General features: G+C 49.5%; 1 protein-coding gene and 1 non-coding gene across 2 annotated transcripts; both read right to left on the bottom strand.

Annotated features, from left to right (window-relative positions):
• Window positions 1-23,879: 23,879 nt before the first annotated feature.
• LOC123351476 (IgGFc-binding protein-like) lies at window positions 23,880-132,237 on the bottom strand. Its single transcript, XM_044990862.1, has 41 exons — window positions 132,162-132,237; window positions 130,870-130,923; window positions 112,653-113,876; window positions 112,056-112,396; window positions 110,544-111,117; window positions 108,245-108,843; window positions 105,642-106,209; window positions 104,316-104,905; window positions 103,236-103,809; window positions 102,767-102,966; window positions 102,229-102,370; window positions 101,249-101,580; window positions 98,869-99,442; window positions 97,179-97,777; window positions 95,444-96,008; window positions 93,958-94,553; window positions 92,878-93,451; window positions 92,409-92,608; window positions 91,871-92,012; window positions 90,892-91,223; window positions 88,948-89,521; window positions 87,258-87,856; window positions 85,281-85,845; window positions 83,952-84,547; window positions 83,215-83,785; window positions 81,710-81,909; window positions 80,517-80,897; window positions 78,956-79,238; window positions 58,733-59,663; window positions 51,888-53,134; window positions 50,641-50,969; window positions 48,151-48,724; window positions 45,346-46,614; window positions 43,221-43,819; window positions 40,161-40,725; window positions 38,312-38,907; window positions 37,589-38,159; window positions 36,882-37,081; window positions 32,977-33,357; window positions 30,318-30,604; window positions 23,880-24,872 (listed from the first exon to the last, which is right to left on the bottom strand). Exons 1-41 carry the CDS (start codon window positions 132,235-132,237, stop codon window positions 24,851-24,853), a joined length of 20,196 nt encoding a protein of 6,731 aa, XP_044846797.1. The 3' UTR covers window positions 23,880-24,850.
• Window positions 58,187-58,372, bottom strand: LOC123352264. Its single transcript, XR_006574129.1, has one exon. It is a non-coding gene; the product is annotated as a U2 spliceosomal RNA (small nuclear RNA).
• Window positions 132,238-143,734: the final 11,497 nt, after the last annotated feature.

Raw genomic sequence — 143,734 nt, 5'->3', positions numbered from 1 at the left:
ATGCCACTTGAGGCCTTATCAGCATGGAATAGAGCGTAAGAATGACACCTATACCCCGATATAACGCTACCCAATATAACACAAATTCGGATATAACACGGTAAAGCAGCGCTCCGGGGGGGCAGGGCTGTGTGCTCCGGCGGATCAAAGCAAGTTTGATATAATGCGGTTTCACATATAACGCGGTAAGATTTTTTGGCTCTCGAGGACAGCGTTATATCGGGGTAGAAGTGTACTTCTCATGTCTTGCTACAACACTCCTGCTAACACACCCCAGAATGATGTTCACTTTTTTTGCAACAGAGTTACACTGTTGACTCATATTTAGCTTGTGATCCACCATAGCCCCCTGTCATGAACATACAGCTAAGGATAGCATAAAATCTCTCCTTTACCTGTAAAGGGTTAAGAAGCTCAAATAACCTGGTTGGCACCTGACCAAAAGGACCAATAAGGGGAGAAGATACTTTCAAATCTGTCAGGGAAGGTTTTTGTTGTGTGCTTTTTTGGTGTTCTCTCCGGGACAGAGAGGGACCAGGGCAGGAAAAATACAGCTCCTAAAGCCATATCTGAAATAAGCATCTAAGCTTACAAATTGTAAGTAATAGCAAGGCAATGCATTAGGTTATCTTTTGTTTTAGCTTGTGAATTGTCCCTATGCTAAGAGGGAGGTTTATTTCTGTTTTTTGTAACTTTAAGGTTTTGCCTAGAGAGGAATCCTCTGTGTTTTAAATCTTATCACCCTGTAAAATTACCTTCCATCCTGATTTTACAGAGGTGCTTTTTTTTCTTTATAATAAAGTTCTGCTTTTAAGAACCTGATTGGTTTTTAGTGTCCTAAAAACCCAAGGGTCTGGTCTGTGCTCACCTTGTTTACCTATTTGGTTGGTATATTATTCTCCAGCCTCCCTGGGAAAGGGGGTGAAGGGGCTTCGGGGGATATTTTGGGGAAACAGAAACTCCAAGTGGTCCTTTTCCTGAAACTTTGTCTAACTCACTTGGTGGTGGCAGCGATACCGTCCAAGGATAAGGAAGAATTTGTCCCTTGGGGAAGTTTTTAACCTAAACTGGTAGAAATAAGCTTAGGGGGTCTTTCATGCGAGTCCCCACATCTGTACCCTAGAGTTCAGAGTGGGGAGGGAACTCTGACACCCCCAGATCCCTTCCCACAGTACTCCTTCCTAGGCAGTCATTTCCCATTTGTAGAAAGTGAAAGTCCAGTTGTGCCAGAGGAGCAAAGCTGTTGATCACAGATTTCATCCTGAAGCTTTTATCAATCATTAACATACCCTCTACTTCAAAGATCAGCAACACTTGAGTATGATTTTAGATGATGGTAGGGACTTGACCATCCTGGCTTGTACCAAATACCCACATCTCCTTGAATTAAAGGCATCTCAGAGGAAATGACTATCTGTATAAGAAAAAGGCCAACTGGACCCTGAAAGTGCTAACCGTCAACATAAATGACTCTGTCACCAAGAATAAATTTGATAACCTTTATGGCCGCTGAGAGTTTCTCTTGATGGCATTAACCTTGTCATGGATGTCATGATCACTGGGGAAGTGGCCCTTGTGGCAGTGTCGCGATGCTCTACTCACTGCAGGTGGCACCTCCTTCTGACTGTTCTGGGGATTAGCTCTCTTCCAGGTCTAATGCCTCTCCTTGCAGTCTCTCCCTCCATTGTCCTCTCTCTCTCACTCTGGGCCCCTCTCTGGCTTCAGGAGCTGTAGCTTCCTCTTTGTGACTCATCCTTTGGCCAGTTCACTATGTCGTTTCCCCTTCTGGGGTACAGGGTCTCCCTGAACCCCCTGTCCAGGCAATGCCACTCTGTCAGTGGCTGGTAGGAGAACCTGGGCCTGCCCACTACTCTGGGTTCTGGCTCAGGGACTCTACAACATGCAGCCATAGTCTAATTAGTCCCCAGCCTTGCTGCTGTCTCCCTGGGCTGCTTCCTCCTCTGCCTCCCACAAGCTTTCTTCTCCATCCTTCTCTCTTCTGGGTATGCTCTTCCCTCAGGGCCAGGCTTCTGGGGTCCAACTCCTTCCCTGCGTTCCCTCCTTCCCTCTCTAATACACAGACAGTGGCTGCAGACTTTCTCGCTACCACCCTTTCTGTTGCCAGCTTCCTGGCTTTATACTAGCCCAGGTCATACCCATTCAGCAGAAATTCATCCTCCAATCAGAGGTTGCTCCTCCAGCCTAATCCCCTCAAGTGTGGCCTATCACACTGATTGGTTCCTTACTCGGCTTCCTTCGCCCTTTTGGGGCTGGTGTGGTGAGAGCACCCGATCACAGGCAGGCTATGGTGATGTTGGCAAAGGTTATGCTCAACTCTTGAGGAGCTTTGGAACAAGGGTCTTCATCATGGAAATTGATCCAATTAATTACATAGTATCTCCCTTTGTTGGAAGGCAGTTGAGTATATTGAAGATAAGAACCGAGACCTTGAATGGGATTTGATGTTCTGTGGGAGGCCAATGTAGGGAGCGGAGGAGAGGTGTGATGTGTTCACAGTGGACAGTGCTTCCAAGGAGATAAACTCCAGCATTCTGCACCAGCTGGCGTAAGAGCTGAAGGCTCTTTCCACAGGTATATTACTTGTTCCAGTCCAGCCAAGAGGCGACAAAGGCATAAATAAATGAAGCCTGGTCATCCTCTGCCAGGATGGGATGGAATCTCACAGTCAACTGGTACTGCAGGCAAATTCTGTGCCAAAAAAAATAAAAATTCTGAACACAATTTTTTATAATCCTGCAAAATTCTACATATTTATTTGTCAAAATAACACTATATAATCATGCCAGTTTCAATTATTTTGGTAATTTATTTCAAAGTACCTGTCAGCAAGTATGTCTGTAACAATACAGACACACACAAAAATTCCACCGGGAATACATAGTTAAAAAAAACCCTACGACAATCCAGTATCCTGTTTCTCTGCCACCTCCCCTCCCCCAGAGCCCAGCCACAGCCCCCCCCACCCAGACACCCACACTCCTCCCCCAGAGCCCCACTCTGGGGCTCCCCCAAGCCAGACACCCACACCTCCTACCCCTCAGAGCCCAGGGATCCAGAGGGAGAAACAGCCTGATGCTGGGTTCTGGACTTGTATGGAGTTTCCTGCACACCTCCCTCCTTAAGGCCATGCTGAGAACTGGGAAGCCTCCAGCTCCCTCCCCATCCTCCTGGTCCTCTATTTGAGAGCTGGGCTGTGCTGGGTACAGTGGCCCCTAGTGGTGGCCAGCAGCTCTGCAGCCCATTTCGGGGGAAGGACGGAAATTCTGTGCACATTAATTTCTGCACAAATTCTACATTGCGCGTGGCACAGAATTTCCCCAGCAATAAACTGGAGATGGTAGAAAGCATTACTCATGGGTGTTGTTATGTGAGAGCTTCTGTTAGGCAAGCTGAGCATCCTGCAGCTCAGATGCATCTTCTCTGCCTCTCTTCTTGATTCAGACCCATCTTTATTAATATTAATTATTTGGGAAACCCCTCTATATACCTTATATTTTGCAAACATGGGATGAAATTCCTTTCTATGGGAACTCAATTGACCTCTCTGTTGAAGAATCTGTCCCATGATCAATTCCCCTGAGAAGCCTGTAGTTTACCTTGGAACAAATAGAACTTGACACATAGGGATTTGGTCAGACAGCAGAGGGAGGGAACTGGTCAATGGAGAAGGATTCATGAGAAAAGTGGGGTTTAGGAGAGAGGGGGAGATGGAAAAGAAGTGGGGAATTATTCTGAGTGTCCCCACCCCTGTCCAGTGTCCACTCCCCCTTCTCACAGGGGAATGCTCTGTCTCGGACAGGTGGATGGGGTGTTCCACAACCTCCCGGTGATCACAGCCAACAGGCGGCTCCAAGCATATCAGCATGGTACTAACATCCTGGTGCAAACTGACTGTTCCACAGCGATACCAGGCCCACACATGTGGCCTGTGTGGGAACTACAGTGGATGGCAGCAAATTCCCGCTCCGCAATGGCAGGACAGCCTCTGATGTGGCAGCATTTGGCTCTGCTTGGGAAGTCCAGGTCCCAGGAGCATCATGTGTAGACAGATGTGCTGGGAACAGCTGTCCAGTTTGTGAGGAGAGGAAGAAGGACGTCTTCAAACAGCACCACTACTGTGGGTTGCTCACAGCCCCTGACAGCCCCTTCACTGCCTGCCATGGCACAGTCAGCTCCAGCGTGTATTTCAACAACTGCCTGTATGATCTTTGCCTGGGAAAGGGGGACGCCCAGGTCCTGTGCCAGAGCATCCACAGCTACGTGACGGCCTGCCAAGAGGCCAAGGTCACCGTTCTGCCCTGGAGGAGTGCCTCCTTCTGCCGTAAGTCTGTGATACTGATGGAGCTCAGGTAGCCAAGGTGCGCTGGGTGCGGGACAAAAGGGGAGAGGGAGACAGCATTTATGGGAACAAAATTCCAGAATTCTGGGATTCTTCATAGACTCTTTCAGTGTGAACCAGCAACCTCAGGTGTCCTTTTCCCCTCATTCCTGTGCTGTTCTCCTCTCCTTTATGTCTCTCTCCCTCTAGCCTGTGGTATGAGATCTGTCCAGACAATAATTATTCCTCTCTCCATTTAAGCTGTAGTCTGCCCTGCCAACAGCCACTATGAGATCTGTGCTGACCTCTGCACTGTCGCCTGTGCTGGAAACATCATGGATTTCCCGGAGACCTGTGCCAAAGGCTGCCCATGTCACAATGGCTTCTTCTTCGATGGCCAGGGCTGTGTGACTCAGGAAAGCTGTGGATGCTTCGAAAAGGGGAGATACTACAAGGTACAGCCTCAAGTGGTCTGGGTCTAATGTAAATTTGCTTTATACACATCTTAAATCCTACACTAGTCAGGGAAAGGGTTTGCTATAATGGATCAGAGCACTGGCCCATCCAACCTGGCATCCCAGCTCTGCTAGTACTCAGTGCCCAAAGTTCCAAAAAAGGCAAGAAGATTAAACACACTTTGCTTGTTATGGAGAAACTGAAGCACAGAATGGGGCAGTGACTTGCTCATGGCCACATAGTGAGCTAGGAGCGGATGGCAGGATAGAACCTAGGCGTTGTTCCTGGCCCTCAGACCAGCACTTAACCCATTAGAATAATAGGGCTGGAAGGGACCATGAGAGGTCATCTAGTCCAGTCCCTTGCACTCATGGCAGGACTAAGTATTATCTAGACCATCCCTGACAGGTGTTTGTCCAACCTGCTCTTAAAAATCTCCAATGATGGAGATTCCAGAACCTCCCTAGGCAATTTATTCCAGTACTTAACCACCCTGACAGTTAGGAAGTTTTTCTTAATATCCCTTGCTGCAATTTTAGCCAATTGCTTCTTGTCCTATCCTCAGAGGTTAAGAAGAACAATTTTCTCCCTCCTCCTTGTAACAACCTTTTATGTACTTGAAAACTGTTATTATGTCCCCTCTCAGTCTTCTCTTTTCCGGACTAAACAAACCCAGTTTTTCAATCTTCCCTCATAGGTCATGTTTTCTAGATCTTTAATCATTTTTGTTTCTCTTATCTAGACTGTTTCCAGTTTGTCCACATCTTTCCTGAAATGTGGTATCCAGAACTGGACTCAATACTCCAGTTGTGGCCTAATCAGTGTGGAGTAGAGCGGAAGAATTACTTCACGTGTCTTACTTACAACACTGCTAATGCATTCCAGAATGGTGTTAGCTTATTTTGCAACAGGGTTACACTGTTGACTCATATTTAGCTTGTGGTCCACTATGGCCCCCAGATCCCTTTCGCAGTACTCCTTTGGAGGCAGTCATTTCCCATTTTCTATGTGTGCAACTGATTGTTCCTTCCTAAGTGAAGTACTTTGTATTTGTCCTTACTGAATTCCATCCTGTTTACCTCAGAGCATTTCTCCAGATTGTCCAGATCATTTTGAATTATAATCCTGTCCTTTGAAGCACTTCCAATCCCTCCTAGCTTGGTATAATCTGCAAACTTTATAAGTGTACTCTCTATGCCATTATCTAAATCATTGATGAAGATATTGAACAGAACTGGACCCAGAACTGATCCCTGCGGGACCCCACTCATTATCGCTTCCAACAAGACTGTGAACCATGGGTAACTACACTCTGGGAACAGTTTTCCAACGAGCTATGCACTCACCTTATCCAGCTAGGTTGTATTTCCCTAGTTTGTCTATGAGAAGGTCATGCGAAACAGTATCAAAAGCCTTACTAAAGTCAAGATATACCACATCTACCACTTTCCCGATATCCACAAGGCTTGTTATCCCATCAAAGAAAGCTATCAGACAGCCTTTAGACAGAGAATTAATGTTATGACACAATACGCACATTCACACACCTCACCACACAGCTCTGTGTTTAGCACTGCCAGAAATATTATAAAGAATTGTTTCCAGTTCCATTGCATTATTTCCCTTTTCCAGACATCCCCTTAGCCCAGTCAGACTGTCCTGATAAACGAGTGCCAGCAAAGCTGCACCTATGTTCCCACCTGAGGGGTGACCTGCGAAGCCCACAGCTGCTCCAGAGGAGAAACCTGAATCAGCCAAGGTAAAGGACAGTCACTGATTGCAACATGCCTGAGGGGTTATTGCACAAACAGTGAGTAAAGTAGTTGTGATTATGTCTCCTCACCCTTTTCACTTTCTCTTCCCCTTTATTTAGCCATGAACCCTGAGCCATAATATTACAGAATTTTAACTTGGAAGATGAAAAGCCTTGTTGGGTCAGACTGTCTGCTGAGTCCTGCTTCTGGCGTGTGCAGCGGAGTAGGGTGGGCAGCTGTCAGGGAGCTTATTAAAACCTCGGAGCTGCTCAAAATGGAGCCTATTGGCTGTAACCTCATAGGGGCCATCAGTCAGCTGGGCACTGTCAGAGCCCATCGCATCCCAGCCATTCTCCTTTGCCTACTCAATGCTGCCCACAACATGCTCCTCTGGGCTGCACCACCTCTGCTGGGCATTGCGGGGAAGAAGACACAGGAGACCACTTTGCTGGCTCTACGCCAGGAAAGGTCTCACCCAGGCAGGGGACTTGTGAGAGATTTGTGAAGGGTGCATGGGAGTAGATAGATAGATAAGTAGAGTGAATGGAGAGAGAGAAAAAGAGAGAGAGGATGTATGGGGATAGATAGATCATTCGGTCCATTTCACAAACATTTCACATCCTATTAAGAAGTAGGATTCCAAGGACACTAAATTTCATCCTGGTTTTCGCACCACTCTCAGCCCCCTTTCTGCTCTAATATATAACTGGTTAGTCTGGTGTTTCTTGTCTTTCTATTGTCTTCCCCCACTAGATATTCCAAAGCCATCCTGCAGTGTGGTTCGCTGCAGGGAAGGAACTATTTGCAAGATGATAAATGGGCAGCCAGAGTGTGTGCCAGTCTCTTGGGGCACATACTGGACCAGGGGATACTTGCATTACCACACCTTCGATGGACAGGCGTATGATTTCCACGGCACCTGCAACTACACGGTGGCCAAGACCTGCAGAGATGACTCCGTCCTGCCCTCCTTCCATGTCACAGCCAAGATCGAGAACAGGGGGAACACACAGGTCTTCTACATTGGGTCGGTGACTGTCCAGGTGGATGGAGTCACCATCATAGCAGCCAGGGCTGAGATCGGCTTTGTGTGGGTGAGTGCTTGGCGCGCACATCCACCCTGCTCCTATGCCCACCCTGTAGGCTTTCCTAAATAGAGGGCAGGAAACTGCGCCCCCGACCTCCACGTAGAATTGCAAGCTAGACAACGTCTGGCATAGTCAGTACCTTGAAAAAAATACCCCAAGGTGTTGCAGTGGGTATTATCATTGATTTAGTAGGGTGCTCTGCCACTGTATCTGTGCTGTCACCCCTGTACCAGCACTTTGATAGGGGGCGCTGTGCTATTTAGATATGTAGGTGTCTCAGTAGCAAGACTGTCCCGTCAGAGTCACTGATCCTAATCTGGTGCTAGAGGGTGCTCTGCTGAGGAGAGCAGGTTGGGTGGCTCAGTGTGGGGAGCTGTCAGCTCTGTCACAAGCACACAGGATCTACACACCAGATAAAGTGTAGATCTGAGCATTTAGTCATTACATATCCCACATCATCTCTTGCAGGAGCAGGGCAAATCCCAGCTCCACTGAGTCCATCCTTCTGCAAATTCCCCGGCAGTTTCTAATGTAACAGGTGAGATCCCCCCTGAGGAGAATTCCCACTCTTGGATCCAGGAGGACACTGCCTGAGCTCTAAGATATGGGGAAACTCTGAGGCACATCTCGGCAGCTCAGGGCCTTTGTACTTACAGAGCCATCTCCAACCTGAGGTACCTCAGGAGCCCCAGAACATTGTAGTCAGCTCCTTGAGACCTCTCGCCCCTCAAGTGATGCTGCTAACAGCTCTCACCAACACAACCTCCTCTCCCAGTGGAGCCGCTCCCTAACAGCTCTAACCAATGCAGTCCCTGTCATTTACAGCAGCTCCCAGCAATTCTGATCGCCAGCCCTTTCATCTACAATGGGCAATACGGAAATCACGGGTCCACTATTGGAATTGTTTGGAAAAAATCCAGTAAATAGCAATGGAACCAGCTCATAATTTTCAATGAATCTGGACCCAAATCAGAACCAATATTAAATTATAGCTTCATACTAGATAGAGCTGACTGGAGAAAGTTAATTTGGGAGATGATTTCAGTTATTTGACAATAAGCTTCATTCCAATATGGAATGAAAACCAAAAATTACTAATTTTTTGGGGAAGGGAAATGGAGTTGTGGCTCCAGGTCAGTCTTTGAAATCTGCTTGGATTCCATCAAAACGTCATTGAAAAGGAACCATCTCCTGAAAACTTTTGGATTTTGAAGAATAGGCAAATACTAGTGAAAAATTGTATCTGAGAAGATTTCTGAGTGGTAGCTGTGTTAGTCTGTATCAACAAAAACAACAAGGACTCCTTGTGGCTTCTTAGAGACTAACACATTTATTTGGGCATAAGCTTTCATGGGCTAGAGCCCACTTCATCGGATGCATGAAATGAAAAATACAGGAGCAGGTATAAATACTTGAAAGGATGGCGGTTGCTTTACCAAGTGTGAGGTCAGGCTAACGAGATAAATCAATTAACAGCAGGATACCAAGGGAGGAAAAATAACTTTTGAAGAGGTGAGAGAGTGGCCCATTGCAGACAGTTGACAAGAAGGTGTGAGTAACAGCAGGGAGAAATTATTAATTGGGAAAATAAGTTTAGGTTTTGTAATGACCCATCCACTCCCAGTCTTTATTCAAGCCTAATATGATGGTATCCAGTTTGCAAATTAATTCCAGTTCTGCAGCTTCACGTTGGAGTCTGTTTTTGAAGTTTTTTTGTTGAAGAATTGCCACTTTTAGGTCTGTTACTGAGTGACCAGAGAGGTTGAAGTGTTCTCCTACTGGTTTTTGAATGTTATGATTCCTGATGTCAGATTTGTGTCCATTTATTCTTTTTGCATAGAGACTGTCTGGTTTGGCCAATGTACATGTCAGAGGGGCATTGCTGGCACATGATGGCATATATCACATTGGTAGATGTGCAGGTGAATGAGCCCCAGATGGTGCGGCTGATGTGCTTAGGTCCTATGATGGTGTCCCTTGAATAGATATGTTGACAGAGTTGGCACTGGGGTTTGTAGCAGGGTTTGATTCCTGGGTTATGTGCTGTGTAGTTGCTGGTGAGTATTTGTTTCAGGTTGTGGGGCTGTCTGTAGGTGAGAACTGGCCTGTCTCCCAAGGTCTGTGAGAGTGAGAGATCGTCCTTCAGGATAGGTTGTAGATCCTTGATGATGTGCTGGAGAGGTTTTAGTTGGGGGCTGTAGGAGACGGCTAGTGGCGTTCTGTTACTTTCTTTGTTTGGCCTGTCTTGTAGTAGGTGACGTCTCAGTACCCTTCAGGCTCAATCAATCTGTTTCTTCACTTCACCAGGTAGGTATTGCAGTTTTAAGAATGCTTGATAGAGATTCTGTAGGTGTTTGTCTCTGTCTGAGGGATCAGAGCAAATGCAGTTTTATCTTAGAGCGTGGCTGTAGACAATGGATCATATGATGTGGTCTGGATGAAAGCTGGAGGCATATACTAATTTCTACCTACTATTACTCGCACTTTCTGGTCAACTGTCTGTAATGGGCCACTGTCTTACCACTTCAAAAGTTATTTTTCCTCCCTTCGCATCCTGCTGCTAATTGATTTATCTTATTAGCCTGACATCACACTTGGTAAGGCAACCCCCATCCTTTCATGTGTTTATACCTGCTCCTGTATTTTTCATTTCATGCATCCGATGAAGTGGGCTCTAGCCCACGAAAGCTTATGCCCAAATAAATTTGTTAATCTCTAAGGTGCCACAAGGACTCCTTGTTGTTTTATCTGAGAAGAGGTCACTTTGTAAATGAAAGACCTGTGCACTCAGTTGTGACCTTTGCCCTTTCTTTCTCACTGCGAAGGTGAATAACACCAGGGCCCACTTACCCGTCTCCCTTCAGGTCTATCAGAGCGGCACCTCCCTCATACTCTGCACCAACTTCAACCTCAGGGTGTACTATGACTGGGACAATCACTGGGACAATAACAAGGTCACTGTCCTTAATGACTTCTCCGACAGCCTGTGCAGCAACTATAACGGGGACCCCTCTGATGACTTCCGGACTCCGGACGGGGGACTTTGCTCCCAGTGTCACCGCCCTGGGGAAAAGCTGGGCAGTGGAAGATGAGGATTAGTTTTGCTGGCACGATTGCTTTGGAGGTTGCAGACCCTGTGCCGCCGGCATAGCCAGAAAGTACAAGGAGGAGGCCTCGTGCGGCCTGATAACCAAGATCTCATATGAGCCCTTCAGCCAGTGCCACAGCAAGGTGGATCCTACAGTCTACTTGGACAACTGTGTGTATGATCTGTGCCACAATGATGGCTACAGGAAGGCGCTATGCAGGGGTGACCCGTCCATATAGGCAAACTAGGCAGTCGCCTAGGCTGCTAAGTTAAATGGGGTGCCAAATTTGAGGAAAAAAATCAAATTTAAAAAAAAATGAAAGAAATGAGGAGAGGCTGAGGGAACTGGGATTGTTTAGTCTGCAGAAGAGAAGAATGAGGGGGGATTTGATAGCTGCTTTCAACTACCTGAAAGGGGGTTCCAAAGAGGATGGATCTAGACTGTTCTCAGTGGTAGAAGATGACAGAACAAGGAGTAATGGTCTCAAGTTGCAGAGGGGGAGGTTTAGGTTGGATATTAGGAAAACCTTTTTCACTAGTAGGGTGGTGAAGAACTGGAATGGGTTACCTAGGGAGGTAGTGGAATCTCCTTCCTTAGAGGTTTTTAAGGTCAGGCTTGACAAAGCCCTGGCTGGGATGATTTAGTTGGGTTTGGTCCTGCTTTGAGCAGGGGGTTGGACTAGATGACCTCCTGAGGTCCCTTCCAACCCTGAGATTCTATGATTCTATTAAATGAAAAAGATGAAAAAAATACAAATAAGATAACGAAGATTTCATTATTTCAATTCCAGTGCATGTACGGAGGGAATATGAATTATAATTCATTTCTCTACATTTCTGAGAATTTATTAATATGTCAAATCTTTTATTTACTGCAAAAATAAATATTTTAGCAAAATATTTTTTCAATTTGCGACATAGGGTCAAGATGACCCACTCTGCAATTTTGATAAGCAATAAGTCAGCCACAATGAAACACATCCACCAGTGGCAAAAGCTGCAATGCTCGTGACACTTAACTCAAATATACATCAAGGTCGCATAGCTGGAAATTCATGTAGAGCGGAGATATCACAAGTTGATATATGTTAAACGGTCATTTTAACACACGTCGCAGGTAGATGGTTAAGAATCAAGAGAATACTGTGGAAAATTGTGTTTCTTGGTGCCAAAGAATAAGGAAACATCTTTCAACAAACTGTGAGTATCTTTAAGCGTTATTAAACCTTAGTGTTATTATTGGGCTGTATAATTATGAACTTTTCTTTGTTATAACTGGTTCACATGTAATAAATAAGGTCTATAAGAGAAAAGTAACAGTGTTAACGCTTAATAGACTATGAAAGTGATGACGTCACACTCCAAACTCGTAACCGTGAGGAAGGGGATTACTTTCCAAATAACCAGTGTCAGGTTATAATGTAGAAAAAAGGTCATTTTGTTTCCGTGTAAACATTGTAACTAACTGTTTTAATAGGTAAGTGAGTGTATGTTACTAATCACTGAACCTTTAAGCAGTGAAAAGACATGTTGGGATGGCTGCATTGTGGTTTAAATCATCAAACATGTGGTGTGTCAGCCATCCTTAACACTATAATGCTTGTAGTCGGGAGCACAGTACATAATATTCAAATGTCCCATGTCAGAAAGAGGAAAAAGAAAACCCGCAGAACCTGACTATCGTAAATGAAAGGCTGAGAAGGAAAAGAACCAAGCGAAACAGCAGGGATCCTTCCTGAAATATCTTCTCTTTAATCCAAATAAAGATGGGAGCAGTTCACAGCATCCAGATGAAAGAATTTTACTTGGAGAGGAGGTTAGCTCACATCCGCATGGAAGCAGTTTGGAACATCAAGATGATGGAAATTTACTTCTAGATGAAGGCTTACATGGCATCAGACTGGTATGGAAGTGGAGAAAATTTATTCAGTTTCAAAGACATATGTAGAAATTGAAGTAAATGAAGTAGAAGGAAGAAGGGATGAGGAAGTTACAAACAAGTTACAGTATGGGGACCCAGCTTCATGGCCCAGATGTGATGACAGTGTGCGGCAAATTCTCATGGAACATGGACCTGAACAAGTTCATGAATTTCCCTTCCTTAAGGATGGAAATAAAAGAAAATTCTCTGCTCAGCATTACAAGAGGAAACTCATTAATGAGGAAGAAATTTATTGAAACTGGTTACAATATTCAGTGTTGAAGGACTCTGTGTTTTGTTTTTGCAGCAAGTTGTTTAAAAATCAAGCAGTTGGTACATCACTTACTGAAAATGGTTTGAAGGACTGGAAAAACATCTCTTCAATTCTCTCTTCACATGAAAAAAGTACAGAACATTTGGAATGTGTTCAAAATTGGAAAGAACTTTAATTACGATTGAAAGAAGGAAAAACTATCCATCAAGAAAATTTACATGTGATCAAGGAAAAAGAAAAATATTGGCAACAAATATTAGAGCATCTGATTGCTTTAGTCAGAGTTCTCAGTGGGCAAAATTTAGCATTCCACAGCCGCAGTAGAAATGAAACATTATACACTCCAGGTAATGGAAACTTTTTAAAATTTGTTGAATACTTAGCTTTGCTTGATCAAGTCATGAAGGAGCATCTAGTTAAAATAACTAACTAATCATGAAACACAGGTTTATTACTTAGGAAAAAATATGCAGAATGAACTGATTCAAATCCTAGCAAATGCCATTGAAGTGTTCGAAAGAACACTGGTAGATTCTCTCAAGCTCGCAGAAGAAATAGACTTTCCAACTGAATTTGAAACAGAGCCAGTTCGCATTCGGCAAAAGAAACAGCAGTTTTCGTATAAAGAACGAGACACACCCATTCAGAACCCAAAACAAAGGTTCAAAGTGAATTGATACTGCTTGGTTGACAAAAAATTTCAACAGATGCAGCAGCCAGAGTTAATATTTAGCTTTCTATGTGATATTCACAGCTTGCAAAAGAAAACAGCAAAACAGATAAGAGAATTTTGTATAAAACTGGAGTCGGCACTGACTCATGAAAATTCAAAAGACATTGATGCTACAGACTTGTGTAGTGAGCTTCAGGCTTTTTCAAGACGACTTAAGAAACATTCCACTCCTGAAGAAGTACTGAAGTTTGTTTGTGAAAATAAACTCACAAACAGTGTCCAAACATTTTGATAGCTCTCCGCATTCTTTTAACTTTGCCAGTTTCCGTAGTTAGTGGGGAACGTACCTTCTCAAAGTTAAAATTGATAAAAACATATCTGCATTCAACAATTGTGCAAGAGAGACTTGTTGGACTTGCCACAATGTCAATAGAGCACGAAATAGCTGGAAAACTGGATCTAAAAGCACTAGTGACTGAATTTTCAAAACTTAAAGCAAGAAAAGTCATATTTTAAAAGCACAGTGTTTTTTATTCAGAGTGTTTTGTAAATACAGGTTAAAGTTCATTGAAGAATTTTATTATTCCTTTCTATAATGGATGTGATGGTAATGGCAGTTAAAGCATGATAGCGTAATGTATTGTAATAATAAAATTATAATTAACATTTTGAATACATTTTTATTTGAAATCAGACTGAAATATCATCTAGCTGTCGTGTACAAATCTATTCTGAAAGTTTTATGTCTCTATTTTATCTGATCTCAGAAACATTGGTTGGATGGACAGACAAACCAAATAATTAAGCCTCTGTTTAAAAAAAAACGCTTAAAAACATAAAAAAGAAAAAAGGGGCAAAATGTTTCCCAGTTTACCAAAAACCTCAGCCTAGATCTGCCCTTGGGGTTTGGGGGTGAGGGGCACCGATTGCACGGCTCGCCTAGGGCGCCAGTTGCTGGCAGCTGGTCTAGGGCCACCCCTGGCCCTGTGTGAGGCCCTGAAGGCCTATGCAGACGCCTTCCAGCTGGAAGGGGTCAGGACTGGGGAATGGAGGCAGCTGGCCAGATGCCGTGAGTACAGATTTGTATGCCAAGGTCTACAGTCTGCTGCTTAAACCGGGGGGCCTGGGGCTCAGCACTCTTGAGTTCTAGCCCTGGTTTTGGGAGAGGGCGTGATGGAGTGGTTTGGGCTTAAGCAGTGATTGGCAAATCAGGACGCCTGGGTTCTACTTTATTCACAGTACTTGCCTGTCTGTGGAATTGCTAAGGTGCCTGTCACTGTGAGTATCTAACGTCCACTGATAACACATGGGAGCTTGCGTAAGATGGTGACAGTTTTTAAGTAACTCATAGAATCATAGATTCTAAGCCAGTGGTTCTCAACCTATTTACTATTGTGGGCCGCATATTCAGCTCTCTGGGTGTTATCTGGGCTGCATCCACACAATATATATACTACCTGAGAAATCAGGACTCCTGAGTTCTATTGTACCCACAGTCTTTGTCTGTCCACGGTATTGCTAAGGTGCCTGTCACTTTGAGTATCTAACATTCACTGATAACACATGGATGGTTGTGGTAAAATGATGCCAGTTTTTAAGTTACTCTTCCTACCATGGACCTGATCCTGTAAGGTGCTAATCACCTCCTGCAGTGTGCTGAGCACCCTCACCTCCTGTTCAAGTCACTGGGATTCGAGGGCTGTCAGACCCCCACAAGATACATCCCCCTCTGCCTATTTTAAATACTGCTTTTGCATGGAGAGAACTGGCTGCTAAATCTGTGGGTCCTTCACTCTCCAGCGCTGGAGTGCCCCCTGGAGAACAGCCAGTACCATCTCTGTGGAACAGCCTGCCCAGCCACGTGTGGCATCACATCTTGTTGGTTCAGTGAGTATTGGGTTAATAAATCTGTCAGCTATCCCATCCAGGAAAATCTGGGCCCTACTATTATTGGTAGCATTTCCCTCCAATCTTTATCTGGGAAGTTAAAATCTCCCATAATGACACAATTCCCAATACGATTTATTTCATTAAACACATTAAAGAGGTCTCTATCCAATATCCACTCTTCTTACTATGGACCTGACCCTGCAAGGTGCTAAGCACCTCCTGCAGTGTGCTGAGCATCCTCACCTCCTGTTCAGGTCACTGGATTCGAGGGCTCTCAGAGCCCCACAAGATACATCCCCCTGTGTCTATTTTAAATACTGATTTTGCTTGGAGAGAACTTGCTGCTAAACCTGTGGGTCCTTCACTCCCCAGCCATGGAGTACCCTGTCTCGCATAATTTTGTATTTTCCCACAAAAAATACATTTTGCCTAAGTGCTGCAGTTCTGACTTTTGCCCACCCGAGGCCGCTGTGGCACAGCACTTCTTAGGCAAAATATATTTTATGTGGGAAAATACTAAATGCCCAGTGCTGCAGAATTCCCCCATGAGCAGCAGTGTGGGGCTCATCCTATATAAGAGTGGCCCTTTCAGAGGATGTTACAGCAAAGTGGACTCCCATGGATACTGCGTGTACGGCTATTGCGTCCTCAGTGAGCGGGAGAGGAACGTCTGCCAGGCCGTTGCTGGCTATGCTGAGGCATCTCAGGAAGCTGGAGCTATGGTGCATCCCTGGAGGACTATGAAATTCTGCTGTGAGTCCCCCATGTTCACCGCTGCCTGCCCCATGGGGATCACTCTTCCAAGTTGGCTGGTAGATGTTGGTTTAAATGCTGAGCTCATCAAGTGATGTAGAACATTTCTTAATTAACAAAGGAGCCCAAAGCATGCGTACAGCCAGGGCCGGTGCAAGAAAGTTTTGCGCCCTAGGCGAAACTTCCACCTTGCGCCCCCCCCCAGCCCTGCAGCAGCTCCCCGCCGCCCCCCCCCCGCCCTGAGGCACGCCCCCCGCCCCCTTGGCAGCTCCCCACCCCCCGCGGCAGCTCCCTACCCCCTGGCCCGGGGAGCCCTGTGGTACCTCCCCACCCCAGCTCACCTCTGCTCCGCGTCCTCCCTGAGCACGCTTCCCCCGCTCTAATTCTCCTCCCAGCCTGGGAGGCGGGAAAAGCAAAGCAACGACTGCGCGGTGGAACCCCTGGGCTGCCGGTGGCGGCGCGCTGACCCTGGGGAAACCCTGGGCTGCCGGCTGCTGCCGGCGGTGCCCTGACTCAGGGGAACCCCTGGGCTGCCGGCAGCAGCTCAGACTCCTCTCCCTCAGCGGCCGCTGAAACACTTAAAAAAAATTGGGGGAGCCGCTTTTTGGCACCCCCAAATCTTGGCGCCCTAGGCAACCGCCTAGTCCGCCTAAATGGTAGCACTGGCCCTGCATACAGCACAGGCAGTGGCCATAGAAGCTGCCCCCTCACTGGGTTCTATCAATGTGCTGCACCTCAGGCCAGAGAGGCACTGTCTAGAGATGTAGTGGTGCCCTTCATAGCCCATCTAGTTCTTGGCTTATGTGCTGAGACTGGGACATAATTAGAGCCGAGACATGGTGGTGACTCACTAATTGAGATGTCTGTCCACTAGGAACTGGTCTGGGAACCCACCAACTCATCTCCCGTAATCCATCATCTGGGAATGAGTTTTAGGCACTGCTGACCTGGATTCAAAGCAAAAAGCTAGTGGTGAAAAGCTCTGCTGAACACTCCCAGCCCGAGTGTGTATCAGAGCAACTGCCTGTATGATCTGTACCTGGGCAACGGGGACACACAGGTTCTGTGCCAGAGCATCCACAGCTACGTGACGGCCTGCCAAGAGGCTAAAGTCTTCATCCAGCCCTGGAGGAGCGCCTCCTTCTGCCGTAAGTGTGCTGATAGTGTAGGAGCTCTGGGATGCCCTGGGGAAGGGAGGGGGTCAGTGTTACTGGGCATCATGTTCCAGGCCTCTGAGCTTCTTCTGGAACTCTTCTGGGTGGGAGCCAACAATCTCATGTTCCCTTACAAGTGTGCCCTGTTCCTCTCCTCCCTGTCCTGCTCTCCTCTCCTTTGTGTCTGTCCCTCTAGGCCGTGGTGTGAGATCTTTCCAGCCATCATTTATTTCTCTCTCTAGTTAAGCTGTGAGCTGCCCGGTCAACAGCCTCTACGAGGTCTGCACCGACCTCTGCACCACCACCTGCACTGGAGACATCATGGACTGCCCGGAGACCTGTGCTGAAGGCTGCCAGTGTGACGATGGCTTCTTCTTCGATGGCCAGGGCTGTGTGACTCCAGAAAGCTGTGGGTGCTTTGAACAGGGGAGATATTACAAGGCACCACCTCAAGCAGTCTGGGTCTAATCTAATTTTTTTTCTCACATATCTTAATCCCTACACTAGTCAGGAATAGGGTTTGCTGTAATGGATCAGAGCATTGGCCTATCCAGCCTGGCATCCCCGCTCTGTTAATACCGAATGCCCAAAGCACCAAGAAAGGCAAGAAGATTTAATTCCCTTTGTTCATTGTGGGGAAACTGTGACACACAGAGCAGGGCAGTAACTTGCTCAAAACCCACGCAGTGAGTGAGTAGCAGATGGGAGGTTAAAACCTAGGCATTGTGCCTGTCTCAGCCCAATTCTTAGCTCATTAGACAGCCTCTCTCTTTAATGTTAAGAGAAATAATATTGACACAATAGTTTTTCACACACTTCACCACACAGCTCTGAGTTGATCACTGCCAAAATTTATTATAAATAACCATTTCCACGTATGTTGCGTTATTTCCTCCTTCCCAAACATCCCATCAGCCCAGTGAGATGGTCTGGAGAAATGAGTGCCAGCAAAGCTGCACCTGCATTCCTGCCCGAGGGGTGATCTGCAAAGCCCACCGCGGCGTCAGGGGAGAAATCTGCCAGATCAGAGACGGTGTCATGGACTGCATCAGCCAAGGTAAAGGAGAGTCACTGATTGAAACATGTCCTGAGGGGTTCTTGCACAAACGGTGAGTAAAGTCATTTCAATTATGTCTCCTCACCCTTCTCGCTCTCTCTCCTCCTTTATTTAGCCTGGAACCCTGACCCATAATATTACAGAACGTCGACTTGAAAGATGGAAACATTTGTTCGGTCAGAGTCTCTGCTTCTGATGTGCACAGCAGAGCCAAGTGGGCAGGGAGCTGATCACACTCCGAGATCTTCTCCCTGGCTGTAGCCTAGGAGCTGCTCTGAATTGGAGCCTACTGGCTGTGGGGGCCATCAGTCAGCTGGGCACTGTCAGAGCCCATCACATCCCAGCCACTCTCCTTTACCTGCCTCATGCTGTCCACAACATGCCCATAGGTGTTGCACCACCTTTGCCAGCTGGAGGGGGTCAGGACCGGGGAATGGAGGCAGCTGGCCAGATGCTGTGAGTACAGATTTGTATGCCAAGGTCTACGGTCTTCTGGTTAGACCGGGGAGCCTGGGGCTCAGCACTCTTGAGTACTAGCCCTGGTTTTGGGAGAGGGCGTGATCGAGTGGTTTGGGCTTCAGCAGTGATTGGGAAATCAGGACGCCTGGGTTCTATTGTACCCACACTATTTGTCTGACTGTGGAATTGCTAAGGTGCCTGTCACTGTGAGTATCTAACATCCACTGATGGGAGCTGGGGCAAGATGGTGATAATTTTTAAGTCACTCATAGAATCATAGATTCTAAGCCAGTGGTTCTCAACCTATTTACTATTGTGGGTCATATATGCAGCTATCTGGGTGTTATATGGGCTGCATCCACACAATATATATATACTACCTGCATGGCCCGGAGGATGTCACATCGGCCACAGCGACCTGTGGACCTTGGGCTGAGAACCACTGCTAAGGTCCGAAGGGACCGTCGTGTTAATCTAGTCTGACCTCCTGCACATTGCAGCCCACAGAACCTCCCCCACCCACTTCTGTAACCAACCCCTAATCTCTGGCTGAGTTACTGACATCCTCAAATCTTGATTTAAAGACTTCAAATTACAGAGAATCCACCATTTACACTAGTTTAAACCAGCAAGTGACCTGTGGCTCAAGATGCAGCGGAAGGCAAATAATCTCTAGGGTCTGCCAATCTGACCTCAGGGAAAAATTCCTTCCTGGACCCTGATCATGTGGGTGAGACCCACCAGCCAGACACCTGGGAAAGAATTCTCTGTTGTAACTCAGAGCCCTCCCCATCTAGTGTCCCATCACTGGCTGTTGGAGACATTGCTGCTACCATTCACAGATCAGCTACATGCCATTGTGGGCAGTCTCATCACACCATCCCCTCCATAAACTTATCAAGCTCAGTCTGGAAGCCAGTAAGGTGTTTTGCCCCCACTGCTCCCCTTGGAAGGCTGTCCCAGAACTTCACTCCTGTGATGGGCATCATCTTATTTTGAGGCTAAACTTGTTGATGACCAGTTGATGTCCATTTATTTTTGTGTCCACATTGGCGCAGTAACTCCTCTCCCTCCCTGGTGTTTATCCCTCTGCTGTATTTATAGAGCGCGATCATATCTTCCTTCAGCCTTCTTTTGGTTAGGCTAAACAAGCCAAGCTCTTTGAGTCTTGTCTCATAAGGTAGGTTTTCCATTCCTTGGATCTTCCTATTCGCCCTTCTCTGCACCTGTTCTAGTTTGAATTAATCTCTTAAACATGGGAGACCAGAATTGCACACACTATTCCAGAGGAGGTCTCACTGGTGCTGTGTATAATGGTACTAACCCTTCCCTGTCTCTACTAGCAATGCCTCTCCCGATGCATCGCAATTTGCAGATGACACTAAACTGGGAGGAGTGGTAGATACGCTGGAGGGTAGGGATAGGATACAGAGGGAGCTAGACAAATTAGAGGCCCAAAAGGAATCTGATGAGGTTCAACAAGGACAAGTGCACAGTCCTGCACTTAGGACAGAAGAATCCCATGTACTGCTACAGACTAGGGACCGAATGGCTGGGCAGCAGTTCTGCAGAAAAGGACCTAGGGGTTACAGTGGACTAGAAGCTGGATATGAGTCAACAATGTGCCCTTGTTGCCAAGAAGGCTAATTACATTTTGGTCTGTATAAATAGGAGCATTGCTAGCAGATTGAGGGATGTGATCATTCCCCTCCATTCAGCATTGGTGAGGCCTCATCTGGAGTACTGTGTCCAGTTTTGGGCCCCACACTACAAGAAGGATGTGGAAAAATTGGAAAGAGTCCAGCAGAGGGCAACAAAAATTATTAGGGGGCTGGAGCACATGACTTATGAGGAGAGCCTGAGGGAACTGGGATTATTTAGTCTGCAGAAGAGAAGAATGAGGGGGGATTTGATAGCTGCTTTCAACTACCTGAAAGGGGGTTCCAAACAGGATGGATCTAGACTGTTCTCAGTGGTACCAGATGACAGAAGAAGGAGTAATGGTCTCAAGTTGCAGTGGGGGAGGTTTAGGTGGGATATTAGGAAAAACTTTTTCACTAGGAGGGTGGTGAAGCACTGGAATGGGTTACCTAGGGAGGTGGTGGAATCTCCTTCCTTAGAGGTTTTTAAGGTCAGGCTTGACAAAGCCCTGGCTGGGATGATTTAGTTGGGAATTGGTCCTGCTTTGAGCAGGGGGTTGGACTAGATACCTCCTGAGGTCCCTTCCAACCCTGATATTCTAGGATTCTATGGGCAGGTCCATACTCACCGCGCGGGTTGACGCGGTGAGTTCGACTTCACGGAGTTCGAACTATCGCGTCTGATCTAGACACGATAGTTCGAACTCCGGAAGCGCTGCGGTCGACTCCGGTACTCCACCACTGCAAATGGCGGTGGTGGAGTCGACGGGGGAGCTGCGGAGTTCGACCCCGCCGCGTCTGGACGGGTGAGTAGTTTGAATTAGGGTACTTCGAATTCAGCTACGCTATTCCCGTAGCTGAATTTGCGTACCCTAATTCGAACCCCCTTTTTAGTGTGGACCAGGCCTATGACACCAGAATGCCAAAACAGCTGCTGCATGGCGACCTGAAAGAGGGCAAACTGCACATGAGGAGGCCAGTAGACATGCTTCAAGGACACACTGAAGCATGATGTGAACCAGTGAGACATTGATGTTGACAGTGTGGAGGTGCCAGCAACAGATAGGTCACACAACAAGCAGGGCTGGATTTATACCTTACGTGCCCCTGTAGGGCACCAAAATGGCTAGGGACGACCCTGCACCCAGGGGTGCTTGGGTGTTTTTGTCTTTTATCATTTTTCTGTGTGCGTTCATTCAAGAGCGCGGTGATGGTCTGGTTTCACCCACACAGCTGATGTTGGGGCATTTAGTGCCCTGGATGAGGTGTTGTGATAGTTGATGTTGTGATAGATGTGTGCAGGATGGGACTTATGTGAGGGGGGAAGGGGTGAAAGGTGTATTGTGGAGGGCGTTGATCATTGTAGCCGTGGGGATATATCTGCAGGTTTTACATCTGTTGTCCTGGCAGGGTCTGGTGCAGCTTTGAGCTGGTGTGTCCAGCTTAGTTGGGAGCTTGCTTCTGAGGAGGAGCTTGGCGACGCTGGGGGGGCTGTTTGAAGGCCAGAAGAAGGGGTTCAGGGAAGATTTCTTTTAGGATGGGGTCCCCATCAAGTGTGGGATGTGGTCGTTTGATGATGATACCCAGTGTGGGGTGGTAGGTGGGTGTGCAGTGAGAGGGGTTTTATTTCTGTATTGAAGCAGGTTCTCTTGGTGTATCTGGTGGCCCATTCCAGGATGAAATCTACTAAGCAATTACAGAGCTGGGTGGGTGGAGGGAACCTAGCGCTGGGATGGCAGGGGGCTGTGGGTCAGGATCGAGGGGCACCGGCAAAATTGTGGGGGGATTAGCCCAGGCTGGGATAGCAGGAGGCTCTGCGACAGGATTGAGGGGCATTGGCAATGGGGTCCCAGTGCCCTGGAGGGAGGAGGACTCTTTGCAGGGTAGGTTAAAATAATAGTGTGATGTGGATTATGCCATCATGTTTTCCTTTGGATTTAGGTTACAAGTTGACCCTTTTTCAGGGTACAGGAAGGAATTTCTGTCTCGGGACATTATGGGCAGCTCACCCCTTGCTCTGAAGTGTTCCACACACTGGCCCTATCAGAGGCCTGATACCGAGCTAGATGGGCCCATGGGTCTGATCTAGCACAGCAAGGGGCACATCAGGTAGATGAGTCATTGATCTCATCCACAGTGGCAGGAATGGGGTAGGTGGGCCAGGCTGGGAAAAAACCAACCCAACAGTGGTAAAAGTTTGTAAAAACGTTTATTGCTTTATCGCCATATTAGCTGGGCTGGCTGGAAATGGACAACAAGAAAGCAGCATTTCAACCGTTGAGGATAGCATTTGCAAAGTTAAGGGCAAAGGTGGACACAAGAACAAAGGGATATAAACTGGCCATCAGCAAGTTTAGGCTCAAAGTTAGACGAAGGCGTCTAACCATCAGAAGAGAGAAGTTCTGGAACAGCCTCCCAAGGGAAGCAGTGGGGGCAAAAAACTGAACAGTCTTAAAGACTGAGCTTGATAAGTTTATGGAGGGGATGGTGTGATGTATACGGCCCATGCTCGACTGCTAATAGCAAATATCCCCAATGGCTGATGATGGGACACTACACGGGGAGGGCTCTGAGTTACTACAGAGAATTCTTTCCCTGGTGTCTGGCTGGTGGGTCTTGCCTACATGCTCAGGGTCTAACCCGGGGTGGGCAAACTTTTTGGCCAAGAGACACATCTGGGAATAGAAATTGTATGGCAGGCCATGAATACTCACAAAATTGGGTTTAGGGTGCGGAAGGGGGTGAGGGCTCTGGTTGTGGGTGGGGGATCTGGTGTGGGGCCAGAAATGAGGAGTTCAGGGTGCAGGAGGGGGCTCCGGGCTGGGATCGAGGGGTTCGGGGGGCGGATCAGGGCTTGGGGTTAGGGTTGGGGCACGGGGGGAAGCTCAGGGGTGCAGGCTCAGGGCAGCGCTTACCCCAGACAGCTCTTGGAAGCAGCGGCATGTCCCTTTTCTGGCTCCTACGCTGAGTCGCGGCCAGGTGGCTCTGTGTGCTGTCCCATCCTCAGGCACTGCCCCTGCAGCTCCCATTGGCTGCAGTTCCTGGCCAATGGGAGGTGCAGGGTGGTGCCTGGGGGGGCAGTGTGCAGAGCAGAGCACCCTGGCTGCCCCCACACATAGGAGCCAGAGGGGGCCATGCCGTTGCTTCTGGGAGTCACATGGAGTGGCCCCCAACCCTGCTCCCCAGCTGGAGTGCCAGAGTGGGGCAAGCCCCATATCCTGCTCCCCAGCGGGAGCTCAAGGGATGGATTAAAATGGCTGGCGGGTTGGATCTAGCCCATGGGCCATAGTTTGCCCACCCCTGGTCTAACTGATCACCATATTTAGAGTTGGGAAGGAATTTGTCCCTGGGTCAGATTGGCAGAAACCCTGGGATTTTTTTTTTTTGCCTTCTTCTGCAGCATGGGACACAGGTCACTTGCTGGTTTGAACTAAACAGAGTAAATGGTAACTTGACGTTTTTAAATCATGATTTGAGGACGTCAGTAACTCAGCCAGAGGTTATAGGTCTGTTGCAGGAGTTGGTGGATGAGATTCTGTGGCTTGTGAAGTGCAGATCAGACTAGATGAGCATGTTGGTCCCTTCTGGCCTTAAAGTCTGTGAGCCTAATAGAGATGGGCAAATAATTGATTTGTTGGTTCATTTACAATTTTGAAAAGTCAAGGGGGGAAACTGTTCCAGGTTGGACCGAAAATGCAACTTTTTGTCACTTTTGGCTCATTGAAAAGTTGAACAAGAATTGTTTGGGGTTCAAATGAACCATTTCATTTAAATTTTGACCACTTCAAAATGTTTTGGGATTTTTAGAAAATAAAAAAAAATAAGACTTTGAAATTAAAATTGAAACATTTTGTTTTGAAAACATCAAGACAAAGCCCTTTGTTTTTTGCTTGGATTTTTTTCTTAATGAGCAATTTGGCAAAAATCGACACAAATTTGTGGAACATTTTGGTGTCACCAATTCTGCAGTTTTGGCCAAAAAATTTCAACCAGCTCTAGTGCCTAATTCTCTTGGATGCTTTTGATAATTCAACCCTGACGGTAGCTAGCTCTATACAATGCATGTTTGCGTGAGTGTGTGCGTGCGTGTGTGTGTGTGTGTCTAGGCTGAGATATCCAAAGCTGGAAAAGTGGCGCACCCAGTTCCCTCACACAGCTCTGTACACATCAGCCCAGGGTTTCAGCCACACGCATGGCCTGGTGAGTCCCAGCTGCCTCCAGCACTCTGTGTAGTGGGAATTCCTGGGCCAAACCCATGCTGGCGCCGTCTAATGTGCAGGGACCGACGGAGCTCCCAGGTCAGCTCACACGATGTTAGAAGCGTGGCTAGAAGAGAAAACACGGCCAGGCATGAGCTGGGACGGATGCCCTGGCTGTCTCCTTGTAACAGAGCCCCTGTGTACGTCCTCCTGGGACTCTCTTGGCCACCTAGACCGCTCTGCTTCTCCCCATGCCCCTGAGCTGGCTTTTCCTACCCAGCTCACCCCAGGAAGGGGAGGCAAAGATTCTGGCACTGCTTCCCCTCCCATCCCCAGGACTCGGCACCAGTTTTGTCCAGTTTGGGAGGCAGACGATCCCAGTTCTCTGAATAGATGGTGCTGGCTGGCCTGGCCCTGCCCTCTCCCCGTTTCTGAACTCCCAGGTGCCATGTTCTTCTGCCCCCAGTAACCGCACACCCAATCCCCGTGACCAGCTGCCCCCTTAGCACTGGTGCCATCTTGCTTCACAGCCACCCCTCCTCCCTCACCCCCAGTCTCCCATTTCATGTGGGGAGCTGCTGAGAGTGGCCACTCCCTCCACCACTCAAATCCCGCAGCCCAGCCCCACTGACATGTAGATGGGGTAGCTCCACCCCTTGTGGGAGAGGCCTGGCTGGGAATGGGAAAGGAAACTCCACCCACAAGGGAGCAGGGCTCAGTTTGTGGACAGGCTCAGGCCCTGCTAGGTTGGAGGGGGCTATAGGGCTGAAGGGGCAGCAGCCCCATCAGATAACGCACCCCTCCAAAGCTGAGCCTTTTCACTTCGGACAGGATAGGGGAGGAGAGTGCTGTTTGTGACATTTGCTGAGAGACCAGGCTCTAGGGTGACCAGACAGCAAGTGTGGAAAATCAGGACGGGGGTGGGGGGTAATACCCCCCTCACTGCCACATTCTGGTGGTATATGTTTACATTACAGGAGGGTGGGCTGAGCGACTGGCTATAGATCTACCTATATCACACACAAAAGCTACCCTAAAAGAGCAGTAAGGTTACTAAGTAACGGGGTCAAAACTTAGGAAATGCCACAGTTAAGGTGGCCCTGTAAAAACTTAATTCAGCCCCTTTTTGCATACGCATTATTGTGATGCAGTCTTTTATTCTCCACTTGGGCAGAGGAGAGGCATCTGGTGGGTTAGAGCAGCGGGGCTGGGAGCCAGGACTCCTGGGTTCTGTCCCTGGCTCTGTGGGAGCAGTGGTGTCTAGTGGTTAGAGTAGGGGGAGCTAGGAGTCACAATGTCTGGGTTCTAGTCCTGGCTCTGGGACAGAAGTGGGCTGTAGCAGTTGGAACGAGAGGGCTTGGGGTTCTGTTCCACTTTATTTCTGTGCCTCAGTTTCCCACTGTAAAACTGGGATGAGCAGGGGGTTGGACTAGATGACCTCCTGAGGTCCCTTCTAACCCTGATATTCTATGATTCTCCACAGGATCCCCACTGCTGTCAGTGAATGGGGAGTTATTCAAGAGTTCTTTACATCCTCTTGGGCATTTCCAGGGCACTTGGACTAATCGTATCTGAGTGCTTTGCAGTCATGAATGGATTTTTCCACACCCAGTCCCTGTGTGGAGAGGTGGCACTACCCTCCCCGTTGTACAGATATGGAACTGAAGGACAGAGACTTAAGGCCAAAATTGTCAAAAAGTGTCTACTAATTCTGGATGCCCAATTTGCGATGGTTTTCCAGAGTGCTGAGCATTTCTATAGCTCTGTCTACGGTCAAACCCCAGCTGCCCTTGATCTCAGTCACGGCTGGGAGTGTGCAGCACCTCTGCAAATCAGACCCAAGGTCTCAAATCAGACACCCAGAAAATGAGAAACCTGGAGTTAATGACCCCCTAGGAGAACAATGGGTTAAGTGGCTTACATCACATAGGCAGAGGCAGGGATAGAATCCAATTCTCCAGGGCAGCATTCACACCCCAAGACCCTGTGTTCTTTTCCTTCAGTCCCTTGCCTCATGCTCTACAAATCTTCCAATCCCCCTTAATTAATTGGAGCCTGGACATAGTGACCAAGGGGGAGGGCCTTTAGTTTTGGGTAGGCCTAAGGACACCCTTCAGATAGTGCACACCTTCCAACTTCTGCCATCAATGAGGCCAGGGGTCCTACACACAACAGTCTCTATCTCTACACAACCCTGATTCATCCCTGAGCAGGTCCAATCTGGGCATTGAATGACCAGGTACAAATTGTCTGTGATCATGGAATTAAAGATCCTAATACATATCATAGAATATCAGGGTTGGAAAGGACCTCAAGAGATCATCTAGTTCAACCCCCTGCTCAAAGCAGGACCAATTCCCAACTAAATCCCCAAAAGGCCCCCCTCAAGGATTGAGCTCACAACGCTGGGTTTAGCAGGCCAATGCTCAAGCCACTGAGCTATCCCTGCCCCCCCCTGCGGGATTAAGATTACACAGGCTACCTTAATACTGGCATTTCCTAACTTTTTGAGGGTTTGACTGTGGAAACATAAAGTTCTTTTAGTGTAGGTTGAATTCTCCATAACTTTGTTGTTTGGTTTCTCTATGTACTATGTATTTCTAATCAAAAGCCTGTGAAATTGTACTCTTGCTAAAAGCAGTCCTTGGAATCTTTCTTTGTTGACACATCTTTTAAACAAGTTACAAGTTACTATTCAAGATTTACTAGTGAGGTTTATCTTGAATAGATTTGTGGTAACAAATAAATTGTGGGGGGGTTCTGATAATTTGTCGCCATTTTTCATCGTAACTGAACTTTTATGAACCAGTGGATAAACATTAAGTGCTGCACAGATAAATTATGTGCTCATGCATCTAAAAGTTACGTGCTGTACACATAAGTTTGATGGGCCATATGTGCAAAAGCATAATGGGTGTATGCTTGTAAAATAGATACATTCTGTGTGCATAAGCATGTGTACAAATAAGCATGATTCATAGATTCTAGGGCCAAAAGGGACCATTATCTAGTTTGACCTGGCTAGAACTGGCCAGAGAATCTTACCCAGTAATTTTCCCATCAATCCCATAACTTATTGTTAGAGCTATAGCATAGCTTTTAAAAGGACTTCCAGTCTTGACCCACAGACTGCAAGTAAAGGACAGTCTGTCCCATCCCTAGGTCAGCTGTTCCAACAGTTAATTCTGCTCACTCTTAAAATCCGTGCCTTATTTCTAGCCTAAATTTGTCTTGCTTCAGGTTCTAACCCCTGGATCTCATTCTGCCTTTTTCTACTGGATCAAAGAGCCTTTTCTGGTCAGAAATCTCCTCCTTCTAGAGGAGGTCCATACAAACCATGATTAAGTCACCTCTTAGCCTTTGTTGGCTAAGTGAGATAGATACAGCTCCTTAAGTCTCTCACTCTAGGGTGGGATTTCCTGACTGGATTATTCTCATGCAGAACTGGTCAGGGATTTTATGACAAAAAAGATTTTCTTCAGAAAATTCTGACTGGCCAAAGCCAAAACTTTTCATGGGAATGAACAAGTAACAACACATTTTTTGTTGAGATAGTTTTCTCAGGTCCAGGATGGAATTTCTGGCCAAAACCAGAAAAAGATCTGCCCCAGAATAGACAAGAGTCTGGTGGGGAGGGCAATCACCTGGGATGCTGGGGAACGACAGAGCAGAGACTTGAACGTGGGTCATCTATTTTGCAGGCAAGTGCCTTAATCCACAGGCTACTGGGTAATCTAGGGAGGAGCTTTCTCTCCATGAAACACTTTGAAAGGTCTTGGTTTTGTCGCAATGTGGAATGGGAAATTTGTTGAAATCTTGACAAGTTTTGCAGGGCAGGAAATATTTCCTGCCCATCTCTTCTCTTGTAGCTCTTTTCTGAACCTTTTCAAGTTGTCAGCATCTCTCTTTTAAGTGTGGACCTCTGAACTGGACCCAATACCAGGAATGAGCTCATAAATGGCCTACACTGAGGTAATACCATCTCTGACTTGACATTCCACTATTGATACTGATGGGTCATGCACATAAACCTGATGGACTGTGTGCACCTGGGAAGTATTAGCGCCATTGTATAAGGAATTGAGAAGACTTCATCTGGAATACTGTGTCCAGGAAAGATCCTGGTTACCCTTGCTCAGGAAAGATCAGTTCAAACTGGAACAGGTGCAGAAGATGGATGCGAGGATGATCGGGGAAATGGGGCCTATCTTATGAGCAGAGACTGAAAGAGCTTGGTTTCTTTAGCTTAAAACACGGGATGAGGGGGGATATGATTGCCCTCTGTAGATGCATCAAGGACTAAACATCAGGGAGGGGGAGGAGCTATTGAAGCTAAAGGACAATGTTGGCACCAGAACAAATGGGGATAAAATGGACATGAACAGATTTAGGCTGGAGATTAGCAGAAGATTTCTAGGAGTGTGACATTTTGGAAGGAATGAGGGCAAACAACCTAACTAGTGTTAGATGGAGCTTAATACATTTATGAATTGGATGAATTATGAATTTATGACCAGAATTATAGGACATGGTGGCCTGTGATAGCAGGGACTGGACACAATGGCCAAGGAGGATCTGTCCAGTCCTATGTCCCTAGATATGATTGACTATGTACAAATAAGCTTGAGGGACTATATGAACATAAAAGATTTCTCTGTCAGGGTCTATGCTATTCCATCTGATTTTACCCTACAATGGTAAAGAGGTTTGTTGATGTGCTATTGCTGATGAATAAAATAATGTCATCGGGGGCTCTCCTACTAAAATTACATTTTAATTTAAATGAAAAATCACAAAAGAAACACATTTTGTTTTTAAAAAATACTGGGAATTGTTTCAAAGAAAAAATTCAATTTTTTTTATTTCATTTCAAATTGCAAACATTGTGTTTCTTTTTGTTTTTTTACTCCTCCCTTTTTTCTCATTTTTCCAGTAGGAAAGGAAAAGAAAGGGGTGAAATAACCAAACGGGGGGAAAATGGCCTCCAAACAAAATAACCTTCTTAAACATTTTTCAGTCAGGTTAGTTTCAAACATTTTTCCTAAACTACCCAAACAGTTTTGACCAAAGCAAATATTGTCCATGGAAATTTCTAGTTTGGTCTAAAAGACATTTACGATTAAATGGGTTGGCTCTGTTCTCCCTTTTACTCCCTTCATAGATCAATTCCAACCTTTTGCCCAGCCTCCGACCGCACACTTAAGCATTAATAAAAACCTAGGAAATTAAATCACAGAAAAAGTTATTGTAAAGCAATTAGAGTTGATGAAACCAGCCCAGTTAAACCATCAGATGTATGCAGAGCTGATGCCGTGATGTATTAGAAAGAGCAGGTCACTTACCAGCCAGAGAAGCATCTTGCCTTTGTGTGTCAGTCACTGTGGAAAGAATCAAAAAAGACGGAGAAGCCCCATTGAATCCCCATCTACTACAGCCTGCTAGTCCCAGGACAGGATTGTCCTACACTCTGCTAGTACCCAGGGTTTATACAACCAGCCCAACTCTGTATCCCAACTACAATCAGTCATTGCTAGGCACTGACTGAACAAGCCACATCTGCAGAGCCACTCACCATCCTAAAAAGTCTCTGGCCTTCCAGGCGTCGATGACCTCGGCGATGTTCCCCACAATTTGCCCGCTGGGCAGCTGCAGGTCGTCGGAGACGTCGCCATTGAAGTTCCCGCAGGGTGCGCACAGCTTGTTAGCCAGGCTCTCGCCCACCCTCAGCGTCACCTCCCCACTGGGGCTGAACAGAACTTGCATCCCCGAGGCCTGGACCACGGCCACGCCGCCCTGAGACTCGCTCACAGACACGGCATCGGAGACGTTCGCCGGGAGCTGCACTGAGCGCCCGTTCACCTGGAAAGCACAGATGGGGAGGTCAGGGGAGAGCAGGGGTGGCAGGTTTGTAGAAATTTTGGTGGTGCCCAGAACCCACCCTCCCAAAACTCCTCCCCCCACCTGCCTAAGGCTCTGGGAGGGAGTTTGGTTGTGGGGAGGAGGTCTGGGGTGCAGGCTCTGGGCTGGGGCTGGAGATTAGGGTGCAGGAGGGGTACAGGCTGTGGGAGGGAGTTTGGGTGTAGAAGAGGTGAGAGACTGGGCTCTGGGAGGGAGTTTGGGTGGGGAAGGGGGTCTGGGATGCAGGCTTTGGGATGGAGTTTGGGTGCTGGGTGCAGGCGCCGGGCTGGGGCAGGGGGTGGGGGTGCAGGCTCTGGGATGGAGTTTGTGTGCAGGCTCTGGGAGGGGGTGCATGGGAAGGGGGAGGGGGTGCAGGCTCTGGGAGGGAGTTTGGGGATGGGAGGAGGTGCAGGGGTGAGGGCTGTGGAGTTGGGCTGGGGATGAGGGGTTTGGGGTGTTGGAGATGCTCAGGGTTGGGGCTGAGGGTTGGGGTGAGGAATCTGGCTAGGGGTGCAGACTCTGGGGTGGGGCAGGGCTAGAGATGAGTTTGGGGTGCAGGCAGGTTGCCCCAGGGCTGGGGCCAGAGAGGAGGACTTCCCCCAGCCCTCTCCGCACCAGTATCAGTGAGCTCTGGGGGAGGGGTCCCCCTCTCCCCCTGGCAGCACACTCACTCTGCACCACTGTCACTGCACATGCTCCTAAGACCCCTCTCAGGTCCAGGAAGCCCCCTCGCCTCCCATGTGGTGGGTGCCAGGGAGGGCTTCCATCACATGTGCACCTCCTTCCCTGTTGCTGCTCCTCACTGTAGCCTAACTGGGGGTGGGGCTGCCCCTTGCCTAGCATGGGGCAGGAGCATGGGCGGGGAGACCCCCTCTGCTGGTGGAGGGTCCTGCTGGAAAAGGGAAGGGTCCAAGGCAGAAGGGCAGGCTAAGGGCAGCCTGCCCTGCCACTAGTGGATGGGGGGCACTAGGACTCTGCAGCATCAGTTGATGCCGGGGAGCTGGCAGATCAGAGTCAGCCTGGAGCTGCAGGGGAGAGGCAGGGGCGCTCTGGGGCCTGGCGGCGTGTGTGTGTGTGTGTGTGTGCGCACGCGCGCGGGCAGCAAGTGGGGCCAGGGGAGAGACCTGGCCCCAAACATTGGTGAAGCCAGGCCCCCAGGCTCCAAATATTGCTGGAGCCCAGGCACCATGGGCCCATACAACTCGCTGTCCCCTGGGGGAGAGCAGGGGGATGTGGGGGTGAGTGAGATGGAACAGCAGGGGCTGAGCTAGAGTCCATGGGCCCTGTTACAAGTCAATGGGGTCTAGAATAAGATCTAGTGGATGCAGCTGCTGGGGGACTTCTGGGTTCCGGGAGGGGTCTGGTGGTTAGAGCAAGGAGAGCTTGTAGTCAGGACTCCTGGGTTCTATTCCCAACTGCTCAGCTGACTCCCTATTTGACCTTGGCAAGACATTTGATCAGTTTATGCCTGAGTTTCTGGGGATACTAAGGCCTGTCCCATTCAATGGTCAAAGCAGGTTGAAACCATAGTGGGAGATCTCCTTGCAGTCACCGAGAGCAATAGGGAATGGTACGTTCATAGAATATCAGGGTTGGAAGGGACCTCAGGAGGTCATCTAGTCCAACCCCCTGCTCAAAGAGCTAGAGAGAGATAGGGCCATGTCCTTTTCTTTCAGAAGACATGGGGATCTCTATTTTCAAGAGCTGAGAGGGAAATTGTTGTCTCATCCCATGAAAATAATGGAGATTTTGACATTTTTTTGCCATCCTGAAATGGGAAGAAAAGTCAAAATGTTGAAAAAAACATGATAATCTGAAAATTGTTTTGGATCAGATCAAGTGAAATGTTTCATTTCCATAATTTTGAAATGATTCATTTTGATTTAGATTTTTAAAAATGTTTAAACTTTTTTTGTTTTTATAAATTAACTAACATTTCTAAAGGAGAAGTTGTTTTGAACTGAAAACTGAAACTTGTCGTTTAGAAAAGGTCAAAATGGGACATTTCCACAATTTCTTTACAAATTTTTCAACAGTTTTTTGATTTGGAAGATTTATTGAAATTGACCCTCCCAAAAAGATTCAGTTTTGACAAATTGATATTTCCTGATGAAAAAAACATTTTGTTGGAAAATTCCCAACAAGCTCTGGTATTTCCCCCTTCCTGCCCCTTACTTTAGTCCCAGGTAGGGGTTATGGGGATTAATTCACTAATATTTATCAAGGCCTTTGAGACACTAGATCAGAATGAAGGATTTTTCACTTGGGCTCCAACTGATGTAGGAAGCTTTTGCCCCCTTGGCTCAGCATGTTCCAACCCGACCCCCTCTTACCCAGGTCTCCATGTTATTGTTCACAGTGATAAGAGCTTCTCGGAAAAAAACAAAGATGGCCGCACAAGCTGGTATTCCGTCATTGGTGCATTCGCTGATGTCTACCACCACCTTGAACCAGGCAGGAGAGCTCTCGTCACAGAGCGAGGCCACTTTGTATGTCCCACTGTAGAGGAGTTTCCCCTTGGCACCATCAAAGGTGGTAAGGTAAGCACCCGGAGAGACCATGCACCGGCCTTCCTGTTTCACGCATCCATGCTTCCCATCCCTGAGCACGCAGATCTCTCCAGTGGGGCAGCTGTTTTTCTCACAGATGAGCCCACCTGATGGGTGGCAAGTGCATTTCTCTGAGCAGTCACTGGAGATGACACTCTCCCTGGACTGAGGGAAATTCCAAAATAAACAACTTTCTAAAACTTTCTGTTAGGTCAGATATTAGCCTCCAAAGATCAACAGCAAAAATGTTAGAATACCTAGGGAAACTCTCACCAAGAGGAGACAAAAGACCAGATGGGGAAAGACAAAGGATGACGATAATGACCAAATAAAGAACAGAAAGACAAAGGCAATGACCCAAGAAACAAGGAGAAGATACAGGACAATGGTGAGGATCAAAGAAACACTGAAACTTTAAATGATGATAATGTCAACCAAAGAGGATACCAATCAATGGAAGAAGGAAAAGACAACGGATGGACTGTGAAGATCAAGGAAACAAGCAATTAAAGGATGATAGTGACTCCCACAGAAATAAGGAAAAGACAGAAGTGGTGACCCAAGAAAGAAGGAACGACAAGGAATAATGTCAATGACCCAAGAAAGAAGGAAAAGACAAAAGACAATGGACATGACTCAAGAAAAAAGGACAATTATTTTGTATTTATTATGGTAATGCCTAGGGGCCAGTCAAGAATGAGGCTTCATTGTGCCAGACACTGTACAAACATACAGTGAGAGAGCCCACGCCCCAAAGAGCTTAACATTTAAATAGACAGGGCAGGCACAGTAAAGGGGAACGTATAAAGGATAAGCATGATGAAGGAAAAGATAACAGAAGAAGGTGATGACCAACCACAGCCAAGAAGGAGGGCCACAATGACAGATCATGATGATGGGCCACCGAAATGACATCTGAATAGAATGAGAACCGTAAACAAAAATCAAAGACCAGGAAATGAAGATAGAAAAATGAAACCTAGGTCTGTCATAAGAACATAAGAATGGCCATACTGGGTCAGAACAAAGGTCCATCCAGTCCAGTATCCTGTCTACCCACAGTGACCAATGCCAGGTGTCCCAGAGGGAGTGAACCTAACAGGTAATAGTCAAGTGATTTCTCTCTTGCCATCCATATCCACCCTCTGACAAACGGAGGCTAGGGACACCATTCCTTACCCATCCCGGCTAATAGCCATTAACGGACTTAACCTCCATGAATTTATCTAGTTCTCTTTTAAACCTTGTTATAGTCCTAGCCTTCATAACCTCCTCGGGCAAGGAGTTCCACAGGTTGACTGTGCGCTGTGTAAAGAAGAACTTCCTTTTATTTGTTTTAATCTGCGGCCCATTAATTTCATTTGGTGGCCCCTAGTTCTTATATTATAGGAACGAGTAAATAACTTTTCCTTATTCACTTTCTCCACACCATTCATGATTTTATATACCTCTATCATATTGCCCCTTAGTCTCCTCTTTTCCAAGCTGAAGAGTCCTAGCCTCTTTAATCTCTCCTCATATGGGACCCGTTCCAAATCCCAAATCATTTTAGTTGCCCTTCTCTGAACCTTTTCTAATGCTAGTATATCTTTTTTGAGATGAGGAGACCACATCTGTATGCAGTATTCAAGATGTGGGCATACCATGGATTTATATAAGGGCATGTGGTGGGGTGGCTGCCCCACCCCCATGTGAGAGGGGGCTAGAGGAGGCCAGAGAGGCTGCGAAGGCCAGCAGCCAATCAGGGAAGGGCTTACTGAGAGCCAATCAGGGCTGTGATTGGAGACAGCCAATCGGGGCTCAGCTGGGCCATATATAAAGGCTGCCCAAAGGGAGTCTTTCCCAGACCTTCATGGGGGAAGGTCTGTCTCCAAAGCAGGAGACTAGCACCAGGGACAGTGCAGTGCTGGGCAGGCTCAGGGGAGTGGAAGGGAACTCCAGACGCTACCTGCCAGGCTGCAGGCCCTGAGGGAAGGGCCTAACCAGTGCAATTGGGCCAAAGGGGAAGTGGCCCAGGGACATATGGACAAGGAGAGAGAAGGAGATCAGGGATGCTGCCACTAAAGGGTCCCTGGGTTGGGACCCAGAGTAGTGGGTGGGCCTCGGTTCCCCCCTTCCCCCTTGTACTGCACCTGGCCATGCAGTAGGGGGCTGAAACAAACTGCAACCGGCCCTTGCGACAAGGGGCTAGATTTTGCAGGTTGTGGTTGGCCACGGAGGCCAGTTCAAAGACTGTTGCTCATCCCCGCCCCAGAAGGGGGTGAGGATGGACTAGGGGGCACTGCCGGAGGGCAGTGGCCTGAAGAGGACACCGCCGAGCAGGGAGCAACGCAGGTCCAGACACCAGCAAAGAACAGACAACGGATGAGACACCACCGGCAGAGGGTGCTCCTCCAAGGACTGAGCTAATTCCCAGAGCAACCAGCGGGAGGCGCCACAGTGGTGAGTCCCAACCCCATCACAGGGCAATAAGATATTCTCCATCTTATTCTCTATCCGTTTTGAATGATTCCTAACATCCTGTTTGCTTTTTTGACTGCCACTGCACACTGCATGGACGTCTTCAGAGAACTATCCACAATGACGCCAAGATCTCTTTCCTGATTAGTTGTAGCTAAATTAGCCCCCGTCATATTGTATGTATAGTTGGGGTTATTTTTCCCCAATATGCATTACTTTACATTTATCCACATTAAATTTCATTTGCCATTTTGTTGCCCAATAACTTAGTTTTGTGAGATCTTTTTGAAGTTCTTCAGTCTGCTTTGGTCTTAACTAGCTTGAGCAGTTCAGTATCGTCTGCAAACTTTGCCACCTCACTGTTTACCCCTTTCTCCAGATCATTTATGAATAAGTTGAATAGGATTGGTCCTAGGACTGACCCTTGGGGAACACCACTAGTTACCCCTCTCCAGTCTAAAAATTTACCATTCATTCCTACTCTTTGTTCCCTGTCTTTTAACCAGGTCTCAGTCCATGAAAGGATTTTCCCTCTTATCCCATGAAAACTTAATTTACATAAAAGCCTTTGGTGAGGGACCATGTCAAAGGCTTTCTGGAAATCTAAGTGCACTATGTCCACTGGATCCCCCTTGTCCACATGTTTGTTGACCCCTTCAAAGAACTCTAATAGATTAGTAAGACATAATTTCCTTTTACAGAAACCATGTTGACTTTTGCCCAACAATTTATGTTCTTCTATGTGTCTGACAATGTTATTCTTTACTATTGTTTCAACTAATTTGCCCAGTACTGATGTTAGACTGACCGGTCTGTAATTGCCGAGATCACCTCTAGAGCCCTTTTAAATATTAGCGTTACATTAGCTATCTTCCAGTCATTGGGTACAGAAGCCCATTTAAAGGACAGGTTACAAACCATAGTTAATAGTTCCGTAATTTCACATTTGAGTTCTTTCAGAACTCTTGGATGAATGCCATCTGGTCCCGGTGACTTGTTACTCTTCAATCTGTGACAATTCCTCAGATTTGTCACCTGGAAAGGCCAGCTCGGGTTTGGGAATCTCCCTAACATTCTCAGCCATGAAGACTGAAGCATACTAATAGACTCCGTTCTCTATTGGTGGAGTCCACTGGAAACTCTTAGAAAACTCATATACTTTTTACCAATTCTGCACTGTTATTCTAAGGCTCTGAGGGCACCAACTACACAGGACAGCCAGGACCCACCTTGATGTAGCGTCCATCGTGCATGCAGCCGCACCTGTCCATGGACACGCACCCCTCCCCATCGAACATGTAGCCAGTATTGCACTGGCAGCCTTCAAAGCAATTCTGGGTGCACTGAGCAGGGGCAGACAAGCCAGCACAGGTGAAATCGCAGGACTTGGTGCACAGCTCATAGTGGCTGTTGAGTGGGCAGGCAAGGGCTGGAGAGAGAGAAGCAAGAGAGAAAGAGGATGGAGTGAAGGTTTAAAAATAATTTCCACTGGAGACATAGTTACACTGTCTAGCACAGTGCCACCTAGCTCAGAGCTGGGTGCTGCGGTGGGTTGACTCAGTGGTGGGATCACCTCAGATATGGCTTAACCGTAGCATTTACTGCAGTGTCCCAGAGCACCAGACATTGGAGTCAGAGCCAGAGGACTGTGTGTCCCCCATTGGGTCACCGACGTTCTTCCAATCCTGACCCAAAGACCCATGGAGATCTGACCCAAGGGTGGTCTGGCTGGACAAAACCAATCAAAAACACAGGTGCGTAAATTGCAATCAGTCATGCTGCAGATGATATGGCTACAGAGGGTCTGCAAACACCTGAAGATATAATAAACTTGAGCTCTAAGTTGCCATCAGGGAAAAAAAATCCTCTGGGGGCTAATGGGCTTGAAATGAAGCCAATGGAAAGACCAGGGCTGTAGGTTGCTCTATAAACTCACGGCAGAAGGAGGCTGTTCTCCAGGCTCTGATCTTGGCTCCAGTTGTCTGGCATGCGGCCGCGTAGGCCTGGAGGCTCTGGCAGAGGGTCTCTCCCGTCCCGTTGGTAGCACACATGTCGTGGAGACAGTGGTTGAAGTACTCGGCAGGGCTGACCAGCGAGTGACAATCTCTGAAGGGACCTGAGGTGGCTCTGATCAGCCCACAGGAGCGCTCAGACTGGTATGGTGCTGTCTGGGCCCCATCACAGATGGGGCATCTCTCACCGCAGCCATCGGAGCACATGGCACCATCAACAGGCACCTTCCAGGAGGCGACAAACTCACTCAGACTTTGAGTGCTCTTTCCATTGGGCAGCAGGAAGTCATCATTTTTGTCACCATTGAAATTGCCGCACAAGCCGCACATGTGTCCCTTGCAGGTGCTGGGGATGGACACTCGGAGGTAGGAGGCAGTGTCATAAAAGACTTGGAGGCCAGAGGCAGACTGGACAATGATGTTGTTCCCTTCCTGGTTGATCCAAAGTTTCCCATCGTCCATAACCAGTGGGAGAGTGTAGAGCTCCCTGTCCACCTGTGCCAATGAGAGGGAAATTCACCTGTCACTAGTGGGGACTCAGCAGCGGTTTCCTGGTTACACACACACACACACACACACACCAGGATCACAAATGGTGTGAGTCACTCAGTTGGCTTCAATGAGACTAATCTCAAGCAGGGACTTACCTCCACCTTCCACTTCCTCCCCCTCTCCAGGGAGATGGTGTAACCATGCACAGAGACCACCACTGCCCTCGTCCGAGCCACACGGCCACCACCAATGCTCTCGTTCTCAACCACCACGGAAAATTCCACCAGCCGGGGGTCACTGCTGCAGACCTTGGCTAAGGTGTAAGCGCAAGAGCCCTGGATGTCGAAGGCCTGTCCATCAAATGAGATGTAGTGAGGGTCACCGGAGACTATGCAGGTTCCATACTCCATCGGGTGGCAGCCCAGGACTCCATTCTCCACCTTGCACTCCTCATTGGCTCCGCAGGAGGCCTCCTGGCACTCGACGACCCCGTTCTCTTGGCACTGGCACCGCTCCTGGCAGGAGGCGCTGGTGTAGAACTCTTCTCCTTTCTGGTAGTACCTGCACTGGTGCACACAGCCGCACTGCGTGATGGGGACGCACCGGTCTCCGCTGAGGATGAATCCGGCGTCGCAGAAACACCCTTCCACACAGGGCTCCTCACAGCTGTCCGGAGCCGAGGGCCTGTGGCAGGTGGCAGGACAGCTGCTCCCACAGAACTCGTAGTGAGAGTTCCGGGGACAGGTGAGGCCTGCAGGAGACATTGGATTGAGCATGCAGATATCTGTTAACACCAAGAAGTCTGGGAAAAGACGTGGTGCTTACTGCTCTGGGAGGGCAGTGGGGTCTAGTGGGTTAGAGCAGGGGGGGCTGGGATCCAGGACTACTGAGTTCTCTTCCTAGCTCTGGAAGTGGAGCAGAGTCTAATGGTTAGAGCAGGGTGGAGTCAACAACAGCAATAATAATATCAGTTACTAGACAGAACTTGTTAAATGGCGCTAAGGCTGAGAATACATATCAGTAATTTAAGGTAAAATGCATTACAGGGGTGTTGTAATTATCCTACCACCAGGCACTGTAAACCCAGGAAATTGAGAGTTAACGTTAAATTGAAAAGCAACCCAAAAGTGTGGAGGAATGGAAATGAACAATTAGGACAACCAAAGTGCTTTAACTCTCCCTCGTCATGACACCATGAAATCACCATATCCCTAGCAAGTTATTGTCGTGTGGCTGTGGTTCTCTACTAGATTTATCTGATTTTTGAAGACACAGTCAATGTTTTCTCTAATGCTGGGCAGAAAACAATTTTTCCCTCCCGCAAGAGTTTGAGATTCTGAATTTTGGCCCTTTTTGCAATGGTGCAAAAAGCTGAAATCTTTAGCATTGTCACAGTGCAATAATCTGAACCCAGTTCTGATCTGGTCACTCAAAAAATGCTGCTTTGACCATTTCAAAATGTTTCATTTGCAGTACAAGGAATAATGTCTAACTTGGTGTCTCCCCCCACCCATTTTTCTCATTTTTCCTTATTACACTTTTCAAAACTTCCTCCACTTTGAAAAAAGAATAAAAATGAAACTCTCTGTGACTCGTGAGCAGTTTTGAAATTTTCAGAGTAATAAAAAGGGGTAAAAAAGAAAACAAGAAAAGTGGAGAAAAAGAACCTGGATATAATTAATTTTATTGCACTATGACTAAAAACAGAGAACAAAAGGAAAAATGAAATTTTGAAATGTCCAAAATTCTAATAAAAATCACAAAGAAAATTGGAAAAATGAAAAATTGTTACATTATGAGCCCTGCAAAATACAAACAAATGTGAATATTTAGGGGTTTTTTTATTAAATGTCCCCACTCCCCCTGTTTTTTGAAAGGCTCTGCCTATGACACATGGGTGAGCAGTTCTGATTCCACCCAGCAGAGGGTGCTGGTGCATGTGCTCGCTGGCCAGTTTGTGATTGTATTAAACTTACAGCAACATGTTCAGGAAATGACACTTACTGCAGAATGAGGCCGATCTCCACTGCCCTATCTGGATGCCCCTGGCCTGGCAGGCTGTCACATAGGCACTGATTGCGCTGCACAGAGTGTCACGATGACCCTTGTACTGGCAGGTGTCAAAGACACAATCATCAAAGAAGGAGGCTGGTTTGATGGCCCCGTGGCACTGTGTGAATGGCCCGTTCTGTTGAGTGAGGACCCCACAATACTGGTCTCCCTCGTAGGTTTGTTTCTGAGACTCACTGCAGACTGAGCAGTCCCCGGTGCAGATGTCTGAGCACCCCGGGACGTCACCAACCTTCCAGCTGTCAGCGAACTGAATCTCATCAGATGTCTGAGTTCCATTCTTCATGGTCAGATCGTCGCTGGGGTCCTGATTGGCATTGCCACAGAGGCCGCAGACAGCATTGGTGTACGTATTGGGTATGATCACCCTGGCGTAGCTGTACCAGTCGAAGCTCACTCTCAGGTCGAAATCGGTCTTGATGAAACCATGAACGCCACTGATGTAGGCCTTGAACTTGCGCTGGTGGGAGAAGGGCAGGTCCACAAAAACACCATCCACCTGGCAAAGACATGGCATGGACAGTCAATGGTCTATTCCTGCATGCACAGAGCTTGCAATACTTCCACATACCCTTAGATGGAGCAGCCTGGACCACCTACTCAAGAATTGAATGTTTCATAAAACTCTTTGAACAGGGAGCTCCAAGAAGCTTATCTAGGAGCCAGAGGGGGGATACCTGCCTAGAACCAATCACATTTTCCTTTTTTTAACTCCACAGGGAAAATTTCAAGTTTTCTGTGAAAAATTGAAATGTGAAATACTTCTATGCCAAAATGTGATGGTGGTGACTCTTGGGAGTTGTAGTTTGGCTGCTTCATGCTCCCATCCTCCTGTGTAAAAAACTGGACATGTTGAGTCTTGAGAAAAGAAGACTGAGGGGGAACCTGATAGTCTTGAAATATGGTAAGGACTGTTATAAAGAGGACAGGGATGGATTGTTCTTCATGTCCACAGAAGGTAGGATAAAAAGCAATGGGCTTAATCTGCAGCAGGGAGATTGAGGTTAGATATTAGGAAAAAGAAGGGGTGTTAAACTCTGCAATACGCTTCCAAGGGAGGTCATGGAGCCCCCATCACTAGAGGTGCAACGCTGGCAGATCATGCCAAGGTCCCCAAGCCTCACTTGAATACTGACACATATGTAGCTGCAATCAGTCTGGTTCACCGGAGTGTTGGTGTTGGTAAAAGAGGTGATAGAATTGTAAGAATGTGTTTAGTATTTAGACGCTATTGAATGCTTATGAGTTGCTGCCTGCGTTAATCTCACCTATAGCATCTGTATCCCATATTGTAAGGCAATATTTGAGCATTTGCAGTGTGAGCCTCTGTTACTGTGTAAATCACCAGACATGAGCGTGACATTAACTAGTGTGAAGTGCTGGTCTCCAACAAAAGGTGCTGGCCAACACGGAAGGACCATCGATACCACACAGACTATTATGTAATGATTAAGAGGACAAAAGACTTTGTTGCGCTGCTCTTTGGCACCTGCCCTTTCCCCCGAAGGTGAGTCATGCAAATGGATTCTTCCCATCAGCTGAATCTGTAAAGGAGGTTGGGGATAACACCCCCTAAAAAGAAGGACCTGTATCTTTATGTTGCTTGGACTCTGAGGGGCAAGGTTTACTAGGTATAAGCAAGAGATCCCCAGTGCTTAGCCTGGGTTCGCTTAGCCTAGAGGACATAGAACTTGCTTATTACGACAGCTTCTATTACCTTTTGAAAGTTAAGATTGTAACTCGTTTGTGTATCTATGTTTACCTGCTTTAACCTTAGCAATAACTCCCTAGTTTCCTTTATAATAAATCTTTAGATAGTTTATTATAGGATTGGCTGCCTGGGATAAGTGACAGGTCCTTTGGGAGTGGCAGCAGCCTGAATGTGGTTGAGATTTTTGGTGTAAGTGACCATCTATCACAAGGTAGCAGACAGACTGAAGTACCCACAGGGACTGGCTGTGACTCCATGGTTAGGCTGTTGTAGTGTGTGTGGAGTTTACATTTGATGGGTGAAATCTAAGTACAGAACTCACAACCAGTTTGTGGTCTGTGCCCTTAGCAGTCTGCCTGACATTGGTACTCATGTTCTTGAGCCACTGAAGGACAGCTTGGCACCAGCTACTGGAGACTGATAGAAACAACAGAGAAGTGGAGAGAGCTGAAACCAGGAGCTCATTTGGGAAATCCAATAGAAATAATAGGCTGTCTTCCTCTCGTGAACCCTCAAATAGGGTATAACAACTGAGGGCACCATTTGGGACCTCAACGTTTGCTGAAAGGACTTGGCTAGCCTCTCCTCTACTCCAGGGTGTCAGGGTGAAGACAAAAAATTTTGCTGATGGCACAAGGGCTGCAGAACTCAGAAGCTTGGACATTTGGATCAAATACTCGGGTAGATTCTCCTCTGAGTGTTAACAGCAGTGTTCGGAGGCTGAATCTAAAAAATACACCCCAAATTCAATTGGTTTTAAACCGCAACTGAACTGTCCAGGTTTTCTCACCGAAACAAACCCCCCTGGCACGTTTAATCAGGTTGAACAAAACATTTGGAACATCATTTCAAAATGACACTTTGAAACAAAAGGTTGACCCAGATGGACCTCTCGCGGTCCCGCTCAGCCCCACATTTCAATGACTATGACAGTGGCAGACAGTGGCAGCGGGGCTGAGCAACCTGAAACAAAGGGGACCAAATGTGACAATAAAAAAGAAAGGAGGATGAAATACAAAGTGGATCCAGTTTGCATTTCTAGTGCCCATCAAACATTTTTTCAAAAACGAAATAATTTCACCCCAAATTTAATCATTTTCATGAATTTCTTCCCACCGAAAATAGGTCATTTTTCAACCAAATATTTGTATGTGAAAATATTCAACTAGTTCAAACTCTGGTATGGGAAGATGGAAACCACCTGGGTTGTGTTTTCTGGATATAGACTAGACAGCAAGATTTCAGCCCTGCAAGCGATCCCAATAATGACTCTGCATCGTTACCTGGATCTTGCGTGGATGATCCTGGCTCATGCTGATGGTCACATTGTAAACCTCTAAGGTCACTGTTTTGGTGAAGGACACGGCCTTGCTGCCTCGGTGGTTGTTCTCCACTTTGACGTTGAATGGGGTGAGTGTGGGGTCTTCGGAGCAGAGAGCTGCGAACTGGTAGATGCAAGTGCCCATGAAATCATACTTCTTCCCATCAAAGGTGGTGTAGTGAGGGTCTCCAGTACCTATGCAGGTGGAGTAGGTAGTTGCCTTACAGCGGTGGGCACCGTTCACAATGACGCATCTTTCATTGCTCTTGCAGCTGGTTTCCTGGCAAACCACCGTGCCCAGGCTGGGGTCACACCTGCATCGAGAGCGGCAGTTCTCATCAGCCCAGAACTCCTCATTAGGTTTGTAGTAGTGGCCATTGTAGTCACATCCACAGCTCTCCACAGGGACACACTGATCGGCACTCAGGACGTAACCATCGTTACACTGGCAGGTCTCCGCGCAGGGCTCCTGGCAGGAGGAGGGGGCAGTTCGGTCAGAGCAGCTGGCTGGACAAGCGTTCCCACAGGCCTCGTAGTGGCTGTTCTCAGGGCAGGGCAGGACTGTCAGGGGGTCAGAAAGGGGGAGATTGCAGTGAACTAAATAACCTACCTAGAGACAGTGAGCACTACAGACAGATTCGTACATGTGAGCAGCAGCCAGTGCATTATCCACTTTGCAAGATGCTGTACGAGCCAACAGGGATGGGCCAGGGAATTAATTCCCATAAGAGTCCAGCGGAGGGCAACAAAAATGATTAGGGGGCTGGAGCACATGACTTATGAGGAGAGGCTGAGGGAACTGAGATTGTTTAGTCTGCAGAAGAGAAGAATGAGGGGGGATTTTATAGCTGCTTTCAACTACCTGAAAGGGGGTTCCAAAGAGGATGGATCTAGACTGTTCTCAGTGGTAGAAGATGACAGAACAAGGAGTAATGGTCTCAAGTTGTAGAGGGGGAGGTTTAGGTTGGACATTAGGAAAAGCTTTTTCACTAGTAGGGTGGTGAAGAACTGGAATGGGTTACCTAGGGAGGTAGTGGAATCTCCTTCCTTAGAGGTTTTTAAGGTCAGGCTTGACAAAGCCCTGGCTGGGATGATTTAGTTGGGTTTGGTCCTGCTTTGAGCAGGGGGTTGGACTAGATGACCTCCTGAGGTCCCTTCCAACCCTGAGATTCTATGATTCTATTCTATGATTCTATGCAGACAATGAAAGGTCATGCACAATATTCACTGTTCTCTGCGTGTCTGCAGCCATAGCTCCTGGCACTAGGAGCCAGGCAGATCTCAGGAGCTAAGGAGAAGCAGAGATTGGGTGTAAAAATGACTTAGTGCTGTAGGAAGCCGAGCAGGGGGCTCAGTAGAGGGACATGGTGCCACAGGAGATAGTGGTGATGGGCTCACTAGTGGGCACCGTGCTACAGAGGGCAGGACAGGGGGTTCAGTAGGGGGACTCATGCTGCAGGGGGCGGGGGATTCAGTAGCGGGCACCGTGCAGCAGGGTATGGGCAGAGGGTTCAGTAGGGGGTGCTGTGCTGCAGGGGGCAGGGCAGGTCACTCAGTGGGGCGCTGTGCTGCAGGGGTTGGGGTAGGTGGTTCAGTCGTGGGCACCTTCTGCAGGGGTTGGGGCAGAAAGTTCAGTAGGGGGCACTGTGCTGCAGGGGCCATGGCAGAGGATTCAGTGTCCATCTAGTCTCCCATCACCGGCCGTTGGAGACATTTGCTATCACCAGTCACTGATGGGCCACATGCCATTGTGAGCAGTCTCATCATACCATCCCCTCGATAAACGTATCAAGCTCGGTCTCAAAACAAGTTAGGTTTTTTGTCCCCACTGCTCCCCTTTTGGAGGCTGTTCCAGAACTTCACTCCTCTGGTGGTTAGAAACCTTCATTTAATTTCAAGCCTAAACTTATTCATGGCCAGTTTATAGTCATTTGTTCTTGTGCCAGCATTGACCCTTAAATGACTCCTCTCCCACCCTGGTGTTTATCTCTCTGACATATTTATGGAGAACTATCCTGAGGCTGAATCAAGGGGAGAGAAGGAGGGTGCTAGGAAGAGGTGGACAGGATCCACGACACCATACTCACCGCTGGCACAAATGGCTGGGGAGCCGTATGCCTTCTGGTTTCCGATCCCAATGCTCAGCAGGCCGAAGGGGGAGCTGGCGTGCTCCACATTATGGACCTGGAACTCTGTGCCAAGGCTGTATTCAGCCCAAGAGTATTCTGTGCCTGGAACTGGCTTCCACAGGACATTAGGCAGTGGTCTCTTATCAATGGTGACCCCCGCGGACTCCGATGTCTTGACGATGATCAGCGCGTAGTTCTCAAACTCGTTGTGCCCGTAGATGTGATAGGACTGGCAGTAGCTCGAGACAGCAGGGATGGCCATGAAGAAGGGGTCATATCTGATGTTTCCTTTGGTGCCACCATCACAGAAGAAGATGACTTGGATCCCAGCACTAGTGGAGAAGTACAAGGCATTGGAGCTAGGGGTTCTGTACTGCACAGCATTCTCAGCTGGCAGCCTCATGCTGCTCTTGCTCATCCCAGCTTGAACTTCCACCTCAGTTGCTTGGGAGGTGGAGATGTAGATGATATCACCCTGCATCTCAAAGGACAACGGGGGCACGATGAAGGTGGTTCCCCAGCTGGAGACAGGCAGGAGCTGCTCGGATACATGGTCACACTGGTTGGATCTTGTCACACAGGTGTGTCCAACGTAAACAGCCACAGGCTTCTGGGAAATGATTTTGGTGCCAGATATGTCCACTGGGCTCTGCAGCTGGGCAGCCTGATTTGCCTCCAGCTTGATGGTGAGCCTGCTCCCTCCGAGGTGCGTCTTTCCTTGGAAAATGACAGCCCCTTTCAGGTGCACATCAACTGTGGTGGGGCCCTCCCAGGCCACAATGGCAACCTCCCCATAGCGGTCTGTACCCATGGTTGGCGTGACAACGTAATACTCTGTTCCCAAGCTGTGCACTGGGTAGACGGGGGTGGTGTCAGCCGAGTTGGGTTTGGAGTTAAGAGAGAGGACAGAGACATCATTGTCAGCCCGGACAACGACTGTGTTGTCGAAGACTTTCGCCCCTACCATTTCAGCATCGGGTGGGATTAACACCGTTGCGGTCTGGCCGGCATTCACCTGGACAGGCACCCTGAGCGCCGGCTTCTTCATGGAGATGGTGATCAATGTGGCCGGGGCGTAGCCTGTGATGAGTAGCCGGAAGTCGCTCTTGAGTGTTTGTTGTAAGCCGTTCTGCATGAAGGCTGTGATGAATTCTCTTCCGAGAAGGCGCGGCGCGGAAGACCCCCGAATTTTCCCAGGTACCACACTGAGAGGAAAGTTAGGCATGCCTGGAGAGACAAGTGGAAGGAGAAGACAGCTGTTGTTATAGGTGTTGCATTACTGATCATGGACCACAGAACAAAAAGATGAGTGTGTGAACTAAGTATAAGAAAAGCAACCGCAGTTGGATACAGACAGACGTGGAGCACCAGAGAACAGCCAATGAGACATCGCTCGGCATGGTGGGTTGTCAGATGACCAACACCGTAACCATTGTCAAGATTTTCATAGTCCTTGTGGCAGGATTTGAAGGTGGAGAATGTTCTGGCTTTGTGAAGGTTTGCGGGGAGCTCCTGCCAACCATACAGGGCAGCGTGGGGGAAAGCACAAAGGGGCTTGTTTGGAAATTGGTACAGGAGCCCATCACACACTGTGATGAAAGGGGTTATTGTCATTTGGTGCCAGCTCCATTACAACTCAGCATGCAGTGAATAGAACCGGGGGAGGCTGAATGGTTTATAAAGACAGTCATGGCCATTGCCGTGAATTAAAGCACTAAGACCAATCCATGGTCTGTTATTGCCAAGTGTTCAGAGAGCTGGGAAAACGAGGAACAAGGGTCTTGCGGTCAAGGCCCTAGATGGGGCTCAGGCTACCTGGGTTTAGTTCCCAGCTCTGCTTGGATCAGCACTGACTGAAAGGGAGGCACAACCCCAAATAAGTCCCCCCACCCTGCTCCCCACAGCACAATGCCCTCTACAGAGCACCCCTCACTCCCCGCAGCACAGTGCCCCCTTCGCAATCCCTGGAGCACAGAAACCACTGCTTAGCCTCCCCCCACAACTCCCTGCAGCACCACGCCCCCTACGGAGCTCGAACCCTGCTCCCTGTAGCGCAGCGCCCCCTACGGAGCTCCCACCCTGCTTCCTGCAGCACAGCGCCCCCTGCTGATCCCCCTCTGCACTTCTTGGAGCATGACACCTCCTGCTAAGCCCCCACCCTGTTTCCAGGAGCACAGTGCCCCCTGCTGAGGCCCCGCCCCACTCCCTGTAGCACAGTGTCCTCTGCTGAGGCTCCTCTGCACTACCTGAAGAGGTGCTTTTGTGAGCCTTGGATCACTCACCCCAGAGCACGACCATCCTGGCCCACAGGAGCACAGGGGGTTCAGTAGGGGCCACCGGGCTGCAGGGGATGGGGCAGGGAGGTTCAGTAGGGGCCACCGGGCTGCAGGGGGTGGGGCAGGAGTTTTGGCAGTGGGTGCCGTGCTGCAGGGGGCTGGGCAATGGGTTCGGTCGTGGGAGCCGTGCCGCAGGGGGCAGGGCAGGGGGTTTGGCCTTGGGTGCCGTGCAGCAGGGGGCAGGGCAGGGGGTTCAGTAGGGGGCACCGTGCTGCAGGGGGCAGGACAGGGGGTTTGGTCGTGGGTGCCGTGCTGCAGGGGGCAGAGCAGAAGCTCAGCAGGAGGCACTCTCCCCTCGGTGTCAATCATGACCCCAATGCCCCAGTATCCTGCACATCCCTCCCCATCCCCCCCATCAACAGGGGAAAACGACAGACTAGCCCTATTCCTTCCCATATCAATAAGGAAAACAAGATGCTGCGCTCACCACAGCCGGAGGGCGTCCTCCAGTCGTAGACAGTGACTCCGTGCTCCCGGCAGGCGTCCGCGTAGGCCTCCAGCGCCTGGCACAGGATGCTCTTGTCGCCCTCATTCAGACACACGTTGTAGACGCAGCTGTGGAAGAACTCGTCGGGGCTCACTCTGGGGTGACACTCTCTGAAGGGCCCTCCTGGCGCTTTGCTGATCCCCCCGCAGTGACTGTCCCCCCCATAGAGCTGCCTCTTGCTCTCCTCACACACCGGACATTTCCCCTGGCAGGAATCCCTGCAGGAGGGGTCCGAGTCCTCCACTCTCCAGCTATCAAGCCAGGCCAGGACGGAAGAGGCTTTGGTGCCGTTGGAGAGCATCTCTTCATCGTCAGTGTCACCGTTGAAGTTCCCACACAGCCCGCAAGTGCTGCCAAAATAGCTGCTGGCGAGAGTCACGATCACAGCCCAGTCGCTGTCATACCGCACCTGGAGCCCAAAATCCGTCTGCAGGACGGGACGTCTCTCGCTCTGGGAGAGCTTGATTTTCCCAGCCTCCAGGGTGACCGGCAGGCGGACGCTCTTGTCATTTAACTAACGAAAGAGAAAGGGGAAGAAAAGGAGGCATTATTGCTCTTTCCACGACACCTGCTCTTATTGCCACTGTGAGCTCTCTAGGTAACGATTCACTGCCACAAATATCCAAAAAACCAACCAAGGCAAAAGACAAGGGAAATTCACTGCCAAAAAAAATTGTGAATGCAGGGTTAAGATTACCCAGCGCTTCCTTGTGCCCTTCCAGAATCTAGATTGTGGCTAAATTTAAATGTCTCAAAACCAGGACATAAAAAGTTAAAGTAATGGTCACTAGTTCTTACATCATGCTTTTTCAGTAGTGGATCTTCAAGTGCATTTCTAAGGGGGGCTGTGTCATAATCCCCATTTTACAGAAGGGAAAACTGGATCACATAGCAGAGAAGTGACTCACTCACCATCACTCAGCAGGTCAGCAGGCAATGCCAACAATAACACTCAGGTCTTTTGAATGCTTTAGCCACTAGGCCACACTGCTCTGCTCAGCCTGGAACTGGGAGCTGGACCCCACCTGAGGTCAGATTCAACCAGGTAAACTCAATTTGGGGCAATTCAGTACCATAGTTTGAGCTGCGGGTGTGCACGAAAACATGACACAAGGAGAAGCATAACAGAGAGACCAGCCCTTTGGTTCTGGAATCCCTCTGCACAGATCTGGTCGCCCCATCTCAATAAAGGTATATTGGAAGTGGGAAAGGTGCAGAGCAGGGAAACAAAAACGATTAGGGATGTGGAACAGCTTCTACTGGAGGAGAGATTAAAAGACTGGGACTGTTCAGCTTAGAAAAGAGAAGACTAAGGAGGGCTATGGTAGAGGTCTATAAAATCCTGACTGGTGCGGAGAAAGTGAGCAAAGAAGTGTTATTTACCCCATCAGATAACACAAAAACCGAGGGTCACCTGATGAAATTAATAGGCAGCAGGTTTAATGCAAATAAGAGGAAGTACCTCTTCACACAACACACAGTTAATGTGTGGAACTTGTTGCCAGGGGATGTTGTGCAGTTCAAAAGTATAACTGGGTTCAACAAGGAATCTGCTAAAAGTTCATGAAGGATAGGGCCATCAGTGGCTATTAGCCACGAGGGTCAGGGACGCAGCCCTATGCTCCAGTGTCCCTAAACCTCAAACTTCCAGAAGTATCTGGCACTGGTCACTGTCAGAGACAGGATACCTGTCTAGGTGGCCCATTAGTCTGACCCAGTATGGCTGTTCTTATGGGCAAATGACTCCAAATTCACGCCCCTGTCCCTACCCCCGGCCTTGAACAAACATACTAAGTTTCTAGACAATGTGCGCATGCATGTGGATTCCAGAGAACTTTGAAACATTAGAAATGTGACATTTCCGAATCAAAATTTTTGGGAACTTTCGTTGCATGAAAATTTTTGATATTTCAACTTCATCTCAATTTACAATGGCAGCAAACATTAAAACATGCAGAGTTTCCATGGGGGACTGAAATGCTGATTTTTGCTCAGCTGTCTCCACTTCTGCCGTTTTTCACGCAGTTTGGGTGGAGGGCTACTTACAGAACAACACTGCATTATATGTAGAATGGGATGAATAGCTGACTTTTCAGTTTGGTGCCGGCTGCAAAAAAGAAAAAGTGGTTCGGATTGAACCGAAGCTGAATTTTTGCGGAATTGCTAAGGTGCATTTGGGGCCTGTTCTAGAGGTAGGATTTGAACACAGGTCTTTTGTTTCCCAGCTGAGAACCCTAAAGAGTGGGCTAAAAACTGGCCATGCAGGAACTCCTTCAGCCATTTTGTGAATGGCTAAAACCATCTGTGTCAAATTCATGACTAGTTTTCGATTGACTGAAACTGCCTCTTTTGTTCAATAAAGTATTTATCTGAAAAAATATTCCCAGTTCTAATTATAAGTGAAAAAGTGAACCGAGCCAGACAACTCACCCTGACTTCTCCACTCTCTCCCTTGTAGATGGAGATATTGTAGCCATAGACGTGGATAGTGGTCAACCCAAGGTTGGAACTGTCCTGTTTCCCTATGTTGCTGTTCTTCTCCTTGATGGTGAAGGGCTCCAGGGTGGGGTCATGGCCACAGTACTTGACGATGGTATAGGTGCAGGTGTCTTGGACGTCCATGGTCAGACCATCAAAGGTGTAGTACTGGGAGGTCAGGGATCCATTGCAGGTTCCTATGTAGTCATGGAAGCATATTGCCTGGCCGTTCTTAATCCTGCATGTTTCCTTCTCCCGGCAATTCAGTGTTCTGCATGGATCTGAAAAAAACATAATCTCCAATGGATTTTGCTGGGGAGTGAGGCCTGACATGACCCCAGTGTTCAACAGAACCAGCTGCGGTGCCAGGCATGGGATGGCCAACAGAACTCAGGGGCTGCAGCTCCCACTAACTCATAGATTTCAAGGCCAGGAGGGACCATCATGATCATCTAGTCTGACCTCCTGCACATCACAGGCCACAGAACCTCACCCACCCACTCGTGTAACCGACTCCTAACCTCTGTCTGAGTTACTGACAGCCTCAAATCATGATTTAAAGACTTCAAGGGACAGAGAATCTGCCTTTTACTCTAGTTCAAAACAGCAAGTGACCCGTGCCTCATGCTGCAGGGGAAGACGAAAACCCCCCACAGTCTCTGCCAATCTGACCTAGGGGAAAATTCCTTCCCAACTCCAAATCTGGTGATCAGTTAGACCCTGTGTATGTGGGTAAGACCCACCAGCCAGACAACTGGAAAAGAATTCTCTGTCATAATGTAGAGCCCTCCCCATCTAGTGTCCCATCACCGGCCGTTGGAGACATTTGCTATCAGCAGTCACTGATGGGCCACATGCCATTGTGAGCAGTCTCATCATACCATCCCTTCCATAAACGTATCAAGCTCAGTCTCAAAACAAGTTAGGTTTTTTGTCCCCACTTCTCCCCTTTTGGAGGCTGTTCCAGAACTTCACTCTTCTGGTGGTGAGAAACCTTCATTTAATTTCAAGCCTAAACTTATATATGGCCAGTTTATAGTCATTTGTTCTTGTGCCAGCATTGACCCTTAAATGACTCCTCTCCCACCCTGGTGTTTATCTCTCTGATGTATTTATAGAGAACTATCCTGAGTCTGAATCAAGGGGAGAGAAGGAGGGTGCTAGGGAGAGGTGGACAGGATCCATGACACCATACTCACCGCTTGCACAAATGGCTGGGGAGCCGTACGCCTTCTGGTTTCCGATCCCAATGCTCAGCAGGCCAAAGGGGGAGCTGGCGTGCTCCACATTATGGACCAGGAACCCTTTGCCAAGGCTGTATTCAGTCCAAGAGTATTCTGTGCCTGGAACTGGCCTCCACAGGACATTGTGCAGTGGTCTCCTATCAACGGTGACCCCCGCGGACTCCGATGTCTTGACGATGATCAGCGCGTAGTTCTCAAACTCGTTGTGCCCGTAGATGTGATAGGACTGGCAGTAGCTCGAGACAGCTGGGATGGCCATGAAGAAGGGGTCATATCTGATGTTTCCTTTGGTGCCACCATCACAGAAGAAGATGACTTGGATCCCAGCGCTAGCGGAGAAGTACAAGGCATTGGAGCTAACGGTTCTGTACTGCACAGCATACTCAGCTGGCAGCCCTATGCTCCTCTTGCTCATCCCAACTTGAACTTCCACCTCAGTTGCTTGGGAGGTGGAGACGTAGATGATATCACCCTGCATCTCAAAGGACAATGGGGGCACGATGAAGGTGGTCCCCCAGCTGGAGACAGGCAGGAGCTGCTCAGACACATGGTCACACTGATTGGATCTTGTCACGCAGGTGTGTCCAACGTAGACAGCCACAGGCTTCTGGGAAATAATTTTGGTGCCAGATATGTCCACTGGGCTCTGCAGCTGGGCAGCCTGATTTGCCTCCAGCTTGATGGTGAGCCTGCTCCCTCCGAGGTGCGTCTTTCCTTGGAAAATGACAGCCCCTTTCAGGTGCACATCAACTGTGGTAGGGCCCTCCCAGGCCACAATGGCAACCTCCCCATAGCGATCTGTACCCATGGTTGGCGTGACAACGTAATACTCTGTTCCCAAGCTGTGCACTGGGTAGACGGGGGTGGTGTCAGCCGAGTTGGGTTTGGAGTTAAGAGAGAGGACAGAGACATAATTGTCAGCCCGGACAACGACTGTGTTGTCGAAGATTTTGGCCCCTACCATCTCAGCGTTGGATGGGATTAACACCGTTGCGGTCTGGCCAGCATTCACCTGGACGGGCACCCTAAGCGCTGGCTTCTTCATGGAGATGATGATCAAGGTGGCCGGGGCGTAGGCAGTGATGAGTAGCCGGAAGTCGCTGTTGAGTGTTTGTTGTAAGCCGTTCTGCATGAAGGCCGTGATGAATTCTCTTCCGACAAGGCGCGGCGGGGAAGACCCTGGAATTTCCCCAGATTCCACACTGAGAGGAAGGTTAGGCGTGACTGGAGAGACAAGTGGAAGGAGAAGACAGCTCCATTACTATAGGCGTCACATTACTGATCATGGACCACAGAACAAAAAGATGAGTTTGTGAACTAAGCATAAGAAAAGCAACCGCAGATGGTTACAGACAGACGTGGAGTACCAGGGAACAGCCAATGAGACAACACTGCTCATCATGGTGGGTTGTCAGATCACCAGCAGCGTAACCATTGTCAAGATTTTCGTAGTGCTTGTGGCAGGATTTGAAGGTGGAGAATGTGCTGGCTTTGTGAATGTTTGCAGTGAGCTCCTGCCAAGCATTCAGGGCAGCGTGGGGGAAATCACAAAGGGGCTTGTTTGGAAATTGCTACAGGAGCCCATCACATGCTGTGATGAAAGTGGTTATTGTCATTTGGTGCCAGCGCCATTACAACTCAGCATGCAATGAATATAGCTGGGGGAGGCTGAATGGTTTATAAAGAGAGTCATGGCCGTTGCCATGAATTGAAGCACTAAGAACAATCCACGAGGACCTGCTGGCTTGTGCTGTCTGTTATTGCCAAGTGTTCAGAGAGCTGGGAAAACAAGGAACAAGGGTCTTGCGGTCAAGGCCTAGATGGGACTCAGGCAACCTGGGTTTAGTTCCCAGCTCTGCTTGGATCAGCACTGACTGAAAGGGAGGCACAACCCCAAATAAGTCCCCCCACCCTGCTCCCCACAGCACAATGCCCTCTACAGAGCACCCCTCACTCCCCGCAGCACAGTGCCCCCTTCGCAATCTCTGGAGCACAGAAACCACTGCTTAGCCTCCCCCCACAACTCCCTGCAGCACCACGCCCCCTACAGAGCTCCCACCCTGCTCCCTGCAGCACAGCGCCCCCTACAGAGCTCCCACCCTGCTCCCTGCAGTACAGTGCCCCCTACGGAGCCCCCACCCTGCTCCCTGCAGCACAGTGCCCCCTGCTGAGCTCCCACCATGCTCCCTGCAGCACAGCACCCCCTGCTGAGCCCCCACCCTGCTCCCTGCAGCACAGCGCCCCCTGCTGAGCTCCCACCCTGCTCCCTGCAGCACAGCGCCCCCTACGGAGCCCCCACCCTGCTCCCTGCAGCACAGCGCCCCCTACGGAGCTCCCACCCTGCTCCCTGCAGCACAGTGCCCCCTTCTGAGCTCCCACCCTGCTCCCTGCAGCACAGCGCCCCCTACGGAGCTCCCACCCTGCTCTCAGCAGCACAGCGCCCCCTACGGAGCCCCCACCCTGCTCCCTGCAGCACAGCACCCCCTGCTGAGCCCCCACCCTGCTCCCTGCAGCACAGCGCCCCCTGCTGAGCTCCCACCCTGCTCCCCGCAGCACAGCGCCCCCTACGGAGCCCCCACCCTGCTCCCTGCAGCACAGCGCCCCCTGCTGAGCTCCCACCCTGCTCCCTGCAGCACAGCGCCCCCTGCTGAGCTCCCACCCCGCTCCCTGCAGCACAGCGCCCCCTACGGAGCTCCCACCCTGCTCCCTGCAGCATGGCGCCCCGTACGGAGCTCCCACCCTGCTCCCTGCAGCACGGCTCCCCCTATGGAGCCCCCACCCTGCTCCCTGCAGCACAGCGCCCCCCACAGAGCTCCCACCCTACTCCGTGCAGCACAGCGCCCCCTGCTGAGCTCCCACCCTGCTCCCTGCAGCACAGTGACCCTTATGGCGGCCCCGCCCTCCTCCCCACAGCACAGCACCCCTTGCTGAGCCTCCCATCCTGCTCCCCACAGCACAGAGCTCCCTGCTGAGCCTGTGCCCCACTCCCTGCAGCACATCTCCCCCTATTGAGCCTCCCATCCTGCTCCCTGCAGCATGGTGAGCCCTGTCAGGACTCCTGGGTTCTATCCTGGATCTGGGAGGAGAGTGGGGACCTAGTTAAATCTACATGGCCCCAAACTCCTGGGCGTTACCCACAGTTAGGTGATCAGCTTGTCATGCTGCGAAGAAAGAGACAGAGGTGCCTTTGTGAGCCCTGGATCACTCACCCCAGAGCACGACCATCCTGGCCCACAGGAGCAGCTTGGCCTTTCCGAGCCCCATGTCCGAGCGCATTGTTCAGCAGCTGGAAGACACATCTCGAATTAATGGAGAGCACACAGCGCGCTGCACAGAAACAGCCCAGGGCCGAGATTCCCTGCTGCAGCCCCTGAGGCTGGGAAGAAATGTCCACCCATGGTCTGGTTTTTATCGCATACTTAGCTGCTCTGGCAGAGGCAATGTTGGCTGATGAGTAGGAAGCCGGGCTAGAGGGTGTGAGTCCTAGGTTCTATTCCTGCCACTGGTCAGGTGACTTTGGGTAAGTCATACCCCTCCCCGTGCCTCAGTTTCCCATCTGTACAAGGGGGATAATGATACTGCCCTCCTTTGTGAAACGGTTTGAGATCTACTGGTGAACAGCACTAGATGTTATTCTGTAGCTTAGATACTTATGTGGCCTTCCATTAGCAAAGCACCTCCCAGTGATCATGGTGCTTACCCTGGGGGTAGAGGGAAGTGCAGGTGTCCCCAGTACACAGGGAGGCTGCGTGAGTTGCTGAAGGACACCCAGGAAGTCTGTAGCTTAGTAAGGACTTGATGCCATTGCACCTAAGAGATAGGTTAGTGCCCTAACCACTAGCACCCCTTTAGGAAGCATCATACCTAGTTCTTCACCTGTGACACTCAAAGCACTTTACAAAGGCAGCTGTGAGCATTATCTCTATTTTCTACACAGGGAAACTGAGACACAGACAGAGGAAGTGACTTTCCCTAAAGTCAACTAGCAGTGCAGCCAGGATGAGAACCCAGGAGTCCAGAGTCCCAGGCCAGGAGTCTAGCCCACCGCCTTTCTCCGAGCCAGCGGACAAACTGAAGAGCGATTCAAGGGGCAAAAAACCAGTTTTTCCTTAAGGCACAGTCAGCCTGTGGAACACACTGCCACATGACCTAATCAAAGCAAGCACTCGGCAGGACTTGCCAAAGGCTTAGACATGTCTGTTGATAACAAACCCCGCCATGGTCATGCCAGGTAGGACTGGGGGCCTCACAATCTAGGACACAAGCCAACCGCTCATGAGCCGGCACCAGGGGGAAATGTCTTCTCTAGGCAGGTCTGTTTGGGAGGGTTCAGGTCCCTTCTCCTGGAGCTGCCTGGCTCAAGATCAGCAGCAGGATCCTGGTCTGGATGGATTAGTTACAATCAGCCTCTCAACAAACAGCAGCAGCTGCTGAGCCAGAACAAGACACCGCCGGCGCACTTACCTCCAGCCCCTCTGACTTATCGCAGCAAAGGTGGAGGAGAAGAGGCAGCTGTCCACTTTGTCCCTCTCCCTCTGCCTGTAGCTCTGCTTCTGATTCTTCCCTTTATATAGGGACCAACTGGGAAAGGTTCCCTCGGCTCCATTGGGACTGGACTTTCGCCATCACCTGCTGGACCCAAATGGGAAGTGAGTAGCAGCCTGGCCTCTTGCTTTACAGAGGCTTTGAGTGACTCATGTTTGGCCATCAGGAGGCCAGCTGTAATTAACCAGGGGGAGAGAAGTGGGTTTGTTGACTTTCTTCTGAAGTTCCAAAGAACCGGACACTCCCACCACACAAGCCATGCCAGTGATTTGATCGTTAATAGGCCTCTTGCAGCTGAGGATGAGTTTTTTATTGGTTTTGTAGTGTTCTTGTAGCCGTGTTGGCCTCAGGATATTAGAGAGACAAGGTGGGCAAGGGAATATCATTTATTGTACCAATGTCTGTTGGTGAAAGATACACGCTTTTGAGCTTACACAGAGCTCTTCTTCAGGTCTGAGAAGGCTAGTCTCTTTCACCTGCAGAAGTTGATCCAATAAAAGATATTACCTCACCCACCTTGTCTCTCTCATTTATTGGGCACCAGGACACAGACAGAATTAACTAGCCCAGCACTGGCTGAACTTGTGAATTTCAGATGCACCTACAGAGCTGCCCAGATTCTTAGATCCAAAACAAATTAGGAGTTTAGTGGCCAGGGAACTGAGCAACAAGTTTGCTAAGGAGCCAGCCATACATTCAGGAATCTGCACAGGGGCCAAGCCAGGATTACCCTTGCATCTGCAGGGAAAGCTGGGTGCGGTTTATCGTCAGGGCGACCCAGAGCCAAGACTATCTGATGGTTATTTGCCAGGAGGGAGTGGAAACAGATGCTGCCCCAGGGAAAAGCCAAGTCATAGAAAGAATATGTAACCCTTCTGCCCATCAGAGTTGGCATCAACAAGGGCCAGGTTCAGTCTAGGAGTTCCATTTCAATAACACAATGCATAACCGGCTTGAGCCCCCACCCAGTGACCTGGGACAATAACATACCACCCCCGTGCATGCCTCTAAGAGGCAATACTTCCCCTCTCACAAGCGCAGAGTCTGAGCGTAGCAAAAGCCTTTTAATAAAGGAATGTGGCATTACATTGGGGAAACACAACAAACAGGATTCACAACACAACCCATGAGCAAAAGACCCACCCCTAAGTAAGTTTGGCAGTGTCCTTTTCTCCTTAAGTCCAGCAACCCAACAGTCGACCCACCCACAGTTTCTGACCTTGGTCAGTGCAGTCCCCAGAGTTCAGAAATTCCTCTGCAGAGTTTACCTCCCAGCCTGGGTGGAAGTGGGAGGAGGCATCACATGCTCCGCTACTCTGGTTGATGGCTGATTGCCACATCTCCATGGGGTTCTGCTGCAGTCTTCACTGCCAGCTGCCCCACTAGCTTATATTTAAAGTTTATTAGAGAATATTTAAAAAATAAACGATACAAAGTGTTTGAAGCGTCAGTTATTGTGTCATTGGGGGTAACATACAGGTTGTAGGGGGATGTTAGCGTTTTGGTGTTAGGCAGCATATACCATATACAGTCTGTCATGTCCCCAATGCGGGGTATACGGTGGGTGAGTTCAAGGTACAGCCAGCAAACAGTGAGGGTACATCACTCATACTACTACACTTGATCTTACCCAAAAGACCAAGAAGCACAGAGCTTTACAGAGCACAAAGAATTTTGATCTGTTTTTTAAACCAGTATGTTCTTCCTGTGGGAGGTGCACCGTGCCCGGCAGTACTGCAATACCAGGCTGATGCGTGGAGCGGATGGAGCAAGCTCCTATTCCAGCTCCCTGTTCCAAAAATCAATTTAATATACAGTCCTCAAATAAAGGACATATCAAATATTAAACTGATAAGAACAGATTTAAAGTTTATTAGATAATATTTAAAAAATAAATGGTACAAAGTGTTTGAAGCATCAGTTATTGTGTCATCGGGGGTAACATACAGGTTGCAGGGGGATGTTAGCGTTTTGGTGTTAGGCAGCATATACCATATACAGTCTGTCATGTCCCCAATGCGGGGTATACGGTGGGTGGGTTCAAGGTACAGCCAGCAAACAGTGAGGGTACATCACTCATACAAACAGGTTACAGATAGTCATGGGCATGGATAAGCGGGCTGAATAATGGGGCTAGGACGACCCTCACATGGTGGAGTACGGTTTGGTGGGTTCAGGGCTTAGGGGATAGAGTCCAACGGGGGTGTCCACAGGTCTCGTCCCCCCTGCGGGTGCACAGAGTCACGCCCGCTCACTCCTGGTATTGGCGGTGGCCGGTGATGTGCTCCGTGTAAATGTCTCTGGACCAGAGAATAGTGTCCGAGACCATTAGGCGTCTCATGAGCTGCGCGTAGCGACGGCCCACCCCACAGGTCCGAAGCACACGTTCATTGCAAGGGTCCCAGGCGCCCAGGGCCCCCACAAACAGGGCGTTGGTGCAGACCTCGTAGCCCTTTGACCACAGGGTGTCCGCCAAGGGGGCGTATTTTTCAAGCTTGCGGGCTCGGGCCTCACGGAAGGCCGGGGTCCTGTTTTCGAATGGGATCGTCATGTCAACGAGGATGATCTTTTTCCGATCCTCGTCTGTGACGACGATGTCCGGGCACAGCGGGCTGTCGGTGCCGGGAATGGCGCGATTGACAGCGATCTTTCCCAGGTGCGGGGCGATGGCCTTCACCAGGCGGTCCTGGACGGCGTTGTGGCGCAGCTGCCAGGCTCTGGCGTGGGGCTTGCAGCTGCATAGGACGTGGGGCAAGGTCTCCATGGCGTACCCACACTTCCGGCAGCGTTTGTCGGGGTTCCCGTGGCGGACGGCTCCGTTGAGAGGGACACAGTTCAGCCGGGCGCGGTGTATGAACCGCCAGTCGGCGAATCGAGTGAAGCTGCCTGCGGGGAGGAAGTGGTTGCTGGAGTCCCACTTGCTGGTCACCTCGAAGGCCTTGCCCTGGTCAGGTTTTTTCCTCAGGGTGTCCACATAGAGCGCGTGGATGGCGGCCTTCAGGGACTTCTCCAGCACACCTCTGGCTCCGGGGTTGATGAAGGTGTTGCCCTCTGTCTCGATCCGCGGTACCAGGACTCCCAGCTCCTGCCGATCTTCGCTCCATACCCAGCGGCAGCCCAGTCGCTTTCCAGCCGGCGTGTGGCGTTGCGGGCGCGGGACCACAGCAAGGCGATGTCGCCCCCGTCCTGGGCGAATTCTCCATCCAGGGAGCCGCTCAGGAAGGTGGCCACATCTTGGTCGGAGGGGGGTCTGCCGATTCACTTCTTGACGATGGCACGCAGGGTGGTCTACTCCTCTCCACTAGCCATCCTGCTAGCTGCTCACCAACTTGTCTTCTGGTACCCCTGCCCCCAACACAGCTCTCAGTGACTCCAGCTGGTAGTAGGGGAACCTCAGTGCCAGCACACCACTAGCCCAAAGTAGGTCTAATGCTTAGACCCACATACCAATAATTTCAGCACTGCAGCATATAATGACACTCTTAACAGAGTCAAAATTAGCTTTATTATTGTACAGTCAAGATGTAACAGTGATAGCGCATCATCTCAACAAGACCCAATACCACCAACCCCACTCCCTCAAATCACTGGGCGTTGGAACTCATGTCCCTTGCCTACCCAGAGCTACTTAGTTGAGGGCGAGACCCTCCATCATAAAATGCCAAGTACGGTTCTACTGTCGTTGATTCACATAACCAGGATAACAATGCTTCATTACTCCTACCCCAATAACAAAGAGACTGGGGATCCCACAGCAGACAGAGTGACCATTTGGGCAAGAGTCTGATCATGCTAGACAGGGTGGGAGTGCCCATGCAAACGAGATCAGCCCCTGAAGTCCTTTTCCACAGCTCACCACCAGATGTCAGAGTAGAGCCCATTCTGACTCTGCTTACAAATAATAATAGATTTTAAAACACCAGAAAACCAAGTGACAACAAAGTGGAAAAGTGCAAAGAAAGAAAAAAATAGGGAATGGAAAAGAAAAAATACAGAAGTAGCAAAAAGTGAAATAATTATATGATGCAAGAAAGATAACAGATAATGCCTCCCTTCTTGCAGCCCTGTGGGACTGTCAAGAGGAATCATGGCTTTGTGCATATAGACTAGTGCCGATAGGCTCTGGGTTTTATTTCCAGATCTGTCACAGATTTAAATCTCTATGTGACTCAGTTTCCCTGGCTGGCCAGTGGGAATACTAGTCCCCCTATGTCTGGGAGGCAGTGTGGACCAGTGGATACACGCTGGACTAGGACTCCTAGCTTCTACTTCTGGCGCTGCTGCTGTGTGATCTTCCCCTCACTTTCCTTCCACCACCCTTAGCCCTGGTCTACACTACGAGTTTAGGTTGAATTTAGCAGCGTTAGATCGATTTAACCCTGCACCCATCCACACGATGAAGCCATTTTTGTTGACTTAAAGGGCTCTTAAAATTGATTTCTCTACTCCTCCCCGACGAGGGGATTAGTGCTGAAATCGACATCGCCAGGTCGAATTTAGGGATAGTGTGGACGCAATTCGATGGTATTGGCCTCCGGGAGCTATCCCAGGGTGCTCCATTGTGACCGCTCTGGACAGCACTCTCAACTCAGATGCACTGGCCAGGTAGACAGGAAAAGCCCCGCGAACTTTAGAATTTTATTTCCTGTTTGGCCAGCATGGCGAGCTGATCTGCACAGGTGACCGTGCAGAGCTCATCAGCAGAGGTGACCATGGAGTCCCAGAATTGCAAAAGAGCTCCAATATGGACTGTACAGGAGGTACTGGATCTGATCACTGTATGGGGAGACAAATCCATGCTATCAGAACTCCGTTCCAAAAGACAAAATGCCAAAATATTTGAAAAAATCTCCAAGGCATGAAGGACTGAGGCTATAACAGGGACCCACAGCAGTGCCGTGTGAAACTTAAGGAGCTCAGGCAAAGAACCAAAGAGGCAAACGGGCACTCTGGGTCAGAGCCGCAGGCATGCTGCTTCTATGATGAGCTGCATGCCATTCTAGGGGATGCCCCTACAAATACCCCACCCCTGTATGTGGACTCCTGCACGGGAGTCTCACACAACAGGGATGCAGATTTTGGGGACAAGTAAGATGATGATGAGGAGGAGATTGAAGATAGCGCACAGCAAGCAAGTGACAAAACTGGTTTCCCCGACAGCCAGGAACTATCACCCTGGAGCCAGTACCCTCCCAACCCGCCCAAGGTGGGCTCCCAGACCTTGAAGGCGGAGAAGGGGCCTCTGGTGAGTGTACGTTTGTAAATATAATACATGGTTTAAAAGCAAGCGTGTTTAATGATTAATTTGCCCTGAAGACTTGGGATGCATTTGCGGCCAGTACAGCTACTGGAAAAGTCTATTAATATGTATGGGGATGGAGTGGAAATCCTCCAGGGACATCTCAGTGAAGCTCTCCTGGATGTACTCCCAAAACCTTTGCACAAGGTTCCTGGGGAGGGCAGCCTTATTCCATCCTCCATGGTAGGACACTTTACCACGCCAGGCCAGTAGCACATGGTCTGGAATCATTGCATAACAAAGCATGGCAGCGTATGGGGGTTCCGGTGTTTGCTGGCATTCAAGCAACATCCGTTCTTTATCTCTCTGTGTTATCCTCAGGAGAGTGATATCATTCATGGTCACCTGGTTGAAATAGGGGAATTTTATTAAGGGGACATTCAGAGGTGGCCATTCCTGCTGCTGTTTGCCTGTGGCTGAAAAGAAATCATCCCCGCTGCTAGCCACATGGTGGGGAGAGGGGCGAAGTGATCATCCCAGAGAATTGGGTGTGTGTGGGGGGGTGGGTGGGGTTAGTTGGGTTCGTGCTGCACGTTAACCCTCCTTTTAAATGGCCAACCCATTTTAAATGGCCAACCCAATGGGTGCTTGGTATGGGAAATGAGGGCGCTGCTGTTTGAAACCATTCTCACATGTTATGAAGGTTAAAGAAGCCAAAAGACTGTGGTTTACCATGGCTGCCTGCAAGCCAAATTCTGTTGCCCGCCAGCCCTGCGTGAGTGATCTCTCACACCAAACCGGCAGGTCCTCAATATAAGAGGCAAAATACTACCTTGTAAAGAAAGCACATGTGCTATGGAATGTTAACAGTTTGGTTCACCATGAAAGAGTCTACCCATTGTCCTCTAAAATGTGTCTTTTTAAATACTACTCTCCTTTTTTTTCCTCCTGCAGCTGCAAATGTGTCAACGCTCCCCCTATCATCTCCGTCCCAGAGGCTAGTGAAGATTAGAAGGCGAATAAAACGCACTCGCGATTAAATGTTCTCTGAGCTCCTGCTGTCCTCCCAGTTAATACGTGGAGGCAGACACTGTCAGAGTGCAGGAAAGCACAAAAAGAACACTAGGACAGGTGGCGGGAGCAAGAGGAGAGGTGGCAGAATCAATATGATAGGTGGTGTCAGTGTGATGAGAGGAGGTAGGTAGCAATACTGAGGCTACTGGAGGATGAAACTGATATTCTCTGGTGTGTTGTTGAGGTGCAGGAAAGGCAGCAGGAGCACAGACCACTGCTGCAGCCTCTGTGTAACCAAATGCGCTTAGTGGGGACACACACAATCGACTGTATAAAATTGATTTCTAAAAAATCGACTTCTATAAAATCAACCTAATTTCGTAGTGTAGACGTACCCTTAGTTTGTTTAGATTGTTAAGATCCTCATGACCTGTCTCTTGCTATGCACAACACTTAGCAGAATGGCCCTGTAATCGCAGGATCTAATGTTGCCCTGTAATACAAACAAGGACGTATGGCCCCTTTTCTCAACCATCCCACAGAAGTTAATCTCTGCGGTAAGGTGAGTTGTACTGGTTTTAAACAGCCTATACTGTTATGGCAGCACCTACAGGCCCCACTGAGATGATGGCCGGGCACTAACCAGACACACAGCGAGAGAGAGGATCTGTCCCAGCTAGGGTTGCCAGGTGTCCAGTTTTCGGCCAAAAAGTCCGGTCAAAAAGGGGACCTGGCAGTGTCCGGTCCAGTTCCCAAGTGCAGGGGCTGGGGGAGTGGCAGCCTGTTGCCCAGCCCAGAAGAGGTGGCTCCTGCGGCAGTAGCCATGCACCAGCTCAGGTGGCCCCTTTGGGGAGCACGGTTTGCGGGGCTGTGACAGAGGACAGAGTGGGGGGGCCCATGCCGAGCAGGGTATGGGACATTCCCTGGGAGGGAAGGAATGCGAACTGCCTGGCCAGCCAGCACTTCCCCCGGCCATGCTCTCAGGCAGCTCCGGGGGTGAGGAGGGAAGGAGGCTGCTGGGCAGGCAGCGCAGAGGGAGGCGGGAGGCTGCTGGGCAGGGGGGCCATGTCTTAGCTCATCAGCGGGGCTGCTTGGCTGCTCCCGTGTGGCCGCGATGCTCTTCTGACCTGCTCTCCCAGGCAGCCTGCTGGGTCTGGGGTCTGCAAGTCCCTGGGGGCTGCTCACGTTGGAGTTGCCCCAGGTTTAGAGAGGTGCCGCTGGGAGGGGAAGCTGCTTGTTAGGCCTCCTCTTAAAGCAAAGAGGCCAAATTCAGACCCATGATAAGAAGAGGGCTCGAGGCTGTTAACTCCTGGGGATGGGGCCCTTGCTTACCTCAGGCCTGAATTTATTTCTCTGTGACTCTTATGTCACAGTTCAAGTGCGGAGGGATACACATTAAAGCAACAGAGTAACAGGGAGCAGGGAGAGCTGCAACGGCAGAGGAGCAGGTAAGAGGTGGGGCTTTGAGGGAAGAGGCAGGGCGGAGGGGGATGCAGGGTGAAGAGGTGGGGTAGGGGGGTTCAGTTTTCAGAAATTAGAAAGTTGACAACCCTGACTGAGACTGGGCAGCACCTAACAGTGCCAGGCACACAACGAGAGACAGTCAGTCCCTGCCCCAGCTGAGATCAGGGCCCCGCTGCACTGGGCGCTGCATGGACCCACGGTGACAGACAGTCCCTGCCCCAGCTGAGATCAGGGCCCCGTTGCTGCCCAGGTGCTGCCCAGACACAGTTGGAGATGGTCAGTGCCCTATAAAGGTTACTTTCTAACTAGACTAGACAGACAATTCACGCAAAAGGCAGCGCACGTGTCATGGACTCACAGGGTCTGGTCTGTGCCCCACACTGGAATCAATCTCCCTGGAGTGACCACTTGAGTAGGCCACACCCCAAGGACCTGACAGCTCCATAAGGACAGGCCCATGGCCTCCCTGGCTCTGACTCTGGACCTTTGGCACCAGCGACCCATGTCTCTCTCCATGGCCCCTGCAGTGAACCCAGCCACGCCAGACACTTGCGGCAACCGCATATGGGCCCTTCATGGGAGCATTTACAGTGGCACCGGCAGCCTTTGCAAAACAAGGTCACCCTTGATTAGCCACCTGGCTACAGAAGCTGAACGGCCTTAGGTCAACACCGGAGAATAAAGGTTAAAGCACAGACCGTTCTGGTTCTGTCTCCGGCTGACCTCCTGGGTCAGCCCCCACATGAGAGAGCCCCCTGTTGCTTCCCCAACCCTCTCTCCTCACCAGAGCTGCCGAGAGCGGGTTCGGGCCCCAGTAAAAAAAAATTTTCGGGCCCCCAGCAAGGGCGGACCAGTTAAACAGGGCCGACGAGACGGGGGGGAAGCCGGGGAAGCTGGGCCCGGGGCCCCCTTCCGGACCGCCGGGCCCCGGTAATTTCTACCGACTTCCCCCCACTCTTGTCGGCCCTGCTCCCCACACCTCCCAACCCCTTGGTCTCCCGCTGGGGTCAGCACTCAGCTTCCCTGCCGAGAGGGGGCGAAATCCACCTCCTGGTGGGGCCTTGGTTGCTAGTGTCAGGGGACTGCTGGCCCCTCACTGACCCTTAGGGGGTTTGTGGTTGGCCCTCTCCCAGTACCAAAGAAAGGCGAAGGGTCAATGAGAAATCAGGACCCTGAGACTGACAGTCTCCAGGGGCAAGGGGGAGAGGCCAATGCTTCATGTCAGCCTGATTGACAGGGCAGGCAGGCCAATGAGGGAGTCAGGAGTGCAGGGTCCTGTCCTCCCTGTGAGCTGGAGCTGCCAGGGGCCAGAGCAGGGCGAGGTAAGGAGAGAGCTGGAGCAGGAGCTGGAGCTGAGCTGAGCTGAGCTGGGGAGGGAAGCTGCACTGGCCAGAGGGCTGCCAACTTTCTAATTGCACAAAACCGAACACCCTACCCCTGCCCCTTCCCCGAGGCCCCACCCCCACTCACTACATCCCCCTCCCTCAGTGGCTCGCTCTCCCCCATCCTCAGTCACTTTCACTGGGCTGGGGCAGGGGGTTGGGTGTGGGAGCGGGTGAGGGCTCTGGGGTGGGGCTGGGAATGAGGGGTTTGGAGTGCAGGAGGGGGGTCCGGGTTTGGGGGGGTTCAGGGCTGGGGTAGAGGGTTGGGAGGGTGGGCTTACCTTGGACAGCTCCCAGCCAGTCCTGATTCCATGCTGCGCCCCAGAAGTGGCCAGCAGGTCCGGCTCCTAGGTGGGGAAGCCAGGTGCTCGGGGAGGGGGCAGCGTGCAGAGCCCCGTGGCTCCCTTGCCTAGGAGCTGGAACTGCTGGCTGCTTCCGGGGTGCAGTGCAGAGCCAAGACAGATATGGACTAGCCTGCCTTAGCCCTTCTGCACCGCTGACCAGACTTTTAATGGCCCAATCAGCGGTGCTGACTAGAGCCACCAGGGTCCCTTTTGACCAGTGTTCTGGTTGAAAACTGGATACCTGGCCACCTTAGCTGGCCAGAGCAGCAGCGGAGCTGAGCAGAGCTGCACCGGGCCGACCCAGAGGAGCAATCCAGGGAGTTCTGGGAGCAGAGCTGGGGATGGAGCTGTCTGGAGCCGGGTGCAGTGAGTGGCTGCAGAGAGCAAGGGGGAACCCTGGGCAGTGGGCCCAGTGCAGGGAGATACCCCCAGCCGAGAGGCCTTGCAGGCCACACTGGGAAGGGAATCATAACCCCCATTGTGGGGAGGCGGGTGACACTGGGAAGAAGGGTCCTGCAACCTACAGCCTGAAGTTGTGTGGCCACCGCCAGAGCAAGTTTCTGACCAGCAGCATCCCTGCAGCACAGCCAGGGCCTGGGCAGGAGGCTGGGACATGTTACGAACAGGCTGTGAACTGCCCTGACAGTCCAGAGACACTGGCTGTGATGTCCCCATAGCACAGAGCAGGGTGATGGGTTTTCCTTTAATCTTCCCTTTTTTTTTCCTTTTTTAAAAAATTAGTTGCTGTCTAATAAATTGTATATGCTTTGAACTGTATGTAATGATCAGTGGGTCAGGGAAGCATGCAGTGTAGAGAGAGCACCCCCGGAGTGGGGACACCCTAGCCCCTGCCCTAAGTGACCACAACAAGGTTGGAGGTTGATCCCCCCAGGAATCCTGGGCCCAGCCTTGTTGGGGTTACAAGGACTCTGCCACACAGAAGAGGGAAGGGGAGTCCTCAAGGTCAGGCAGGCCTCTGGGTAAAGGGAGTGGGAGTGAGGACTCAGATCCTTTCACTAGCCCATTTCACCGGGGGCGTGTATAAACCAGGAAAGTGCCCCACAATAGCGGGACCATTCCCCCACTTAAACTAGCAAAGAATCCTGAGGCAACTTATAGACTAACAGACATACTGAAGCATGAGCTTTCGTGGGTGAATACGATGAAGTGGTATGCTCCAATACGTCTGTTAGTCTATAAGGTGCCACAGGACTCGTTGTTGCTTTTACAGATCCTGACTAACATGGCTACCCCTCTGATTCTTGATCCCACTTAAAGTAGGCATCTATGTCCAGGTGTTTGGGTTCTCCATTGTCGTTTGGATATGTGGGTCGGCCTCGGCCAGGCCTTTTTAATAAGCCCTTCTGGCCACGTTAAATATTGAGTTGACCCAGCCACATCACTCATGGGTGTGAAAAGTCCGACCTAACCCCCGGTGTAGACAGTGCCAGGTCCAGGGGCACCAGAACTGGGGGGCCGGGGAGGACCAGGCCCAGACACACTTTCACAAAAGAAACCAGCCTTAGGGGTGGGCGAGAGCAGGGAGCCCCATGTCATCAACCTGCTCAGCCAGGGCCGCCACACACCTGCTGCAGTGTCAGGCTGCAGCTCCCAGCCCCAGCTCTGCAGGCCTCAGCTGAGTTGGGGGTGTGTGGGGTGGGGACTGCAGTGTTGGAAGATGGGAAGGGGACACACCTGCCCCTTGGGACCCATCTTCGCTCTCACTAACCTTTAGGCAGCGTTTAAATCTGTGGCTCATCCGAGCCTCCCCGCCCCCATCCCAGCAGATTCTGGAGCCCCTCCACCCCCAAGTATCTGGGTCACCCGACAGCTCACTCTGCAACACTGCTGGAGAGGGGGTGCTCCCGGTCACCTGCTCTCTTGCTCTGCCCTGAGCGGCACTGGGGCTGCAGCCCCCTGGGCTCTTCTCCCTGCAGAGGCCGGGACAGGACTTTGCAACTTTCGGCTTCTGATTGCGGCTACTGTGGTGCAAAGTGCAAGGGCTGGAGTGCAGTGAGCAGATCCTGGGGGCTCTGGCAGCCTCTGCCCTGCCTCCCCCTGCACCTGCCCCGCACAGAGCACCACTGCATAGAGCCTGGTATCCCCCCCGGACACCCACCCCTAGCACCTGGGATCCCCCCTGCCTGAGGGGGAAACCTCTACAGCCTGGGATCCCAATGCACCCCCAGCCTGGGATCCTCCCGCCCCATGGGGACACGTTCTCTACAGCCCAGTCTCTCTGTCTGCTGGATCCCAATCCAGGATCCTAGGGACACACCCAGAGCCCCCGACTCGCCTGGGCCTCCTCCCTTCCCGGGACACCTCCCTGTTGCGATTTAAACTGCCTGCAAGAAGTCAAGCATGTCTGCACCCTTCCCCATGTACACATCCTCTCCAGAGCCCAGGGCACGACATCCTTCTCTCTCCACCCTCTGGTGAAACAGACACCGTCCCCTAAGGCCGTGGAGGTGAGGATCCCCCTTGGCTGAGGCCGGCGTGCAGCTCTCTCACTGCCAGGAAGGTGACTCCTAGGACTGTTACCCTGCTCTGCACAAACCAGTACTCTGAGTAACATCACAAATTGGAGAGAGTCCAGCAGAGGGCAACAAAAATGATTAGGGGGCTGGGGCACATGACTTATGAGGAGAGGCTGAGGGAACTGGGGTTATTTAGTCTGCAGAAGAGAAGAGTGAGGGGGGATTTGAGAGCAGCCTTCAACTACCTGAAAGGGGGGTGGGGTTCCAAAGAGGATGGAGCTCGGCTGTTCTCAGTGGTGGCAAATGACAGAACAAGGAGCAACGGTCTCAAGTTGCAATGGGGGAGGTCTAGGTTGGATATTAGGAAACACTATTTCCCTAGGAGGGAGGTGAAGCACTGGAATGGGTTACCTAGGGAGGAGGTGGAATCTCCTTCCTTAGAGGTTTTTAAGGTCAGGCTTGACAAAGCCCTGGCTGGGATGATTTAGTTGGGTTTGGTCCTGCTTTGAGCAGGGGGTTGGACTAGATACCTCCTGAGGTCCCTTCCAACCCTGAGATTCTATGATTCTATGAAATTAAGAGGGGGAAACTCAAAGCTATTGGGGGACCTTCCTGGCAGTGCGATCTATGTCTTAGGCTATGTGTAAGGGGACTGTTGTCCCCTTACTAAAACTCAGCGGGGTGGGTTTGGTTGCTAGCTCCCAGTAGCAAAAGGAAGGGACGGGTCGATGGGAAATCAGGACCCTGAGACTGACAATCCCCAGGAACAATGGGGAGAGGCCAGTGCTCCAGGTCAGCCTGACTGACAGGGTGGGCGGGCCAATGAGGGAGTCAGAAGGCCAGGGGGGTCCCGTCCTCCGTGTGAGCTGGAATTGCCTGGGTCAGACCGAGTGGGGCTGAGCTAAGGGGAGAGCAGGGGCCTGAGCGGAGCTGGGAGCAGAGCCGGGCCAGCCTAGGGTGACCAGATGTCCCGATTTTATAGGGAAAGTCCCGATTTTTGGGTCTTTCTCTTATATAGGCTCCTGTTACACCCCACCCCCGTCCCGATTTTTCACATTTGCTGTCTGGTCACCCTACGCCGGCCCGAGGGGCCAGAGAAGCAGCCCAGGGAGCAGGTCAGAGCTGGGATGGGGAGAGCTGCAGCAACCAGAGCCAGAGGGGCCAGAGAAGCAGCCCAGGGAGCTGGCGGCAGAGCAGCAGCAGTGCAGAGGCAGAGTGGAGCTGGGGCTGGAGCTGGGGCTGGAGCCATCCGGAGCTGGGTGCGGAGAGCAGCTGGGGAGAGCGAGGGGGACCCTGGGCAGCGGGCCCAGCACAGGGAGATGTCCCCAGCCAAGAGGCCTGGCAGGTCAGACTCGGAGGGGGATCGTAACCCTGATGGGGCGGGGGTGACGCTGGGAAGAAGGATCCTGCCACCTAAAGCCTGAGGGCGTGTGGCCACCACCAGAGCAAGTGTCTGACCTGCAGCATCCCTGCAGCACTGCCAGGGCCTGGGCAGGGCCCTGGGACGTGTGAGGAACAGACCAAACTTCCCCGACATCCCAGAGACGCTGGGTGTGATGTCCCCGTGCCACAGAGCAGGGTGACAGGTTTTCCTTTTACCTTTCCCGTTTTTTCCCTTATTTTTTAAAATTGGTTGTGGTTTAATAAATTGTATTTGCTTTGAACTGTATGTAATGAAAATAGTGCCCTGCTGTGATGGTAACTGGGCTGTCAGTGTGAATCCTCCACTTTTGTAGGCAGTGGTGTGGTAGCCATACTGGTCCCAGGATATGAGAGAGACCAGGTGGGTGAGCTAATATCTTTTATTGGAGCAGCTTCTGTTGATGAGAGAGAGACAAGCTTTGCTTACACAGAGCACTTCCTCCTGCACGGATTCCTGAATGTCTGGCTGGCTCCTTAGCAAACTTGCTGCTCGATTCCCTGGCCCCTAAACTCCTAACTTGTTTTATATCTAAGAAACCAGACAGCTGGTCAGGCTAAAGCTGGTTTTCAGTTGACAATTCTAACTCCACCGAACTTCAAATGTTTTACAGTAGTTTCAGTAGTCCAACATCAGTTAACAGGCTGATCTTCCAAAGTTAGTGTTGCTGTTCTCTTGTGGAACACACACACACACAGAGCTGTTAGTGAGTCTGAAATTCACAAGCTCGGCCAGCGCTGGGCTAGTTAATTCTGTCTGTGTCCTGGTACCCAATAAATGAGAGAGACAAGGTGGGTGAGGTAATATCTTTTATTGGACCAACGTCTGCTGGTGAAAGAGACGAGCCTTCTCAGACCTGAAGAAAAGCTCTGTGTAAGCTCAAAAGCTGGTCTCTTTCACCAACAGACATTGGTGCAATAATAGTCTCTCACTCACCTTGTCTCCATAATATCCTGAGACCAACACAGCTACAAGAACACTGTGAACCCAATAAATAACTCATCCTCAGCTGCAAGAGGCCTATTAAGGATCAAATCACTGGCATGGCTTGTGTGGTGGGAGTGGCCAGTTCTTTGGAATTTCAGAAGAAAGTCAAACCCACTTCTCTCCCCCTGGTTAATTACAGCTGGCCTCCTGAGGGCCAAACATGAGTCAGTCAAAGCCTCCCTGAAGTGGGAGGATTCTGAGGAAGAGCTCTGTGTTGGAAGGCTTGTGTCTCTCACCTACAGAAGCTTGTCCAATAAAAGATATTACCTCACTTTGACATGCTGTACCTCAAAGCAGCACCCTGGAACATTCATATTCACCACTGTCTTATATGTTTTGTACAAAGTCTGCCTTGTGAGGTATCAATTTAAAAGTCTTGATCTGTTGAACATTAATATCCTGTAGGATTAAATGTGCTGTCATTGTATGTGGAGTTATGGGGTATTGCTACATGTGCTATTGAAATATGTTGTGAGTTTGGGAACACTCACAACCAGCCTTTCAGTTACAACAAAAGATGGCCAGGCAGCTTTGATGAAAAGAATCCACTATCCCAGGGACCCCTTAGAGAAGGCACGTATGCAATAGAAAGTGCTTGAACAATGGGGACTGCCTGTCCCCCACATCACAACAAGGATCTTTCTAGCAGCTGGAAGAAGGTTTAAAAGAGAGAGGGCTGACAGCATCACTTGGCCTCTCTCTCTTCCCCTTTTCCCCAGTCTCAACACCAGGAAGCATGTCTGAAAAACAAAGACTTTGAACTGGGGAACTTTGGTCCCAGGCTGGAAGGCAGTCCCAGCCTGTGTACTGAGGAACTGGCACCTGCTTGTACCATCAGTCAGGCTACGTCTTCACTACCCGCCGTATCGGCGGGTAGCGATCGATTTTTCAGGGATCGATATATCGCGTCTCATCTAGACGCGATATATCGATCCCCGAACGCGCTCCTGTCGACTCCAGAACTCCACCACCGCGAACGGCGGTGGCGGAGTCGACATGGGGAGCCCCGGACATCGATCCCGCGCCGTGAGGACGGGTAAGTGATCGATATAAGATACTTCGACTTCAGCTACGTTATTCACGTAGCTGAAGTTGCGTATCTTATATCGATTTTCCCCCTTAGTGTAGACCAGCCCTCAGGGTGAGACACAGTTTGATTCAAATCCTGCTTAGTTTGTAGAACTTAGACTGTGAATTTATTTTTTGTTTCTTAAGAACATAAGAACAGCCACACTGGGTCAGACCAATGGTTCATCGAGACCAGTATCCTGCCTTTACACAGTGGCCAATACCAGGTGCTTCAGCGGGAATAAACAGAACAGGTATTATCAAGTGATACATTCTTTGTCTCCCATTCCCAGTTTCTGTCAGTCACAGGTTTAGGGACACCCGGAGCATGGGGTTGGGACACTGACCCTCTTGGTTAATAGCCATTGATGGCCCTATCCCTATCTAATTAACATTAACATTAAAAGGGTTGCAGAGCAGTTTTTAAACTAAGAGTTGGGGGAAAGCCGATTGCTGCAGAGGAGCACATGGATCAGACAGAGCCTTCTCTTAGAGGAGAGTCTATTGATAGAGATTCTCTAGGTTATAGTCAGGAAGAGAAGATGGAAGAGGATAAAGTATGGGCCAGATCAGACAAGAAACATTCACATAAAAAAGAATCTGACACATCAGAAAAGGGCAGACAAGTAAACAGTGACAAGTTTTTAAAGTGCTTGTACACAAATGCTAGAAGTCTAAATAATAAGATGAGTGAACTAGCGTGCCTCGTGTTAAAGGAGGATATTGACATAATAGGCATCACAGAAACCTGGTGGACTGAGAGCAATCAATGGGACACAATCTTTCCGGGGTACAAAATATATCGGAAGGACAGAACAGGTCATGTGGGGGGTCATGTGGGACTATATGTGAAAGAAAATGTAGAATCAAATGAAGTAAAAATCTTAAGTGAATCCACATGTTCCATAGAATCTCTATGGATAGTAATTCCATGCTCTAATAAGAGTATAACAGTAGGGATCTAATATCGACCACCTGACCAGGACAGTGATAGTGACGATGGAATGCTGAGGGAGATTAGAGAGGCTAGCAAAATAAAGAACTCAGTAATAGTGGGAGATTTCAATTATCCCCATATTGACTGGGTACATGTCACCTCAGGACGAAATGCAGAGTTAAAATTTCTCGATACTTTAAATTACTGCTTCTTGGAGCAGCTGGTACGGGAACCCACAAGGGGAGAGGCAACTCTCAATTTAGTCCTGAGTGGAGCGCAGGAGCTGGTCCAAGAGGTAACTATAAAAGGACCGCTTGGAAATAGTGACCACAATATAATAGCATTTAACATCTCTGTGGTGGGGGAAATACCTCAACAGCCCAACACTGTGGCATTTAATTTCAGAAAAGGGAACTATGCAAAAATGAGGAGGTTAATTAAACAGAAATTAAAAGGTACAGTGACTAGAGTGAAATCCCTGCAAGCTGCATGGACTCTTTTCAAAGACACCATAATAGAGACCCAACTTAAATGTATACCCCAAATTAAAAAACACAGTAAAAGAACTAAAAAAGAGCCACTGTGGCTTAACAACCGTGTAAAAGAAGCAGTGAGAGATAAAAAGGCATCTTTTAAAAAGTGGAAGTCAAATCCTAGTGAGGTAAATAGAAAGGAGCATAAACACTGCCAAATTAAGTGTAAAAATGTAATAAGAAAAGCCAAAAAGGAGTTTGAAGAACGGCAAGCCAAAAACTCCAAAGTTAATAACAAAATGATATTTAAGAACATCAGAAGCAGGAAGCCTGCTAAACAACCAGTGGGGCCCCTGGACAATCGAGATACAAAAGGAGCGCTTAAAGACGATAAAGTCATTGCAGAGAAACTAAACAAATTCTTTGCTTCAGTCTTCACGGCTGAGGATGTTAGGGAGATTCCCAAACCTGAGCTGTCCTTTGTAGGTGACAAACCTGAGGAATTGTCACAGATTGAAGTGTCACTAGAGGAGGTTTTGGAATTAATTGATAAACTTAACAGTCAAAAGTCACCGGGACCAGATGGCATTCACCCAAGAGTTCTGAAAGAACTCAAATGTGAAATTACAGAACTATTAACTATGGTTTGTAACCTGTCCTTTAAATCGATTTCTATAACCAATGACTGGAAGATAGCTAATGCAATGCCAATATTTAAAAAGGGCTCTAGAGGTGATCCCGGTAATTACAATCTAATGTCAGTACTGGGCAAATTAGTTGAAACAATAGTAAAGAATAAAATTGTCAGACACATAGAAGAACATAAATTGTTGGGCAAAAGTCAACATGGTTTCTGTAAAGGGAAATCATGTCTTACTAATCTATTAGAGTTCTTTGAAAGGGTCAACAAACATGTGGACAAGGGGGATCCGGTGGACATAGTGTACTTAGATTTCCAGAAAGCCTTTGACAAGGTCCCTCATCAAAGGCTGTTATGTAAATTAAATTATCATGGGATAAGAGGGAAGATCTTTCCATGGATTGAGAACTGGTTAAAACACAGGGAACAAAGGGTAGGAATAAATGGTAAATTTTCAGAATGAAGAGGGGTAACTAGTGATGTTCCCCAAGAGTCAGTCCTAGGACCAGTCCTATTCAATTTATTCATAAATGATCTGGAGAAAGGGGTAAACAGTGAGGTGGCAAAGTTTGCAGATGATACTACATTGCTCAAGCTAGTTAAGACCAAAGCAGACTGTGAAGAACTTCAAAAAGATCTCACAAAACTAAGTGACTGGGCAACAAAATGGCAAATGAAATTTAATGTGGATAAATGTAAAGCAGTGCGCATTGGAAAAAATAACCCCAACTCTACATACAATATGATGGGGGCTAATTTAGCTATAACTATTCAGGAAAGAGATCTTGGAGTCATCGTGGATAGTTCTCTGAAGACTTCCATGCTGTGTGCAGCGGCAGTCAAAAAAGCAAACAGGATGTTAGGAATCATTAAAAAGGGGATAGAGAATAAGACAGAGAATATCTTATTGCCCTTATATAAAACCATGGTACACCCACATCTTGAATACTGCGTACAGATGTGGTCTCCTCATCTCAAAAAAGATATACTGGCATTAGAAAAGGTTCAGAGAAGGGCAACTAAAATGATTAGGGGTTTGGAACGGGTCCCATATGAGGAAAGATTAGAGAGGCTAGGACTCTTCAGCTTGGCTAAGAGGAGACTAAGGGGGGATATGATAGAGGTATATAAAATCATGAGTGGTGTGGAGAAAGTGAATAAGGAAAAGTTATTTACTTGTTCCCTTAATATAAGAACTAGGGGTCACCAAATAAAATTAATGTACAGCAGGTTTAAAACAAATAAAAGGGTTCTTCTTCACACAGCGCACAGTCAACCTGTGGAACTCCTTGCCTGAGGAGGTTGTGAAGGCTCGGACTATAACAGGGTTTAAAAGAGAACTAGATAAATTCATGGAGGTTAAGTCCAATAATGACTATTAGCCAGGATGGGTAAGGAATGGTGTCCCTAGCCTCTGCTTGTCAGAGGGTGGAGATGGATGGCGGGAGAGAGATCACTTGATCATTACATGTTAGGTTCACTCCCTCTGGGACACCTGGCATTGGTCACTGTCGGTAGACAGGATACTGGGCTGGATGGACCTTTGGGGAAGAAGGAGGTTCCGGGGAACTACAGGCCAGTCAGCCTCACCTCAGTCCCTGGAAAAATCATGAAGCAGGTCCTCAATGAATCAATTCTGAAGCACTTAGAGGAAAGGAAAGTGATCAGGAACTGTCAGCATGGATTCACCAAGGGCACGTCATGCCTGACTAACCTAATTGCCTTCTATGATGAGATAACTGGCTCTGTGGATGAAGGGAAAGCAGTGGATGTGTTATTCCTTGACTTTAGCAAAGCTTTTGATATGGTCTCCCACAGTATTCTTGCTGGCAAGTTAAAGAAGTATGGGCTGGATGAATGGACTATGAGGTGGATAGAAAGCTGACTAGATCGTTGGGCTCAAAAGGTAGTGATCAATGGCTCCATGTCTAGCTGGCAGCCGGTTTCAAGCGGAGTGCCCCAAGGGTCGGTCCTGGGGCCGGTTTTGTTCAATATCTTCATTAATGATCTGGAGGATGGCGTGGACTGCACCCTCAGCAAGTTTGCAGGTAACACTAAACTGGGAGGAGTGGTAGATATGCTGGAGGGTAGGGATAGAATACAGAGGGACCTAGACAAATTAGAAGATTGGGCCAAAAGAAACCTGATGAGGTTCAACAAGGACAAGTGCAGAGTCCTGCACTTAGGACAGAAGAATCCCATGCACTGTTACAGACTAGGGACCGAATGGCTAGGAAGCAGTTCTGCAGAAAAGGATCTAGGGATTACAGTGGATGAGAAGCTGGATATGAGTGAACAGTGCCCTTGTTACCAAGAAGGCTAACAGCATTTTGGGCTGTATAAGTAGGGGCACTGCCAGCAGATCGAGGGACGTGATCATTCCTCTCTATTCGACATTGGTGAGGCCTCATCTGGAGTACTGTGTCCAGTTTTGGGCCCCACACTACAAGAGGGATGTGGAAAAATTGGAAAGAGTGCAGCAGAGGGCAACAAAAATGATTAGGGATCTGGAGCACATGACTTATGAGGAGAGGCTGAGGGAACTGAGATTGTTTAGCCTGCAGAAGAGAAGAATGAAGGGAGATCTGATAGCTGCTTTCAACTACCTGAAAGGGGATTCCAAAGAGGATGGATCTAGACTGTTCTCAGTGGTACCAGATGACAGAACAAAGAGTAATGGTGTCAAGTTGCAGTGGGGGAGGTTCAGGTTGGATATTAGGAAAAACTTTTTCACTAGGAGGGTGGTGAAGCACTGGAATACGCTGGCTGAGAGTCGCTCCGGGCTAGAGAGCAGGGGGGCATTATTCCCTCTGGGAGTGGAGGCCCTGGGGGTCCAGAGTGAGTTCACTCCTGAGAGGGCCCACGGCGAGAAACAGGTGCGGTTCCAGGAGATGGAGGGGCTTAGCCCCTGAGAGAGAGAGAGAGCCCCCCCGAGAAGGGATGTCTCACTGAAAGGGGTTCCCCCGAGGGACCACACAGGGCCAAGAGTGGGCACGACCTGTGAGTCCGTGACAATTTCTAAATTAAACCGTTTTGATTTTTGAGGTTAAAATGACTTTTTGTTTCAAAACATTCTTCAAACACAGATATGTAAAAAAAATATCAGAAATGGAAAGAAATGCTCAAAATCAAAATGATTTTTTTATTTCTCCGAATTGCCAGCAAAGTGAACCATTCATTATTCACTCTGCTCTAGTTTACAGGCACTAGTCCAGACACCTTTTAGATTCACAGCTTCCAAGGATAGAAGACATCATTGTGACCATGTAGTCTGACCTCCTCTACAACACAGCCCAGAGATCTTCCCCAAAATAATTCCTGGAGCAGATCTGTAAGAAAAACATCCAATCTTGATTTAAAAATTGCCAGTGACAGAAAATGCACCGTAACCCTTGATAAATTGTTCCAATGGCTAATTACTCTCACTGTTAAAACTTTACACCTTATTTCCAGTATAAAGTTGTCTAGCTTTAACTTCCTGGTATTGGATTGTGTTGGACCTTTCTCTGCTAGATCAAAGAGTCCATTATTTAACATTTGTTCCCCATGTAGGTACTTATAGACTGGGATCAAGTCACCCTTTAATCTTCTCTTTGTTCTACTAAATAGACAGCTGCTGGAGTCTCTCATTATAAAAGCGTGTTTTCTATTCCTTTCATTCTTGAATGTCTCTTCTGAACGTCTCTCCAATTTATCCACATCTTTCCTGAACTGTAGACACCAGAACTGGAGACAGGATTCCAGCTGTGGTTCCATCAGTGCCAAATAAAGAGGTAAAACAATCTCTTAACCTTCTCTTTGATGAAGATTTAGCTCCTTAACTCTTGCTCTATTGGCCCTGTTCTTCAGGCATCCTTGTAGCTCTTTGCTGAAGCCTCTCCAACTCTGCCCCCGATGATGTAGCCGGCTTGTTAACTCCTGCCCACCTGTTATCTTTTTCCCTTCCAAGGCCAATGGAACACCCAAGTTTATTGATTTACACAGACATAACAGCTACCATGGGGACTACAAATGAAGACATTCCATTTGAGAAACAGACTTTTCTACCTCTTGGGCTGAACTTCATCCATACTCATGAGTTTTAGTAGCAGAATGCATTATTATTGTTACCTCTTTGTGTTGTGGTTGCATCTGGGAGTCCCTGTCATGGACTGCAACTCTATTGTGCTAGGTGCTGTACAGACATGGAACAAAAAGTCTGTCTTGTTCCCTTCCACTGAGTCAGGAAATTACATTAAGATGGAAAGAAACAGGCTGTGATAACAAAATCACTGGATGAAGTTTGCAAAAATGAGTTTATTGCTTCACAATCATATCTGCAGGTTTATTTGTTTTTATTGACAATCAGAACAAAGTCTTTTTCCTCATTAAATACCCTAGAGGACACAAAGTCACGAGGGCTACAGTTATGGCCCTATGAGCAATTCCTAGCTAAGATGGCAGCGAGTCCACTCCAGGGAGGGAAGATGCTTCATCAGCCAGGATTTTGTTTAGAAGTCACTAGAAGACAAAAACAGGAGAAGAATTAATGAGCCTCCTTCAGGACTGGGAAGATGTCTCAGTAAGATTCCTTTGCAATTAATTCATAGATTTTAAGGCCAGAGGGGACCATTAGGTCATCTAGTCAGCACGAGCCAGGGAATTTCAACCACTCTTTCCTGCAATGTAGCAAGAACTACACTAGCCTGCAATGTAAGGGGATGCTTTCATGATCAGTAGCTTGTGGCTGGACTGCAGTGTATCTTTTAGATGGCTAGTCTGTCAAGATATAAAGACTAGCAAGTGATGGAGAATCTACCTCACCCCTGGGTCAGGTGCTCCAATGGTTAATTATTCTCTCTCTGAAAAAGTTGCATCTTATTCCTGATCTGAACCTTTCTAACGTCATCTTCCAGACACTGGGACCTATTCTGCTTTTGTCTGCTAGATTAAGAAGCCCTCTTCTATCAGAAATCTCCTCCCCATGGAGGTACCTATAGGCCATCATAGAAAGATCAGAGGAAAGGGCAGCATCTGCAGAGCCACTCACCAACCGGAGAAGTCTCTGGCCTTCCAGGCATCGATAACCTCAGTGATGTTCCCCGCAACCCCCCCGCTGGGCAGCTGCAGGTCGTCGGACACGTCGCCATTGAAGTTCCCGCAGGATGCGCACAGCTTGTTAGCCAGGCTCTCGCTGACCCTCACTGTCACCTCCCCACTGGGGCTGAACAGAACCTGCATCCCCAAGGCCTGGACCACGGCCACGCCGCCCTGAGACTCACGCACAGACACAGCATCGGAGATCTTCACCGGGAGCGGCACTGGGCGCCCATTCACCTGGAACACACAGACTTAGAGCAGAGGAGAACTGGGAAATGTGGGGATGAATGGCAGGGACTGAGCTACAGTCCACAGGCCCCATTACATGGCAACAAGATCTAGAGTCTCGGGGCCACAGTAACTGGCAATGGGGACTAGAGTCTTTGAGCCACATTATAAGGCAATAGACTTAGACTGAAAGGTGCAGAAAACACTATGACTGATGGAGGAGCCAATCAATAAACAGTGTTCTGGAGAGCAAATTGTTCCATTTCTCTCAATACCCAATGAAGGTGCAGTAATTTGCATAGGCAACTTGATTGGCAAACATCCCTCCTGCCTTCAGTGTTACTGACCTGTGAGCAATCATGTCTCTTAGTGGGAAAAGTCAAGAACTCTGGAGACTTTATGCAAATGATTTAATTCGCTCATCTGAATATTTGGTGCATTCGCTTATTTGAATAAATGACCACAGCCAATCAAGAGAGAGACAAGGTGGGTGAGGTGATATCTTTTATTGCACCAACTACTCTTGGTGGAAGGGACAAGCTTTCAAACTACACAGAGTTCTTCTTCACGAGGGTGTAGCTTGCAAGCTTGTTCCTTCCACCAACAGATGTTGGTCCAATACAAATTATCACCTCATCCACCTTGTGTCTCTAATATCCTGGGACCGACGCACCTACAACAACACTGCAAACAGCTGTTCAGGTTACCAAATGTGACATCATGACACTGCCTCTGATTCCTCCCTCAATCCCCTGGGAGCAATCTCGCTCCCCCAATGGAGAGGGGACCCCAGGATGGGGGAGGGTCTTTCCCCCAATGGCCAGGTACCCCAGTGAAAGGAGGGATCTCTCCCAGGGAACCTACTGGGTCACAGAGACCCTTCCTAGAGCAGTTCCGCGCCTCTCCTCCAACCTTCAAGGTGGTTCACAGCAGGGGTGAGGGGGGCTGGGAGTCAGGACTCCTGGATTGCAGCCCCAGCTCTGGGAGGGGAGTGGGCTCTAGTGGGTTAGAACAGGGGGAAGTCAGGACTCCTGGGTTCTAATTCAGTCTTTGCTATTGAATAATTGTTCATCAATAACTCATGTCATCCCTCCAAGCCTGTACACCACGTCCTGTCAACACCGGGGGTTCATGAGGCTGAACTAATTGATCTTTGAAATGCCCAGATCAGCCTCAGTTAAGAGGATCAACATCACTGTAATTTCTCGTCTTTTCATCATTTCGGTGGCAGCTAAATGAACTTCCTGCCCCTTTGCCTCAGGCTGTTCTAACGTGGCCCCCTCTTACCCAGGTCTCCTTGTTCCTTTTCACAGCTATGAAAGCATCTTGGAAGAAAATGTAGGCAGTTGTCCCAGCCATCGCTGCCCCATCGCTGCATGCCCTGATGTCCACCACCACCCTGAACCAGGAGGGGGCGCTGTCGTTGCAGAGAGAGGCCAGCTCGTAAGCGCCACTATACAGAACTCCTCCAGAGGCGCCGTCGAAGGAGGTGAGCTGGGCTCCGGGGAGCAGTGTGCACCGGCCTTCCTGCTTCACGCAGCTGCGCACCCCATCCTGGAGCGCACAGATCTCTTTGTCGGGGCAGCTGTGTGGCTCACAGATGAGCCCGCCTGAGGCCTGGCAGGTGCACTTCTCGGAGCAAGCGCTGGAGATGATGCTCTCCCCGGCCTGCAGGGAAATTCCCAAACAACTTTGTTACAGAAAAACAGCAGGAGAAAATTCCCAGGATGGGATCAACTCAGAGCTCCCTTTGATCATTTAAATTACAGTAGCCTGCCAAGGTCAGGGTCCCATTGCGCTGGGTGCTGTACGTATAAATAGTGAGAGACAGTCCCTGCCCCAAAAGGTATGTCTACTGCAGAGTTATCTTGGGAGATCTTTCTTTCTCTGGGGTAGGAATGAGACCAGGAGGAATGGGAGCCAGCAACCTGACTGGGTTGAAGATGGAGCATGATAAGTTTATGAAATTCCTAGACAGGAAAGGACCTGTCCCATTCCCCATCCTCCAAGCCAGCCACTTACCCTAACTGGGGTCAGGATTAGACCTGCAGCCCCCTAGAGGGGAAAGGCAACATGTCCCTTTCCCTACCCCTAAGCCAGCCAGTGTCCAGAGCTGGGCCGGATCAGATCCAGCGCCCTCTAGTGGGGAAAGGCTCCATATCCCATTTTCTATCCAGTCCCATGGTTTTCCTGTGATGAATCCCTAGCGCATGGCATAGTTTCATTTCCACATGCAAGGATCACACAGGGCAGGTGTTTGGATGCTCCTCTAACCCAATGCCACTGACTGCAGCGGAAGTCACATGGGTGACTGAAGGCAGGACCTAGCTGTAGGTTTTATGTGTCGCTGCACTGAAGGGCACAGACACCCAGTCGCTGTAACTCCCAGTGGGAAGCTGGGACAATCCCACACCTACAAGGGCATCCGATGCCAAATGACAGCATCGAGGATGACAGCCGACTCATATCCCAGCACCCACCTTGATGTAGCGTCCGTCACGCACGCAGCCGCATCCTTCCATGGACGTGCACGTTTCCCCATTGAATGCGTAGCCGGCGTCGCACTGGCAGCCTTCAAAGCATTTCGCAGTGCACTGGGCAGGGGTGGACAAACCAGCACATGTGAAATCACAGGATCTAGTGCACAGCTCGTAGTGGCTATTGGCTGGGCAGGTGAAAGCTGGAGAGACAGAAGTAAATGATAATGAGGGATGAAAAACTGATTCCACCACAGACATAATTGTTAGTGAATAACAGAGCTAGGCAAAATGTTTGGGTGAGACAGAATTTTTGCTGAAAAATGCATTTTTCATTTGGGTCAAATTCAATTACTATTTTCAGCTGGAAAAAGCATGTTGGGTTTTTTTAATAAATAGTTAACATGGGTTTTTTTTTTCAACTTTTCATTTCAAAACAGAATTTTGTCTCCAAATTTGGCCAATTAAAAACAAAATATCACACACACACACACACACACACACACACACACACACACGAAAGCAGTACCAAAATGGTGGAGTTGAAACGTAAAACTTGGCCAAAAAATTGTTTCAAGTCAACCCAAAATGTTTTGGTCAATTCAAAATTATTCTCTTTCTTCAAGTTTTCCAGTTAAAAGAAAACATTAGAAAAAAATGGTTTCAGTTCCAGCCAACCCAGGTTTTTGAGAGGGATTGTCCAGCTCAGGCTCTGAACAAAAGAATCTGTGAGTTGCTGCCCTGTGGTGATTGTTTGTTCTCTGGCTGAGTTGAAATCGAAATAGAAGGATTTTTATTTAATTTTCTTTTTCAGGGTACTTTTAACCTTTAAAGAAATCAGAGTAAAATTCAAAAAGTTGTTTCAAATAAAAAAAAAATCAGATCATTTCAGTTTTTCCAGATTTTGTTTCAACTGAAAGAATTCAGCAAATTTGACAGAAATTCTCCAAACGTTTCAGTCAATCTAAATATGCATTTTTGCAGAAAAAAAAGATGTATGTGAAAAATGTTGTCGGAATGTGATAGTTTATATTTTCTGGTTTAGATCTCATTTCACCACTAGTAGAGTCATTTTTTTGAGTGCACACTGGAGGCTGGGTTTATATACTGTCTGGTACGCTGTCCCCCACCCCTAACGGCACAGCCCCTCTAGCCCAGTGAGGGAGTATTGGGGCAAGCATTGACTCATATGGAGGTGTGCGTTCTGTTAAATCATCCACACGGCAGCTCTTCCTAGCACTGCTCTGGGGCACTGGGGTCAGCACTGGCTTGAGAGGAGACTGTCTAGTACTGAGGCTATGTCTGCACTAGAGCAGCTACAGTGGCATAGCTACATCACTGCAGCTATACTCCATCCCACCCCCTGCAGCCTGCAACCAACCAGCTACCAACCCCTCATAAATGGTTTAGCTTGGAGATCTGACAAGCAGAGAGATTGTGATACCACATCACTAATTGCAAATATAACTGAAGATAAGAGCAGGCTGTAGATTGTTCTGTAAACTTACGGCAGAAGGAGGCTGTTCTCCAGGCACTGACTGTGGCTCCAGCTGCCTGGCACGCGGCCGTGTAGGCCTGGATACTCTGGCAGAGGATTTCTCTTGCTCCATTGGCAGCACACATATCATAGAGACAATGGTTGAAATACTCGGTAGGGCTGACCAGCGAGTGACAGTATTTAAAGGGACCTGATGTCGCTTTGATCAACCCACAGGAGCTATCGACCTGGTATGGCGCTGTTTTAGCTGCATCACAGACCGGACATCTTTCCCCACAGCCATCAGCGCATGTGGCGCCATCAACGGGCACCTTCCAGGAGGCCCCGAACTCATCCGCGTTCTGGGCACTCCTCCCACTGGGCAGCAGGAAGTCGTCGTTCTTGTCACCATTGAAGTTGCCGCACAAGCCGCACACATGTCCCTTGTAGGAGCTGGGGATGGAGACTAGGACATAATAGGAGGTGTCGTAAAGGACTTTGAGGCCAGAAGCAGACTGAACAATGATGTTGTTCCCCTCCTGGTTGATCTGAAGTTTCCCGTCGTCCATAGCCAGTGGGAGAGTGTAGAGCTCCCCATCCACCTGTGCCAATGAGAGGGAAATTCACCCGTCACTAGTGCGGACTCAGCAGCTGTGTCCTGGTTACACTTTTACACACACACACACACACACACACACACACACACACACACACACACACACACACCACTCTAGGCTACAATGAGAATAATCTTAAACGGGGACTTACCATGACTTTCCACTTCCTTCCCCTCTCCATGGTGATGGTGTAACCATGAACGGAGACCACCACCAGCCGTGCCACTGACACTTGCCCATTACCATAGCTCTCATTTTCTACCACCACGGAGAAGTTTGCCAGCCCAGCGTCACTGCTGCAGACTCTGGCTAAGCTGTAAGTGCAAGTGCCTTGGAAATCAAAGGCCCGTCCATCAAAGGTCAGATAATGAGGGTCACCAGATGCTACACATTTGCCGCAGCCCATGGCGTGGCAGCCTAGGATTCCATTCTCCACCCTGCACTGCTCGTTGGCTCCGCAGGAGGCCTCCCGGCACTCAACGACCCCGTTGTCTTGGCACCGGCACCGTTCCTGGCAGGAGGCGCTGGCGTAGAACTCCTCTCCCTTCCCGTAGTACCTGCCCTGGTGCACACAGCCGCACTGAGCAACGGGGACGCACCGGTCTCCACTCAGGAGAAACCCGGCGTCGCAGAAACACCCTTCAGCACAGGGAGCATCACAACCGTCTGGCGCTGAGAGGCCATGGCAGGTGGCAGGGCAGCCACTCCCACAAAGCTCATAGTGGTAGTTACGGGGGCAGGTGGGGCCTGCAGGAGAAGATTAGAGAGAAAGAAGAAATGCAAAGATAAGTTGAAAGAAATCTCTCTCTATTCATATCACTTACAATAGGATTGTTCTAGGGGGTTCGGAGCCAGGAGTCCTGGGTTCTATTCCTAGCTCTGGGAGGAGGGCCGGGGGCTGAGAGTCAGGACTCCTAGGTTGTATCCCAGATGTGGAAGGGCGGTCAGATCTAGAGGGTTAAAGCAGTGCAGACAAGGGCCAGAGTTCCTGAGTTTTCTTTCTGACACTTGGAGGGGCATTTGGTCTACTGGTATGAGCTGCAGACAAAGGGACGTGTTCAAGTTGCATTCCAAATTCTGGCAGTGGGCTGCTGTGTATTGTTTAGTGATGGAGGACTGGGAGCCAGCACGCCTGGGTTCTGCTACTGGATTCTCGTGCGACTCTGAGCAAATCACTTTAGTTCTCTCTGCCTCCGTTTTCCTGCACCCTGATGGGAAGGATGAACTGTGTTTGCAAAGTGTTTCCAACCCCCTGGGAGAAAGCTGCTGGCAAGGGGACAGGATTACGTTACTACAGAATAAAGTTAAAGCAGAGCCCAGGAGGTGACCCTTACTGTCAGTGACACTGGAGGAAAACTACTGCAAGATGATAGCTCTATAGGGCCAGTGACACACGGGTGAGCCATTCTATGCCCACCCTCTAGAGGGCGCTGCACATGCACACTATGCACACAAAGCGAAGTCAATTAGCAACACTCACTGCAGAATGAGGCCGATCTCCACTGCCCTATCTGGATGCCCTTGGCCTGGCAGGCTGTCACATAGGCACTGATCGCGCTGCAGAGAGCATCACGGTGACCCTTGTACTGGCAGGTATCAAAGACGCAGTCGTCGAAGAAGGGGGCTGGGTCAATGACCTCATGGCACTCTCTGAATGGCCCGTCCCCTCTGGTGATGACCCCACAGTACCGATCTCCCTTGTAGGGTTGTCTCTGAGCCTCACTGCAGACTGGGCAGTCCTTGGTGCAACTGGGCAAGCATCCAGGGACCTCCCCCACCTTCCAGCTCTCTGCAAACTGGATGGCGTTGGCCGCCCGGCTCCCATCCCTCATGGTCAGGTCGTCACCAGCACTTTGGTTGTTGTCACCACACAGGCCGCAGAGGACGTTGGCGTAGGTGTTGGGCACGGTGACCCGGACCAGGCTGCTCCCGTCGAAGGTCACCCTCAGGTCGAAGGCGGTCTTGATGAGGACTTGGGCTCCGCTGACATAGGCCTGTAGTTTCTCCTCATGGTAGAAAGGCAGGTCCATGAAGACTCCATCCACCTGGAACAGATGTGGCAGGACCCGGGGCTTAAATTTGAATGAACACCGCCAGGAGGGGGCAGAGGATGGGGATGCAGGACTTGTGGATTCTATACCCAGCTCTGAGACAGTAGTGGTGTCTACAGGGGCAGAAGAGGGAGGGCTGGGAATCAGGACTCCTATGTTCTATTCGTGGTTCTTCAAGGGCAGTGAAATAGGTGAGAGTAAGGGGGCTGGGAGTCAGGACTCTTGGGTTATACTCCGAGTTCTGGGAGGGGAATCTAGTGCTGAGAGCAGCATAGAAGGACAGGTCCACAAAGATGCTATCCACCTGGAGCAGATGTGTCAGCAATGGTCAAAGTCTGAATTCCCAGTTACACTAAAACTCTTTCACACCCCTTGACAGTGTAAATGCAATTTACTCCAACTCTACACTGTCAGAGCAGTGTAAAGGGCATTAGCGCAACAGAATTCAGGGTCAAAGATCTTAGTGGAGGAAGCTTTTAGGGATGTTATTTAACAGGGCCAGCTGGTGTCAATCAAACATTGAAGTTAATGAGGCCAGATCCCCAGCTAAATGAGTGAGTCAGCTGAACGCGCAGCAGTTACACTGGCATAACGGCACTCATTGGGGGGAGAAAATCCTGCCGTATATATTCACAAAGGGGCACTCAGTTACTTCCCACACACCCACCACCAGCTCAGTGTACAATGGACGCAGGTCTCATTTCTGAAAGGGGGAGAGAAAAGAGGGGCAATGTATCAACAGCAAGAGTTCAGAGTAGCAGCCGTGTTTAGTCTATATCCACAAAAGAACATTGACCAAACCGGACAGTCTCTGTGCAAAAGAATAAATGGACACAAATCTGACATCAGGAATCATAACATTCAAAAGCCAGTAGGAGAACACTTCATCCTCTCTGGTCACTCAGTAACAGACTTAAAGGTGGCAATTTTGCAATAGAAAAGCTTCAAAAACAGACTCCAACGAGAAACTACTGAACTTGAATTAATATGCAAATTAGATACCATCAATTTAGGCTTAAATAGAGACTGGGAATGGCTGAGCCATTACACACATTGAATCTATTTCCTCATGTTAAGTATCCTCACACCTTCTTGTCAAACTGTCTGAAATGGACTATCTTGATTATCTATACTATCTATACTATAAAAGTATTTTCTTTTAATTAATTAGCCTCTTAGAGTTGGTAGGGCAACTCCCAACTTTTCATGTTCTCTGTATGTGTATATATATCTCGTTACTATATGTTCCATTCTATGCATCCGAAGAAGTGGGCTGTAGCCCACAAAATCTTATGCTCAAATACATTTGTTAATCTCTAAGGTGCCACAAGTACTCCTGTTCTTTATCAACAGGAAGAGTTCCTGCTCACAGCTCCCCGAGTAGTCCTGTGGCTCTCCGTCCCTACCTTGATCTTGCGGGGATATTGCTGGCTCACAGTGATGTTTCTGCCGTACACCTCCAAGGTCACCGCTTTGGTGTAGGACACAGCCTTGCTGCCGCGGTTGTTATTCTCCACCTTGATATTGAACGGGATGAGCGTGGGGTCCTCGGAGCAGACCCCAGCCAACTGGTAGATGCAGGTGCCCATGAAATCGTACTTTTTTCCATCAAAGGTGGTGTAATGAGGGTCCCCGGAGGCCGTGCACGTAGAGTAGCTGATTGGGTAGCAGTCACGGACCCCGTTGATCACGGCACATCTCTCGCTGGACTTGCAGCTGGTCTCCTGGCAAACCACCAGGCCCAGGCTGGGATCACACCTGCACCGAGAGCGGCAGTTCTCATCGTCCCAGAACTCCTCACTGGGTTTGTAGTAGCGGCCATTGTAGTCACAGCCACAGCTCCCCACGGGGACACACTGGCCGGCACTCAGGACATAACCGTTGTCACACTGGCAGGTCTCCACGCAGGGCTCCCGGCAGGAGGAGTTGGCGGTTTGGTCGGAGCAGCTGGCTGGGCAGGCGTTTCCACAGGCCTCATAGTGGCTGTTCTCAGGGCAGATTGGGACTGGGAGAGAGTCACAGTGGGGGAGATTTAACAACACAGGAAATGAACTAAAAACACCTGCTTAGATGCAGCAATAGCCAGAGACAAATTCTAATGTGCAATCAGCATCCTCTATATCACAGGCCTGATGTACAAGCAGCCCCACTAAGGCCACCTCTGGAGCCCAGCACGGGGAACAACCCAGTTAGGGAAGGGTGTTTGCTAGCTGGGAGAGCACGGAAATGCTCTCTGCTTATAGAAAACCCAAGAAGATCTGCAAAGTGCACCCAGAGCAGACTAGCCCTCACTTGTCAAGACCTCCTCTGGAAGCCCCACCCACCCGAGATGGCCTAGGACTCAGCACAGGTACCCTGGAAGTGGAAAGGCTAAGAAGATCCTACTGGGGCGTGCACATGTATTTCCAGGTAGTATTTCAGACGGGTCTCAACTTTTCATCGCTTTCTGATCCATCCCTCTCTGCCATCCAGTCCACCCACCAAAGCCATCCCCCTCTTCCGTTCATCAGTTACATCCCTCTTACACAATGTTGACCACCCCTTATTTGAAGTGAGGAAGTGAGATTTTCTTTACTTTAGATTGTAATTAAATTTTCATTGCCTCCATCTAATTGACGTGTACATCCAGGAGTATCTATATCTGTCTAATCTATAACCTAATCCATTTAATTATCCATCCGTCTCAGCATCTAATCTACCAATCTTCACCACTAATTGATTTTATCTCCCCATGCACCTAATCCATCTATCCATCCATTAAATCTCTTTCTCTCTCTATCCATTTGATTCACTTATCCTCAATTGAATCTATTTAATCTCCCAATGCATCTAATCCATCCTCTTAACAATATAGTAAGTGTCTCTCTTTCTCTAATCTAATCTAGGAAAGCCATGTGTCCATCCACTCTCAATCTAGCTAGTCTATTATAGGGATTCCTCAGGCCCATATCTCCATGGCGTCTGGTTGCCAATGTGCAGTACCGAGGCCTGACGTCTGCCCTGATGCTCAGCCCACTGGCCATCTCCCCAGGCAGCAGAGTAAGTCTCGTCTAACTGCTGCTTTTGTCAATAAAGAAACCAAAGCACAGAGCTCACCACAGCCGGATGGTGTCCTCCAGTCATAGACGGTGATGCCCTGTTTCTTGCAGATGGCTGCGTAGGCCTCCAGCGCCTGGCACAGGATGGACTTGGCTCCCCCGTTCAGACACACGTCATAGATGCAGCTGTCAAAAATGTCCTCCGGGCTCACTTTGGGGTGACACTCTCTGAAGGGCCCTCCTGGTGCTTTGCTGATCAAACCACAGTATTCGTCGCCCCCGTAGATCTTCTGCTTGCTCTCATCACACGTTGGGCAATTCCCTTTGCAAACATCCCAACAGAAGGGGTCCCGGTCTTTGACTTTCCAGCTCCTGGCCCATTCCACGATGGAGGAGACTCTGGTGCCATTGGGTGACGTCATGTCATCTCCATGGTTTTGGTTGAAGTTCCCACAAAGGCCGCCCATGGCCCCATAATAGCTGCTGGGGAGGGTGATGATCAGGTGCCAATTCCAGTCATACGACACCTGCAGACCAAAGTCTGTCTGCAAGATAGCATTGAGACCGCTCTGGTAGAGCTTGATTTTACCGTCTTCAAGGGTCACCGGCAAGCTGGTGGTCACGTCATTGATCTAGCGATAGGAGGAAAACACCAATGGTTATTTCTCTTTTCATCTCACCTATTACAAGAGTTCTGCTCCTCTGGGACAATAAAGATTAGAAAGCCCAGAATTAAGCACTTGAGTCCTCAGGGATAAAATGTTCTCTGTCCGGGGATCTGGCTGTGGAATGAATTCCCAGTGCAGATTAGATAAATCCAGAGTCTGACCAACCTTAGGAAACGCTGGAAGACCCTCCCCTTTAATAAAGCTTCTCCACCATAACGACAATGATACCCACCTCTTGAAACCCGCCCTATTCACCACAAAATCCTACGTCAAGCAGAGATTTCTCTACTCCAAAAAGAGGAGAAAAGCCAGAAGCTCCATGGATTTGAGCAGGGAGTTTACTCTTGTCAAAATATGTTACGTAGAGGATGGTTGGATACTATGGTGACGCTCGGCAGTACAAAACCAAAGAGAGAGAGAGAGTGTGTGTGTTGTGGAAGGAGCACAGGAACCAGTTATCCTGTGTGGCCTGTAAGGACGCTGTGACATGGGGAGACTGGGAGAACAGAAGTTCTGGGAGGACTAGGGGCACTGGGTGGCCTATGTGGTCCATGGATACATGTTTGGCCAAGTGATTTGTGAGGGCACAGGGGCCTGGAGCAGATCATTTTAAATCGGTTTATTTCTCACTTGTTCAGTTCCTTATTGGAATGTTTTCATTTTTGATCTTGTTTCTTTTCATGGCCACTTTGAGATCACAAAAAGGGGATTTTTTTTTATGATAATCCGGAAAAATTTCTATTCTAAGATTTCTAAATTAAAAAAAAAAAGCAATAGCTATTTCAAAATGAAGGTCCTGATTCAGCAGAAATTCTTGAAAAATAAACAAAATATTGGCCCATTTTGTAAGAATGGAAGAAAAAGGATGTTGAACGCCCCCCCGCCCCCCACAAAAAAATTAATCTTCAACTAGCGTAGACAGATAGATTAGATAGATGGATATGTATGGGGATGAGTGGATGGATAGATGGAGAAAAAGCAGATGTGTCTGGTGATAGATTGAGAAATGGATTGAGGTGTATGGGGTGGATGAAGAGAAAGAGAGATGTGTGTGGGGACAAACAGAGGGAGGGATAGATGTGTATCCTGACAGATGGATAGACAGATTGGTCCTGGGATGGATGGTATGATGGATGCATACGTATGGGGAAGAATAGACAGAGATACAGACAGATTTGTATGCGGATAGATAGATAGATAGATAGATAGATAGATAGATAGATAGATAGATAGATAGATAGATAGATAGATGTGTATGGGCATGGGAGTACAGAGAGGGAGATATTTTTATTCTAAATGTAAGCTTTCTGATCATTTTTGCACTTTTTACTCACTCTGATTTTCCCAACTTCCTTCTTGTGGATGGAGATGTTGTACCCGTAGACGTAGATGTTGGTCAGGCGCACGTAGGAGACAGCCTGGTTGCCCCCCCTGTTGTCGTTCTTCTCATCGATGGTGAAGGGCACCAGGGTGGGGTCGGTCCCGCAGTACTTGGCCAGGGTGTAGGTGCAGGTGCCCTGGAAGTTGAAGTTCAGCCCGTCGAAAGTGTGATAGTGCGGGTCCCCCCAGCCCCAGCAGGTTCCAATGAAGTTGGGAACACACATCGCATGGCCGTTCTCAATTTTGCACGTCTCCTTGGCCCGACATGTCAGGTCTTTGCAGGGATCTGAAAGGAGAGAAATCCCAGCAGTCCATGAGTGAGGGCTAGGGGGCAGGGGAGCTCGGTTCAGCACAGGCCCAGGTACCCACCAGAACCCGCTGGCCCATCAAAGCCATTTGGAAGATGGGCCATCCAGAGAGGAGTCAATGAGAGACAATTTCCTACAGGCCAGAGACCAAGTCCACATATCCCGGCTCACTGGATGATGAAGAAGAAATTTCTTCAGCTTCCGTAGAAGCTCTGCCCGAATAGGATTAAGTAAATAGGTAGAGTAAGGACCTCAAAATTGGACCGAAGCGGCAGGCCCGGAGGATACTTTTCTTTACCTCTTGACGGTGACGTGCCTGGTCCAAAGCCCAGGAGAAAATCAATGACTTGATTTGACATATCCTGCCTCCCAGCCCATCAGCTCCAACCCAGAGAACCTACTATGTAACCTGGGAGGGGCAGGGGTAGAGCAGTGAATAGAAACCAGGAGTTCTGGATCACAGACCCCTGCTCTAACCACTAGACCCCACTTTCTTCCTAGATCTAAGGATGGAAACTCTACTCCGTGCCCGCTCCTCAACTGTTCTGACTCCATTGAGTCTGCTCTAGTGGCTCTGTCTCTACGTTCACCTCTCCTCTTGTTTAACTCTTGCACTCTCTTTCACCTATGTTGATGCATTGCATGACTCCATCTCTGATCTGACAGGTTTCATCGCTGGCGCAGCTGTGAGCTTCACAGGTCACCCCTTGGGCAGGAATGCAGGTGCAGTTTTGCTGGCAATTGTTGGTCAGAACCATCTCATTAGGCTGTTTGAAAAAAGGGAAAATAACACAATGTAGCCAGGGGAAATGTAGTTTTTCAGTGCGGAGATGTTCAGTTACTTGGAAGCCATATCTGGGACTAGAACGGAGTGTCTTATCTCCCAGCCGCGCCTACTCTACTCCATTAGGCACCACTACCTTCCCAGAGCTGGGGAGAGACCAGAGGAGTCGTGACTCCCAGCTCTAACCACTAGACTCCACTGCCCTTCCAGAGACACGGGTCATGGAACCAGCCTTGCGCCATTAGTGCCTTTCGCCTTTCTACAGAGATTCGTGTATTGCCATTGGCAAGTGACAATGGTCTGATCCAACATGGCCGATGAGAGCAGGGCGTGGAGGAAGCGAACGGATAGGAGTTAATACCCCAGCAGGGGGCGGTACCTTGTAATATATCCCTTTGTTGAAGCACCCACAGCTCTGCAGAGCAACGCAACCCTGGCCGTCGAAGAGGAAGGCATCGTCGCACTGGCAGCCTTCGGCGCACGTGTCTGGGCACTTCCTGGCGTCGGTGATCCTGGCACAGGTGGTGGTGCAGAGGTCGGCGCACAGCTCGTAGTGACTGTTGGCCGGGCAGCGCAGAGCTAAAGCAGAGAGAGAAGTAACTGATGGCTGGAGAGATCTCACCCCACAGCTTAGAGGGACAGACATGAAGCAGAGGAGAATCTAACAGGGACGAGAGGACCAGGTCACCTTTAAAACAGAACATGAAGTTGTTGGTTCCCACCCAAAGGAGTCTCTGAAGAAGCCCAGAGGTCTGGAATGAGATACCTAGAATCGCTGTCCCCACCCCCCAGAGGCATTGGAGCAAGTGGGACAGCCCCTTGTGCTACACCAGCATCACGGCACTTACGGCAGAAGGAGGCGCTCCTCCAGGGCTGGATGGTGACCCGGGCCTCTTGGCAGGCCATCACGTAGCTGTAGATGCTCTGGCACAGGACCTGGGAGTCTCCATTGCCCAGGCACAGATCATAGAGGCAGTTGTTGAAATACACAGTGGGGCTGACCGTGCTGTGGCAGGCGGCGAAGGGGCCATCGGGGGCCGTGAGCAGCCCGCAGTAGTTGCGCTGTTTGAAGAAGTCCTTCTTTGTCTCCTTGCAGACCGGGCAGCTGTTCCCGGAGCATCCGTCCTCACAGGCCGCTCCTGGGATTGGGACTTTCCAGGCGGAACCGAACGCTGCCACATTAGGGGCCACCCTGCCATCGGGGAGCAGGAACTCGTCATCCCGACGCCCATTGTAGTTCCCGCACAGGCCGCACGTCTGGCCCTGGTAGTTCCCTGGGACGGTGACTCTGACGTGGTAAACCAGGTCGTAGCTCACGGTGAGGCCGAAGTCCGTTTGCACCAGCACATTCCCGCCGTGCTGATATGCTTGGAGCTGCCCATCGGCCACGACCACAGGGAGGTTGTGAGACACCCCGTCCACCTGGAAGAGACGGACCATACCCTGTGAGCCACAGGAGTGGATGCTGTAGGGGTGGGTTATGGGCACAAGACAGGGTCTTGGTGACACCTGGGCAAATCTGTAGTGACTCCACTGAACTCAATTAAGTTATGGCCATTTCTGCTCTCACTGACCCCAAGGTAAATCCAGGGTCACCTCGTTCAGTGCATTGGCATCAGGGCCCGATTCTGATCTCAGTTCCCTGGGCTTACTCTGCAATCACCCACTGAGCGCAATGAACTGAGGGCTGGATTCCGATCTCACTTGTCCTACAGAAAATCCAGAGCGATTCTGCTTTCTTCAGAGGGATGCTTCTGGATTGGCACTGGTGCCAATAAGGTCAGGATCAGATTCTGGGTATTTGACCCCTCCTGCCTACATGCTCCTAATGAGTGACCCATGAGACAAGTGCCCCTTGCATTGCCACATCGGTGGGGCTGCCCCATTGCAGGGTTCAGCCCCATGGGAACATCTTGAGCAGGACTTACCATGACGTGCCCCTTCCTGTTCTGCAGCAGGGTGAGCGTGAGCCCGTAGACCTCCACGGACACCAGCTTGGTGACAGACACCTTCCCATTGCCCCAGGGCACATTCTCCACCTTCACCGAGAAGGACGTCAGGTTCCCGGCGTCAGCGCAGGTCTTGGCCAGGATGTAGGTGCAGGTGCCTTGGAAATCAAAGGCGACTCCATCGAAGGAGAGGTAGTGGGGGTCCCCGGCAGCAGAACACGTTGCAGATTCGACAGGCTGGCATTTCCGGACGCCATCAGCCACCTTGCACTGCTCGTTGGCTGCACACGAGGTCTCCCAACACTGGACCACCCCGTTGTCTTTGCATTGGCACTTCTCCCGGCAGGAGGCCTTGGTGTAGAACACCTCTCCCTTCCCGTAGTACCTGCCCTGGTGCACACAGCCGCACTGCGCGACGGGGACACACCGGTCTCCGCTCAGGAGGAACCCCGCGTCGCAGAAACACCCTTCGGCACAGGGGGCGTCGCAGCCGTCCGGCGCTGAGAGGCTGTGGCAGGTGGCAGGGCAGCCATTCCCACAGAGCTCGTAGTGGGAGTTACTGGGGCAGGTGGCGCCTGCAGGAGAAGATCAGAGGGAACATACAGATGGGGGTGAGAGAAAGCTTCTTAAATTAAGGCACAACCAGAAGAAAAGGTGCAGGTATCACTTACAATATAGTGTTGTTCGGGGGAATTGGGAGCCAAAACTCCTGGCTTCTACTCATGGTTCAGGGAGAGAAGTGGGGTCTACTGGGTTAGAGCGGGGTGGGCTGGGAGCCAGGTCTGCTGGGCTCTGTCATTGGCTCTGGGGGGGAAGGTGGCATCTAGTGGTTAAAAGCAGGGGAGACTGGAACTCAGGACTGATGGGTTCCAGTCCTTGATGTGAGCAGCCAAAGGGATCTAGCCAATCAGAGCTGGAGGGCTTGCAATCAGGCTTCCTGGGTGTATTGCCAGCTCTGGGATGGGATTAGGATCTAGTAGCTTAGTCACAGAAGGGCTGGGAGCCAGGACTCTGGGGTTTTCTTTCTGACTCTTGGAGGGACGTTTGGTCTAGTGGTTACAGCTGCAGACAAGGGGACATGTGGACTGCTGTGTATTGTTTAGTGATGGAGGACTGGGAGTCAGGATAGCTGGGTTCTGCCATTGGCTTCCCCTGTGACTCTGAGAAACTTGTTCTAGTTCTTTCTGTGTCCATTTTCCTGACCCTGATGGGAAGGATGACTAGTGTTTGCAAAGTATTTCCAACCCCTGGGAGACAGGTGCCAGCAAGGGGACGGGATTACATCGCTACAGCATGAAGTTCAAGGAAAGCTAAGTAGGTGACCTTTACATTTGGCTACACTGCTGCAAGATGATAGGTGTATAAGGCCAGAGACACACAGCAGAGCCGTTCTGAGCCCCCTGCAGAGGGTGCTGCAAATGCAGACTAGCCAGTCCCTAAAGCAGATTCTAGAGGTGACACTTACTGCAGAATGAGGTCGATCTCCACTGCCTTATCTGGATGCCCTTGGCCTGGCAGGCCGTCACGTAGGCGCTGATCGCGCTGCAGAGAGCATCACGGTGACCCTTGTACTGGCAGGTATCAAAGACGCAATCGTCGAAGAAGGGGGCTGGGTGGATGACCTCATGGCACTCTCTGAACGGCCCGTCCCCTCTGGTGATGACCCCGCAGTACCCATCTCCCTTGTAGGGTTGTCTCTGAGCCTCACTGCAGACTGGGCAGTCCTTGGTGCAACTGGGCAAGCATCCAGGGACCTCCCCCACCTTCCAGCTTTCTGCAAACTGGATGGCGTTCGCCGCCCGGCTCCCGTCCCTCATGGTCAAGTCGTCACTGGCAGTTTGGTTGTTGTCACCACACAGGCCGCAGAGGACGTTGGCGTAGGTGTTGGGCACGGTGACCCGGACCAGGCTGCTCCCGTCGAAGGTCACCGTCAGGGCGAAGGCGGTCTTGATGAGGACTTGGGCTCCGCTGACATAGGCCTGTAGCTTCTCCTCATGGTAGAAAGGCAGGGCCACAAAGACACCGTCCACCTGGAACAGACGCGGCAGGGCCTGAATGAATACTGCAGGCAGAAGGTGGGGACCCAGGATTCCTGAATTCTATCCCTGGCTCGGGGAGAGGAGAGGAAGGGAAGGAAAGGGAAGGGAGGGGGTGGGACCTAACATCTTAGAGCAGGGGAGGCTGGGAGCCAGGACTCCTGGGTTCTATCCCCAGTTCTGTGAGAGGAGTGGGGTCTCGTGCGTTAGAGCAGTGGGGGATGGGAATCAGGATTTCTGGGTCCTATCCTCAACTCTGGGAGGGCAGTGGTTGGAGCATGGGGGCTGGGAGCCAGGACTCCTGGGGTCTATCCCCAGCTCTGATTGGGGAGTGGGGCCTAGCGATGAGAGTAGCTTTGTAGGACAGGTTCACGAAGACTATGTCCATCTGGTGGGGATGGTCTGAATTCCCCGTTACGCTAAGACCTGTCTACACTAGTAAATTAGGTCAGTATCACTATCGCTCCGGGCTGTGGAAACTCCACCCCCATGACCGATGCAGTTAAACTGACCTAACCCCTGCTGTAGACATTGCTAGCTCAACGGAAGAATTCTCCTGTCAACCTAGCTAGTGCCTCTTGTGGCGGTGGCTACATCAATGGGAGAACTCCTGCCACTGGCATTGGTAGCATCTTCACTGACGCACTACAGTGCTGCAGCTACCGCAATTCTGTTGTGCCACATTAGTGGTTGATTTGTGAGCAGCCCTAAGACTCTTTCACACCCCTTGGGCAGTGTAAATGAAATTGACTCCAACTCTCTGCTGTCAGATACCTGTAAAGAGCCTTCGCGCAACAGAAGTCAGGGTCAGGTACTTTGGTGGAGGAAGCTTTTTTGGATGTTGATTCCTTTGGAGTCAATGGGCCAGATTCCCAGCTGGTGTGAATTGTCCCATTCCCTGTGGAGGGAATCGGACCCGATCCCCAGCTAAACGAGTGAGGCTACTGAATGCACAGCAGTTACACTGGCATAACGGCACTTATTGGGAGGAGAAAATCCTGCCATATATATTCACAAGGGGGCACTTAATTACTCCCTGTACATCCACCGCCAGCTCAGTGTACAATGGACACAGGTCTAATTTCTGCAAGGGGGAGAGAAATCAGGGGCCATTGAGTTCCTGCTCACAGCTCCCCGAGTAGTCCTGTGGCTCTCCGTCCCTACCTTGATCTTGCGGGGATATTGCTGGATGACAGTGATGTTTCTGCCGTACACCTCCAAGGTCACCGCTTTGGTGTAGGACACGGCCTTGCTGCCGCGGTTGTTATTCTCCACCTTGATATTGAACAGGGTGAGCGTGGGGTCTTCAGAGCAGACCCCAGCCAGCTGGTAGATGCAGGTGCCCATGAAATCGTACTTTTTTCCATCAAAGGTGGTGTAATGAGGGTCCCCGGAGGCCGTGCACGTGGAGTAGCTGATTGGGTAGCAGTCACGGACCCCGTTGATCACGGCGCATCTCTCATTGGCCTTGCAGCTGGTCTCCTGGCAAACCACCAGGCCCAGGCTGGGGTCACACCTGCACCGAGAGCGGCAGTTCTCATCATCCCAGAACTCCTCACTGGGTTTGTAGTAGCGGCCATTGTAGTCACAGCCACAGCTCCCCACGGGGACACACTGGCCGGAACTCAGGACATAACCGTTGTCACACTGGCAGGTCTCCACGCAGGGCTCCCGGCAGGAGGAGTTGGCGGTTTGGTCGGAGCAGCTGGCTGGGCAGGCGTTCCCACAGGCCTCATAGTGGCTGTTCTCAGGGCAGATTGGGACTGGGAGAGAGTCACAGTGGGGGAGATTTAACAACACAGGAAATGAACTAAAAACACCTGCTTAGATGCAGCAATAGACAGAGACAAATTCTAATGTGCAATCGGCATCCTCTATATCACAGGCCTGATGTACAAGCAGGCACACTAAGGCCACCTCTGGAGCCCAGCACGGGGAACAACCTAGTTAGGGAAGGCTGTTTGCTAGCTGGGAGAGCACGGAAATGCTCTCTGCTTATAGAAAACCCAAGAAAATCTGCAAAGTGCACCCAGAGCAGACTAGCCCTCACTTGTCAAGGCCTCCTCTGGAAGCCCCACCCACGCCAGATGGCCTAGGACTCAGCACAGGTACCCTGGAAGTGGAAAGGCTAAGAAGATCCTACTGGGGCGTGCACCTGTATTTCCAGGTAGTATTTCAGACGGGTCTCATCTTTCCATCGCTTTCTGATCCATCCCTCTCTGCCATCCAGTCCACCCACCAAAGCCATCCCCCTCTTCCGTTCATCAGTTACATCCCTCTTACACAATGTTGACCACCCCTTATTTGAAGTGAGGAAGTGAGATTTTCTTTACTTTAGATTGTAATTAAATTTTCATTGCCTCCATCTAATTGACGTGTACATCCAGGAGTATCTATATCTGTCTAATCTATAACCTAATCCATTTAATTATCCATCCGTCTCAGCATCTAATCTACCAAGCTTCACCACTAATTGATTTTATCTCCCCATGCACCTAATCCATCTATCCATCCATTAAATCTCTTTCTCTCTCTATCCATTTTATTCACTTATCCTCAATTGAATCTATTTAATCTCCCAATGCATCTAATCCATCCTCTTAACAATATAGTAAGTGTCTCTCTTTCTCTAATCTAATCTAGGAAAGCCATGTGTCCATCAACTCTCAATCTAGCTAGTCTATTATAGGGATTCCTCAGGCCCATATCTCCATGGCGTCTGGTTGCCAAGGTGCAGTACCGAGGCCTGATGTCTGCCCTGATGCTCAGCCCACTGGCCATCTCCCCAAGCAGCAGAGTAAGTCTCGTCTAACTGCTGCTTTTGTCAATAAAGAAACCAAAGCACAGAGCTCACCACAGCCGGATGGTGTCCTCCAGTCATAGACGGTGATGCCCTGTTTCTTGCAGATGGCTGCGTAGGCCTCCAGCGCCTGGCACAGGATGGTCTTGGCTCCCCCGTTCAGACACACGTCGTAGATGCAGCTGTCAAAAATGTCCTCCGGGCTCACTTTGGGGTGACACTCTCTGAAGGGCCCTCCTGGTGCTTTGCTGATCAAACCACAGTATTCGTCGCCCCCGTAGATCTTCTGCTTGCTCTCATCACACGTTGGGCAATTCCCTTTGCAAACATCCCAACAGAAGGGGTCCCGGTCTTTGACTTTCCAGCTCCTGGCCCATTCCACGATGGAGGAGACTCTGGTGCCGTTGGGTGACGTCATGTCATCTCCATGGTTTTGGTTGAAGTTCCCACAAAGGCCGCCCATGGCCCCATAATAGCTGCTGGGGAGGGTGATGATCAGGTGCCAATTCCAGTCATACGACACCTGCAGACCAAAGTCTGTCTGCAAGATAGCATTGAGACCGCTCTGGTAGAGCTTGATTTTACCGTCTTCAAGGGTCACCGGCAAGCTGGTGGTCACGTCATTGATCTAGCGATAGGAGGAAAACACCAATGGTTATTTCTCTTTTCATCTCACCTATTACAAGAGTTCTGCTCCTCTGGGACAATAAAGATTAGAAAGCCCAGTATTAAGCACTTGAGTCCTCAGGGATAAAATGTTCTCTGTCCGGGGATCTGGCTGTGGAATGAATTCCCAGTGCAGATTAGATAAATCCAGAGTCTGACCAACCTTAGGAAACACTGGAAGACCCTCCCCTTTAATAAAGCTTCTCCACCATAACGACAATGATACCCACCTCTTGAAACCCGCCCTATTCACCACAAAATCCTACGTCAAGCAGAGATTTCTCTACTCCAAAAAGAGGAGAAAAGCCAGAAGCTCCATGGATTTGAGCAGGGAGTTTACTCTTGTCAAAATACATTACGTAGAGGATGGTTGGATACTATGGTGACGCTCGGCAGTACAAAACCAAAGAGAGAGAGAGAGTGTGTGTGTTGTGGAAAAAAAACCAGGAGTACTTGTGGCACCTTAAAGACTAACAAATTTATTTTAGCATGAGCTTTCGTGAGCTAAAGCTCACTTCTTCGGATGCATAGAATGGAACACACAGACAGGAGATATTTATACATACAGAGAACATGAAAAGGTGGAAGTATGCATACCAACAGGCAGAGTCTAATCAATTGAGATGAGCTATCGTTAGCAGGAGGAAAAAAAACTTTTTGAAGTGATAATTAAGATGGCCCATAGAAGGTGTGAGGAGAACTTAACATAGGGAAATAGATTCAATTGGTGTAATGACCCAACCATTCCCAGTCTTTGTTTAGACCACAGTTAATAGTATCTAGTTTGCATATTAATTCAAGTTCAGCAGTCTCTCTTTGGAGTCTGTTTTTGAAGTTTTTTTGTTGCAAAATTGCCACCTTCAAGTCTGTCACTGAGTGGTTAGTGTTGTGGAAGGAGCACAGGAACCAGTTATCCTGTGTGGCCTGTAAGAACGCTGTGACATGGGGAGACTGGGAGAACAGAAGTTCTGGGAGGACTAGGGGCACTGGGTGGCCTATGTGGTCCATGGATACATGTTTGGCCAAGTGATTTGTGAGGGCACAGGGGCCTGGAGCAGATCATTTTAAATCGGTTTATTTCTCACTTGTTCAGTTCCCTATTGGAAAGTTTTCATTTTTGATCTTGTTTCTTTTCATGGCCACTTTGAGATCACAAAAAGGGGATTTTTTTTATGATAATCCGGAAAAAATTCTATTCTAAGATTTCTAAATTTAAAAAAAAAAAGCAATAGCTATTTCAAAATGAAGGTCCTGATTCAGCAGAAATTCTTGAAAAATAAACAAAATATTGGCCCATTTTGTAAGAATGGAAGAAAAAGGATGTTGAACGCCCCCCCCACACAAAAAAATTAATCTTCAACTAGCGTAGACAGATAGATTAGACAGATGGATATGTATGGGGATGAGTGGATGGATAGATGGAGAAAAAGCAGATGTGTCTGGTGATAGATTGAGAAATGGATTGAGGTGTATGGGGTGGATGAAGAGAAAGAGAGATGTGTGTGGGGACAAACAGAGGGAGGGATAGATTTGTATCCTGACAGATGGATAGACAGATTGGTCCTGGGATGGATGGTATGATGGATGCATACGTATGGGAAGAATAGACAGAGATACAGACAGATTTGTATGCGGATAGATAGATAGATAGATAGATAGATAGATAGATAGATAGATAGATAGATGTGTATGGGCATGGGAGTTCAGATAGGGAGATATTTTTATTCTAAATGTAAGCTTTCTGATCATTTTTGCACTTTTTACTCACTCTGATTTTCCCAACTTCCTTCTTGTGGATGGAGATGTTGTACCCGTAGACGTAGATGTTGGTCAGGCGCACGTAGGAGACAGCCTGGTTGCCCCCCCTGTTGTCGTTCTTCTCATCGATGGTGAAGGGCACCAGGGTGGGTTCAGTCCCGGAGTACTTGGCCAGGGTGTAGGTGCAGGTGCCCTGGAAGTTGAAGTTCAGCCCGTCGAAAGTGTGATAGTGCGGGTCCCCCCAGCCCCAGCAGGTTCCAATGAAGTTGGGAACACACATGGCACGGCCGTTCTCAATTTTGCACGTCTCCTTGGCCCGACATGTCAGGTCTTTGCAGGGATCTGAAAGGAGAGAAATCCCAGCAGTCCATGAGTGAGGGCTAGGGGGCAGGGGAGCTCGGTTCAGCACAGGCCCAGGTACCCACCAGAACCCGCTGGCCCATCAAAGCCATTTGGAAGATGGGCCATCCAGAGAGGAGTCAATGAGAGACAATTTCCTACAGGCCAGAGACCAAGTCCACATATCCCGGCTCACTGGATGATGAAGAAGAAATTTCTTCAGCTTCCGTAGAAGCTCTGCCCGAATAGGATTAAGTAAATAGGTAGAGTAAGGACCTCAACATTGGACCGAAGCGGCAGGCCCGGAGGATACTTTTCTTTACCTCTTGACGGTGACGTGCCTGGTCCAAAGCCCAGGAGAAAATCAATGACTTGATTTGACATATCCTGCCTCCCAGCCCATCAGCTCCAACCCAGAGAACCTACTATGTAACCTGGGAGGGGCAGGGGTAGAGCACTGAATAGAAACCAGGAGTTCTGGATCACAGACCCCCTGCTCTAACCACTAGACCCCACTTTCTTCCTAGATCTAAGGATGGAAACTCTACTCCGTGCCCGCTCCTCAACTGTTCTGACTCCATTGAGTCTGCTCTAGTGGCTCTGTCTCTACGTTCACCTCTCCTCTTGTTTAACTCTTGCACTCTCTTTCACCTATGTTGATGCATTGCATGACTCCATCTCTGATCTGACAGGTTTCATCGCTGGTGCAGCTGTGAGCTTCACAGGTCACCCCTTGGGCAGGAATGCAGGTGCAGTTTTGCTGGCACTTGTTGGTCAGAACCATCTCATTAGGCTGTTTGAAAAAAGGGAAAATAACACAATGTAGCCAGGGGAAATGTAGTTTTTCAGTGCGGAGATGTTCAGTTACGTGGAAGCCATATCTGGGACTAGAACGGAGTGTCTTATCTCCCAGCCGCGCCTACTCTACTCCACTAGGCACCACTGCCTTCCCAGAGCTGGGGAGAGACCAGAGGAGTCGTGACTCCCAGCTCTAACCACTAGACTCCACTGCCCTTCCAGAGACACGGGTCATGGAAGCAGCCTTGCGCCATTAGTTCCTTTCGCCTTTCTACAGAGATTTGTGTATTGCCATTGGCAAGTGACAATGGTCTGATCCAACATGGCCAATGAGAGCAGGGCGTGGAGGAAGCGAACGGATAGGAGTTAATACCCCAGCAGGGGGCGGTACCTTGTAATATATCCCTTTGTTGAAGCACCCACAGCTCTGCAGAGCTACACAACCCTGGCCGTCGAAGAGGAAGCCATCGTCGCACTGGCAGCCTTCGGCGCAGGTGTCTGGGCACTTCCTGGCGTCTGTGATCCTGGCACAGGTGGTGGTGCAGAGGTCGGCGCACAGCTCGTAGTGACTGTTGGCCGGGCAGCGCAGAGCTAAAGCAGAGAGAGAAGTAATTGATGGCTGGAGAGATCTCACCCCACAGCTTAGAGGGACAGACATGAAGGAGAGGAGCATCTAACAGGGACGAGAGGACCAGGTCACCTTTATAACGGAACATGAAGTTGTTGGTTCCCACCCAAAGGAGTCTCTGAAGAAGCCCAGAGGTCTGGAATGAGATACCTAGAATCGCTGTCCCCACCCCCCAGAGGCATTGGAGCAAGTGGGACAGGCCCTTGTGCTACACCAGCATCACGGCACTTACGGCAGAAGGAGACGCTCCTCCAGGACTGGATGGTGACCCGGGCCTCTTGGCAGGCCGTCACGTAGCTGTGGATGCTCTGGCACAGGACCTGGGAGTCTCCGTTGCCCAGGCACAGATCATAGAGGCAGTTGTTGAAATACACAGTGGGGATGACCGTGCTGTGGCAGGCGGCGAAGGGGCCATCGGGGGCCATGAGCAGCCCGCAGTAGTTGCGCTGTTTGAAGAAATCCTTCTTTGTCTCCTTGCAGACCGGGCAGCTGTTCCCGGAGCATCCGTCCTCACAGGCCGCTCCCGGGATTGGGACTTTCCAGGAGGAACCAAACGCTGCCACGTTAGGGGCCCCCCTGCCATCGGGGAGCAGGAACTCGTCGTCCCGACGCCCGTTGTAGTTCCCACACAGGCCGCACGTCTGGCCCTGGTAGTTCCCTGGGACGGTGACTCTGGCGTGGTAAACCAGGTCGTAGCTCACGGTGAGGCCGAAGTCCGTTTGCACCAGCACGTTCCCGCCGTGCTGATATGCTTGGAGCTGCCCATCGGCCACGACCACAGGGAGGTTGTGAGACACCCCGTCCACCTGGAAGAGACGGACCATACCCTGTGAGCCGGGGGAGTGGATGCTGTAGGGGTGGGTTATGGGCACAAGACAGGGTCTTGGTGACACCTGGGCAAATCTGTAGTGACTCCACTGAACTCAATTAAGTTATGGCCATTTCTGCTCTCACTGACCCCAAGGTAAATCCAGGGTCACCTCGTTCAGTGCATTGGCATCAGGGCCCGATTCTGATCTCAGTTCCCTGGGCTTACTCTGCAATCACCCACTGAGCGCAATGAGCTGAGGGCTGGATTCCGATCTCACTTGTCCCACAGAAAATCCAGAGCGATTCTGCTTTCTTCAGAGGGATGCTTCTGGATTGGCACTGGTGCCAATAAGGTCAGGATCAGATTCTGGGTATTTGACCCCTCCTGCCTACATGCTCCTAATGAGTGACCCATGAGACAAGTGCCCCTTGCATTGCCACATCGGTGGGGCTGCCCCATTGCAGGGTTCAGCCCCATGGGAACATCTTGAGCAGGACTTACCATGACGTGCCCCTTCCTGTTCTGCAGCAGGGTGAGCGTGAGCCCGTAGACCTCCACGGACACCAGCTTGGTGACAGACACCTTCCCATTGCCCCAGGGCACATTCTCCACCTTCACCGAGAAGGACGTCAGGTTCCCGGCGTCAGCGCAGGTCTTGGCCAGGATGTAGGTGCAGGTGCCTTGGAAATCGAAGGCGACCCCATCGAAGGAGAGGTAGTGGGGGTCCCCGGCAGCAGAACATGTTGCGGATCCGACAGGGTGGCATTTCCGGATGCCATTCACCAGCTTGCACTCCTCATTAGGGCGGCAGGACAACCCCTTACACACCACGTCTCCGCTGGCCTGGCACACACACTGCTCCTGGCATGTTGGGTGGAAAGTCTCCCCAGCCTTATAATAAAATCCCAGGTAGACACATCCACATTGGGATATAGGGACACACTCATCACCGCTGAGCACAAAGCCCTCATCACACACGCAGCCTTCCCAGCACTGGGCCGAGCACTGAACTGGGGCGTAGAGGCTGCTGCAGGTCGACTGGCAGCCCCGGGCACAGACCTCGTAATGGCTGTTTTGTGCACAGGAGGGACCTGCCATTGAAACAACAAGACGTTAGCATCCCATAAAAGAGAACTAGATGGATTCTGAACTATGTAACAATATAAGGGCTGGAGAAGGGAGCCTGATGACAGCCCTGGAGAATGGAGTCTGTTGGGTGCAGTATAGGAAGCCACCGGGAAAACTTCCATCATATTGTGCCTTGCCAGTATGTCATTGTTGGACCCCTTGTCAGAGGAGAGTTCAGTCTCCATGGTCTGTTCATCTCTTGACCCCTTCTGACACTGGCAACTCAGGGGTATTTAATTCCAGTTATTACCGTGAGCTCTGTGACAGGCTCATTTGTCCAATAAGGACCTGCATGAGATTCACATGCTCACAAAATACAGGCCCCATATCCCATTCCCTGGACATCCCACACTGAGTCAACTTCTCACCCCCAGGCAGGGGGAATTCGCATCCTCCAAGTGACAGGCCCTGAATTCCAATTCCCTGCCCCTGAGCCAGTCAGTTCCCGTCTTGGCGTCAGATTAGAGCTTGTGCCCCCTAGGGGGAAAATCCCATTATCCTCTTACATGCGCACCCTGAGCTGGCCAGTCCCCCAACTCTGGGGCTGGATCAGAGCCCACACCCCCTAGGGCAGAAACATCTCATATCCCCTTCCCTGAAAACCAAATACTTGTCTTTCCCTTGAGCAAAGGCCCTGTTTTCTTTCCCTCGTGCATTAACTTTCATCCCAGAAGATGGTCCCAAGCTGCTTCCACTTACTGCAGAAGGAGTTGGTCCTCCAGGCATAGATAGTCACCCCAGCAGCATGGCAGGCTGTGGCATAGCTGGTGATAAGCTGGCATATCACAGCTTGTTGGCCTTTGAAGACGCAATAGTCGTACACGCAGTCTTGGAAGTAGCCCTCGGGGTTGACTTTGCTGTGACACTCTCGGAAGGGGCCGCTCTTGTCTAGGAGGATCCCACACTCCCCATTCATTCCTCTTTGGCGTCTCTCAACAGCCTCTAGGTCTGAGCACTCGTCCTTGGTAATCTCCACACAGCCAGGGATATCCTTCACCTTCCAACTCTGCCCAAAGACCGTTGGGTTTGGGGCCAATGTGCCGCCCCTCGTGGTCAACTCATCACCCTTGTCCCCGTTGAAGTTCCCACAGAGACCGCACACGGCTCCAGCGTAGGTGCTTGGAGCAGTGACAGTGATCCGGCCCTGCCAGTCAAAGGTGACGGTGAGACCGAAGTCAGTCTGGACCACTGCTGCCTGCCCCCTCCAGTATATGGAGATCTTGCTGTCGTTGGTGCTATATGGTAGGTTGATCAGCACGCTGTTCACCTGGGATCAATGCCAAGGGATCAGTGAGAATGGTCTGACACTGAGCAAGCAACTCTGAACCTGCCCCCTAAAGAACTTTACAGGTAGAGCTGGTTGAAAACAAAACCCAAATGGTGAATTTTTATTTCTTTATATTCCTTTTTTAAAAAAGGAAAATAAAAAATGAAGAGAATGAAACTCTTCATTTTTTATTTTCCTTTTTTAAAAATGTTTTTTAAACTATGTTTCAGTTTCCCATTTGCAGGTTAAGTAGTTTTTGAAAATTAATTTTTATTGATTCCAAAACCAAACATTTTCAATTTGGGAATGTTTTTGAGTCATAAAAAAATCCTACCCATTTTTTGGTTCATGGTGACTGATTAAAATTGCCAATACAAACCTCCCAAATGAACCCAATGCACAATGACTGATGACTGGAGACAGAAGAATAAGAGATAGGGGTACAAAGACAAAATGCCAAAGAAAGAAAGAAAATTATAGCAACTAAACACAAAAAGAAAAAATACATACGAAGAGCGACAAATGAACACAAAAAAGGAAGCAAGCTAATGAATCTGAGGAGAAATAACTTGCAATTAGAGCTGGTTGGGATTCTCCAGCAGAATGATTTTTGCAGCAGAAAATGCAGTTTCTGAACATTTGAAATTTACTACCAGAGAAATTTGATTTTGCTGGAATTTTTCTATTTTCCTGACAGGAAAATGAAAATGAAATATTAACGTTGGGTCAATTCAACCTGAACTGGAATATTTTTTAACTGCCCCACAATGTTTCATTTTGAGTCAGTTAAAAAGCAAGTAAGCGTCTTTTCTCTCTGGCACATTGCCTTATGGGAGTTGTAGTTCCAGTCCCCCTTGTCGCCAATGGGCTGGGCTCCCTGGGGGACTACAGCTCCCAGTAACAGATTTCCACTCTTTGGAGCATCATGGGTATCACATGACTCTGGTTGTATTATGGGAGATATAGTCCCCCGGGAGAAAATGGTGTCAGGAACTACAGCTCTCATCAGGCAATAGGGAAATACGATTTAATCTTGAAATGTGGCTCAAGAAGCTGGATTAGAACATTCCTGTTTGAGTTGCTTGAAAGGTTTCATTCACTTGAACATATTAAAATGGCATATTTTGACATTTCAACTTTTTTACCCCATTTTGGGATGAAAACACAATTTGGAAAGATCTAAACTTCCTGTGAGGTTCACAGTCCACATTTCATTCAGCTCCGCTTGCCATGCGGACATACACGGAGAAGCCTTATTTGTATAGCAGCAATGCGGAAAGTAAAGTTCGGCTGATTATCTACATGAAATTACATCTGAGCTGGAGGAACTGAAAGAGGCACAAGCAAATGTGGATGCAATTCCAGGCAGTTCCAAAGTAGAGGTTGCTGAATAATGGGTTTTTCAGATTGCTGGCAATTGTGTGTGTGTTTGTGTACATATATATTGGGTGAAACTAAACTTTTCATCTGACCCAAAACAAAATGTTTTGGTTGAATTTTGAGCATTTTTTGTGTTTTGGATAGTTTTGAAAATAAAATTAAAGCAAATTTTCAATTAAAAGTCATTTCAAACTGATTTTTTTTAAATGTCAAAATGGAGCATTTGATTGTTTTGGATTTTTTTTTATTATTTTTTTTTAGGGTTTCATTCATATTGAAACAATGTGATGAAACCAACACAAATTTTCCAAATATTTTGGTGTCGCTGAACCTGCATATTTTTTTTTTTACCAAAAAAGGTTTTGTATGAAAACTGTCAGCCAGCTAAAGTCCAGTTATCCATCAGAATTTTCAGCATATTAAGAGAACTGCCTAAGTGTTCTGAAAAGGTGGTTCAATTAAACATCTAGGCACAGAGTCCTGGAGAAAGGAAAGGAAAAAGAAAAGAAAAAAGGTAAAATGAGCGAACTCAGGAAAGAAGAAAAGAATGACGACTGACCACAGGAAAAGAAAAAAGGTTCGGTGGCTAAACATGGCAAAGGAAGACAGGTCTGATGACTGACCAGGAAAGGGCAGAAGGGCTTGATAAACTCACCACGACTCTGCCGGGGTTTTCCCTGCTGATCACAATGTCAACCTCATAGACTTTGACCTGCACAACTTTGGTGAAGGACACGACTTGGCTGCCCCGATGGTCGTTCTGAACTAGGACCTGGAAATCCACCAGGTCCTGGCTTTTGATGCACAGCCCGGCGAACTGATACAGGCAGGTGCCCTGGAAGTCAAACTTCTTCCCATCAAAGCTGATGTAGTGAGGATCCCCCGAAGCTGAGCAGGTTCCGTAGCTGCTGGGGTAGCAGTTCTGGATGCCATTCTCTACCCGGCACTGCTCCCCAGTCCTGCACCCTGTGGCCTGGCAGCTCACTTGCCTGGTTTGGGGGTCACAGAGGCACCGTCTGGTGCAGGTGCTGTCCCCCCAGAATTGCTCTCCAAGGGCATATAGATGCCCGTTGAACTTGCACCCACAGCTGGCTTTGGGGATGCATTTTCCAGTATCCAGCACGAAGCCCTCATTGCACTGGCAGGTCTCCACGCAGGGTAAGGAGCAGTTGTTAGGGGCCACTTGGTCATTGCAGGTGGCAGGACACGCGGAGCCACAGAGCTGGTACTGGCTGTTCTCTGGGCAGGGCAGAGCTGTCAAAAGAACAGGACACTGAGGTCACTGGAAATATTGCTCCCCTGTAGCATTAAACAGTTTGGCACAGGTCTAAGGAGGCCCAGCTGGAAATTCTACATCATAGCAGCCCCTAATGATACTCCTTAACCTACAGTCAGCTCTGACCCATAGAACTAGAGATGTCACAGTGCCCATCACCTTCAGTCCATGGCTTTGTCAGCCTAGCTTTAAATGACTGAAGCAATGAGGCTCCCACCCGTCCTAAGTCAGTAGGCTGATAGACTTCACCATTAGGACATTTTTTCCTTGCTCCATCTTGTCCCATTACTGATAGATATACCCACTGGGACTACCATGAACTGGGACTACCATAAACATTTTCCCTACCCACTTCCTCACCTCAGATCTACTTAGAGGGTTGTCTCGTCCACCACTTATGCCTAGTCCACACGAGAAAGAGTATGCTGGAATAGCAATACCGCAAACTCCCCTAGTGGGGATAGAATTTATACCAGCAAAAGAGTCCTTATGCTGATAGAGCTCATACCATTTCCCCAGATGAATTAAGCTATGATGGCAAAAGGACTTTGCTGGGTCCTGTGTCCAGCTGTGGTCACACATGTTGAAGAAAGATTAAATCAGAGTGGGGTAGATGCAGAGAAGGGCTAGTAGGATGATATGGGGAATGGAGGTCTATTTTAAGAGAATAGACTAAAAGAGCTTCTCTTATTTAACCTAGCAAAGAAGGGGATGTGATTTCTCTCCATAAATACATTGAGGGGAATACCAAGGAGGGAAAAGAAATGTTTAAACGAAAGGAAAACATTGGCACAAGAGCAAAGGAGGCTAAACTGACCATGAGTCATGAAACAGATTTGCAATAGGATCAGTTGGGGAAAGAACTTCATGATTTGAAGAGGGAGCCTGATAAAATTCTGAACGGGATTGTATGACAGGATGTATACTGGAGGGACTGGATGCAATGACCCAGGAGGTCCCTTCCAGTACTGTGTTCCTATGTTTGCCAGTATAATTGTGTCAACACTAAGGTTGTTTGCTGGTATAAAACTGTCACAAAGAATCACAGCCCTAACTGCCATTCTTATGATGGCAAATGTTTCTAGCATAGAGATGGCTTGAGTCATCAGTTAGCCAAGCTATGCACAATGTTTCCTTCTTATTCAGTCCCTGTCTCTTTAATTATTTGCACTGGCTATTTTTCAAATTCCCCCAACAGCCAAGGTTGAGGCCGGAACCTCTGCTGAAGTCAAGGAAGTCATGCCAAGTTCCACCAGAGATGGAACTGTCTCATTATTGTTAGTTATAGGTGCCTAACAAGTGTTAAAAGAAGACAGAGCTATTCAACAGAAGCCAACTGGGGACCACTGAGGTGTGATACAGAGAGATCAATTCTCATTATGATGTTCCAAAGGCACTTAAACATCTATCTGTGTAGTCCTACCACATCCATGATATCTCAGAGCCTCCATAATATTTACACTCAGTTCTACAAATCTCTTTAGGCCTCTTGAGGATCTGTTCCCATTCACATTTCGCCATTAACTTCAAACTCTGACACTAAAACCTGCTCCCTTTAGCTCATGAGCCAGCATTTGGCTGGGATGATTAGGGGTTGAACTAGATGACCTCCTGAGGTCTCTTCCAACCCTAATATTCTATGATTCTATGATCTCTTTGTCACCCTGGGTATACTCACAGCACCTCGTGGGTGTCCTCCAGTCAGAGATGGCCACCCCCTCTCTCCGGCAGGCATCGGCATAGCTTGTCAGCACCTGGCACAGCATCTCCTTGAGGCCGTTGTTCATGCACAGGTCGTAGACGCAGTTGTCCAGGTAGATTTTGGGATCAATCACGGAGTGGCATTGGCTGAAGGGGCCGCCCGCCTCTTTGGTGATCCAACCGCAGAAGGGCTCAGCTTTGTACCTGCCAACCAGCTCTGGGGAGCAGCTCTTGCACTCCCCGTGGCAGTCGTCCCAGCAGAACCTGTCCCCGTCCTCCACCTTCCAGCTCCTCCCGAACTCCACGGGGCTGGCAGCCAGCGTCCCGGATGGGGTGGCAAAGTCATCCCTGGCATCCCCGTTGTAGTTGCCACATAGGCCGCACATGCTCTCCCAGAAGCTGCTGGAGATCTTCACCACCAGGGAGCTGCCCCAGTCGTAGGAGACCCTCAGGGAGAAGTTAGTCTCGATGACCACAGAGCCCCCACTCTGATACACCCTCAGCTTCCCCTCGAGCACAGAGATGGGGAGGCGGGAGCGCTGGTCATTCACCTGGGAAATTGAACCACAAGAAACTATCATTGTTTTGGGTGCATTACCCAGAGGAATCTGGCACAGTGAGGGACTGAGGCTGCTTTGTGCCACTGATAAATAATGATAAATTGAGATTTGCAAGCTAGGGGATTTAGCCACACAACTCCCATTAATTGCCGCATAGTTACATACCCAAATCAGCCTTGGAAATCTCAGCCACAGATTTTTCTATACAAAGCCACCATTAGCTTGACATGCTCTGCTGAAGACAGCGGCAGAGAGTTACATGAGCAATTTGGGGGCGGGTGGAGGGGATTCCAGAGCTGGGATAGTAGAGCTATGTGTATGTGGGGACTGGGGGGGGCAGCCCAGGGCTGGGATAGTTGCGGGGAGATTGTGGGTCTTGGTTGATGGTCACCAGCAGATCTGTGTGTATGTGGAGAGCCCAGGGCTGGAGTTGCAGGGGGACTGTCAGTTTAGACTGAGAGGCACTGGCAGAGCTGGGTGTGAGGTGATCCCAGGTCAGGATTAAGGGGCATTGGCAGAGGTGAGGGGAAAGTGGGAAAAACCGGGGCTGGAATAGCAGGGGGCTGTGGGTTAGGATTAAGGGGCACTGGCAGAGGTGAGGTGAAAGGGGGGAGGCCAGAGCTGGAATAGCAGGGGGCTGTGGGTTAGGATTAAGGGGCACTGGCAGAGTTGAGGGGAAAGGGGGGGATACCAGGGCTGGAATTGCAAGGGGATGTGTGATAGGATTAAGGGGCACTGGCAGAGTTGAAGGAAGAGGAGGAACCCAGGGCTGGAATAGCAAGCGAGCTATTATTCAAATCTGAAGTAAAACTCTGTCGTAAAACTTTCCAGCAGCTGCCATATGTGACTTTATGTTAGCATCACCAAATCTACCCTTAAAACATAAGCAGAAAACAAAATATCAGTATTTATTCACATTGCTCTCTTACCCTCACAAACCCAGTCTCATATCTGATCACTGAGACAGTGACATTATAGACTTCAACCGTCACATAACCAACATAGGAAACACGCGTGTTGCCCCTGTTGTCGTTCTTGGCCTTGACACTGAATGACGGGAGAGTTGAATCTGAGCCACAGGTCTTGGCGATGGTGTAGGTGCAGGTGCCCATGAAGTCGAAATTCCGCCCATCGAAGGTGTGATAATGTGGGTCTCCCTGAGCCCAGCAGGTGGATTCTGACTCAGCCACACACTCCGGGCGGCCATCTACAATCTGACACGTCTCTTTCTTCCTGCATTGAACAGTGCTGCAGGACAGGGTCGGGTTACCTAGAAAGATTCAACCGGCCAGTTATACAAGAGATCACTTATGCCATGTACTGGCAGGCATTGAAACAATCTGTTTGCTGTGCATTTTTCAGCCACTAGCAGTCTCAGTGCAGGATGAGGGGGCTGGTAAACAAAGGTGACAAAGCTTGATTTCAAGCTGTGTGCAGTCTCTTTGTGTATATGTGTTGCCATATCCCATTCTATGGAGGATTGGGGGAGGGAGGGTGGCTTTTATTTACACCCAAAATTGACTTACTGTGTGCACAAACGCCGGATGAGCCATATCCACCATGATCGTTCCCTCCAAAGCTCAGCAGACCGAAGGGAGAGGTCGGGTGCTGTATGGAAAGGGCACTAATCCCTATGCCGAAGCTGTACTCTCCCCAAGAATACTCCGTGCCGGGGATCTGCCTCCACTGGACATTTCCTATGGCTCTCTGATCAGAGGTGATCCTGCCAGACTCTGAGCTCTTGACTATGATCAACACATGGTTCTCAAACTCCTTCACCCCGTCAATGTGGTAGGATTGGCAGTAGCTTATGATGGGTGGGATGTTGATGAAGAATGGGTCATACGTGGATTTCCCATTTTTAGCACCAGTGAAGAAGAGAAGAACCTGGATGCCGGCGCTAGCAGAGATGTAAAGTGGGTGAGAGACTCGGACTTCAAATTCAACAACCTGCCCAGCCAATATGTTGCGGGAAGCTCGTGTGGGCCCTGACTGATAGTCAATGCGAGTGTTTTGGGAGGCGACGATGTACGCAATGTCATACTTGTTCTGGAAGGACAGAGGAGGGATGATGTATGTGCTGCCCCAGCTGGAGACGGGCAGGAGCTGCTCGACAGCGTGATCACAAGCGGTGTTTTTTTCAGCACAGCTGTGCCCAGTCAAGACGGCCACATGTTCCCGAGACTCAATCTTGGTACCAGATAAATCAACTAAGCTTTGTAGTTGCAAGGCTTGGTAGGGAGCGAGGGTAACTGTGAGTTTACGCCCAGCAGCATAGATCCACCCTTTGAACAGTACAGCCCCTTTCAAGTAAATATCAACTGTAGTGGGAGCCTGCCCTGCTACAACAGCAAACTCTTTGTAGCTTCCTAAATGGAAACCAGGTGGACTTACAATGTAATATACAGTACCCAACTTCTCAGTGGGGTACACTACAGTGGTAGCAATGGAATTGGGCTTTGAGTTAACAGACAGGACAGAGATGTCTTTGTCAGCCTGAATCAGGATGGTGCTATCAAACATTTTGCTCCCAAACATCTCTACAGAGGCTGGGATCTGCACGGTCACCATCTGTCCTTCTCCAACAGGCGTCACTCTCCGGAACATACCCTTGTTCACCGTCACAGTAACCGTAGTGGAGGCATGGTAACCAGTGATGAACAGCTTGCAATCTGCTCCGACACTTTCAACATGGTTTTGCATGAAGACTGTAATGAATTCTTTCCCACGGAAACTTGCTCTGCAAAGACCTGAAAGTAACAGATTGTGGATTAAGAAAGAGGATCAGAAACCCCACACCAAATCACATCTGGGAAAAGAACCCAAGTGTCCCAACTTCCAGATTCATTGCTCTAAGCAAGAGATACTAGTCACCCACCCACGTAGGGAATAGAACGCTGGAGTCCTGACTCCTAGGCTCTCTTAGTTCAACCCTAAACCCCACTTTCCTTCCAGACTTAAAAATAGAAACCAGGAGTCCTGACTTCCAGACCCCTCTGCTCTAACCATTAGACTGGCATTATCCTCTCGGAGAAGGGAGAACATGCAAAAGAAGACCTATCATGAAGAAGACCAAATACGAGGAAGAACGACTTAATAACAGTAGGAAATAAAGTATGAAGAAGAAGCTTAAATGTGGAAAAAGACCAGACATGAAGAAAGCAAATCAACCATCGCAGAGAACTCTGAACTTGAAAAACAAGGACAACTGAATATGAATACAAAGAAAAAGACTGCACACAAAGAAGTGCCACCAAACACAGGGACAAGGAAGACCAAATGTGAGGAAGACGGAAAACAGAGAAGATGAGAACCAACATGAAGAACAGTAACTCCGCACTTAACGTTGTAGTTATGTTCCTGAAAAATGCAACTTTAAGTGAAACAATGTTAAACTAATCCAATTTTCCCATAAATTGGGGGGTTAGGTTCCAAGGAATTTTCTGGTGGGCAGACAAAAGGCATTATATACTGTACAGTACTGTACTGTGGTGGGGAGGTGCCCTTATCTTACCTCTGGGGCTCAGGGCTGGGGGTGCAGGGTCTGGGAGGGAGTTAGGGTGCAGGAGGGTGCTCAGGGTGGGGTGCAGGGCCTGGGAGGGAGTTAGGGTGTGGGAGGGTGCTCAGAGTGGGGTGCAGGGTCTGGGAGGGAGTTAGGGTGTGGGAGGGTGCTCAGAGTGGGGTGCAGGGTCTGGCAGGGAGTTAGGGTGCAGGAGGGCGCTCAGGGTGGGGGTGTGGGAGGAGGCTCAGGGCTGGGGCAGGCAGGAGGTGCAGAGCACTTACCTGGGGCAGCTCCTGTTTGATGCAGGGGGTGTGCAGGTGGCTCTGCACAGCGCAGCACCATCTCCATGGCCACGATTCTGGGAGCTGCTCCACCCCCCCCTCCCCGGAAAGCAGGGCCCCTGGAACGCAGGGGCTTTAGGGGCTTTAGGGCCCTGGGCTAAGGGGTCCCTGGGGCCCTGGCCTGCAGCTCTAAAGCCCCTTTCGAAATGCGGCCCTGCTAGCATGGGCTGGAGGCCTCAGGAGGAAGAGGGGCAGCCGTGCAGGTGCCAGAGAGAAGCGGCTCTTTCCTCTTCAAAGCCGGCCAGAGAGAAGCCTCTGCTCCTCCTGAGTCCTCTGGCCCGTGCTCGCAGGGCCGCATTCCGAAAGGGGCTTTAGAGCTGCAGGCCAGGGCCTCAGGGCCCCCCTAGCCCAGGACCCTGCAGCCCCTGTGTTCTGGATGGCCCTGCCTGCCGGGGGGGGGGTGCGGGGGCAGCTTCCCTGCTCGCTCCCTCCCTCCCAGAAAATCCTAAGAACCACCAAACAGCTGGGGGAAGCGCTGGGAGGGAGGGAGGGGGAGGAGGCAGAGAAGAGGAACTTGTGCAATGCTCCCTTGTAAAGTTGGCCAAAGACATTATAAGGGAGCGTTAGACAACTTTAAATGAGTATGTTCCCTAATGGAGCAGCGACGTAACTTCGAAACAACGTTAAGCGGGAGGACGGTAACTGAGGAGTTACTGAAACTTGAAAATGATGGAGAAGAATGACTGAGCACAAGTGAGAGAAAAGATTGAACAAAAAGAAGCCAGAACAAGATGAAGAGCGAGCATAAAGAAATCCAAATGTGAAGAAGATTGAGCATGAAGAGGCCTGAACAAGAAGAATGAGCATGAAGAAATCCAAACTTAAAGAATAATGCAGAGTATGAAGAAGACAAAAGAAGAATGAGCATGAAGAAATGCAGACTTGAAGATTGACCATGAAGACAATCGAACAAGAAGAATGAGCATGAAGAAATACATATTTGTAGAAGAATATTCAGTACAAAGAACATGAGAGAAAAAGACTGAGTATGAAGACAGAACAAGATGAAGAATGCGTATGAAAAAATCCAGACTTGAAGATTGAGAAAGAACAAAAAAGCATTAAGAATTCCAAAAAAAGAAGAAAATCAAATTAAAAAGGAATGAATGAAGAAGACCAAACAGAGAGATAACTGAGCACAAAGAAAGCTAAAAAAAATAAGATGAAAAAAATCAAAGAAAAAAAATGAAAAACCAACAGGTTGTTTACAGTTTCTGTTTAAATTTTTCAAAATCCAAAAAATTTCAAGGGGGGAAAAAATCCACCAGTTTCACAAAAGTTATTTTAAAAAGGCCATTTAAAATGAGAATTCTTTTCATTTAAAAAACCTGAAACCAGCTTGACTATTAAACCTTCTGAAGACACCTGTGCAGCTTTGACTAAAGCTGACACTGGGCTTCATAAGGCATGGGTTCTGTGCACAGGTCTGACCCTAGTTTGCTGGGTGACTGTAGGCAAAGAACTTCCCTTTTCTGTGCCTTAATTTCTCCAACTGTAAAATGGGGATAATGACCTGCTTTGTACAGCAGTTTGAAATCTACTGATGATAAGGCCTGGGTAGGAAATGATATTCCTCCCATGAGATTTTTCAATATTTCTAAAATTTTTCCCATTCCAGATTTGAATGAAAAGTGGAAATGCTGAAAATTTTTGCAAACTGAAACTCTGACTTTCTTTCAGTTTGGATTAATTTAAATGTTTTGATTTGATCATTTCAAAATACTTTGTTCCAATTTTGATCTCTTTTTTACATAGTTTTAGAATAAATTAATTTACATTTCAAAACAAAAAGTCATTTTGAAATGAAAGAAACAGATTTTTTTGTTGTGAAATTGTCGAAACGGGATGTAGGGTGGCAGAGGTGGGGCTAGCGGAGGGGTACGGCATTTGGTAATGGGCATTTTGATGGGTCAGGGATACCCTGTGAGCTCAGCACAGTCTGGTGGCACTTTACACAGATCTGAGCACTTTGCTTTCAGTTGGGGTCTTTAGCAAGAGGTTCTGCAGTATAAGGATAAGGCCTTTGTCTCAGCCATATTGTAAGGTCTAAAGCCTAAGGCCTTCGTCTGCAGCCAGATTAAAAGAGCAGCCAAGCAGCAGCCATTAGCTAAGAAGCAGGAAGTCACCTCCTCACATTCCATCTAAATTACATTAAAGCAACGTAGGATCAGGCTGGTAAGAAGGAGGTCCCATCCTAATGGCACCCACTGTCACCAGGTGAAAAACAGATCTTAAGATGGCTAAAGAAAAGTTAGTTTGATAGTGTCACAACCCAGTGGCTCCCTCCCTCAGGGGGTCCCCTGGGGAGGCAGATCAGCATTGTATGTTGCTAACACTGTTGCAAGCATCGCAAGGCATTTTGGGAAGGGTTAAAGGGTTAAAGGTATGAATGCGGAACAAAAGGTTTCTTTACAGGTGACAAAAGGCCGGAGGGGGAGGAAAGGAGAAAAAAACAGGGTTAACTTGATGTTCCAGCTACACCCAAAGATAAGGCGCTGACTCCAGCCCAAGGCCATTGCACACACCTGCCAAGAAGGAAGCGGGGGATTCCCACCCCCTGACCAGCCGGAAGAAATGAGAGTGGCTGAACAAATTGCAGGGGCCACAAAAAAAGTAAAACAACAAGGGAAAAATAACCGTCTCACGGCTGCCGGTGTGTTTTGGGGGAAACTGAGAAGGCCACAGAAAGCCAGTTTGGACTGGTACAAAGAGCACCAGGAACAGAGGGCCCTGAACAAAAACACCCCCAAAAGAACCCAGGACTTAAAAACCCTCCCGAGAGCCAAAGCAAGTCAGAGATCACAGTGGATCCCAAACAACCTGGGCCCAGGACAAGAACTCCCATCCACCCCCTTTCTTCTTATGTTACACCCAAGCTTGGCCAGCCTCGGGTAGCGCGGGTGTGAGTATGAAAGTGGGTTAGGGCTTGGGGCACTAACGCTTTCTTCCTTCCTCTGAGTGACATGGGGAACACACACACCCAGCACTCTCTCCTGTTATTTTATTAATAAAGCTTTAAAACTTAGACACTTGGTATGTTTCGTCATCTCCTCCCCAAACAATCATAGAATCATAGAATCTCAGGGTTGGAAGGGACCTCAGGAGGTCATCTAGTCCAACCCCCTGCTCAAAGCAGGACCAAACCCAACTAAATCCTGTGACCTCAGCCTGATCACCTAATGCCTCAGGCAAATTGGTAACAAAAATCTGTCACGATAGCATCCTGTCTGTCAAGAAATCACTTATCAATGGCTGTGGTTGTGAAATCCTCATTTCTTTATTGTTTTGTCATTATGGTCCCCACTTCCCTATTGTTTGTCTGTATGGTCTCTGTCTGGTTCTTTAATTGTTTCTGCCTGTTACAAAATTAATTTTGCTAGGTGCAAATTAATTAAGGTGGTGGGATAGGATTGGTTAGAGAATTTTGTTATGCTATGTTAGGATTGGTTAGTACAATTTTAGTATCGTGATTGGTTAAGGTATAGCTACAAAGGACTCAAATTTCACTATATAAACTGAGGTCCTAAAGGAAGTTCTTTGGGAACCAACTCCAGGACACAACCCCAAGATCAGAGCTGCCAGACCGCAACACTCTGCCTCTGACATCGTGCAGAAACTGGAGTCCCCCAAATGGACCTGATCCCGACTGGCCATCGGGAAAAGTTCATCTGTCTTACTGGGAGTTGTGAGCACAGTATGTGTAGCATGTACATTTTGGTTTTGGTGATTGTTATTAAATAGAGGTTATGTAGGATATTACTGTTAAAGGCTCTTTCACTGGTTAAAGACCCCATAAACCTGCTAAAAATTAAGCCCTGAGTCCAAAGGGAAAGGGTGTTTGCTCTGAGTTCACAGGGAAAGGCTGTTTGCTCTGAGCCCATGGAGGAGTAGAGCCCAGAGCCCACAGAGGGGTAAAGTTAGGTGTTTTTCGCCTGGAGCCCTAGGAACTGGGAAAGGGTCGGGGTGCCTAAATTAAGAGGGTTATGCCTTGAGCCCTAGGAACTGGGTAAAGGTGGGTGCCCTTGAGTGTGTGGGTAACAACAGGAGAGACCAAAACCTCCTAAGTCACGATACACCTGTGAGAGCCAGTAGCATTGTCAGTGTCTCTCAAAACTGAAAAAAAAAACAGGCCAAAACACACACTATCATCTTAATTTTTAAAAAACCTCATGATTTTAGGGCTCATGAGCAGGGGGTTGGACTAGCTGACCTCCTGAGGTCCCTTCCAATCCTAATCTTCTCTGATTCTAACCCTCTCTTTGTTAAACTAAATAAATTGAGCTCTGTGAGTCAATCACTAGGAGACAAGCTTTCCAATCCTTTAATCATTCTTGTGGGTCTTCTCTGAACCTTCTCCAGCTGGTCAACATCCTTCTTGACTTGTGGACTCTAGACCTGGACATGGCAGCAGTCATACCGGAGCCAAATGCAGAGGTAACATAACCTCCCTACTCCTAATGGATAGTCTCCTGTTTATCTAAGTATGTGACTACATGGATATAGTGAAGAGACTTGAATCAGATCACCCTGGAGTTGCCGGGACCAGCACCCTGTTCTGTTGCAGCCAAGTATGACATTCTGCCAACTAGACCACACCATATGGCAGGCCCTGCAGCTGCACCAGCTCAATAGTCCGGACTCCCTAATAAGTCAGCAAGGCTGCCAGATGGCCCACTCTGCCTGACTGGCTGACAGGGGCGGCTCTAGACATTTCGCCGCCCCAAGCACAGCAGCCTGCCACAGGGGGCGCTCTGCCGGTCACCGATCCTGCGGCTGCGGTGGACCTTGAAGCTGCAGAACCAGCGGACCCTCCGCAGGCATGCCGCCGAAGGCTGTCTGCCTGCCGCCCTCCCAGCGACCAGCAGAGCGCCCCAAGCACGCGCTTGGCGTGCTGGGGCCTCGAGCCACCCCTGCTGGCTGAAGAAGCTAGCAACCCCCTGGCTGCTCAATGCACATGCCTGTGGACTCTCTGCCTCGCTGTGCTTGTCTCTTTCCAAGCCCTACTCCTGCTTTGGTAATAGGTAATAATTGGAGATATACCCATCTCCTAGAACTGGAAGGGACCTCAAAAGGTCATCAAGTCCAGCCCCCTGCCTTCACTAGCAGTACCAATTTTTGCCCCAGATCCTTAAGTGGCCTCCTCAAGGATTGAACTCACAACCCTGGGTTTAGCAGGCCAATGCTCAAACCATTGAGCTATCCCTCCTCCATGGCTCCAGCCCACATCCTGCTCTGCACTCTGCACCCAGTCTTGATGCAGTTCTGTCTCAGCCTCGCTCCTGCATTTCCTGGTAATCTGGTTCCGAACTTCAGTTCTTATTCCTGAGTCTGACTTTGTCTCAACACTTGGCTCTGCCATTTGGGCTCTGACTGCAGTTCTGACCTTTCGCTCTGATTCTGTCTTGACCCTTGGCTCTAGCATGCAGACTCTGTCTCCGGTTCTGACTTTGGTCCTGGTTCTATGTCTTGGCCCTTGGTTCTGGCATTGGGATTCTGACCTCGGTTTTGACCTTCAGCCCTGGTTCTGGCTCCCTCGACCATTGGTTCTCACACTCAGACTCGGACCAGTAGGCCTGACTGCCTATGATCTGGTCTTCTGACACCACACCACCTGGCCTTCATTCTATTGGCGTATTGTCTGACCACTAAGTGGCAGTAGAGGTGAACTACTAGATTGTAAATTCTTGTTCTGTGTACAGCATAAGGGATATATAGACCAGTTATGCCTGGAATGATTAATAACTAATGATTCCTTCTGGCCCTCAACCATTAGAAAACCTCTTCACCTCTGTTATCCCAAAATAGGATCCATCTATGAAGACAGTAAGAAAATGGTTCACATCATGTGAGACACTTTGTCTAAGAACCCATGGATCAGCCAAGGTTGAGCATTCCCCTCCCCAGCTATAGAAATTAAATTTGGCGGAGGGATAGCTCAGTGGTTTGAGCATTGGCCTACTAAACCCAGGATAGTGAATTCAATCCTTGAAGGGACCACTTAGGGATCTGGGGCAAAAATCGGTACTTGGTCCTGCTAGTGAAGGCAGGGGGCTGGACTTGATGACTTTTCGGGGTCCCTTCCAGTTCTATGAGCTAGGATAGGTATATCTCCATATATTAAAATGGCTGAATTAGAATATTGTTAATCACCTAGACAAAAATCTCTTATAATTTGCATAAGTATAAACCTCTTTCTCCCCCCCAACCTAGCTAAAAAACTCCAAGCTATTAAAGAAGAGTCAGACCCTGATTTCCTGTGCAAAGTGGCCCATTGCACATTGAGTAGATCAAGAGGTGGGTGGGGAAGCTGCAAGTTAAACAAACTAGAAATGTGGCTGTAAGGCTGAAAGGTCCAATTGGGTGAACTGTTACCCCAAGAAATCCAAGCCACGTGTTTTCACACCAAATAATAACCTATAAATTGTTTCCTTCTAAACCAAATATATTGTGAATAATCTGTTTTTCACCCTAAATTAGAATCTGCACATTTGTTTGCTTTGTGAATCAGAACTGCATCCTGCTATATGTGGAACACACATCTCATGTTCTGTAGTAAGTCTTAATGCTCAGTATAATCAAAGACTGTGTGGAGTGTGTTCTCCAAATTGAGAAGATTATAAGGATTTTGTTGGTTTCCATTGTAAATAACTGTTGCACGCTGGAAGTAATAGGAATTGTCTGGCACAAGGAGAATGGTAAGATATATAAACCACGGTATAACTGTGGTATATTAACAGAGATTGCTTGAAAGGAGAGGATCCAAACTGATCGAAGGGGACAATTACGAAATACCATCATTAAAATGAATCAAACTTAAAAAGCCTCCGATCAGAAAAGAATTGAAGACATTTGCTGTTCACTATCACCATTTATGGGATACCAATGGAAGCCAGAGAGAAAGAGCTGCACCCACATGGCACATGTCCAATAGGAGTTAGAAGGTGGCCCCCTCCAATGAGCCCTGAAACAAAGTTCTATAAACTGGGGTCACCAGGTGCTCAAGAGAGTGAGTTGACTGAACCCAACACAAGAAGCTACAGAATTCTGAGTGCGACCTACGCCCGGACCAGCCATGTGGAAAGGACACTCCCCCATCCCAGGGCTAAGAGGATAACAAGTAGCTGTGAGATTTCATTTAATAGATTGTATTTCCCCTTCTATTCTTTAATATAAATAACTGTAGGTTACAGGGGAGGCTCTAGCCATTCCGCCGCCCCAATCACGGCGGCACGCCGCAGGGGGCACTCTGCCGGTCGCCGGTCCCGCGGCTCCGGTGGACCTCCCGCAGACATGCCTGCAGAGGGTCCGCTGGTCCCACGGCTCCGGTGGACCTCCCGCAGACATGCCTGCAGAGGGTCCGCTGGTCCCGCGGCTCCGGTGGACCTCCTGCAGACGTGCCTGCGGGAGGTCCACCGGAGCCGCCTGCCGCCCTCCCGGCGATCGGCAGAGCGCCCCCCGCGGCGTGCCGCCCCAAGCGCGCACTTGGCGTGCTGGGGCCTGGATCCACCCCTGATAGGTTATCTCAGGGCCGCCCGGGGGGAGTGTGGGAGCAAGTGGGGCAATATGCCCCAGGCCCGACAGGGGCCCCCACGAGACTATAGTATTCTATAGTATTGCAACTTTTTTTATAGAAGGGGCCCCTGAAATTGCTTTGCTCCAGGCCCCCTGAATCCTGTGGGTGGCCCTGGATTATCTTGCTGAGTCTGCACCCTCTCATGAGACCTCAGTAACCATATCTGAGATTTTTAACTTCTTTATAAGTCCAAGCAAATTGCCCTAAGAGAGAATTGCTTTAAGAAATTGCTTTTAATATTCTAAACGTGTCCCTTTTGCACCAATGTAGGCAAAGAGAAGTGATCACACTCTTCAAAGTGCCTTGGAGACAAGGGAGCCCTGGGCAGTGTGATAAATGTGGTAGGTACTAAAGAATTGAGAACTGTTGATCATAAGTAAATGTAATCAGAAATCTCGGTCATTTGCATTGTTCTTTGCTATAACTGCTGAGCCTCAGCTCCAGATAATTGCCTGCAAGACTGTATTGTGTGTGTAATATGTACAAGTGGTTGTGTCTACGTTAGAGTAGTGAACGATTATATCTTAATGTGGCTCTGGGTGTATTATTAAACTGTTGGTTGGTTAAAAATAATCAACTAATTAGGGAAATACTGTCCTGGTTTGAGAAATCAGGATTTGAGGAACTCTGTTCAAGTTAAAAGTTGACCTGAAAAGAACCCAGTGTTAAACTAGTAAAGTAATGCTCCCTAGATCAGTGTTTTTCAAACCGTGGGTCCGTGGTGTACACGGGCTGCACCACTTACCAGGAGCCGCCGGAGGTAAGGCCATGCCCCAACCCCGCACCCCAATCCCCTGCCCTAGCCCTGAGCCCCCCCAAAACCCAGAGCCCCTCCTGTACCCCAAACCCCACATCCCCAGTCCCAGCCCAGAGTCCTGACCCCCTCCCACGCCCCAGCTCTCTGCCCCAGCCCTGATTGCCCCCATACCTGGAACCCCTTCCTGCACCCCAAACTCCTCATCCCTGGCCCCAGCCCAGAACATGTACCCCCAGCCCAGAGCCCTGATCCCCTCCCACACCCCAACCCCCTGCCCCAGCCCAGAGCCCCCTCCCACATCCTGAACCCCTCATTTCTGGCCCCACCCCACAGCCCTCACCCCAACCCTCTGCCCCAGTCCAGAGCCCCTCCCACACCCAAACTCCTCATCCCCAGCTCCGTTGGGTCGCAGGCATCAACAATTTTCTTCAACTGGGTCCCCAGAAAAAAAGTTTGAAAACCACCACCCTAGACTCAATAGAAAGGGTTTATCCTATTGGATCCTGTTATAGATTGGCAAACCTAGTTTGTTCGATATCAGCTTTAAAATCTAACTGGCACCCTGGCGAATTCATCAGTTCACCCCCTTTCACACCTACAATGGCTGTGGCTCGATCCACCCCCATTACATCAGTAGCAAAATGATAATATTTATCATTTTGCTACTGATGTAAAACCCATAGACATATCTCCACTGCCACAATGATCAACACCCCCCACAACACACCTTTCAAGATCCATGGATTCTACACGTGCCTGTCTCAACATGTGGGGTACCCCATTCGGTGCACTAAATGCCCCAGTAACAACTCTGTGGGTGAAACCAGATAATCACTACATTCTTGAATGAACTCGTACAGGAAAATGGTCAAAGATAAAAACAACCTTACCTGTGGGTGAACCCTTTTCTCTATATGTGACCTATCAGTCCTCATCCTGAAAGGAAACCTGCACAGTGCATTCAAAAGACCAGCTTGCGAGCTTAATTCATAACCCTGCTAGACACTAAAAATCATGGCCTGAACAGAGACACTGGATTTCAACAATCTGTAACCCACTAACCCAGTGGTTCTCAAACTTTCATACTGGTGACCTCTCTCACACAGCAAGCCTCTGAGTGCGACCCCCCCCCTTATAAGTTAAAAACACTTTTAAATATATTTAATACCCTTATAAATGCTGAAGGCAAAGCGGGGTTTGGGGTGAAGGCTGACAGCTCGCAACCCCCACATGTAATAACCTCGCGACCCCCTGAGGGGTCCTGATCCCCAGTGTGAGAAAGCCTGCACTAACCCCCTCTTTTTATCCTATGTCTGCAGAGGTGTTAATGAGCCACTCTACCTTGAACGCTCTCTGGAATACGTGCTAACTACTCATGCTAAACAATTTAGCTATGTCGGCCTGCACAAGATGCAGCCCGGGGGCCACATGCAGCCTTCGTGGGCTCACTGTGCAGCCTGTGGGGGGTGAGTAGGCGAGTGGGCGGGCAGTGGCGGGGCGGGGGGGCAGGTGAGCTGGCGGCGGGGGAGGGGGTCTGAGGAGGCGAGCTGCGAGTCGGTGGCTGACCTGTTCTACTGATCTGGTCTGGCTCCCAGCCTCTCTCCAAGGGTTGCAGCTGTCTGGAGGTGCTGCCTTCCTCACCTTCCTCAGTCACACCTCATTCATTCAACAGGGGGGAAAGATCTTATTCTACTTCTAGCAAAAAGACATTTTTCTTTTACCTTAATTATACTACCTTAGGGGCCCGCTATAACATATTACCAAGGTTCAATACCGCTGTTTTGGTGGGGCAGCGCTGGGGAAAGAGAGTTTGTTTCCACGGGACGGGCGGTGCTGGGGGGGGGGTATTTCGGGGGGCTGGGCGGCACTGGGGGGGAGTTTTTCAGGGGGGCTGGGTGGTGCTGGGGGGGGTGTTGTGTTTTGGGGGGGCTTGGTGGCGCTGGGGGGCATCGGTGGGGCCGGGGGGGTTCAGCCCTCAGCTGTTTTCTTTGGAGTAATATGGCCCTCGTCGCTTTACGAGTTGTGCAGGCCTGAGCTATGAGGCTGGGAGTACCTTTCCTAGATCTGAAGAAGAGCTCTGTGTGGCTCAAAAGCTCGTCTCTCCCACCAGCAGAAGTTGGTCCAATAAAAGATATTATCTCCCCTACCTTGTCTCGCTAATGTCCTGGGACCAACAAGGCTACAACAGCCCTCCCTTACATCTGTTCAGTTCTCAGTTAACAGCATCTCCCACTGATATCAACATGCCAAATGGCTGAGTGCTCAATGCCCCTGATTTCAGCTCATGCTTTAGCTACAAGGAGCCCAAACCCAGAGGGTCCTTGAGTTCAATAGGAATGTGTCCAAATCAGATCGTTGAGTGGGTTCAAGAGACAGAAGTTACTGCTGTGCTGAAAGCAGAGTCTATTGTTAGGCTGGGAAGGGTTATACTTTTATTGGTAAATGTCCTTGTCACCATACACGCAACACCGCCAAAAACAATCATTCCTGCGTGACTAATCAAAGTGCTGCTTGAGAACTTTACTAGCGTTTGATTGCACTCTATTTACTTTGTATATTTTGATGTGTGAGGTAGATAATTGGAGTTTTAACCATTATACAGCTTTCACTCTTTGAATCTGAACCTCTACTGTCATTAATAATTAGTGTCTGAGCCCCCCACCCATGTTAGACATCCCCCATGATTTCCCACAACTCTGAAAATAAAAGTGAAAAAATGCTTAAAAATCAATATTAATATTACCTCCCTACCATGCTGACCACAACTGTTTCCTTTTTCTCCCCTGTCTGTCTGATCCCCTCTGTTCTCTTATACTCAGGCTGTCAGCTCATTGGGGTGGGGACCATCTCTTTGCTCTGTTGTTTGTACAGCATCTGGTGCCGTGGAGTCATGGTCTAGGACTGGGGCACCACAGTGCTACCATAACACCTCATAAAGATCAATAATAATTTATCAGGAGATGGGACAAAATTTTCAAATCTGCATACCTAAAGTTAGACCCCTAAATAGAACTGGTCCAAACTTGGAAATTTCATTCCATGGGTAATTCTGAGATTTCCTTTTCAAGATTTCCTTTTATCCCAAATCAGAAAGAAACACTGATTTTTTTCTCCTGAAAATGAAATTTCATCTCGAGTCAACTGAAACATTTTGATAAAACTGAAATGTTTCATTTTGATTTTGAATGCTTTTATTTTGTGAAAAAGTATAATAGACTATAAAATACATTTTACAGTGAAAAGCTGTTTTGAAATGAAAAATGAGAAACACTTCATTCTGAAAACGTGCACCTGTTCCATTTTGACATCATCGAAATCATAGAGTCACAGACTTTAAGGCCAGAAGGGAGCACCAAATTACCTAGCTGGCCTCCTGAACGTCACAGGACACCAAAACCATTAAGAAGCCTCACACCAAAACCAACAACCAAAATGAGACCAAAGAATAGTGTGGAAGAAAAAGGCCCAGGTAGGGACCGTTGAATCACGGAAGTCAACGAATGGCTATGCAGGTGGTGGAGAGAAGGCTTTGGATTCTTTGACCATGGGATGGTGTTCCAAGAAGAAGGATTGCTAGACAGAGACGGGCTCCACCTAATGAAGAGAGGGAAGCACATCTTCGCAAGCAGGCTGGCTAACCTAGGGAGAAGGGCTTTAAACTAGGTTCACCGGGGGAAGGAGACCAAAGCCCTGAGGTAAGTGGGGGAAGTGGGATACCAGGAGGAAGCACGAGCAGGAGAGTGCTAGAGGAGAGGACTCCTGCCTCATACTGAGAAAGCAGGATGATCAGCGAGTTATCTTAAATGCCTATTGTGACAGACCCAAACCAGTGGGGTCCAGGAGTTTGGTAGAGGGCAAATATACTGGTCACTGGATGAGTAGTTTTCTGTTCCCTGAGTGACCAGAGCAGGGGCTGCACTAGAGTAATCAGGAACCCGCTAGAACCAATTAAGGCAGACAGGCTGATTAGATCACCTGCAGCCAATCAAGGCAGGCTAATCAGGGCACCTGGGTTTAAAAAGGAGCTCACTTCAGTTTGTGGTGGGCGTGTGAGGAGCTGGGAGCAAGAGGCGCAAGGAGCTGAGAGTGAGAGGATGTGCTGCTGGAGGACTAAGGAGTAGAAGTGTTATCAAACACCAGGAGGAAGGTCCTGTGGTGAGGATAAAGAAGGTGTTTGGAGGAGGCCATGGGGAAGTAGCCCAGGGAGTTGTAGCTGTCATGCAGCTGTTACAGGAGGCACTATAGGCAGCTGCGATCCACAGGGCCCTGGGCTGGAACCCGGAGTAGAGGGGGGGGCGGGTTCCCCCCAAACCTCCCAACTCCTGATCAGACACAGGAGGAGTTGACCCAGACTGTTGGGAAGATCACTGAGGTGAGCAAATCTGCCAATAAGCACAGAACCCACCAAGGTAGAGGAGGAACTTTGTCACACTATACACAAATGCAAGAAGCCTGAGAAACAAGCAGGGAGAACTGGAAGTCCTGGCACAGTCAAGGAATTATGATGTAATTGGAATAACAGAGACTTGGTGGGATAACTCACATGATTGGAGTACTGTCATGGATGCATATAAACTGTTCAGGAAGGACAGGCAGGGCAGAAAAGGTGGGGGAGTTGCATTTTATGTAAGAGAGCAGTATGACTGCTCAGAGTATGAAACTGCAGAAAAACCTGAGAGTCTATGGATTAACTTTAGAAGTGTGAGAGACTTTGACTCCCTCAGGGGAGTGATGGGCTGGATCCACTGGGAAAATAACATGAGGGGGAGAGGAGTCCAGGAGAGCCGGCTGTATTTTGGAGAATCCTTATTAAGGTTTCAGGAACAAACCATCCCGATGTGTAGAACAAATAGTAAATATGCTAGGCGACCAGCTTGGCTTAACAGTGAAATCCTTGCTGATCTTAGACACAAAAAAGAAGCTTACAAGAAGTGGAAGCTTGGACAAATGACCAGGAAGGAGTATAAAAATATTGCTCAGGCTCACAGGAGTGAAATCAGGAAGGACAAATCACACTTGGAGTTGCAGCTAGCAAGGGATGTTAAGAGTAACAAGAAGGGTACTTTAGCAACAAGGTGGTCAAGGAAAGAGTGGGCCCCTTACTGAATGGGGGAGGCAACCTAGTGCCAGAGGATGTGGAAAAAGCTAATGTACTCAATGGTTTTTTTTGCCTCTGTCTTCACAAACAAGGTCAGCTCCCAGACTACTGCACTGGGCAGCACCGTACAGGGAGGAGGTTACCAGCTCTCTGTGGAGAAAGAAGTGGTTCAGGACTATTTAGAAAAGCTGGACGAGCACAAGTCCAAGGGGCCGGATGCGCTGCATCTGAGGGTGCTAAAGGAGTTGGCGGATGTGATTGCAGAGCCATTGGCCATTATCTTTGAAAACTCATGGCGATTGGGGGAGGCCCCGGATGACTGGAAAAAGGCTAATGTAGTTCCCATCTTTAAAAAAGGGAAGGAGCAGGATCTGGGGAACTACAGGCCAGTCAGCCTCACCTCAGTCCCTGGAAAAATCATGGAGCAGGTCCTCAAGGAATCAATTCTGAAGCACTTAGAGGAGAGGAAAGTGATCAGGAACAGTCAGCATGGATTCACCAAGGGCAAGTCATGCCTGTCTAACCTAATTGCCTTCTATGATGAGATAACTGGCTCTGTGGATGAGGGGAAAGCAGTGGATGTGTTATTCCTTGACTTTAGCAAAGCTTTTGATACAGTCTCCCACAGTTTTCTTGCTGGCAAGTTAAAGAAATATGGGCTGGATGAATGGACTATAAGGTGGATAGAAAGCTGGTTATATTGTCGGGCTCAACAGGTAGTGATCAATGACTCCATGTCTAGTTGGCAGCCGGTATCAAGTGGAGTGCCCCAAGGGTCGGTCCTGGAGCCAGTTTTGTTCAATATCTTCATTAATGATCTGGAGGATGGCGTGGACTGCACCCTCAGCAAGTTTGCAAATGACACTAAACTGGGAGGAATGGTAGATATGCTGGAGGGTAGGGATAGGATACAGAGGGACCTAGACAAATTAGAGGATTGGGCCAAAAGAAACCTGATGAGGTTCAACAAGGACAAGTGCAGAGTCCTGCACTTAGGACGGAAGAAGCCCATGCACTGCTACAGACTAGGGACCGAGTGGCTGGGCAGCAGTTCTGCAGAAAAGGACCTAGGGGTTATAGTGGACGAGAAGCTGGATATGAATCAACAGTGTGCCCTTGTTGCCAAGAAGGCTAACAGCATTTGGGGCTGCATAAGTAGGGGCATTGCCAGCAGATCGAGGGACGTGATCATTCCCCTCTATTCGACATTGGTGAGGCCTCATCTGGAGTACTGTGTCCAGTTTTAGGCCCCACACTACAAGAAGGATGTGGAAAAATTGGAAAGAGACCAGTGGAGGGCAACAAAAATGATTAGGGGGCTGGAGCACATGACTTATGAGGAGAGGCTGAGAGAACTGGGATTCTTTAGTCTGCAGAAGAGAAGAATGGTTTTTAAGGTCAGGCTTGACAAAGTCCTGGCTGGGAACATTTAGTTGGGGACTGGTCCTGCTTTGAGCAGGGGGTTGGAGTAGATGACCTCCTGAGGTCTCTTCCAACCCTGATATTCTATGATTCTATTGCAACCCACAGGAGAATAAACTATTATTTGCCACAGGCAGAGGAGAGGAGGGACTGAGGACCACCAGGCCCGAGGCTCCTGCAATGGCAGGGAAATTATTAAATTAAATATACGCAGGGAATCCCGGCAAGTGACCTGCACACACATGCTGCAGAGGAAGGTGAAAACCCTCCAATGTTCCTGCCAAACTGATGTGGGGAGGGGAAAATTCCCTCCCACAGTGCCTGTGGCCATGGGAGGTGGGTGAACCACAGGCTCGGGGAGGCTAGCCCCTGGCCTGGCTCACCCCTTCCACCTGAGGCCTGGCCCCTGCCAAAGCCCAGAGGCCTGTGCTCCTCCGCAGCTGCCAGGCCCAGACCTCAGCCCTGGGCTGCCCAAGCATCTCCAGCCCTGGAGCACAGAGTGGTGCATGGCCTCCTGCTCCAGTCCCAGAGCACCCCCCCCCAGCACCAGGCAGACCCAGCCACCCCAAGTCCCAGCTGCCCTAGCTCCAGCCCGAGCTCAGCAGGCTTCCTGGAAGAGGAGGTGCCCAGCTGAAACTCTGAACCTGAGCTTCAGGAACATAAAACATAAATGAAAACTGAGCCCCTTCCCCCCATCATCACGAACAACCCTGGTGCACCATCCCACTCATAAATCTCTGCAGTTCTCTCTGAAAACTCACAGCTTCATTTCAATTTTTTCTGAAACAATTATATTGAAATTGACATATTCCTGCAGAAAATTCCACAAAGCTGCATTTTCTGACAGAAAACATTCAATGGGGAAAATTACCGAGTAGCTCTCATCTTAGTTCCATATTTAGGCACTTAGGGCAGAATGTTCAACAGCGTCTAAGTGATTAAAGAGTGCCAGTCCCCCGAGCTTAACCAGCTTAAGTATCCCACCCCTAGGTGCATAACTTCAGACACCAGGGTTCAAAACTTTGCCCTGGTATTTTGATCCTTACTCACCGCACAGAAGCACCAGCCAGGCGCAGAGCAGCAGCGTCCCCTTCTTTGCCATTGCTGGAAAACAAGGGGAAATGTGTCAGATTAATGCAGAAAGAAGGCAGGGCTATCAGTGCCTGAGGACACTAAGGGGGATCAGCTCCCAAATTTACCCCCCTCCTTCACCTGAGAAATGGGGACAGAATGGCCTACCTGGGAGGCAGGTAGATATTCTCTCTATGGGGAAAGTGAGGCACAGAGAGTTGAAGTGACATGAACAAAGTTGCAGAGTTTGTGATACAGCTGGGGATAGAATCCAGGACTCCTGACTCCCTGCCCCCTCCTGCTCTCACCACTAGACCCCACTCCCCTCCCAAAGCTGGGGATAGAACCCAAGAGTCCTCACTCCTAACCATTCCTGCTCTAAACCCCACACCCCTCCTGAATAAATGCAAGAGAAAAATTGGAAACGAAGAAACATTAGATGTATTGCGTCCAAAATCCAGCTCTCACACAAAGCAGAGAACCACATATGGCAGGTAACTATCCATTTATCTATCTGAGAGAAACAAGTTGGGTGAGGAAATATCTTTTATTAGAACAACTTCTGTGGGTGAAAGAGTCAAGCTTCCAGCTACACCAACCTGAAGAAGGGCTCTGTGTAGGGCTTGTCCTTCCGCCAACAGATGTTAGTCAAATAAAAGACCCACCTTGTCTCTCTCATATCCTGGGACCAACATGCCTACAACAACCCTGTAAACAATATCTATCCATCTCCACACAAATTGTCTATCTATCCATCCCTGTTTGCATCCCTCTGTCTAACTACCTAGCTATCCCACCCCATCTATCTAGCTATAGCATTTTTAACGTTCCTATTGCTCTGTGATCTAAGCAGTTTTGCCTCAATAGAGAAAGGACAAGTTTGTGCTCACCTGCCCCATGCACCTGGCTAGCCCAGTGCCTGAGGACACTGGTGCTATATAGCAGGGAACGCCTTGGGGAAGTAGCCAATGTTCCACAGTGACACCCATGGGTGGGGTGGGGGCAAGCAGTAAGTGCCAGATTTAATCACAACTTCCTGAATGAGAAACTTGTTCACACATTATACAAGCCTATAATGCTGATCTATATTTACTTATCTATCCCCATACACACCCATCTCATTGTACTGGAAAGAATAACAGCTACCCCGCTGTGTGCCATAGGCTCTTCACTGCTACATCTAATGGTGATTCTCCAACATGAGTTAAGGTATTAGGAACATGAACAAAGGAAGTAAATAGTGCAGCCTTCCGAAGACCTCAAGGAGGCACCTGCATCCTTGGCTGCGTTGTTCAACCCTGTTGAATGCATGTGATGATGTGCTACAAATTCCAGCCATTTGATCATGTTAGACCTTTCTCTGCTAGGCTGAAGAGGCCATTACTAAATATTTGCTTCCCTTGTAGATACTCATAGACTGTAATCAAGTCACCCCTTAACCCTGTCTTTGTTAAGCTAAATAGAGTGATCTCCTTGGGTCGGTCACTATAAGGCAAGGTTTCTAATCCTTTAACCGTTCTCATGGCTCTTCTCTGAACTCTCTCCAATCAACATCCTTCTGGAATTGTGGGCACCAGATCTGGACACAGGCATGCAGCAGCAGTCGCACCGGTGCCAAATACAGAGGTAAAATAACCTCTCTGCTCCTACTCGAGATTGCCCAGTTTTGCATCACAGGATCACAATAAGAACAGGAGTACTTGTGGCACCTTAAAGACTAACAAATTTATTGTAGCATGAGCTTTCGTGAGCTACAGTTCACTTCTTTGGATGCTGTAGCTCACGAAAGCTCATGCTACAATAAATTTGTTAGTCTTTAAGGTGCCACAGGTACTCTTGTTCTTTTTGCGGATACAGACTAACACGGCTGCTACTCTGAAAAAAGGATCACAATAAGTGATTTATTTTGTAATTCTTATTTCCTGTAACCTTAACCATGTGGTCCTTTCCTCAAGGGGAAGGTGGGCGGAGTGAGCACTAGATCTATCGCTCTATCTCCATATACCCCATCTATCTAGCTATAGAATCATAGAAGATTAGGGTTGGGAAGAGACCTCAGGAGGTATCTAGTCCAACCCCCTGCTCAAAGCAGGACCAACACCAACTAAATCACTCCAGCCAGGGCTTTGTCAAGCCAGGCCTTAAAACTTCCACCACCTCCCTAGGTAACCCATTCCAGTGCTTCACCACCCACCTAGTGAAATATTTTTTTCCTAATATTCAACCTAGACCTCCCCCATTGCAACTTGAGACCATTGCTCCTTGTTCTGTCATTTGCCACCACTGAGAACAGCCGAGCTCCATCCTCTATGGAACCCCTCTTCAGGTAGTTGAAAGCTGCTATCAAATCCCACCTCTCTTCTCTTCTGCAGGCTAAACAATCCCAGTTCCATCAGCCTCTCCTCATAACTCATGTGTTCCAGCCCCCTAATCATTTTTGTTGCCCTCCGCTGGACTCTCTCCAATTTGTCCACATCCTTTCTGTAGTGTGAGGCCCAAAACTGGACACAGTTCTCCAGATGAGGCCCATCTATCTAATCTACCTACCTATCTATTGTGCCAGTTTCTGTAGTGCTTGACAAAGAGTTTATTCTGCATAATTATTCAATTTTCCTGTTAATGGAGACAGGTTTCAGAGCGGTAGTTGTGTTAGTCTGTATCAGCAAAAAGAATGAGGAGTGCTTATGGCACCTTAGAGACTAACAAATTTATTTGGGCATAAGCTTTCATGGGCTAGAAGTGCGTTTTAGCCCACAAAAGCTTATGCCCAAATAAATTTGTTAGTCTCTAAGGTGCCACAAGTTCTCCTAATTTTTTCCTGTTAATGGAGTTACTCCTGATTTACACCGGGCTGAGCGAGAGGGAAATTGTCCCCAGAGACCCCGGTGAAGTTACTCCTGATTTGCACCTGGGCCTGATCAGAACCAAACCCATTTTCTGACTTTTTATAAGGCTTATATGGCATTTCTTTTCAAATCAGAACCAGAGTATCTCCGTGTACTGATGCTGTGTCTACAGAGCCTGTGAGCCAACCCAGCCCCCGTGGCAGTAAAAGCCCACGTATGCCAAACAATCTGAAACGATTGCTAATTGGGGCCATTACCAAAGTGAGGTGTGGCCAGCTCTTCACATGCAAAGGCTGTAGGTGATGGAGCATCTCACCTGGAAATCCCGTCCAGTAGCTTTCTGCCTGCTAGCTGGGCAAACAAGAGGGGAATGTTAACAAGGCAGCTGGGCTGGGGTTACAAGGTAACAGGGGAATGCGTCATCGGAGAGCTTGTACTAGCGATGACTCATGTACACTGCTGGGGCATAGGTGTCAGCACTGGCTCCGAGGGGAACATGCCCCCTACGGAGCCCCCTGCCTTGTTCCCCGCAACACAGAGTCCCCTAGTCCCAAGCTGGGGCATTAGAATCAGCACAGATTAGAAGGGGAATGCGCCCCCTTCTAAGCCACCATCTCACTTCCTACAACACAGGACCCCTTGGTGCCATGCTGGGGCATTGGGGTGAACACCTGCTCTGTCGGGAGAGCATCCCTCCCATGTTCCCTACAGCTCAGTGCACCCTAAAGCCAGGCTGTGATCAGTCAGATAGAAGACAATCACCGTTTGTGTCCACTCCAGCATGTCTTACCCCAACTGATTGCTCTTCGAGGTTTATGATCCATTCCACTAACCAGTGTGGTGCTGGCAGACCAGGTACCCGCTCAAGCCAAGGACCCCATGCCTCACTTGACCACTCAGAACAAGTCTACACTTAAAACCCTGCTCTGATGCAACTGCACCGCTGTAGCACTTTAATGAAAATGAACGCATAGAGCTCTCCCATTGACGCGGTTAGTCCACCTCCCCGAGAAGCGGTAGCAGCTCTCTCGCCGACATAGCACTGTTTACACAGGGGGAGGGGGTTAGGTCACTATAACTATGGCCCTGCAGCTTACATCAACCTAACCATGTAAGTGTCTACACCAAAATTTCACTCCAGCCGATGTAACTCACCCACTATGCCAACTCAATAACTCCAACTCCATGAGAGGCATTGAGTTCAGGCTGACATAGTTAGGTCAATCCAGTGTCAGTGCAGACACTGTGTTACTTACATCGACTTTAGTGGCCTCCAGGAGATGTCCCACAATGCCCCACCTTGACCACCCTGGTCACAGTTTTGAACTCTGCTGCCCAGCGGCCAGGTACACAGGTACATGCCCCTCCCCTTTAAAGCCCTGTGAATTTTTGAGATTCAGTTCCTGGTTGCCCAGCTTGGAGAATGCATGTAACAACTCTTGAGCATACCTAGCAACTGCCCAGCTAACCATGCCAGCTCCATGCTGCAGACGTGCTCCTGCCCGGCCTACTCAGGAGGTGCTGAATCTTCAGGGTCTGTGGGGAGAGGCTGTGCAGCCACAGCCCTGATCCAGCTGTAGAACCCTCGAAATCTACAAGCAGATTGCTTGGGGCTGGAGGAGAAGGGCTCCAACAGGGACTAGCAGCAGTGCCCCGTGAAAGCCAAGGAGCTGTGGCATATGTACCAGAAGGCCAGGGAGGCTAACAATCACCCTGGCATAGAGCCTCAGACCTGCTGCTTTTACAAAGAGCTTCATGCCATCCTCGGCAAAGCCCCCCCACCACCCTCAAGACCCCTGGAGATACTTCGGGGGAGCATGAGTCACAGGCCACTGCTGTGAACAGCGAGGAGAAGGAAAAGGAGGAAGTGGAATAGAAGGAAGTTTGAGGGACAGGCAAGCGGGGTATCCAGCAGTGCAGGAAGGCCAGGACCTGTTTTTGACTCCTGTGCAGTCCAGCCAGGCCCTACAGTCCTGCACAGGCAAGCCTGATGTAGGGGGAGGAACCCCTCTGGTAAGTATGCAGTTTGTTTTGAAAATGCAGGGATGGAAACCCCAAAGTAGTAGGACACATCTGTTGATTTACTTTTTTTTAAACTTATGCTAGGAGATGTAGTGAAACAACCAGTGGAGGTAAAGTTGCTATCTGCTTCTTATTCCTCTGTAGAGTTAGGCAGAGGAGCCCTCGTGGAACAGTTTGTTTATGTGCACCAAGATAGCTCATGAATCCTTCATAGAGAACTTGAGGAAACTTTCCTGGAGGGAGTCTGTAATCCTCTGCCAAAGGTTTCTGGGCAGGGCTGCCTTATTTCTTCCACTGTAGTATGACACTTGGCCACACCACTCAGCAATTACTTCAGCAGGCACCATTGCATCACACAGGCAAGCAGCATGTGGCCCGGATCTGCAGCTGGATGCCTGCAGGAGCTGTTCCTTTTCAGACTCCATTACCCTCAGGACTGAGATATCAGCTAAAATCACCATCACCTGTGGAAAACAGGGCCAGTATTCAGTTCATTTACCCTCTGCTCATATATTCACGCCCATGAGCTATTCCCACCTTATTTCGTCCCTTCCCCACGGGGCTGTACTGACCATGGCTTCAGGTTCAACAGTCCCGTGCTCACCTTCCCCTGCAGCCCATGAAGAACTGCATTCCAGGACCTCCCTGTACCCCACACACACACATTCCCCTTGGTGGCCAGGGCCGCTGCACTCCCACTCCCATTCTCCCTGGGGAAGGGTCCAGGCAATCACAGATGCACATACACCAACTTGTGAAAGACACGGTTGGTGTATGTGTTATGAAATGGAAATGACTTCTCTTTCCCCTTCAGAAGTTCTTCTCCCTGTATTTATTACGTTATATTCAATTATAAATGTGTCTGATTACATGGGTATGGAATAAAAGTCTATTTTTGGAAACTTAATTCATCTTTATAAGTTCACAGCGTATGCTGGCTGGGCTGACATCATTCACAGCTAATAGCAACAGGTGCATTTACAATGTTATATTATTGCTATGCACACAGCACTCGTTACAAGTTTCATACCGGAGTGAAAAAGAGCAATGCCAGCTAGAACACACTAAAGCAGGGCTCGGCAACCTTTCAGAGGTGGTGTGCCGAGTCTTCATTTATTCACTCTAGCTTAAGGTTTTGCGTGCCAGTAATACATTTTAACATTTTTAGAAGGTCTCTTTCTATAAGTCTATAATATAACACTAAGCTATTGTTGTATGTAAAGTAAATAAAGTTTTTAAAATGTTTAAGAAACTTCTAGGGCTTTGGAGGGGAGCCTGGAACTGGAGCACGGAGCAGCTTTGGAGCAGTGGAGGTGCAGGTTTTTGCCTGGAGCTGTAGCGGAGCCGGAGCACAGCTCCAAAGCCCTGGAAGCTTCAATTAAAATTAAATTAAAATGTAGAGCCCCCCGGATCTGTGGCCAGTGTGAATGCCACTGAAAATCAGCTCGCGTGCTGCCTTCGACACGCGTGCCATAGATTGCCTACCCCTGCACTACAGCAACACACATTACTGTGGCTCACTATTAAACTGGTCTTTCAAAGCCTCCCTTAGCCAAATAGCTCCCTGTTGAGCTCTTCTTATTGTCCTGGTATCTGACTGCTCAAAATCCACAGACAGCCACTCCACCTCTGCCCTCGACCCCGGTGGCAACTTTTCCCCCTTTGCTTCACTTTGCTGAAGTTTTGACCAATTTGCCTGGTACTGAATTTCGGCTTACTGGCCTGTAATTGCCAGGATCATAGAATCATAGACTTTAAGGTCAGAAGGGACCATTATGATCATCTAGTCTGACCTCCTGCACAATGCAGGCCACAGAATCTCACCCACCCACTCCTGTATCAAACCTGTGTCTGAGCCACTGAAGTCCTCAAATCATGGTTTGAAGACCTCCAGGTGCAGAGACTCTTCCAGCAAGTGACACCTTTGAGCCTTTTTTAAAAAATCAGCATTACATTAGCTAACCTCCTGTCATCTGGTGCAGAGGTTGATTTAAGCAATAGGTTACATACCACAGGTACTGGTTCTGCAATTTCATATATGAAGTCCTTCAGAACTCTTGGGTGATACCATCTGGTCTTGGTAACTTATTACTGTTTAATCTATCAATTTGTTCCAAAACCTCCTCTAGTGACAGCTCATCTGGGACATTTTCTCAGATTTCTCACCTAAAAAGAATGGCTCAGGTGTGGGACTCTCCCCCATATCCTCTGCAATGAGACTGATGCAAAGAATTCATTCAGCTTCTCTGCCTTGTCTTCCTTGAATGCTCCTTTAGTACCTTAATCATTCAATGGCCCCACTGATTGTTTGGCGGACTTCCTGCTTCTGATGTACTCAACATTTTTTTGCAGTTAGTTTTTGAGTTGTTTGCTAGCTGTTCTTCAAATTCTTTTTTGGCCTGGCTAAATATACTTTTACACTTGACTTGCCAAAGTTTATGCTCCTTTCTATTTTTCCTCAGTAGGATTTGACTTCCAATTTTTAAAGGGTGTCTTTTTGCCTCTAACACTCTGTTGTTTAGCCATGGTGGCATTTTTTGGTCCTCTTACTATTTTTTTTATTGGAGGGATACATTGACTTTGAGCCTCCATTATGGAGTTTTAAGAAAATTTCCATGCAGCTTGCAGGCATTTCACTCTTGTGACTGTTCCTTTTAATTTCCATTTATCTAGCTTCCTCATTTTTGTGTAGTTCTCCTTTTTGATGTTAAATGCTACTGTGGTGGGTTTCTTTGGTATTTTTCTCCCCACAAGGATGTTAAATTTAATTATATTATGGATGCTATTACTGAGCAGTTCAGCTATATTCACCACTTGGACCATATCCTGTGAGGCACTGAAAATTAAATCAAGAATTGCCTTTTCCCTTGTGGGTTCCAGGCCTAGCTGCTTCAAGAAGCAGCTATTAATAGTTAATTTGTGCTTTGTGGCTTTTAACTTCCAGCTATTAGAGCTCATTCTGCCTTTGTCTGCTCTATCCAAAAGCCCTCTATTCTCCACGCCCTACTTAGAACAGAGCTGGGTGAAACTTTTCAGATAAAGCTTTTTTCAGTGAAAAATTCAGATTTGGCGACACTGCCATGTTTTGCAAATTCATGTGGTTTCGCTGAATTGTTCGTGTTGGAAAAAAAGAAAAACCTCCCAACATCTCAACATTTTGTGTTCACAATTTCTAAATGAAATATTTTGATTTTTTGGGTTAAAAATGACTTTTTATTTCAAAATATCCTTGAAATGTAGACATATTTTTAAAAAACAAACAACATTAAGAAACTCAATTTTTTTTAAATTTCTCATAATTTCCAGCAAAAATGAAAAAAAATTGCTCTGCTCTAGTTTACAGCTGCTACTCAAGACATTTCTTAGATTCATAGATTCCAAGGCATCAAGGACCATTGTGACCATGTAGTCTGACCTCCTCTATAACGGAGCCCAAGGATAGTCCCCAAAATAATTCCTGGAGCAGATCTGTTAGAAAAACATCCAATCTTGATTTAAAAATTGCCAGTGATGGAAAATCCACCGTGACCCTTGATAAATTGTTCCAATGGCTAATTACTCTCACTGTTAAAACTTATTTCCAGTATAAAATTGTCTAGCTTCAACTTCGTGGTATTGGATTGTGTTGGACCTTTCTCTGCTAGATCAAAGAGCCCATTATTTAACATTTGTTCCCTATGTAGGTACTGTGACAAAGTTCCTCCTCTACCTTGGTGGGTCCTGGGCTTATTGGCAGATTTGCTCACCTCAGTGATCTCCCCCACAGTCTGGGTCAACTCCTCCTGTGTCTGATCAGGAGTTGGGAGGTTTGGGGGGAACCCAGCCCCCCCCCCTACTCCGGGTTCCAGCCCAGGGCCCTGTGGATTGCAGCTGTCTATAGTGTCTCCTGGTACAGCTGTGCGACAGCTACAACTCCCTGGGCTACTTCCCCATGGCCTCCTCCAAACACCTTCTTTATCCTCACCACAGGACCTTCCTCCTGGTGTCTGATAACGCTTGTACTCCTCAGTCCTCCAGCAGACACCCTCTCACTCTCAGCTCCTTGTGCCTCTTGCTCCCAGCTCCTCACATGCACATCACAAACTGAAGTGAGCTCCTTTTTAAACCCAGGTGCCCTGATTAGCCTGCCTTGATTCGCTGCAGGTGTTCTAATCAGCCTGTCTGCCTTAATTGGTTCTAGCAGGTTCCTGATTACTCTAGTGCAGCCCCTGCTCTGGTCACTCAGGGAACAGAAACCTCTGTCTCCAGTGGCTAGAAGCTCTCCCTTTTGCTACTCTGCTGTAGAGGGTAGGAGGGAGAGGGCTGCTGCTGCTGTTCCTGCTGGGCCCTCATTGCTGCTGCTGCTACTGCTCCGGCTGCTCCCCTGGCTGGGCTGGACACCACCACCTACCCCCTTTCTCTGCTATCTGCTTGCTGGCTGGCTAGTAGATTTCCCCCACCACCACCTCAATTGCTGCTGTTACTCCACCTACAGCCCCTGGGGGGGGGGGGCTGCTGGCCTGCTCCCCGGAGGAGGGGAGTGAGGGACCCCAGCTCCGGCCCTTGTTGCTGAGGGCTCCACCACCACCATCTTCTGAGCGGGGTCCCTCCTGCCTGGCCACCAGACCACTGCCTGGAGCTGCTGGAGCTGCTGTGTCTGCTACTGGGGAGCTGCTGGAGCCCCGAGGAGGAGGAGGAGGAGGAGAGTGCTGCCTGCTGCTGGAGGACCTCATGGTGACTCTGAAGACCACCGTGGAGGGGGCACTAAAGGACTGAGTATTTTTTGGACTGTGCTCTTGTGGTGGGGGTTTGGACTGTGTCTGTTTGGGACGCCGGGGGTGTGGCGCGGAGCCTGCCCCCGGTCCATCCGTGTCCCCCTTTGCCCCCACCACCATCGTTGCCCCCTCCACCACCCCCGCTGGCTGTTTTTCCTTCTGCTTCGGCCTCCTGCCTCTGGGACTGAGCTGCTCACCTGCCTTGCCACGCCCACTTCCACCATTTGGGCCTGCAGCAGCAGCCAGCTACAATTGACTTTTTGCTCAAGTGCCCGTGGGCGCACCCCCCCCCACCCCCGCCCCTTGGTCTGGCCCCCTCTCCTTTGCCACTTTTGTCTGCCCCACCCATTCCCCATGTGGCCCTGATTGTCCTGCCCCAGCCCTGCGGCTAGCCCGTGGTCCCTCTGCCCCGCTCCTAGCTCAACTTTCCCCCCCTCCCTGTGCTTCCCCAGCCCTGTTTAGCCCCTCCCCTCGTGCGCCCATGCCCCCTTCCATGCGCTTGTGCTCTTCCCCCATTTGAGTTTGACCTTGTTCACTGCACCCCCCTATGCTGTTAGCCCCCCTGATCCCCTAGTGCAACTAGAGGAGCCGGAATTCCCCTCTGGGTCGATGACCTGCCACCCTCCCGCCCCTGGGTCCTCGATTGCTCCCCACGCCCCTTTAGCCTTCCCTTTCTGGCACCCTCCTCCCCTGCCTGCAGCCTAGCGGGGAGGGGTGGTCGCCTCCTTTCCCTCCCCTCCCCTCGCTGCTTGTCCCCCTCCCCGCTCTCGTTATGGCAGGGGACGTGGCGGGGGAGACCCCTCGCGATGCTCCCACCACCCCTCCTCCAGACACCCCCATGTCCATTCCCCAAGCCTCTACCTCGACCGCCGCTGCCGGTCTATCTGCCACCGCCCCCGCTGGGGCACCTGCAGCGGCGAGTACTGGGGAGACGTCCGCTGCTGCCACGTCCCTCGCCCCTTCTGATTTGGGGGGAGCCCCCCCAGCCGGTGGGAAAGGTCGGGGTGGGAAGAAGGGTAAGGGCCCCGCTAAAAAGACCAAGCCCTCCATGGCGGGGCCTCCCCCCGCTGCCGTGGCCCCACTACCGGCCGCAGCATCCCTCCCCACTGTTCCCTCTACCAGCTCCGCGGGTGTCCCTCCCCCAGCCCCCAGGGCGTATGCCCAGGTGACGGCGGCCCCCCCGCCTGCCGCTGCTCCTCCGACCGCCGCTTCCGCTTCCATCTATAGCGGCCGGGGCCCCTTCCCCACCTTGACCAGGAAGCACGGCGTCCGTTGCCTCCTGGTGTCCGCCTCGCCCCACGTGGAGATCTACGTGCGGGCGTTGGCGAGGGTGGTGGGGCCAACGGCCATCGTGGCGGCCTCCAAGATGTAGTCTTCTTCCTGGCGTCGGAGGCTGCTGCCCAGGAGGCGGTAGAGACGGGTCTGGCGGTGGGGGGCGTGTTCGTGCCCCTTGAGCCCTTGGAAGACCTGGGGGTCCGCTTGATCCTGACCTCCGTCCCTCCCTTCCTGCCCAATGCCGCCCTGCTGCCCGCCCTTTCTGCCCTGGGGCGCCCTATTTCTGTCATCGGCCCTCTCCCGTTGGGCTGCAAGGACCCCGCCCTCCGTCACGTCCTCTCGTTCCGCCGGCAAGTGCAGCTTCAACTGCCGCCGGTGGCGCGTGACGGAGAGGCGCTCGAGGGGTCCTTTGTGGTCCCCTACCAGGGAGCCCGCTACCGGGTGCATTACTCAACGGGGGAGGCCCGGTGCTACCTCTGCCGGGCGATGGGGCACGTCCAGAGGGACTGCCCCTTGGCCCGGCACGGAGGAGCGTCCGGGACCCCCGAGCCCCGGCAAGACGCCGGCCCTGTCACCGCCAGTGCCTCTGGCTGCCCGGCATCTGAAGCTGCCCCTCCTCCTTCTCAGTCCACCGCTGTGGAAGAGGGTGCGGCGGAGATAACGCCGGGCGTGGGAGAGGGCCCGCCCCAGGGAGACTCCTCCCTCGTTCCTGTTGCCCCTCCATTGCTTCCCCGAGTCTCTGAGCCATTGCCCTTGCCCCCAGACCCGACCCCTGTTAGCCAGCCCCCGGATGATGCCATGGAGGGCTGGTCCTTAGTACAGGGGAAGCGGGGCAAGCGGAAGGCTCAGGCCCCATTACGTCTTTCGGATTCAGAGACCCCCCGGAAGAGCAGGAAGGGGGTCTCTGATGACGAGCCTTCCGCCTTGCCCCCTGACGACGCCCGTTTTGTGCCGGCTGGGGACGACGTGGCAGCACCGGACGGTGCCGCTGCCCCTCCTCCGGGGTCCCTTCCCGAGGGAGCCCCCGAGGGAGCCCCTCTTGCCCCCTTGCCATCCGAAGCCCCCGCGAGCGCTGAGGTGGGCGTCGCTTCGGGTGTTGGCGGGGAGGGCCCCGGGGTGGCGGACGGCGATCTTCCCTCCATCTATGAGGAGATCGAGGCCCTGGGTCTGACCCCAGTTACACAGGGGGAGGACGACCCTTTGCAAACGGGCCTCGATCTGAGCAACCTCACTACGGTCCCCCTGTCCCCGGGTTCCCTACCCCTGACTGATGCTTCTGCTCCTGCCTCCGAGGGTCCCCTGGGATCTTCCATCAGCCCGGCTGCAGGTGGCACCTCACTGACGGCCGCCGAGCCCATTGAGGCGACGGCCGGTGCCCCGCTACCCGGACCCGATTCCCAGGGGGTGTCCCTCTTGGGTGTGGGCCAACCGGACCCTGGCCCCACCCTTGTCCCTTCCACCTCCCGTGATGCCATTGCCGCCCCTGGGCATACTCCCCAGGGCGCGGCCTTAGTTGTTTTTCCCTGCCCTGACCCATCAGGGGCTGCTGTTCTCCTTCCGCCGCCCCCTGTTGAACTGGGGAGCGGGGCGGACCGCGTGGCGTCGGCCCATCAGACGCCACGTCGAGGGTCTGCCCCCTGCCTGCCCGCCTCGGTGGGCCACGGGGCTGTGACGGGGGCCCCGCTGGGGGACGGTCATCGATCCGTTACCCCGCCCCCCCATGTGCTGAGGGAGGAGCTGCGGGAGTTCCTTGAGGACGTCCGTGGCTCCCGTAACAAAGTCCATCTTGCGCTCCAGCGGTGGGGGGATTTCCACCTGATCCTCCGGGCCGCAAAGGCCCTCATGGGGGAGGGTAAGGGGACCGGGAAGCAGGCCGCCGCGGCCTACCGGCGGGTCTGCTTCTTCCGTGACTCTCTGCACACCTACGGGTTTGGTCACGGATTGCTG

Source organism: Mauremys mutica, chromosome 17 (assembly GCF_020497125.1).
Source record: "Mauremys mutica isolate MM-2020 ecotype Southern chromosome 17, ASM2049712v1, whole genome shotgun sequence".
Lineage (NCBI taxonomy): Eukaryota > Metazoa > Chordata > Testudines > Geoemydidae > Mauremys > Mauremys mutica.
Note: the sequence above shows the minus strand (reverse complement) of the source record. Positions and strands in the feature narration are given on the sequence as shown.

Excerpts from the sequence above, each read along its gene's own strand:
- LOC123351476 (XM_044990862.1), bottom strand. The coding sequence starts at position 132,237 with ATGATCAAATGGCTGGAATTTGTAGCACATCATCACATGCATTCAACA. Across the intron at positions 108,844-110,543 it reads GAGGACACCCACGAGGTGCT|CTCTGCCCTGCCCAGAGAAC; the intron begins GTGAGTATACCC and ends TTCTTTTGACAG. Across the intron at positions 94,554-95,443 it reads GAGATCGACCTCATTCTGCA|GCGCCACCTGCCCCAGTAAC; the intron begins GTAAGTGTCACC and ends CTTCTCCTGCAG.